We start from the raw sequence: 144,179 nt of genomic DNA, 5'->3' as shown, positions 1-144,179 counted from the left end.
CTAGCAAGCACAAAGCTCTGAGTTCAAACCCCAGTACCAAAAGGAAAAAATTAACACACCCCATATAATGTAAGAACCTTATAAAAGAAGTCATTTACTTCTTTCCTTTTTGCTTGTCATATATTTATACCTCTATATAATACATTTTTATACATACTCACATGTGACATTTCCAGTGCTATTCATTTCTTCCATAAATCCTCATTTTTCTACAACCTAAAGAACTTCCTTCAGCATTTTTAAAATATGCAGGGCTATTTGAGAACAAATTCTCTCAGATTTTATCTTCTAAAAATGTCTTCACCTTCAGTTCTGAAGGATAATTTTGCTGAATATAAAATTCTAGTTAGTTTTTTTTTCTTTCTACACTTAATAGACATCCCATTGTCTTCTAGATTCCACTATTTCTGATTAGAAATGGATCCCTTCATGGAATCTTAACATTTTCTTCCTGGGATTTTTGCAGTTTGACTATGATATGCCTACATGTGCTTTCTCTTTGTATTAAACCTATCTGGTGTTCACTGAGCTTCTTGAATCTGTAAATTTATGACTTTCATCAACTAGCTACAAAGAGGTACTAAAAAACCTCCCAATCTACACAGTCAACAGGAAATCTTTGGGGATGTTTTTCTTTCTTTTTGCTTTTTTTTAATTCATTTATTGATATGTACATACATTGTTTGGGCCATTTCTTCCCCCTACCCTCCCCCTCCTCCTACCATTCCCCCCCTCACTTCCAGGAAGAATCTGTTCTGCCCTTTTCTCCAATTTTGTTGAAGAGAAGACATAAGCAATAAGAAAGACATAGCATTTTTGCTAGTTGAGATAAGGATAGCTATACAGAGAGATTCTCAGCATTGCTCCCATGCACTAGTGTATTACAACCCAAATTGATTCATCTCTACCAGACCTCTTCACTACTTCCCAGTCACCCTCCCATATTGACCTCTGTCATTTTAAGGTTACTGTATTAGCTCCTCTGCGGTGGGCATATCACTTTCAATTTTTGGGTTTCCTACCTTTTCCTATTTCTTGAGGATGTTTTTCTTAATAGGAGGAATACTAGGAGAATTTCAAAGTAAGAAAATAAAACAGAAAAAAATTAAAAGAATTACAGACCTCTTATTTTGCTCTTACCAATTTATGTCTTATGTCAAAATAAATAAATAAATTTATAGAGATAATGGCCTATAAATCTTTTCTAGACGGTAAATGTGATCATTACAAGTCACAATGAAGTCATTATGAATAAACCATGCCAAAACATTCACATACATCACTTGATATATACTTTCTAAACCTGGATTTCAGGAAAGCAATGGAAACATTTCTCTTCTACTCTTAAAGGTAAGATACAAAAATAAAGACAAGGGCTCAAGCAGTAAAACACCTGCCTAGCAATCATGAAGCCTGAGTTCAAATTGTAGTACTACAAAAAAAGTTAAAGACAAATGCTTCTAGTCATATGTTATATTTGCAGTATGAGTATCTTCATTTAATGTCTATTTAATTTGCTTCTGTTCAATAAACACTGATAGTCTGACATTTGCTAGACAATGGATTAGGTACCAGCAATGCAGAGGTGATATGACATAGTTCCTAAATTACAGGGCACTCAATATTAGCTAACAGACTGATGTTCATTTATGTAGACAAATGACAGAAAATTACTTTCTTAAGTTTTTTTTACTGTAGTTCAGACTAGCCTTGAACACTTGATCCTTCTGCCTTAGCCTCCCAAGTGCTGGTATTACAGGCATGCACCACCAAACCCAATTTAAAATAACTACATTCTAATGACAAAATCTGGATCCAAAAAAAGGATAAACAAAACACCCCAATCACATCTTTCTTTTTTTTGTTTGTTTGTTTGCTTGAACTCAAAAACTTCACATTTGCTAGGCAAGAGCTCTACGTAGCACCACTCAAGCCACATTTTCATCCCTTTTTGCTCTGGTTATTTTGGAGATAGGGTCTCACTTTTTGCCCAGGCCAAGCTGGACCACAATATTCCTATTTTATGCTTCCCTCTGTAGCTGCAATGACAGGAACAAGTCACCACACTCTTTCTATTGAGATGGGGGTCTCACATCAACTTTTACCTAGGCTGGCCAGAACAGTGATCCTCCAATCTCAACCAACTATGTAGTATGGGATAACAGGCATGTACTTCTGAACCCAAGTAATGGTTGAGATGGAGTCTCGAGAACTATTTGCCAAGGCTGAGCTCAAACCATGATCCAATCTCAGCCTCCCAAATAGCTAGGATTATAGGTGTGAGCCACTGGCACCTAGCTATCTTTTCCTTCTTTTTTTTTCTGGGTTTGAACTCAGGGCCTTCACCTTGAGCCACCCACCAGCCCTTCTTTTGTGAAGGGTTTTATCAAGGCTAGGGTCTTACAAACTATTTGCCTGGGTTGGCTTCAAACCACGATCCTCCAGATCTCTGCCTCTTGAGTAGCTAGGATTACAGGCATGAGCCACTGCTCCTCAGCATTATCTTTTCCCTCTTATGTCAAGGAAATTTACTGGCTCTTAATTCAAGTTCAATTAACTAGTTCAGTTCAAATTAATATTCAGTGAGAATATACTATATACCAAGAAGTGTGTTAGGGATGAGGAATATCAAAAAATGTACATACTCACAAATTAGAGAGAAAGGCAAACTAGTATTTACAAAGTAATTTGATAGTGCAATAACATGCATTTATGAGAAAGAAAAATCACAGACAAGGGAGCAAGTAACTACCAGGGAAGACTTTATAGAAGATAATGCCTAAGCAGGTCTAAGACTGAGAGGCAAGCAATGAGAGAACTGATAAAGGCAAGAAGACATTAAATAATGTAAGTTCAAGAAAACTACAATAGATCCTTAGTACCAATGGTACATGGTTCTAAGGTTACTGCCACTGAGGAAAAACCAAGAATGCTCAGGATGCACAGAGTTTGGCACTCTAAAATTATTCAAACTTACCTATGGCATACATATAGTAGACCTGAGCATCCATAACTTGAAACCACATGGAATAGGCTACATTATCGTCACAAAAAATACTGCTAGGCACATTAATACTGCTTGTTAAAATGAGCTATTACTTTATGTTCTTTATCTCAAATACTGTGGATCCTTGATTCATTTTTCCCATAATGCCACCCAACTTCCACTAAAGACACGCTGTCTTTCAACAATTTGTAAAATTTCACTTTATCACTTAAATTAAGCACATTATGTACCTTTTTGGCCTGAGAAAATTACCATAACTTTTACCTTGTTTTGGGAGTGCACCATTTGCTTTTGGGGAAGCATATTTTCACAATATCAAGAGCAGGAAAACACTCAGCAGAACACACACGTTTTAAACACTGATGATAACTTAGGAATAACCAAGAGCTTCTCCACATCAAATGAGCTGCATAATGTGTACATGAAGAATTTAAAGTTTTTGTGTTTTAATTTCTTTTGATTTTTTTTACCACATTTGGTCAAAATCCATCTAATAAATCCACAAATAAGGCAAGCTTATATACAAGTACATCAGCCAGGCACAGTAGCTCTCGCCTATAATCTCAGCTAGTAAGGAGGCTGAGATCTAGAAAATCGGTCAGTCCAAGCATAAACAAGAGACTCTATCTGAAAAATAATTAAAGCAAAAAGGGCTGAGGTGTGGCTTAAGTGGTAGAGCACTTGCCTACCAAGCACAAGGCCCTGAGCTCAAACCCTAGTATCACCAAAAAAGAAAACTACAAGTATCAATGTATTACTCCCGTATAAGGTAGTTGGGGAAAATGAAAGCTATACATTTGTGTAGCTAATGAAGCTACACAAAGAGCTTCATTAGCAATACCAATAGATTTGACCTTCATCCTATATAAGCAATTGAATATAGAGTTCAAGACAGAGGACAGGAGCTAAGGTGTGATAGTATACACCTGTAATCCCAGTACTCAGGACAGAACATGAGTTTGAGGCCAGCCTCAGCTACATAGAGTTCTGGGCAACATGGGTCTGCCTCAAAATAAGAAAAAAATATAAAAAATAAGAGTGGGGTAGGTAGAAATGAGATAAGCAGAAATGAGACTACCTCCATATGTTAGGTAGTTAAAACCATGGAAAGGATAACTATTCAGAAACCACATGAGATTGGGTAGGGTTGAAAGGAAAAGGATAAGACAGACCCTTAAGATACATTAGCACATAAGAGAATTATGAGAAGAGAAATATGGAATCATATAGAATAGAACATAGAATTAATAGATGGTATTTTAAAAGTGGGAGAAGACTGAAGTTTATAAACTGGAAAATGGTTCAAAAGAGGGAGTCAGTAGAAAAAGAGATGCAGAAGCCAAGGAAATATGAGAATACTTGATAAAAAAAGGTCCTAGAGAGATGATTAAAGAAGAGGTAGAAGGATGAATGTTAACAAAATCAAGTTCTTCATTGAACTGGACAATTTCAAATGGTTAAATTTAATATGAAGGAAACATGAGGTGGGGCATGGTAGCACACATTCTAATCCCAGCACTCAAGAGGCTGAGGCAGGAGGATCTCAAGTTGAAGGTCACCCTGTGCTACATGGGGAATACAGCTGAGACCCTACTCAAAAAAAGACAAAAATCAGGGAAGTATGCTGCAACTTTTGGAGTTCTCTCCAAAACTCACATTGGAGTTTAATCCCCATTGTGAGATATTAAGAGGATGGAAATTTTTTCCAACTGTGGACATTTTTAGAAATGAGGGCTTTGGGAGGTGACTATGATTAGAAAATGTCTTCTGGGTGGACCCTTCATGACTCAATACTAGTGGTTTTATAAGAAGAAAAGGAAACCAGAAAATACACAAAGGGATGTGTACTCTTCCTGTCTCTTGCCATGTGGTGCCATGCTTATGAATTAAAGACCATGATAGGCAACCCAGAAAGACACAACTGAGAGAAAGAGAGAGACTTCCTGAGATAAGGCCCCTCAACCTTGAACATACAGAACCATGAGCTAAAATAAACCACCTTTCTTTTAAATTTGATGGACTATTGGTATTGTGTTATTAGCAACAGAAAGCAGACTAATCCCAATGCCTTATTTACATAAGATTTTAAATTACAATCTACTCAATGTGTCAAAAGTGTAACATAACCCCAATAATAGTAACAAAATGTGCAAAACTAGGGAAACAGCCATTCTATTCTACTTCTATTCTGGGGCCTTGAGCCACACCTCCTGTCCTTTTTGCTTTAGTTATTTTGCTGATAGGGTCTCATGCTTTTTGCCTCAGCCAGTTTTAGACCACCATACTCTTACCTATATCTACCATATAGCTGGGATTAAAGACCTGAGCCACTACTCCTTGAAGAGAAATTCTCCTGATCTCCACAACCCAGGTAGCAGGGATCATAATCATGCAACACCACTCCTGTCCCCTTTACCTCAAACTCTTTGGAAATATTATGTTCACTCCCAAGATCACCTTTGCAGTGCATTATTAACATAGAAGCACATCCACCTTACAACTGTGGCCAATATAAGTACAATGCTTGATTCAATCAAGCAACATACACACACACACACACACACACACACACACACACACACGATTATGAAGAGTTACTGGTAACACAGTTGCCTTCGTGTGACAGTAAAAGAAATTCTGTATTAGGTCTACAGTAAATCAGAAAGTTACAAAGAGAAAACTTTTAGCCTTATTCTGCCTTACAAAGTAGTGATCTGCCAATCACCAAAACTGTTCAATGAAAATTGCATATGGGGTGAATGTGGCCAAAGTACATGATTTGTTGTATGGAAATATCACACTGAAACCACTTTATACAATTAAAAGACAGAAAAAAGTTGACTGTGAGAAAAGATGAGTGAAGATTTCAGTTCTGTGACTTTGTACCCCAAGATTTATAGTTTTACCAGCCATCTGACAACTCTTCTGTCATTCTACATATCCAGTAATATAGGTTCAAGTTACATATGGATGTATACATATTAACCATTTGAACCAAATTCTATATTCCTGTATTGTTATTCTATACTGTAATTATTTACTATGAGGATTATAAACATTGACCTTCATTAATTGGGTTTTTTTTTTCTCTCTCCTTCTTTTTTCCTTTTTTCTACAATACTGGGGTTTGAACCTAGGGTACCTTGCTGAGCAGGCACTCTATCACTTAAGCCATGCACCAGTCCTTTTAGCTTTATTTTTCAGATGAGGTCTCATACTTTTTGCTTGGACTGGCTTCAGACTATTATCTTAGTATCTACATCTCCCACATAACAGAATAAGATGGAGTCTGGCTAACATTTTGCCCAGGCTGGCCTCAAACTTTGATCTTCTCAATCACCTCCCGAGTACCTGGGATTATAGGTTTGAGCCACTGCACCAGCCTTCTCCTCTTTGTAATCCCTATCCATCTGTACCTTAGTACATAAGGTATTCCATATCCATGTGTTCTGCATCCACAGATTCAACCAACCCAGGACTGAAAATATTATTTTAAAATTGCATCTTTATTGAATATGTTCAGAATTTATCATTATTACCATAACAATATAACTTCTTAAATTACATTTGCATTATATTAGACAGTTTAAGTAATGTAGAAATGATTTAAAGTATACAGAAGATATACACAGGCTATATGTTTATAAAAGATGAGCATCCTCAGATTTTGGTATCCACAGGGGGATGAAGCTAAAACCAATCTCCCATGTAAACAAAGGAATGACTATATAATGAGTAGAACAGAGCAGATGTTGAATAAATTTTTGTCAAGTGAGTGAAAACATGAATGAAGATACTATCAGGTAACATGTACTTCTCATATTTCTCACAGCATCATACCACAACACATGTGAAGTCATCTAAATATCCACTGTGAACAACTCAATGTCCTGTATACCCTCAGCATATACTGAGTAATAAGAACTAAAGGCACTTTTTTTCATTAAATACTGCAATGTACTATCTCTGCCATATATCCATCTCTCTTATGTGACCACAATGCCAACCACGAGAGAGTTATGAGTAAATGCCTTGGTGAACAGCTCAGAAATTCCTAGCTGGGATTACTACAGCAAGGTGGAAAGCAGCTAAGAACCATGACCCTACAGTTTCATGCCTTCCCCATGGATGAGGAATAACAACTGCAAGATATCCCCTGGTCGGCAGGGAGTTCCTTGTAGCAACCTTCATGAAAATTTTCTAAAAACTCAATAGGAATACATATGGAACTGAGTCTTAGAGTCAGCAATGTATGTCACCACTGACCTTTCATCAAAGGATGATTCTGTATCCATATTAATTCAGGGTACCTTCAGGATCCAATCACTGGAAATGTCAAGGTTCTGCTATAAACACACATGCAAATATACCCATACACAATCTGCATAGATTATAAAAGAAAAATTCTTCTAGTAGACATGTTAAGAAAAAAAGTAGCTGTTTACTGGCACATTAATATTTTTATCTTGTAAAAGTGAGAGCACACAAGGAAGATATGAGGATAGGTAAGACACCAAAAAAATTAGTTAGCATTTGTTGCCCTCAACACAGAGAAACTAAAGCAGATACCTTAAAAGCAACTGAGGCCAATAGGAGAAGGGGACCAGGAACTACAGAAAAGGTGAGATCAAAAAGAATTAACCTAGAAGGTAACACACATGCACAGGAAATTAATGTGAGTCAACTCCCTATATAGCTATCCTTATCTCAACCAGCAAAAACCCTTGTTCCTTCCTATTATGGCTTATACTCTCTCTACAACAAAATTAGAAATAAGGGCAAAACAGTTTCTACTGGGTATTGAGGGGGTAGGGCAGGGGGGAGAAATATCCCAAGCCTTGTATGCACATATGAATAATAATAAAAAAAAGGACCAAAAATAGTTTCTGCCGAGTATCGAGGGGGTGGGGGGAGAGGGAGGGGGCAGGGTGGGTGGTAAGGGAGGAGGTGGGGGCAGGGGGGAGAAATGACCCAAGTATTGTACGCACATATGAATAATAAATAAATAAATAAAAATATTTTTATCTTGGCAAATGAAATTATTCCTGAATTATGGCTAGGATTCATGAGCTAACAAAATCTTTAACCTTAATTAAAAAATGTGCTTCATTTTGGCAAAAGCCACATTTACATATTTTCCATGCATGGGGGTAAACTAATAATTTACGCAGTATTTCCATTCTTAAAACAAATGAGCTATATTCAAACATTATTATCATATGCTGCTTTATTGGGATAGGAATTAAAAAATAAGAAGTCATTGCAAAACCAGATTGTCATCAATAAACACAAAATGATTTATCATCTAATTGTCCTTTTTCTCTTTGCTTAAAATATTTTTTGTACCTTTAAAAAAGAGAGAGAGAGAGCTGGAGGCATGGTAAAGTGCCTGCCTGGCAAGCTCAAAGCCCTGAGTTCAAATCCCAGTAGCACCAAAACAGGAAGGAAAGAAGGGAGGGAGGGAAAGAAAAATGCTTCTAGCACTTCATTGCCAAAATAACATTTGTCTTTGATTATTCATATTTAGTACATGAAATAAATTCCTTACAAGTTCCTACAGTCAGATATAGTAGCACATGCCTGTAGTCCCAGTTATTCAGGAGACTGCAATGGGAGAATCACTTGAGCCCACAACTTCAGAACTGGCCTGAGCAAACTAACAAGACTCTGAATCAAAAAAAAAAAAATTCTCTTCACTATTTCTGCAATCCTATCGTCCACTTACATACTAATAGATTATGTTTTTTAACTTATTAAAAGAAAATTTTCAATATATTAGTAGAGATAATAGTAAAATGAACAACCAAAAACACGACAGCCTCTTCAAAAATTACCAAATCATAGCCAATCTTATTCCACTCCTGCCAACCCTACCCCAAACCCCCCACAAATCATTCTGAAGTAAATTCCAGGTATCACATGATTTCACATGTAAATATTTCAGTATATATCTCTAAAAGCCAATGACTTTTTTTAAAAATCAATATATTTTCACACTTAAAAAATACAAATTATTTAATATCTTCAAATATCCATCCCGTCAGTATTGGGGGAATTATTTCTTTTTACATTTTTCCAATTAATCAGTAAACACTGTTTTCTTCTTCTAAAATACAATGTAGTTTTTGTTTTATTGGATTTTTGTTTTGTTTTCTGAGACAGGGTCTAGCCATATAGCCCAGGACAGCCTTGCACTCACTATGTAGCCCAGGCTGACCTCGAAATCTAAATTCTCACACAGAAATACACCACCATATCCAGCTTTACAATGCAGTCTATAACAAAGTCCATGTGTATCAACCTGAGACCACCTTGCTTTGGAGGCAACTCTATTACTTTTATTACTTTCGTCACAACACTATTACTTTTGGTTCAAGTTCCATTCCTAAGTATTATGAATATACCTAAAACTGACAGTACTTCCAGAAAAAAAAAGGCAAAATTACTTAGCATTAATATACATTTATACAATACAATAACTTATAGTCTCTGATAAATGTAATAGGAAGTTCTAAAAAAAAAATACTATTTACAACCAGGAATGGTAACACATGCCTATAACCTCAGCACTCAGGAGGCTAAAGCTAAAGAATTGAGAGTTCCAGCCCAGGCTGGGCTAAATAGCAAGACCCTGTCTCAAAAAAAAGAAAAAAAAGAAATACCACTAACATATACTCTCTTGCTGAAGTAGTCAGTAATCTCTACAGCCACTATTGCCACACACAACTTCAAGATAAAACAGTCAACAAACCCCAGTTTCTCCTCTTTTGACTTCATTTTTAGCCTCAGTCATCTCTGGAAAACCAGAAAAGGCTTGACTATTCTTTTCGTGTTCCAAAAAGCCATATGATAAGGTACTGGAATAAAAAAAAAATAACTGGATCCTCTTCCTAAACTGGCACACCTCAAGGACAGGTCATGTTCAGTTCCAGCACCAAGATCATGATGTCCAATGACAAGAAGCTAGACAAGTTCAAGTCAGGCATCTTCCAGACACTGCTTGAGGTGGAGATGAATGTGGAACTAAAGGCCTAGCCAAGGGATCTCCACAGGGTGGCCACAGATACTTAAGTTGGTAGTGGTCAAAAGCTATCATAAGTTTTATTCCAGTTCCTCAAATGAAATCTTTCCAGAAAAGCCAAGTCTGAATAGTGCATGGATTGGAGAAAAAGTTCAGTGGAAACAGTTAGTTTTTATTGCCCAGAGGAGAATTCTGTATAAGCCCATTCAAAAAAGCCATAAAAATAAGCAAATGTGTCCCAGAAGCCACATTCTGACAGCTGTGCACAACACAATTCTCAAGTGAATCTTCCCAAGTGAAAGAGGATCCATGTGAATATGGATGGTACCCGGTTCATATGGACAAAGCTCAGCAGAACAATGTGGAACACAAAGTTGAAATTTTTCTGGTGTCTATAAGAAGCTTACAGGCAAGGATGTTAATTTTGAATTCCCAGAGTTTCAGTAAACAAATATGATTAAATAATGTATAAGACAGAGGAAAAAAAAAACTGGATGTAGTTTAATTTTGTTTTCCTCAAAGGCAACACAGTATAGTGAGTAATTTTTTTAAATTTTCCCACTACTGGAGTCGTAACAGCAGAAAAAGGGAAACATGTTCGCCCCACTGGAAGAGAGGAGATGATCCAAAAAGAAGCAAGCCACATCTAAAATGTCTTAGAAATCCTACCCTATATTTAATTCATGCAAATTTTGTATATGTTTCATAACTGTGTTTAATGTTTTAAGAAAACCACACATTTCTTTTTCAATTATTCTAGTAAGTCAGCACTACAGGAAGACACGCACATTTATTCTGTAGTTTCCTTTGCTTATTTGTGAAATGAAGTCTCAGTATGTTGCTCAGGCTGGCCTCAAACTGCTGGGCTCAGGGGATCCTTGTGCCTCAGCCTCCAAAGTAGCTAATACTATTGGTATGCACCACCACACCCAGTTTCTTCTGTATCTTTGAATGCTACCTAGCACACCCATTTGAGAAATGTGGGTATATAAGATCATACACTTTACTTTGTAAAGAAACACACCCGAGTTCTAAACCAAACTTGTTAATCACTACTTATCATTAGATAATTTCTTAACCTGTTTACCTCTACATTTTCTCATCTTTAAATAAAAAGAGTAACAATGGCTATCATACACTAGATAGGCTTTACCAATTATATAAAAGAATGCACATAAAACACACAGAGCCCAACAGAAAGAAATTATTCAATAAATGTTAGTAGTTATTATAATTACCGTCTCAGAAACCAATCTGTAAAATGAGGGTTTACCTACCTTGCAGGATGGTAAGAACAATAAAAGAGCTAAGAATCCACCCTACTTACTTGCAAGGTAATAATTTAGCCTGTTACAATTTCATGGAAGCTAGAGGAAGACAAGAGATTCCTGAGTCAAGGACAAAATATTTTATTACTCACGGCAACAACAGTAGCTACAATATCAGCATTTTTTACACTAATTCCTGAGCCCCATTTCCCACAGGTAAACACAAAATGAGCTGGACAATATCTTGACTTGAAGTAGACTACATTATATAAGAGGAACCCAGAGCTTATGGGATGTGAATCTATTATAGTGGACAATAAGCATGCCTGCATTTTGCTTTGGAGTGAAAAAGTATCTTTATCTTCCAAGCTATAAGCAATCTGCCCTTTGGTGCAAGACACTATCAAGACTGGTTGAAATATACTATGCACCAATAGTCTGGAATAGCCAGTGTCTTATCCAAAAGATGTACAGAAATGTAAGAAATATAAACAAAAGCTATTCCTCAGGCCCAGAATGATAATGCACACCTGTAATCCCAGAATTCGGGAGGCTAAGGCAAGAGGACCAGGAGTTTGAGGCCAGCATGGGTTATACTGGATGACCCCGTCTCAAAAATAATTATCCTCTCCCCATTTCTAACCTACTGGCTGCTGCTGAATATTTTTCATGAGTATGCCACTCTAGCAGCATGCTCATTAATCCATCTGACAGAGGCTTGGACTTTAAATCCATTCAATTTATCTCATATATCATTTAATTAAGACTACTACCAACAAGACTCCAAACAGCAGGATAAGATCACTCTTCAGAACTGATTTTAATCATGTTCCTCAGAGTCTCATATCAAATAAGATAAAGAAGCCTCACAGATCATCAAGGTTTACCTCAGAAAGTCAGGTGGCTTTCTCCTTAAATTTCTGTATTTACCTTTTCCATTTGTCCCTAAGCATTAATCCAAAAACAATACAATGGATTCAATGTTGGCTCATCAGAAAAAAAAAAGTGTAAAGCAATTTTATCATTCAAAACAACTTTGGAGCCAGGAATGGTAGCACTTCTGTAAGCCACTACTCAGGAGGCTGAGGCAGGAGGCCTGTTTGAGGCCAGCCCAGGCTACTTAGCAAGAGCCTGTCAAAAAAAAAAAAAGACAACGATGACGATGACGAAAGGAAGGAAGGGAGGAAGAGAGGGCGGGAGGGAGGGAAAGAAAACCTCTGTTCAATGAACTAAGATTGACCTTACTGCCTTTCAGGGCCAAGGTACTGCCATTGATTACTTCATCTAAAAAGTCAGAAAAAACTTTTGAACTGCCTAGTCTAATTGAGGTGAGTCTAATTAAATGACTTTGCTAATAGAGACAGATAACTGTGCAGAGGATGTGCATAAATAACAAGTCAGTTATCACTTCAGGAAGCTTACTCCCAGAAACCAAAAATAACCTCAATAGCCCTCTAAAGACTTCAAAATCTACTGTTGTTTCCCCATTCAAAGGTGCAAGAGTCCATGTTTTTAGAGGGAGGCAAGTCAATGCCTGTCTTACATGAAAGAAGTACAGTCCCCAAGAGCACAAACAGTGCACCTGGAAAGAAAGAGTTGCTTACAATTGTATCTTTCCAAGTGGGACCTACATCAGCCTAGGAGGTACTGTCAACCTATTTTAAGGATGGTTCTGAAAGAGCAAGAACATTAATGTCTTTCCTTCCCCTGAACCTTCAGGGGTCTAAATTAATCCCTCCCCAGATGTCAGAATTGTTGCTCTCTATTCCCTGCCACAAAAAAATCAATATATCCCATTCCAGTAGCCATAACTTCATGTTTTCTCTAATCATCTCCTACTCATACCCAGACCCATCATCCAGAAATGTCAAATACAAGAGGGTCAAAGGAATTTTTATGAAACCTACAGAAATCCATTATGGCTTTCATTGACCCATATGGCTTACCATAAGGGGACCCATTAACCAAATGATCATTATCCTGATGATCTAGAACCCTATCACTCCAACAAGAGAATCCACGTAACCAAACAAAATTAATTTTGAATTACCTAAGCCACCTTTTGGTCTGGCGACCACACAGTATGCTATACACCAACCAATTCAGCCTTGAATAACTGCTATGGGAAAAAACAAACATCATGCCCAGGGTAGAATACCAAATTTTCAAAATAGGACTACATAACTTCCCATTCCTACTCTTATTATTAGCCAATAAATGACCAAGATTGCTTTCTAGGGACAGCTGCATTTAGTGAACAAGCTAAATGTGTTAAGTCAGGCACCAGTGGCTCACACCCATAATCCCAACTACATGGGAGGCTGAGATCAGGAAGATCAAGGTTCAAGGCCGGTCTGGACAAATAGTTCATGAGACCCCATTTCAACCACCACCAAAGTAAAAGCTTAAAAAAAAAAACATAAAGCCTTTATTTTGTGTACAGTTTGTGATGGTTTATGAACCCAGGTATCAATAGTGGCTCTGGGCAGTGTAGGTTCAATCAGAGGCTTGATTCCAGTGGTTTCATCAGAAAATGGGCTCTTTGCATGGATTCTCTGCACAATGGTTACACAAAACATAGGCTCTCCAGTCATGTGGGGTCTCTGGTGGGCATAGCCCAGAAGGACAGCAGCGCCTACAACTTCCACTGAGTCTGAGAATTCAGCAGTCCTCCACGCCCTGCATGTCTGCTGCAGTTGGGAATGGGGGGATCCCAGGAAACCCTCTGAACAAGTAATACCCGGAGCAGGTTGCCTGAGGCAGGCAGAATGGCAAAGAAAAGGAGACCTCATGGGACACCTTACATAACCAAGGCTCCACCTTATGTGATCAACCTGACACAGCTGTTCATGAGGTTCCCTTTCCTGCCACTGTTGGAAAGCAAACTGCCCAGGACTTATGTGAAGTGCCTCACAGAGAAAGAAAGTCCTGAAACTAGCCAATTTTCAATTACTTGAGTTTTCATTCTTGCTAAACTATCTACTTTTATCTCACTTGGATTTGCTTGAGCTCCTGGATATGCTTGTTCCTTATTCCCATTTTATCTGATTTTGTTTTTTACTTTTTGTGGTTCTGGGGCTCAATCCCAGGGCCTTACACATGCTAGGCAAGTACTCTACCACTGAGCTACATCTTCAGCCCCTAATTTTCTCTACTACCTCTCCTTTCCTAAATTTTTTTGTGTCCTTCTTATTCACCTTTATCTCTCCCTCTTTTGACCCTAGTTGGTGAAGCTATTATAATTTAGGAAAGTGAAGGGACAGAAAGTCAGTCTATAACCATCGAGGCCATAAACCCTCCAGCTGACTCTGATACATAAACCTTTTACATTTAATTTCTTTTCTCAAAGGTTAGTCAGAATATAAAGGTTCTTCTGCTATCCTTCACTCACTGATTTGTAGAAAGCCTGCTTCTAGTCCCAAAGTTCCATGGGAATATATATATACATGCATCTTGCATTTCTATGAGAGGTTTCCAATTTTTCTCAGACTTTAAGAGGAGGCTGAGACTATGAAAAAGGTTAAGAATGGGTACAATCCAGTGTCAGGATTCCTGCTAGGCTCCAGGCTATCACTGAGTGCTATTCCTTTTCCTTCTCATCACTTGTGGATCCTACTGCACTTACTATACCCCAAACTAATAAAAAGAAGGTTTTGTATTAAAAAAGAAAGGGAAGAAGAAAATAGGCCCCATGTTGTAGCCAGGTATATGAATGATTTGGATGGTTTGATCAGCAACTATAACTTGTTTCTATAGTTCACAGGTTTAAAGCAAGCTGTCTTTAATCTAACAGTCCACAGTTTTTCAAGCAGCAGACCAACCAGCTAGGCCACTGACAACAGTCAGTAGAAATATAACATGTTTCATCAAGGAGAGTAATAGCCAGAGCTATAAGAATAGCTTTGAGTTTTGCCCAATGAACAAAGCAATCACATCCATTATCAGTCCACAGAGCTGGTGCAGAGGCTGAAATAGACCCAGAAGCTGAACAGACACAATCAGCTTTCAGCTTAGCTGAACACTCAGTGAACTAGACCCAGATTTAGAGTGAGACCTCTGTGAATTGAAGGCCCCATTGACCCAGTTGCTTTGCTTTAGACAGTGATCTGTGTAGTAAAGTTTCTTCCAGTGTAAGGGCTAAGTCATAAAAATTATGCACCCATCCCTGAGGCACACCAGAGTTCTAAAAAATTTTCTTTCTGCTCACAGAAGTTGCAAATTTGCCTCCTTTCATACTCAAGAACAAGAATACACACATCTATAACTCTTATGCAGAAAAAGGCAGAAACTTTTCCCTAGCCAGGTCACATCTTAGTAATACATTAGGAAGAGACTGCTTAACACAGAGAAACTAAAGCAGATACCTTAAAAGCAACTGAGGCCAATAGGAATAGGGGACCAGGAACTAGAGAAAAGGTGAGATCAAAAAGAATTAACCTAGAAGGTAACACACACGCACAGGAAATCAATGTGAGTCAATGCCCTGTATAGCTATCCTTACCTCAACCAGCAAAAACCCTTGTTCCTTCCTATTATTGCTTATACTCTCTCTTCAACAAAATTAGAGATAAGGGCAAAATAGTTTCTGCTGGGTATTGAGGGGGTGGAGGGGAGAGGAAGGGGGCGGAGTGGGTGGTTAGGGAGGGGGTAGGGGCAGGGGGGAGAAATGACCCAAGCCTTTTATGCACATATGAATAATAAAACAATAAAAAAAAATTAGGAAGAGGCTGACCTTCAGATTGGGGAAAAAAAGAAAGAAAAGAAAAAAATCTACCCACCCAATAGTTAGCAACAACCAGAGGAGCATTCAGGGAGCTAGTTATCTTTGAACCTACTTCGTGGAACTCAGTTTGCAGTCACCTCCCCAATTCCTCATTAATAGGCAACAGGCAATAAAGAACCACATATTAACTGGGTCATTATGTGTCTACCAATTTTCACAGTCTTTCCCTAATTCTGTGAACCAACATGAGGCCCTCATCTTTTTTCTTCCAGACTCATTTGCCTAACATTCATCCTTATTGTCAAAACTGCTAAGAACTGTGAGGGATCTGAGATTTACCCTACTTGCAAGGTAACTTCTTAGCCTGTCAGTCTCATGAGGCCTGGCAGAAGACATTGACTCCTAGGTCAAGAACAATGAACTTTATGACTTACAGCAATATCAGTAGTCAAAGTCAGCATTTAATTGATTCCCCAGTATAATTTCCCATAGGATCACACAAAACATATCAATGTAACACCTGAATGTGCAGTTGACTATATTACAGAAAAGGTCTCAGAGCCTAGAGGACTCAAGTCTTTTTGCTCCAGAAGAAGACATTGTCTCTATGTTCCAAAAGCTTTTCACAATGTGAACACCCTTGAAAAGACTGTCAGAAATAAAGACAATCAATGCCTCTGCTTACCTAAATACACAGAAATCAGAAAACTATATCACTATATCCCAATGAAAAGACAGTGTAAAGGTTATATTAAGAGTCTGGTATCTGACACACAAAAAGCAATCCAAAGCTTGAAATTGATGTTTTTATTCCTACCCTATTAAAATATGAATCCTCAGTTATAACATTATACGCGCTTACCAGTTAGGTCTAATAATTTCTTCTGTATCTTTTACATATTTCTCTTCTTTTGAATCATGTTAGATTGTCAATGAATAGTTTAAAAGTTTTTCCCTTACTTTCAGATCTTGGGGCAACAATTGTCTAGGTCTGAACTATCTGTTATTACAGAACCCAGTAAGAGGTACTCAATGAATGTTTATTGGTATAGGCTGTTTATGCGTCTACTATTTTGACTTGATTTTGAATAATAAAATCTGTCATGTCATGTCATGACAGAATAGCAATTTGACTATTTTATTAAATTAAGGGTTGTAGCTTCAAAATGACCTATATATGTAGAAGTGTAAAACACCTCACCTCTGGTTTAGCTTTTATGGAGGGGCTCAGTAAGATAATGTGACAAATTTGAACATTGTCACTGAACTGCTGCATCAGTCACTCTTCTTGATTATAGTTTCACTCTCTTTTTTTTTTAATCTACCTTGTACATGGTAGATAAATGCTCTACCACTGAGTAACATCCACAGCTCTCAAACTTTTTTAAGGCAGAAATTTTAATTTCAAACTGAGGTTGCTCACCATATTAATCACTGGTCATTGACTTTAAAGAAAGCTTGACAGATAATTTTAAAAAGCAGTCTGGTTAAATTAACAGAATAACTGCACTTGCCTTTATATTTATTTGTGGTTATAGAGGAATTATTGAGATAGGAAAGATGAGATATAAGTTGTGGCAAAGGAAGGAGTAAGAGTTTTCAGTTATGAGCACCTTAATGACTTTAGTTAGGTTTTAGTCAGCTTTTTTGTTGTTGGGTTTTTTGTTGTTGTTCTTTGCAATTCATCCTGGTTCCCAGAAATCTTTAATGTAAGAGCTACAGCTGAGAAGTGTTAGAGGAAAGCTTTTAATTTTGTGCTGTCCTGGCTCCTGACCCTCTTTTCCCCCTGGGAAAGTAGTGGTTGAACTTGTTTTTTAAAGTCAACTTTAGGTGTATCCTTTGACAGTTACTTAAAGTGAGGTGGAATATGGAAATTGAATAGCAATACAATAGCAAAAATAAAAAAATAAAGAAATGGATGGAATTTCAAGTCATCTTGAGGACTGGAGGTATGTGGCTCAAGAAGTAGATGCCTGCTTTAGAAGCATGAAGCCATGAGTTAAAACCCCAGTCTGATCAAAAAAAAAAATTTTATCTTGACATATCAGTGGTTCTCAAGTTCAATTCTTAGATCAGCAACATAAGCATAACCTGGCATCTGGTAAATATGAAAATTTCCAAATTCCACCCCAGATTCACTGAATCAGAAACATTGGGGTGAGGGTCCAGCAACCTGTTGTTTAACAAGCCCTCCAAGTTATTCCAATGCAAGCTAAAGTTTGAGAACAACTGACTTAGATCAAGATTTTTCAGCACTATCAGCATCTAGGACCGGTAATTCTTCACTGGGAGGGGAAGGTCATCCTGTCCATTATAGATCAGCAGCCTTTATACACTAAATGCCAGCAACACATCTCCAGATGTTGCCTAATGGTCCCTGAGGAACAGAAATCACCACTGATCTAGGTCAGCAAACTTTCCAGTAAGGGACACAGTAAATATTTTAGGCTTTGCAGGCCATACAGTCAACAACTGCTGAGAGCAAAAGTATCCCAGAGACAACATACAAACAAATATGAGTGACTATTTTCCAACAATTTTATTTACAAAACAGGTGGTAGTTACGCCCTTAGATTATAGTCTTCCGACCGCTAATCTAGATCAATTACCTGAGTTACAAATAAATGTCCTTCCTTCACCCCACTGCTCCGAAGTAATTGTCCAGACTTGATCTGGCCTGATCTAGTCTACTCTTCGTCTAGATAGGACTCTAGGCAGATCTCCATTCTATAAATTGAACAACTGATAGCCATAAAGGCTAAAAGTCTTGCTCAGAAAACCACAGCCAAAACAAAATACTACAGCTCCGACTAGTCTACCTAAGAGAAATGATCTAATAACTGCCCTTTGTGTCATATGTAACCATATATTGCTACCTGGGAAGCGTTAAAATATTTTAGCATTGTGAAGTTACTAAAACCTAGAAAGAAAAACATTGATTTTATTGAAGGGAGTAGGAACAACTTTTATCTTGAAGTCCCAGACACTAAGTATTTTAGGCCTATAGGCCATAAAGTCTCTGTCTTAACTACTCACCTCTGTTACTAGAACAAGAAAGCAAACTCAGGCAACAAATAAACAAATATGTATAACTATGTTCCGATAAATTTTTATTTACAAAAACCAAACAGCCAACCCACAAAATAGTTCACTAGCCCCTAATCTATAGGATCTATAAAAACCAATCAGACAAACTATAGGCATCAACTCATCCATGCTCAGCAAATATAGACTGTGTTCATTTCATGACTTTCAACCTCCACCTACATTGCTAGGCAATGTAGCAAAAAGGTAGACTAGGAATGACCAGACAAAACTAGCTTTCCTTCCCTTCCTCCCTCCCTACCTATATGTCTACTACAAGCCAGGCACCCTTTATTTTGAGATGGAGTCTCACTGTGTTGCCAGGATAATCTTGAACTCCTGGCTCAAGTGATTGACCTCCTGCCTCAGCCATCTGAGTAGCTAGGGTAAGCGTCACCACACCTGGCTTGCTAATTTATTTTATAAGTTAAGTTTCCTCATTTGGAGAAATTTCTGAATGACAGGTCTGTTTTCCTCAAGAACTGACAGATTAGTTAGAAAATGTACACGGATAAAATCTTTGTTCCAAATCAACCTATGACCTTGGACAAGTCACCTTTTTCTGGAGTCTCAATTTCCACAAAAGGAAAAATGACAGGCTTCAAATACATGATCACTGAAGTTCCCCTGAACAAGTACATACCTTAAAAATTGGCAAAAATAGCTAGAATTTATTGAATACTTCCTATGTCAGACACCTGATCTACCCACTTTACATGTTAACTCATTTTTCATGTAGGGAAACTTGAGGCACAGAGGTGTGGATTGGTCAAAGATCACAAGATAAGTGAGTTGCAGAACTGTGATTTAAATTCAAGTGGTCTAAACCCAAAGTTATATCCTTAACCACAAACTATTAAACTTTATTCTATATGCCAAAACCTTATCTTCCCAACAATCTACAATTCAAATACTAAAACAACATGATTTGTCCCTCAAACAAAGATAGAAGAGAATGAAAAGAAAGGACAGGTAACAAGACTCAAAACTACTTGTAGCCATAGTACTCAATCTCCTACCCAAGGTAACTTCTCAGCAATGAAATATGTTCCATAATTACTTGGTTCAATTCCTAATCCAGATCATCACAAAGAATATCTATCCACTTGGATTGACTGATATCATTTCTGCTCACACAGTGTAGCATCTCTTTTGTAGAAGATATCTCTTGGGTCAAACTAAAAAAGAAGGAAGGATTCAAAGTATTTGGAAAGTGAAAATGTTATAAAAGAGGAGAAATCATGTGCAAGTGACTTACCAGAATGCAACACTACTACCTATAGTGTTTCATAGAAGATTCTATGCTTCGAAAAGGAGCTCAGAAGCACATCAAACCATACAAGTATATGGTGCTAGTCCAATACTAGAATATTTATAAAGCAATACAGGCATAACTGAAAGTAACATCAAAATTGACGTGAAATTTGAGAAGAAATAAAGGGACTATGAATCTATGACCACTGGATCTAAATTCAGAAAGAATACTTTTTTAGCAAGGCAGATAATGTTTTGTTTCTGAGAAAATCTGAAACAAAGTATTACTGCTAGTGAGAGTTCTTTCTTTTTTTCTTCACTTGAGTAGAGCTATGATCGTGGTCTCTATTATCAGCAACAGAAAAATATGTAAGACTAACCTGCTAGACTATTCTAAACAATTACATCCCCTTTTTCTGCCAAAGAAAAAATATATGCTATAAAATTTTATCTTAGAGGAAAAACAAGCTAGTATGACATTAACCAAAAGGTTAAGGAAGGTGGAAGGAGACATTTTTGTTGTTATCCATCTAGAACCAAAGTAAGTGGTAACTAATATCACCAAAATTATTTGACAGTAATGGCAATTGTTTGTGTAACTACTTTCACATCTGTAAGCAAACCAAATAGGGTCTCAAAAGTTTGTTGATGAAGTGATTTTTGTAAAGAAAAAGGAAGAGGAAAAGAAGGGGATGGGAATGAGGAGAAGAGGAAGGAAAGGGTGGAGGAGAAAAGGCAGATAAGAAAATGAAAAAAGAAGAAAGAAGTAAAAATTTCTACAATTACTAAAAGAATAAGATTTGGAACTTTCACCTGACTGCATCTCTTTATTATAAAATCATTAAGGGGTGAGGGAGATCTCATGATCTATCAATGCCTTTTGTTAAAATACTCAAGAAATTCTTTTACACCACCCCCTGGTTCTAGCCAGCCAGAACCGTAAGTATACTACTCTATTTATTCCTTTACCAATAATATACTATGCTAACACCATGTACATCTACAGCTGATATTGGTAAAATATTTCAAATTTCTAAATTTACTTCCTCAGAGCCAAATTTAAAAATAATTAACTAAGCCAGGAATGGTGACATATGCCTATAATCTCATCACTTTGAAAGCTAAGACAGGAGAATAACAAGTTTGAGGCTGGCTTGCGCTATATGATGAGTTCCAAGACAGGCTGGGCTACACAGGAAGATCTTGTCTCAACAGGAAATAAATAAGCAAAATAATAATAATAATTGGTTAAACAAGATGCTGGCATTCTCTCCACTCAAAAGGTTGGTGGTATAGTCACTATGAAAAATAGTATGGCAGTTTCCCAAAAAAACTAAAAACAATCATATGATTCAGCAATTTACTTCTGGGTATACACCCAAATGAACTGAAATCAGGGCCAAGTATGGTGCTGCACAAATGTAATTACAGCACTCGAAGACTGAGACAGGAGGATCCAGAATTAGCAGCCAGGCTACATGGCAAGATCCAGAATTAGTGGCCAGGCTACATGGCAAGCTCCTGTCTCAAAAAGTAATAAAGTTAAGTACTGGGGTTACTGATGTACACCACCATGCTCAGCATCAAACAACATTCACAATAACCAAAAGGTATGAACAACCTAACAGAACACTGTTTAACTTCTGACATGCTGCAACATGGATGAATCTTGGGAACACCTACATTAAGTGAAATAAGCAATCACAAAAAGACAAATACTATCTGATTCCACTTGTATCAAGTACCTGTAACAGTCAAATTGATAGAGTCAGAAATGGAATGCTGGTTGCCCAGGGTTAGGAAAAGAGAATGGGGAGTTACTGTTTAATGCATACAGAGTTGCAGTTTTATAGGATAAAAGGAGTTCTGGAAATGAACAGGTATGATGGTGGCATAGCAATATAAATGTACTTAGTGTCAGTGAACTGTACACCTAAAAGTGTACGACAAATTTTAGGTTATATTTTACCATGATTATATTTCTGTAATTGAGAGGATGGGAGAAATACACTTGCTTTCTAATAATTTCACCCATCTACAATGTCCCAATCCTATTCCATTAAGTACAAGCTATACTAATCTATAATAATCTTCTACTCACTACTTATCACTACTTCATCACTAAGATCATCAGAAGTCTTTTTTTTTTTTTTTTGCAGTACTGAGTTTTGAACTCAGGCTCTCATGCTTTATTGAGTCAAAATAGCCAAAATATATATATAACGAGCTGGAGAAGTGGCACGTACCTAGCAGCTCAAAGCACTTTGTTCAAAACTCAGTACTACAAAAAAAAAATTCCTTCTCAAAAGCTGTCATATCTAGACATATTAGAACCTATTATCCAGCAATGATTGAAATCTGACTTATTTATTTTTAAATTTACTTTTAAAATCTAATCAAATTTAAAAATTATGTCCTTTCTACGAAGATACACTGAGCTCAAATACTATTATAGATAAACACAATATAATTTTACTATATTCAATTTTGTGTGGGGAAAATGATTTATTCAGTTATAGAATAAACCAGTGTCATCCAAGAATCTACATGCCAAGTCTTTTGAGGGGAGTGAGAGTGCTAAAGATTAAACCCAGGGCCTTGCACATGCCAGGCAAGCCCCTACGACTAAGCTAAATTCCCAATCCCCTACATGATAAGTCTTGAGGTACAGTCTTTAAAATAAATTATTTGGTTTTCTCATAACTGGATAAATGCTTATTTTTTAAAGTTAATCCTAAAAACACACAACATAAAAGACCGTAAGAATAATCAATTTTAAACTAAGATCACAAAAGCAAAGCAAACTGGTATCTTAGTTCTGTCCCCCAAGTAAAATTCAGCAATGTATGGAGACTTTTTTTATGTGTGTGGCAGTACTAGAATTTGAACTCCAGGTCTCAGGCATGCTAAGCGGAAGGAACTCTATTACTTGAGTAACACCTCCAGCTGGCATCATAATTTATAAGAGGATTACAGGTTCCTAAACACACAAAAAAGGTTAATATGCTTAAAGTGTATGGTTTTCAAAACAATTTTTATTCTATCAGTAATATTTTCTCACCTACTTGCAACTTAAAGCTAACTCACACCATTTGATATACAATTATTCAGATCAGGTTTTTTTCCTTTTATAAACAACTATGCACAGCATGTCACTGTTCTATAAGACCATTTCAATGCCATACTAACCAGAGAATATATTGGCTGGGGATGAAGCTCCATGGTAGAGTGCTTGCCTGGCACACACAAGACCCTAGGTTTAATCCCCAGCACCACAAAACAGAGAGAGGAGAAGAATGAAAAGAAACTTACTATAATTTATTGATGTGATCAAAATAATTATTTTGACTTCCAAGCCAAAACCCCTGATGCTTCTCAGGATATATTAGTTTTGCCCCTGAGAACAAGAGCCCTAAATATCTGGTCATTTAAACAATATAAGATTAATAGTGAGCTAGGAGTGGTGACACACCTCTAGAATCCCACCACTCAGTGGGGAAGAGGTAGGAGGATTACCAGTCAGTTGGAGGCCATCCTGGGCTACATAGCAAGATGCTGTCTCAAAGAACAAAATGAAAACAAAAAGATTAAACAACAGGAATAATAAATGTCATGAATAATAAGACATAAAACAGCTACATGCTATCAGAGGTAAAAAGTTTGTGAAATCAAAACAAAGTTTTTATTATACTAGGGCTTTTAAAAGGATAAACAACACTGTTGCTATCCAAAACCAGAACACAATTTCATAACAGGATAAAACTACACCTAGAAACATAGAGTTCTTTTTTACACAATACATTCCATAATAGATAAAAGAGTAGAGAGTTAAAAAAAAAAAAAAGAGCAAAAACAAAAAGATAAAAGAAACACTTACGCAAAAGACTTCAGGCCATTCCTAAACCTACACCACCAAACTGTTGTGGTCAACTTTTAAGAACTCTCCTTAGTTTGAAGGCTACAGTACAATCAAAATGTAGATATATGCACATTCCTAGTGTATCAGATACCACAGACTAGCCTGAAAGAGCAAACTCTTGTCTTGAAAATGTTCAAGAATATCATGTAAAAATAAGGAACTAAAGAGAACAGAAAGAGTAGAAAAGCCCAACAAAATGTCCGTAAGGAAAATACCTACAATGTGTTAGACTTTGTGTAATAATGAGTGTTACAGAAAGAGGAGGAAATATGTCTGTACTTGACAGTAGCTTGTAAGTACATACCAAAATAGTTAAAAATAAATATATCTCACTAAAGCATTTTCTTCATCAAACACCAAAAGGAGACGGGCGTAGGTGGCTCACGCCTATAATCCTAGCTACTCAGGAGGCAGAGATCAGGAAGACTGAGGTTCAAAGCCAGCCCAGGCAAATACTTCTCGAGACCCTATCTTGGGAAAAAAAACAAAAACAAAAACATCGTAAAAGGATTGGTGGAGTGGCTCAAGGTGTAGGCCCTGAGTTCAAACCCTAGCACCACAAAAAAAAAAAATCGAAAGGCAAAAATAACATTCAAAGTATAACTTCTAACACCATGTCTTTTCTGATACACACAACTCTACTTTCAAGGGCCTCCCTAAGATACTTACTTACATGCCAGTGTCTCTATATTTGGGTTCAGTGAGGGAATAACCTTTATTTATCTTTTAAATTACTCCTGGAGAAAGGACACCAACCAAGCAATTCAAGTCTGTAAGGGAGGGGATTCTGCAAATAGGAACTGCTTATTAAGCTTGTGAATTCACTGCAGACATAAATTGGAATATGCAGTCCCTCTGCCTCATCTTCTTCCCCTCCAAAGACTGCACGAAGGCATTCAAATTCTCAAACGTTTATTCCTCTTTGAAAAGGATCACCACCTCCTCTTCATTCTGCTTTTTTACTCTCCATACAATACACCACACCCATTACACACGCTCCACACCCACACCCCATACATCAGTCTCCCCATGGAACCAAAAATACCCCATTCTAAATGGCCCCACACTTAACACCCCCAGATTCTACACATCCCCATATAATTGAGAAACAGTCCACACACATACTAACCCAAAATTCAAACGCCCCTCAACCTAAAATCTCATTCAACCCGTACTTGGACATTCTACCCACCCAATACAGCTTATGAATTACATGCTCTCCCACGCCCCGGCTCACAACACCACACACACGCGCGCGCGCGCGCCCCGTACAATAGAAAAGCCTAAGCTACACTCCACTGGCACCCGGGAGGTTGAGGTGGGAAGGAAACAAGGCCAGTTAATTCACCTGAAAATCCGCCAGGATCATCTCCCGGTCCATGTTGGACGCCATGACGGCCGCCGAGTTCCGCGGCTCTAGGAGCGAAGCGCGCACCTGGGAGGGGGACGGCGCCTCCTGCGGCGGCCGTCGCCACCGCCGCCGCCACCGGGCGCCGAGGGGCTGGCGGGCGAGCCCGCGGGCGGGCCGGCGGGGCGGAGGGCAGGGCAGCGCGGGAGGCACTAAGTGCTCATGCACTTGGTAACCTTCAGGCGCCCGGGCCGCCCGCCTGCGTCCTGCGGACTCCGCGCCGCAGCAGCCCCGACGAGGAGGTTGGTCTGCTTGTCCGTCCGGTCTTCCTATCGCGGGCCAGGATGACAGCAGGTTGCTACAGCACGCACCCGGCTCCCTTCAGCGACAGCGAAACGGGCGGGGGCGGGGAAACCGAGCGAACGAGCAGGCGGGCGAACGCCACGGCCGCCTCCACCTCCTCCGCTTCCTCCCTGGCCGCCGCCTCCGCCCCTGGTTGGCCAGCACCAGAGCTGTCGCACATTTTGCCTGTCATCGAGGTCGCAAAGCGCCGCTTTGCGGCTGCCACGTGACTGCCCTCCTGTCAAGCGCAGGGCGCGCGACTACCGGGCGGGGACGCCAGCGCCTGCGGCGAGGACGCCGACCTGCAACTGCGGGAGCCTGAAGTCCCGCAACAGGTTATTCTAGTTTGGGTTTAAGCAAAGGCCTTGAGGTACCGCCTCCGCCTGGTCGCAGCGGGAATCTGCGCCTCACGTGGTTAGTCACTCACAAAACACATGCAGACTGTCAAACGAACAGCACACTCTCACGACCCGTCTTGGGCGCTATCACACCCAATCCCAGGCCCCCTTCGTCTGCATCCTCAGACTCTTCAGTAACACAGAGGTAGGTACCGAGATTCCCATGGTACACATGAGGGAGACATGAAAGCTGAGAAAAGTGAGAATTCGACCTCAAAAGAAGGATGAGCAATTTTTAAATTGGTAGTTAAGAGAAGTAAGAAGGTTTCAGTTGCTGCCTTCACATCTATTTTTAGAGCTGAGACATTCCGTAAGTGGGGAACACTTGAGTCCAGTTTTGAATATAGTCTATTTTTAAATACTTTTTTAGTATGAAACTGTGTTAGACTACTCATCAATTAATGAAAGTTTCAACTTATGGTCAGAAATTGATAGCCTCTGTACCTAAAACAGCCAAAAACTATCAACTATGTCCCATGAAGAGTGATAGTTTGTAATTGCGATCCAAGCTAAAGGGTGACAGTGGAGTATGTTAAACCTTTATATTGAAATTATCAGCTTCTGGACTGTAATAAGGCAGAGACGTGCTTTGAAAAGTATGTTAAACCCTAAAAAGGTGAAGTAAGATTCCTGATTTTATGCAGTAGAACTAAAATGGAAACCAATGAAATTACCATATAGGGCCTAAGCTTCTTAAACTGGGACTGTATCCATGAAAAATCAGAAAATCTGAGTTAAGTGTTCAAGTCCCCTGAATACAAATAAGCATGCTATGCTGTTTTTGTTTGTTGGTTGGTTTCTTCTTTGTGGTACAGTGGTTTGAACCCAGGGTCTTATGCAGGTACTCTACCACTTAAACCACATCTCCAGCTGCTGTTTTGAAATCTAGATTTGCTGGGGGTGTACCCCAGTGGTACAGCACTTGCCTAGTATGCATAAGGCCCTTGGTTTGATCCCCAGCACAACACACACACACACACACACATCAAAGATAGATAAATAGATAGATACACAAATTTATTCTGTGTGTTTTTTATTGAACCCAAGCCCTTTCATATCCTAGGCAAGAGCTCTGCCAATGAGCTACATCCCCAACCCTTTTAACAAAATGTTTTTGTTTTGTTTTGCTATGTTTTTTGGTTTGGTTTTGGTTTTTGGTTTTTGGTTTTAGTTGTCATGCCCCTGGTCCTTTTGCTTTTAGTTTCTTTTCTGTTTTTCAGATAGGGTCTATAGCTAACTTTGCCTCTGATAGCCTTAAACTAAGATTTTCCTACCTCTGCCTCTCAAGAAACTGGGAGTACAGGTGTGAGCCACCACACCCAAGTTTGCTATGTGTTTTCTTAAGTGAAAATGATCTGGCTACAACTCTTATGTGATGATCTATGTTTAGTGCAGAATTAACTAGATAAGGAATAGAACCCTCTATAGTCAGATAAAGCAAAGTGCCTTGTTTAATTGTCATCCCTAAGGAAGAAATTTCAAAATTTGGCAAAAATATGAATCATGAGGTGAAATACAATGCCAACAATATAAGTGACACAACTCAGTTGCCTCATTTATATGAGTCACCCTCAGAACAAGGCAGGTGAATAACTGCTTCTAGTTATGTGGCCAGGATTGATGCAGACCAGAAAAATTGAGGGTTTTTTCTGTATGACAGACAGTTACCTAAAAACTCATTCAAATACTGTACCGCTCCCTTCCTCCCTCCCTTCTCTCCATAAAGAAATTAAAACAATTGCATGATATAGTAAGAAGGAAAAAATTCTCTAAACATTGGGGTATATGGCTTTTAGTACTGCTTTCTCAAATAATTAGCTGTAGAAACTTGGATGAGTCACTTGAGTCTCTCTGACTTGAACTTCTTACAGGACTATTTCAGGATATAAATGAGAAAACAATTATAAAATGCAGGAAATACATAATATCTTCTTATAAAATAGCATAGATTTCAGAGTCAGCATTCCTGGGATTGAAATCAAGTTATTCTCCTTGATAAAACCTCTATTAATTTGTTCATCTCTAAAATGAAGCCAAGAAAACTTTATTTTATTGGGAGGGGATAGTACTGGGATTTGAACTTAGGGCCTCAGGCTTACTAGGCAGGCACTCTGCCTCTTGAGCCACTTTGCCCACCTTTTTTGTATTGCGTGTTTTTGAGATAGGGTCTTACTTTTTTTTGGCCCTGGCTGGCTTCAAACTTCCATCCTCCTAATCTTTGCCTCCTGAGTAGCTAGGATTATAGGCATGAGACACCAGCACCTGGCAGGGGATAAGAAAACATATAGAGTGATTTTCAATATTGAGTGATGTAATGCTGGTGAAAATTTCTCATAAACCTTCTAACTCTCCTAACATATTAATTGTTGTTATTCTGTATGCCAGTCCCTATATGCTTTTCTCAGGGCCACTCCTTCCATTAAACTTAAGCCAACAAGGATTTCTGTCCCTTCTAATCAATTGGGTTTTAATATCTTTATAACACATTTTTGTGCTCTGGTAAATTTTACAATTTTTTTCTGTAATTGTTTCATCGACATGTTTAATCACTTGCCAAAGGTTGAAAGTTCCTTGACATTATAAATAATTTCATCCCATGTGGTTTTATATTCACCATAACTCATACACAGCAAAATCTTAGGTATATAATAGCCAATAATTTTAATTTATTCATCTGTATTGTGTCTATTCTGTGCAGATACATTACACTCCTCATCTTGTTTAATCTTCTCAACAACCACTTTATAGAATAAAAGTTTCTCTGAGAGATTAAGAATTGGCCCAAGGTCATGCTACAAAATAACAGACCTAGGATTCAAAGCTAAGTAAAAACCAATGTTCTTTCCACTTACCCTGGTGATTCGCTGCAGTATCACCCTCCATGCTGCTAAATTTACACAGTTCCTGGAGAGATTATGTCTTCCCTATGATCTTACAATTCATGGTTGAACTTCTAGCAACCAGAGTAACTGTCCACTACAGAGAAATTGAAAGTAAAACAAATACTGAATGAAGGGAAAAAAACAATTTTTCATTTCTCTAAAATTTCTTCCTTGAGAAAAACAATTTCACTAAAGTGTTACAAACCAAGATAATAGAAATGTAGAGAATCAAAAAGCATGAGCAATGAAAAATAATTTTAATCTGCCCATAGTTGGTCTACTGTAATAACTCATGAACTCAGCCTAATTCATATACAGATCTACTTTGATATTGTCATTACTCTCCTACTCTTCCTCCTTCTCCTCCTTCTTCTTCTTCCTTCCTTCCTTTCTTCTTTCTTCTTCTTCTTGTCCTGGGGTTTGAACTCAGAGCCTCATGCTCGCTAGGCAGTTGCTCTACCACTTGTGTCATTTTGCAGTCCACCATTACTCTTTTAAGAGGAATTTTTATTTCAGCTTTTTCAAATATATATAATAGACTTACTTGTAGCTATTTTACTCAAAGTCATTTTGGAATTACAGAACAGTTCCAAAAATAGTAAAAAAAAAATTATATAACTTTTATCCATCTTTCTCCAATAGTACCATCTTACATAACCAAGGTACATCTATAAAAACTTGGAAATTAATATTTCTACACTACTATTAATTAAATTTTAGAGAATTTATTTGGATTTTTTCACAAATGTCCTTTACCTGTTCCAAGGTTCGATTTAGAATGCCACATTACTTTCAGTCTTCATGCCTCTGTATGTAGTCTCTTCCAATCTGTGACAGTTTCTTGATCTTGACACTTTTGAAAAGTCAGGAACTTTATAGAATGTCCTTCAGTTGGATTTGCCTAATGTTTCCTAAAATTTATAGTGGGTATTGTGGCACATGCCCATCACACCTGCACTCCAATCCACAGTCCAAGGCCAGTCTGTGCTACATAGCAAGATCCTATTTAAAATTTAAAAAAAAAAAAAAACTCCTTCCAGCAGTCACACAGCCTCTGCCTTCATATGCAGCCTCCCTGGAGCTCCAGACCCCAGCTGCTCCTGCATCATTGGTGACTCCTGCACCTGTGCTGGCTCCTACAAGTGCACGGAGTGCAAATGCACCTCCTTCAAGAAGAGAATCTTGCTGCTCCTGTCCCTTGGGCTGTGCCAAGTGTGCCCAGGGTTGTATCTGCAAAGAGGCATCTGACAAATGCAGCTGCTGTGCCTAATGTGGGGACAGTCCTGCTCCCACGTGTGAATAGAGTGATTGTAGAAAACTGAATTTATTTTTTTTCATACAATTGGAACCTTTTTTCAACATTCCTTTTTCTATGAAGTATGTGAATGATAATAAAAGTTGATGACTGGAAAATGGGGAAAAGGATTATGCTGAGTTTATGGATTTTGACAACGAACACTACAGAGGTAATAGATCCTTCACATCACATTATATTAGGGCTACATGTTATCAACAGGACATATTATTGGTGGTGTTAACTAAGGCAATCAAGGTTTTCTTAAACAATACTCTTGCTTATATATAATTCATGAGACAAGTGTAAGTACAGAGTTAGATCCCTACTGAAGTAGTCAAACATGTATTTTATCCAACAATTTAATGTTTAAGTCTAATGGCTGGTGCTGGACTCTTTATTAATGAAAAAGACATACAATTTGGAGCTCCAAGATCTGAGTTCAAATCCTATGTCCACTAACTGCTGACTTCAAATCAAGATCTCTATCAGCCTTAATTCCCTCACCAAAAATGGGATAATTATCATATTACCTCACAGAGTTGTAAATATTAAATAATGTGTATCATATTTTATTACCATGAAACATTCTGCAACTATTAATTGCTGCTATTACATTTAAGCCTTCGAGTTGCTTACTGGACATTTTTCTTACTTTAAAAAGGATTCTCATAACTAATCCAGATGCTTTAAAGCGACAGAGGCCAATAGGAGAAAGGGACCAGGAACTAGACAAAAGGTTAGTTTGAGAAGAATTAACTTAGAATGTAACACACATGTATAGGAAATCAATGCGAATCAACTCCCTGTATAGCTATCCTTATCTCAACTAGCAAAAACCCTTGGTCCTTCTTGTTATTGCTTATACTCTCTCTTCAACAACATTAGAGATAAGGGCAAAATAGTTTCTGCCTGGAAGCGAGGGGGTAAGGGGGAGAGAGAGGGGGTGGGGTGGTCAAGGCAGGGGTCAGGGGGGAAGGGGGGAGAAATGATCCAAACATTGTATGTACATATGAATTTAAAAAAAAGGATTCTCATAACTGGTGTGAGTACCCATATGAAAAAGCCTGCTTATTCTGAGAAGTACAATATCAAAACTACAAGTGTAAGTGATAAAAAGGTCCTCTGAGTATGCCAATCTCTTTTTCACTTCTGTTTATCTATAAAATCAATAAAGAGGAAAACTTTGAGACCAGGTTAAGAAATTATAATTACCTCACATATATTTTCAAAAATTAATAATTTAGAAACCGCTTACTTGAGCCAATGAGGGAAATGCATGAAATAATTTTACTGAATCATATTCTGTAAGTCCTTTAGAGTGACTGTGAACTACTAAAGAAAAAAGTTCCCATGACTCTCAGCACTTAATATCAAACTATAAAGGTTGTATTTCAGTATTTGAGGAATATATCATTACTATATTGAGTACTATATTACTTTCAGTGTAATAGAGTACTTAACTTTGAATCTTTCCTGTGTACCATGTTAGAGTACAAAATTATTGAGGGCAGAGATACTCTTGAATCTACTTCAGTGAACTAAGTTTCAAGAAACATTAGATTGTCCTGGGTGTGGTGGTGCTCACCTGTAATCTCTCTGCCGAAGCAGAATAATTGTGAGTTCAAGGCCAGCCTGGGCTATATAGTGATACCCTGTCTCTAAAAAAGAAGAGAAAGGAGAGGATTGGAAGGGAGGGGAGAAGGAAAGAAGAAGAAGGGAGGGAGGGAGGAAAGGAAGAAAGAAATTTTAGGTTTCCAATTGTGATAGTAATGCTCACTTATGCTTTTTCTGTGGTCCTGGGATTTGAACTCAGGGCCATACACTTGCTTCTACCTCCTGAACCAAGCCCCCCAGCCCATCACTTATACTCTATAAGCTAGACTGTAATCTCTGTGCTACCAGTTCTGGTTTACACAATAGGCAGAGGAAGCAAGTGCTTTATGGTATCAGCAAAACCAGAATTACAAACAAAAAAATGTCCTAAAGAATTTAATATTTTAGCAAAAGCAACTGAAGTAGTCATCATGGGAAAACCAGAACTTTGTTGGGCTTTTTTATTCTTGTCCATGGGGATGTGTATTGTTTCTGGTTTTATTTACAAATGAGGTATTGATCATCAAATCATTTCAGTGTTTAGGACCTCCAAAAATCTCAATCCAGCATGGTGAGTACACACTTGCAATCCCAGCCCTCAAGAGGCTTAGGCAGGAGGATCACAAGTTCAGTGAGTTTTAGGTCAGTGTGAGCTACATAGAGACCTTGTCAAGAAAAAAAAATACACACTTTCAAATTACCGTGAATTTTATTTACTAAGTTATTCCACAGAAGTATTTTATCTTATTTCATGAAAATTATAACACATATATGCCCATTCTTTACATCGTAAATACAATTTGATTCTCCCTCATTTCAGTATTTTCTGAGAAAGGAAACATAATAAATGCTATAAAGCAACTTTTATAAATAGAATTAATGCTAGTTATTGCTTATCAGCCAGCAGTCTTACTATACCATCACAACTTCCAGCTATCCTAAAAAAAAGTACATAGTTCCCAGAATAATCAAAAGTAAATTACTGTTTACTGCTGGTATAGATGAAATCTTAAATGTTCTACTTAAAATTTCTAAATATATGTAAGGGAAAAATGAGTTAATTTCTTGTGTTGTAGTCTCCTTGATTCACAATTCAACTTTAGTTACCTCAGAAAAGAGCCCTGGTCATTTTTTTTTTCCTCAACAATTCAGTTAAAACTGGAAACATTGCCAGTCTTACCAGTTTCAACTCTTTTTACCTAGCAGCCAACCTGGTGCTAGATAATTATCCAGACTTTTCTGGCATGGTTTATTAATACTCTCAGCTTACTTCAAGGAGCTGGATACAGATGTTGCTTGAGGATAAATGTGCCAGTGGCTGGTTCCAATTAGACCACTGTCATTTTTTGCTTGGTTTCATTTTGACCACTGGGTGCATCATGAACCCATGTTGGATATTATTAAGAACATAGAAATATAGAAAGCCATCGTTTAATTAATCCTACACAACCAGAAAAGGAAGTTAGAAGTACAGAAAATTGGTGTTGAATGATTGAAATAAATGAGTACGGTTGAGGCTATTCCTTTACACTTAAATTGCCCTCCCCCCTCCACCCGAAACAACCAAGCTCCCCATCTAACTAGTGAGAGAACTTCCACAGAAAAGAAATACTTTGTTAGAAAATACCTAAGACTTAAACGGTTTCTTAAATGTAATTGTCTTTCCCCGTTCCTCCAAGAAGAGAAATACTTCATATTTGCTAGAACATGAAGACTTCAGAGTTCGTTATGATTTCTTATAGCATGTTTTACCTCTACAAACAAGTCAGTCTATAAAAGAATTGCTTTTTCTGGACACTGTGCTGTCGGTCCGGCCGCTTCTGCGGCGCTCGGCAACAGTCTAGCAGGTGCGAGACCGAGCGAGGCGGCGGCTGAGTGGAGGAGGCCCAGTTTACCCAGCGCGCGCGCCCAGGCCGGCGGCTCGAACTTCGCGAGCCTGCTGGAGAGCGGAGACTGGCCGGCCTGCCCCTTTAGAGCTGCGGGGACTCCCTTCGCGCCAGCTCGCTCGCTCCGCGCCTTCCAGCAGCCGGCGCCACGAAACCTCTAAAGCCTTTCGGTTCTCCACCGCCGTCCCAGTGAACAACCTCCCAGCCCCCGCCCGGCCCTGCAGGGCTCGGCACAGCCCAGAGTTCCGCGTCGCGGACTCCAGCCCTCCCGCCAGCCAGAGGAGGGAAGGCCGGGTTCACCGGTGCAGATCCCGGTTTCAGCAGGGGCGGCTCCACGAAGCCGGCGGGCGGGAGACAGTGCGGGGGACCCAGGGAGGCAGGCGGGGAGCGAGGAGGCGGGAGGAAGGGCGCGGGGCCGGGAGGGCGGAGCGAGCGAGGCAGCTAGGGAGAGCGCCACCAGGGCGGAGGGCGGGACGTGGGCGGCGCCCGGCCTTCCCGCTCCCGCCGCGCTGCAACTCCACCGAGCCTCCTTAAAACTCTGCCGTTAAAATGGGGGCGGGTTTTTCAACTCAAAAAGCGCTCAATTTTTTTCTTTTCAAAAAAAGCTGATGAGGTCGGAAAAAAGGGAGAAGAAACCGGCACCATCTCTGTAGACGCAACAGAAGCAGCAATTGTTACTGCGTAAAAAGAAGCAAAGGAGGGAGGGAAGGAGAAGGATCAGAAAGAGTGACGACGCGCAAGTGCCTGTGTAAGGGTGAAGGGCGCAGGGACCAGCGATATTTGGGGGACCGACTACAAAAGAAACTGTCACTGGCAGCGCTACGACTCGGGAGGAACCAGTACCGCTCGGTTCAGCTCCAGGGCACAGCTGGCTGGCAGTCGCTGCCCTGTCGGCGGCACAAGCTAGGGGCACAGGCCGGGGACCGCGAAAAATTGGCGAAGTGTCACGGGGCGCCGAAGCTGCTGGGCTCTTGCCAGGAGGGCAGTGGGACTGGCTGCACCCTGGAATTTTGGCGACTCCCCATACTCAGAGCTTGGCCTGCGTTTCCCAGGAACCTGCCCATCTCCGGAGGACCCCAGAAAACCGGGAAAGGAAGGAAAAGACGGCGACGGCGGCAGGTCAATGAGCGCCTGCAGTAGAAAGCCTGTGCTGGTTCGGTCGTAGGCGGGAAGTCACCGGTGAAATGCCCAGTGCAGCAGCGATGCTGCCGCGAGCTGCCCCCGCGACCGGAGCCCGGTAGACGCTTTCCTCGTCGCTCCCCTCCTTCCTCGGGCTGCCGGGAGCCCCGGGACCCGGTGGGGTCGGCATGACGGGCTTGCCGGGGGCCTGCCGCGCGCACGGCAGCCTCCGGAGACCCGCGCCGAGCCCGGCTCTCACGGCCTCTGAGGCTCGGCGGGGCTGCGGCAGCCCGGCGGGCGGGCTCAGGAGCCTTCACGCCCGGCGTTAGCCCTCAGCGTGGCCCGGACGGGTCCGAGGCTCCTTCAGAGAAGCCGAGCACTCCGGGGAGTCCTTGCGACCTGTAACTTGAGGGCTACGGAACTGCTACTCCCGTCTGCCTTTGGCGATCGTCTTTAACCCCGAGCACGTCAGCATCCAGCCATCGCGGCGCTCTCCCCGCCGCCGAGGACTCTGAACTACCCCTTCTGCGAGCCGGATGGAAACCGAACCTCTCAGAGGACCTGCCCCTGAAGTCCAGGCTCAACTCACCACCGGGAACAAGGGTGGGTTAATGCCTTTTCTTCCCCTCCCGCCCCCCTCCGAATGCCTTTTCTTCCGCGGTGTTTTCTGGCCGGACCTAGTCCCTTAAGTGTCCACACGTATTCCTCGCGGAGCTCGGAGGTGTGGGTGCGTGACCGCTCTGCCTACATCTCACGTCCAGAGTGGTTAATCGGGACTGTCTGTGTGTTTCTCTGTGGCATTACCAGAATTCTTCCTAGGGGTTAAGCTAAAAAGCGAGGAGAGGAGCCCCTCTCCAATGGCTCAGTTTTGCTGAATAATCACGTGTGAATCGAGGGGCGGGCTTTTGGCAGGCAGATCTTACTAGTATTTACTACCAAGCTCTACTCCAGATTAACCATCCCAGTCCTTCTGTCAGTCTCCGATGCCATCATGCAGCCTGGTTAAGGAGCAAAGGAAAGGGGAGAAAGAAAAACAACTAATTCATCTTTTCCCGATCGTCAGGACCCTAAAGAATGGCCGAGCCTTGGGGGAACGAGTTGGCGTCCGCAGCTGCCAGGGGGGACCTAGAGCAACTTACTAGTTTGTTGCAAAATAATGTAAACGTCAATGCACAAAATGGATTTGGAAGAACTGCGCTGCAGGTTGGTATCCAGAGAGGTGGGAGAAACAGGTTAATTACGTTGCCTACAAGACCCGGGTTTCTAGAATGACACCTTTTTTTTTTTCTTAAGCTTTCAGGGGTACAAATTTTCACTCTTTTTAAGCCTAGTTGGTTGCCATATTTTATATCTTTAAGAGGATCCAACTCCCCAAAATGACGTACTTTGAAGAAACTCGTCAAATCCAATAACATCCTCAATATCAAGAGGATTCTAGATTTGATCTTAATTTTTGGAATGTTTTTGTGACGGTGGGGATTTTAGAGTAGTCATACCAGCGCGGAGGTTTATTTGTTTTGTTCTGTGTTGTTTTAGAAGCTCTGTAAACACATTGTTATGATTATTATTTGAAGCAAATACCCTGCTATTAGTGGTTTCATGTACTTTGCCCCCTAAAATTGACTTTAATGTTAATTTTCTTAGCTACCAGCAAGGGTGTTTTTCCTTCAAAGGCTTCACATTTTGACTAACGACCTTTCCTCGTTTGGAAGGGATAGCCTGGGCACGGGGACAGGATGTACATTTCACAGTTAATACAATGCCATCAACCCATTCAGGAGCTAGGAAAAATTAAAAGTTGAATTTTCTAATCAGAGCTTAGCTTCAGTGTTTTTGTCCCTGCGGTCATGCCGTGGTATTCTCTAATATTCAGTAATTAGATTTGCAGGCAACAATTGACACATGTCCAGCTGCCAAGTATATACATGATAATATTTTTTCTTCTTCCAAATGTTATGCTATAACTTAGTTGAAGGGCTTATAAGCAGAAAAATGGAAAATTAGTCTAAAATAGTTGCTTTATCAGAGTTCTGATGATATTCTTACTCGGAAGCTGCTTTTAAAAACCCATTGGGGAGAGGGGTTTCAGAGAGCTTGGTTTCGGTTATAAAAATTAAAAATTTAAGTGTCAGGAGATATAATAAGGTCCATATAGTCTGTACATTTTAAATTTGAATGCATTGGCCTAGCATGATTTCAGTATTAAGGAAGGTTATGCACAATTACAGAATTATTTATCTTGTTGTTTCAGGTGGATTAAGTAGGGAAAGAACTTTTTTTTTTCCTTTTTTCACCTAGTACTTTTGAACAGATTTGGTGATGATAGTAATGCCACAAATTTAATATACTAAAAAGTTACCTGCTGAAAACTCAAAAGTTTATACCACTCTCACAAAGCACGAATCACTTAACTCATTTTCACAATAAGACCTTACAGGATTTTTGGTGAACAGGGAGATTGGGTGATGAATACTATTTTTAAAAGTTTTCACAAACATTTTTAATGCAACTCTGCAATGTTGTTTGAACTTATCAAGATAATAACTCCCACTTATTGTGGCTTAGTTTTAGTACATATAATGAAACACACACAAACAGGATTCTCAGGGCTTATTTTCAGTATGCATAATCTTGACTGAAGTTGTGTCATAAGAACTTTCTAATATTAATTATTTTCTGTGAAAGATGACAAGTTTTCTTCTCAACTGCAAAAGCTTGTTCTCCCTTCCTAGTGTTTTTCAATGTGGATAATATCAAAGGCCTTATTCGGACATTTGCTTTGCAAAAGAACCAAGGTGTCTCTGTCACTCGTTTTTCTAATTCTAGGTCCTTAAATATGACAAAATCTTTAGAGAGCATTGTGGCAAAAATTAGATTGTATTAATTTTTAATAACCAAGAAGTGTATTTCATTGAAGTTCTTGAAAAATAAACTTTGTGTCATTTTTACCACTGCCCCCAAAAGAAGGGCTAAAAGTTCACAGGGTTTTATCAACGGGTAAACTTACTATCTTAACCATTCACATAGCTTACATTTATAAAATATTATTCTAAACGCATTTTATTATATTAGTTAATTTATGTTTATTTTTAAACAAACATTTTAAAGAGCTAATTCAAGTTTATACATATATTTTCCAATGGATTATCATTTGAGTTAATAAAGTGAGTATCTACTATATAACCTATTTATTATAAATTTAGATTATTATGAATAGATCTAATATAAATGAATCTAGCTAAAATGCTGAAAAGTTCTGGCATGTTAATGAGAATAATATTTTTCACAACTAAGTTATATATTTTTATACTGTATGCTGTTCTATAAGATTTTTTAATTATGAGAAACTAACACCTCATTAAAGTGAAATACATTTAACCAACAGTAAATAAGGCTTTGTGATATAAATTACTTTGTATTTGATAGCAAATGTTAATATCACATTCTGATTTCTAAATATATTGGCAGCTTACAAATAGCTATTCCTAAATGCTTATAGTAACTGCAAAAGGAAATAAGACAGGATCACCAGTTGATTATTAAATGGACTCAAACCACAAGACAAAGCTGTCTGTGTCCCAAAACACACATTAAATATCTTACTTTTTCTTTTGCTCTCTTGATTATCAGGAGGCTAGTTAGAACTTTGATAAACAGTAACTAATATAGTAGGGTGACTGTTCCATTCTTTTCAAAAACGGTTGCCATACAATCATTTCCTATCTAATACAAGGCCTATCATGAGCTTAGTTTTAGATAAGTTGATACAATAAGCAATGTAGAACACTGTGGCTTATTTAAGTGCCTTAATAATCAGTAACATTCTGTAATTTAAAATTAATTCTAAGCACTGAGTGAGTAGCTAGTATTAAATAGACAGCAAAGAAAAATATTTTTAAATGCTTGGAAATTTGGGGCTATACCTATTTGGAGGGAACTTGTGAAAAATAATCATTTAAGAAAATATCAGGTCTGGATTTTTAATATATCAGGTTTACACTAGGTGACATTTGTTTGGGGTTGTAAAGAAACTCACCATCTTTGTTTTCAGTAGCTACTTAGAAAATAAATTTTACTCACATTTGACTTTTAAGAATTAATACTCCAGGTACATTTTATGAGCATGGAAAATCAAGTAGAATACTTACTGAAACTCCAAATTCCACTTCTTTTATTTTAAGGAATTCATTAAAGAAACTACACAATTCTTCATGGAAGATAAAGAACTAAGTTGTCTGTGAAACATTTAAAGTTGCACAAATTCTTTTTTATTGGTCATTTTATCCTACATTGGGGTTCATTTAAGATATCTAATCAAAGATGCTCACTTTTTAGAAATTCTCTTTTACTAACTAGTACTGTCCTACCACTGAGCCCTTCTCACTCTATCCTATAAGTCTTCCCCCAAAGTACTCCATCAAAAATGATTGTAAAAATAGGACAAGTAGATATTTAAAAATATTCCTATAGTGTGAGCACTTGAAGGATTCTACCGTTTTTAACTTCTTTTCTAGGTTATGAAACTTGGAAATCCCGAAATTGCCAGGAGACTACTACTTAGAGGTGCTAATCCCAATTTGAAAGACCGAACTGGTTTCGCTGTCATTCATGATGCAGCCAGAGCAGGTTTCCTGGACACTTTACAGACTTTGCTGGAATTTCAAGCTGATGTTAACATCGAGGATAATGAAGGGAACCTGCCCTTGCACTTGGCTGCCAAAGAAGGCCACCTCCCGGTGGTAGAGTTCCTTGTGAAGCACACAGCCAGCAATGTGGGGCATCGGAACCATAAAGGAGACACCGCCTTTGACTTGGCCAGGCTCTATGGGAGGAACGAGGTCATTAGCCTGATGGAGGCAAATGGGGTTGGGGGATCCACAAATCTACAATGAATGTGGGGAGGGCTTTCCCACATTGCCTACATTCTGTCAGTTAATTGGTTGCCTGTTCTGACTATCTTAATATCATTTGTTAAAATATAGGCCTTTCATATTTTAAGCACTTAGTTAAACCTTTTGAAACTGCATAAGTGGAAATCTTACTGAAGATTTATTAGTATATTTAAGCAACATCTTTTTCACTGGCAAAATCCTGATTTCTAACATGTAATTGCAAATAGCTTTGGCTTTCTTCTGAATATTTTATCTTTCCTTGACTTTTTCCTTGCTTACCCCTTTGCCAATCCCAATCACCCTGAATGCCAGAAATGTAAAAATAACAAAATGTTTAAGTATTAAAGTAAAATACAAATGCCAGTTTTGGTAGGTAACAAACTAAGCAAGTAAAAAAAATTTTAAATTACATATAAAGCTCATCGCTATCTTAGGATCTATAGAATAATGAATGTAGAAACTTTTACAATAAATAAATAAGTCACTCCTCTATATGGTACTTGATTTTTCACAAGGCTTTTTAGTAAATGAGTATAAAATATTTTGAGTACATATTTAGCTAGAAAAAATTGAAGGAAATAGAAATATCTCAAATTTCCAAGAGGATTTCCCACATCTTCTACTTATTCTGTCATATTAATTAAAGATTGTCACTAAAGGATTTCAATGTAGTCACCATTTGTAAATTCATAAATATTTTATTCATCATCTCTCACATAAACAAAGATGCTTTATGTGAAAGATCCCTCCTTCTACTTCCCTCTACCCTTGCTTCAAAGAGAACAAAATACTTGAAGGTTTATTGAAGGGCATGGTTCTGATGCCTTCCCTAACAAGGATTGGAATGACTGCCGGCAAGTAGTTTTCTGTAATTTATTTTTCACTGTAATGTAAAAGAATATAAGAGGAAAAAGCTGAAACCTTTTCATTTTTGGACTAAAACTCACATTCCTTAGGTTGAATACAACACAACTTCTGCCACCTTTAACCACAAGTTGCAAAATAAATTTGTTTTTGATGGCAGCATTAAATTAAACTTAGGACACTTTTCCTTTTTGAAAAAATACAAATTGAAATTTTTTGGAGGAAAAAGTTGTATTTTGATTTTAAAAGAGTCAGTATACAAAATATGCTACTTTAGCAAACTGTGTATTTTCTAAGCACAACACTATTACTGAAAGCAATAAAAGCACCCCTTCTTACAAGTTGCAACTGTAAAGTTGGATGATTTTGAATTTGAAATGCACTTTAATTGACTCCATATAATCCACCAAGTCTCCGCATTTGCTTTATCCCCAAAAGTGAAATTTCCCTGTAGAGATTTCAACTATAAAGGAGCAGGATGTTCATAAAGCAAAACAAGTACTGCAATTGCTTTGTTCTCGGTGATCACAGCACCAAAGAAGGAGAGGAAGCTCTACCTTTTCATCAGCCTAGAACTTGCTAGGCATTAAGATATCTCCACATTACCCTGGCTTTTCTCAGGAAGTAGCTTTGCTAATCTAAGTGTTTTAGAAATGACTTATGTGGTCCCTTCTAGGAAATATGAAAAGCCATTATTCATTCTCTCAAAAACCTCGACAGTATTCAGTAAAACTCTTGAACAGGCGAAATGGATAGGATGGAAGTTACGGGGCTAGTGCGTTTAATGGGATCTAATTTGCAGCGAGCTAAGGTGGGGATGAATTTGAATTTATTCAGGTGCAGAGTGAGGATGAAAGGGCTAATTAACAGAATGCTCAACGCCCAGAGGACAATGCTATAGAAACCATGGAGGATACAGAACAGAGGTGCGCTCTCAAAGTCAGTTCTTCACTGCGCCTGCATCCGCATCTAGAAACGCAGGCTCAGTCTTTGCCCAGTCAGCTAAATCCATGCTTACACACCCGGGATGAGACAGAAGCACCTACAGGACCTCAGTCCACGTTCTGGTCCCCGAACCGCTAATCAAAGTGCCTTTTATCATATTTCAGCAGTGAATCGGTTTTTTGATGAACGTTATGCATTTGGCAATGGTATAATGAGCTCATGTAACATACACCACGCTAGGTAGCTGGACAAATGCATACAGTATTCTGTCCTGGGAAAGCAATTCACTTGACAATATGATAAATTTCCTTTTATCGTATTGATCAAACGAACATTGTAGAATCAGTGGCCCGGGACTGGTTTCAAAATCTCATTTCTCAAAAAAGTGCTTTCGGCTTCTATGGGGGATGGAAGCAATAGTCCAGAAGAGCTGGAAGATCACAGTGCTAGAGCGAGAAAAGGTTGCATCCTTCCTGACTGTCCTAGGTTACCTCCATCAAAAGCTACAAGAGGTTGAAGGGGGGAGGGTCCGTCGTGGTCTCTGGAGACTGTTTTTGCTTCTACACAGCAGTTCCATGAAAACAGGTCCACGCAGAGACCTGGTGAGAGACAGGAAACAAACTTCCCGCCTGAGACCTAGGGTAAAGCTCTGCCCATAGCCAACCTGTCTCCACGGAGGGGATGCGGAGACATCATTTCTGTCCCTTTGAAACTCTTTCTTCGGACTCCAACTCCGACCCCGGGCGCCCTTGTGACGAAACTGGAGCCCAGAGTTCCTTCAGGGCGCGCAGAAAAGCCCGGGGTGGGGGTGGGGGAGCTTCAAAACCGTTAGCTCGCTGTTTTTTTTTTTTTTTCCTCCCTCTCTAAGGTTTCTCTTCTCTTCCTGTCCAAATATTTCAAATTTCCGCGCCTTAAATAACAGTCTCCTTTTATTTAGTTAGTTTCCTCGGCAGGTTTGGCTGTCCACTGCACTCTGTCCCCCTACGGGCCCGGGACGCCTCGGGCGTCTGGGTGCTGGGCCCTGGTGCGCTGCCCCCGGCCCAGATTGCACCGCACCAAGCGCGCCCTGGCCAGAGCCACGGCCCGCTCCTGCTGCGACCTCGCTTGACCCAGCTGTCCAGGCACTCGGAGCCACAAAGTCCGCCCCCCACCCGGACGACTGCCTTGCCTGCCTCCCGGTTCGACTTCCCTCCCCGAACTTGGGAGTCTTTTGCTTTGGGCTTTGGAACCCAATAGCCCTGGAGCGGCGAAAGGGCTTCGGCATCGGAAAGCAGCGGAGGAGGCCGGTGGCCGGAGGCTGCCCCAGCCCCCACCCCGCGGGTAACCTTGGAGGCGCCCTCGGAGTGAGTGAGAGCGCGGCCGCGCCAGCCGGCTGGAGCGAGCTGGCGCACCGCGCGGCGGGCAGGAGGCGGGAGCTGGGCAGGGAGGGGGAGTGGGCCCCGGCGCCTCCCGGCCGTGGCCACAGCGCCCCGGGAGCTGCGGGTTACCCTGGCAGCCAGGCCACCCCCCTACCCCCGAAGCCCAGTCCTGGCCCTCAGGCAGCGGTCCCCAAGGAGGCGGCCGCCATCCCACTGGATAGTTTTGGCGACCTGTGCCTGAGGACTGGGGCCGGAGGGCGGCGCGGGCGCGGTGAGTGCCTCGCTGTGCACAGAGGTGAGGTGGCGGCGGGAGCGGCCCGGCGGCTGGAGCTACTCTGTGCCCAGCGCCAATGCCAGCACTCCCTTCCTGCTCCCCCGATGGCAGCTGAGGGCTGCCGGGCTCCGACCCGGGCGTCCAACTGCAAGGAGGCATATACCTCTCTGGGTTCTCAGCCCCTTGGACTGTAGGGAAAGTTGCCCTAAGGTTTTGCTTCCCCACCCCCACCCCGCATCAATTCTAGACGTCCCGGACCGAAAATGCGCGTTCATTAGCCAAGACCCTCGGCCTCCAGCGCTGTGAATTGCAAGGCTGGGGTGCGCAGAACACCTAGAAGGGGTCTTGTTTTTTTCAATCCGGAATAGTTTAGAAAGTCCAGTAGGAATCTTCAGCGATGCCCCAAAATAAAAACTCCCAAGATCTGAATATAGACTTGATAAATTAAAGTTCCAGTGAAATGTTTTGCCATCTGCTGTAGAAATGGTGTGCGAACTTCAGGTGTTAGGATGTGGGATTGGAATCTTCTGTGTTGTCTATAATCCTCACAGACATTTAAAAAAAAAAAAAACAGCTTGGTTACGCCCGGCAAGCGAACAAAGGTTATCCTTGCCATCACAGCACCTGCAAAAGCACAAGTGGAACTCACATATTTTCCTTCCTGAGTTTTAAAATGGCTTCGGAACCCTTCAGAGGGATCAGCACACATAAGGAGCTGACCAGAGACAAAAAGAGGGTTTGTACATTTTTTAAAACTACACCAATATTACTGTAATAAAATTGTTCCACCTAACCTCTCTCTTTCCCAGCACCCATCCTTATCGGTCAAGGAAGAATTTTAGCATAGGCCTGCTCAATAACTTCATATACAGCCTTTTTCTCTTCCCTCACATCCCCATCACCAACCAAAAACACAAAACAACCAGCCAAAAACATCAGCTCTTTGGGGGAGGAAGTAAGAAACCACCAATCCTTATCCAACTACACGTCATTTATTTTGAACACTAAAAAGAAATCCTACATGCAACCAATGCTATGAAAGAAATAGTTTACCTGGAACTCAAACACATTTAATTGGTATAATTCGAGTGATATTGTCTTTTAAAATGAAAATAGTTGGACAGTTTCTGGAGTTGATAGATGAAAAACTCAAACTTCTTCCTGGAAATATTTGGAGATGGAGGTTCTGCCTTTAATATTTCACTACTGCATCCTAGAAAAAAAGCTGATACTTTATCTTGACCACATATAAAGCAAGATCATGTGGCCCAATTTTATTTTAGTTATATGCTTTAAATTTTCAAATTGGTTACATGAATAATGAAAGTTCACATGTATAGGAAAACTGCCAACATCTTTTAATGTTGAAATTTTAAATTTAGAAATGGAACCAGACTATCTGACATATTAAAATACAGTCCACTCCTCTGATCCTTCTTGGTGTACAGCTTATACACTTGCTGGAAAATAAGTGTGTCAGAGTTTTAAAATGTAGTCTTTGGAAGCATGACTTCCTAAAATAAAAACCAACTCACTGGTCTTCAGGAAAAATTATTCTATCATTTGGCCATTCTGTGTACACTAATGAAATAGTATTTCCTGCTCACTCTGGAACAATTGTATTGTACATGTTGAGCCTTTTTGAACTCAAATAATTCTTGTTGCACTCATTTTCTCTTTTAGATTTTTTAAAAATTAGAAGTGACTTTCCTCAATGATGCAGCAGCATTTTGAGGCCCATTCTACTAATTTGAGACTTCAGACCAAACCTAAAAATGACATATATTTCTTCTTTTGTCAAAGTGTGGAACAGATATAATTGAATATAAATATTTGAAAGCTTAGATAATTAATTTGCAAGTCAGTGAAAATCTTCTAGTGTGGTGATGATTCGAGGTGGAGTGAAACACCTATTAGAAGAGTAAGCGATTGGATTATTAGATTAAGCAGCGTCTGATCACCAGCATTATAATGAAATATTCTCTACATCAGCATTCAAATAACAGCATGCATTATTTTAATTATTCTGCCAGAATAATTGGTAACAATTATTCTGAGGAATAATTATATATAATTATCATGAGGGGAAAAGTAATTGATCATTCCAGAGCTCTTCTTCAATGTTAAGTAAGACATAATTAGGAACAATAGATTTAAAAAATTTTTTGCTAGACTATTACCTCCAGTTTTGGCTGTCCCACTCCCCTTTTTTTAACTTTCCCATTTTTTGTTTCCACAATCAAGATAGTGAGCACAAAATAGCATGTACATAGAGATTTCTAATTTTTCTTTATCCCTCTTTCCTCAACCATCTCTTTCTCTAGTCTCAAAAATTACTTGAAACTTAAAAATCATATTTAGTGATGCTAAAAAAGCCATTATCATCCCCATTAATTCAAATTTACCATAGACCTATAACCATTCAGTCTATATTTTAATTAAAATAAAGGTAAGTGAAAAATGTGGACATTAAGTTATAGCAATTATATATTTATGTTTGGAAAATAAATTAGTTGAAATGCTAAAAAATACTTAACATTTTGACATATGCTAAGAGTTTTTATCATAGAATCAAGATCTAGAAAAACCTTAAATGTTATTTTTGGTCTTCAGAAAGCAATTTAATGTATTTTAATTAGCCATATTAAGAAAATGCTAATCAATTTAGCACTTTCTAAATTGTTAATACTTAGAAAAATATGAAAAGAGGACAATAATATCAGATTCAAATTATTTTTAAAAATAAATTACACCAGTAGATATAATATATGTCTCAATTGTAGTGTTTGTTACTATATAGTTATATTTTGCACATGGCATATAGACCACTGTATTCTCTGTCTATTTTTAAGTATATAGTTGGTACTAAGCAGGTAATCAAAATAATGCCTTTTGGTCCTGTCCTATATGAAGATTTATATATACATATATGTTTATGTTGAGATTTTTTTACTGAAGTTTAGTACTGAGCAACTGAATATTTTGAACAAAGCCTACTAATTCATTTCACATTTCTATTTTAAGATACTCTATTGTAATGCACTACAGAAATATAAGCTAATAATTTTTTAGACATAGATGAGATCATTTTCATTAATGATCTGGGGAAGGATATAAAATAAAATCTTAGAGCTAAAAATACTGATGCAGGTTTTAGTTCTGCCTATTATTTCAAATTCTTTTCATGAGGCAAATGTATAAAAAGCCATTGAACATCCAGAGTTTGGAAACTTCCAATATTAGAAATATAATTGTGATGGCAACAAGAGGAAGAATGGATATTTTCAGTGTTTTAAATAGTCATGTCTGTAGATTAAATATTAATTACATGATGAATAATTTGCTAAGGAATCCCAAAACAAGGACAAAACAACACCAATAAGAGATATTTGCCCAAGAATTAAAAAACAGGGCAAATAAAACAAAAAAAAATTGTTTTCATTATATCACAATAATAAATATAACCAAATTAATTTTCTTAAAATAAACAAATTCCCATTTTCTTGTGAAGTTTTCTACATTTTCACTTGGATAATATTTTAAAACACATAACTAGAAAAAGACCTATTATTTTAGTCATATGTATACATTACATATAATACTTTTATACATACAGCAGACACATATTTATCCAAAAATAGGAAACTCAGCACCATTCTGAAAGGGTTAGTGAATACAATTGGACATCTGGACTAGACTGAGGAGTTGTTCAGTGTGAAGCCAGAAAAGGGCCACATGGCAGAAAGCACTGAACTGGCTAAAAGGAAGTTAAAAATAATAAAAATAGTTCTGAGCAAGTATAAATTGCCTACAATTGTTGAAATATACCATGTGCTTACTAGAAAAGCAGATAACTGTACAAAGACAGCTTTAAAAAAGAATATATGTGTGTATATATATTTAGTTCAGAGGGAACCTAACAGATGTCATAGGAAAAATAATAAAGTGGCAATATAATAGAGAATTGTACATAACAACATTAGCTAAAGATCAATGATTGCTTTGATGTAGCTCAGTGGTAGAGTGTTTGCTTAGTATGCACAAGGCCCTGGGTTCAATCCTCAGCACTGAAAAAATTCCCAGCATATTAAAGATTTAAAATTCATGGTTCTTCAAACATATGGCCACTATTATAAACAGCAAATATTAATTTATTAGCATTATAATTTTTAATATTCCCACCAAAAAGTTCTCCAAAATACTTTTTAGTTTATTAGATCCATTGAAAGAGCTTATACCTTTTACTAAGACCAGCAAATCAAGTTTCTGGCTACCAGCATAAAAGAATTTTAAAGATCAGTGCTTTCTAAGGAAAATCTTGAATCAAATTAACAGGATGAAAATCTGTTACTTTGTAGTAGCACTTTTTTGACTTCCACAAGAGATTATATTTAGTTTCAATGTAAGATTAATCTATCATTTCTATAGTAAAGTAAAATTTATATCAATGTTCTAAGTTTAAGTAGAATTTTAATAATAGAACAGTATATGTCTATTATGAGGATTTTCCACTCAGCAACATAACACAAGGAAGAGAAAACAAATAAAAACATCAGACATAATTCAAACTATAGAACAACAATGATATTAAATCAACTGACAGAAGAATTATCTCATACAAAAATCATCTCTTAATTTTGGAAAAAGGAGTGGTAAGGCAAACTATTCAAATATCTCTCCATTAGATTAAAAGCTCACTGGAAAGGGATATGAACATCCTAAAAACAAGTGGTCTATGTTCAAGAAGTGTGATATTAATTTATCTGAAGGATATTCTGGAGATGTTTTAATGTAGTTGTGAATATGTTAGCATATCTTGAATTATATTGGATGGTAGTATCATTTGTAGGCTGATGAATCAAATGTTCACAAAAATAGGTGGTACTTTTCTTTTTGGTACTTGTTAATTCATTCACTTGTTTCTTCAATTTACATTTCAGTGAGAGAAAACAGGCACATAAGCAAGTTAATAAATATTTATTTTGCATCTGTAGTACTTAATTGAATATTCATACTCCCTTCATGGATTGGGCATTTTAAAATCCCACTTTACAAATCAGGAAACTCAGATTTGATAATCAGTGAGTAACTTATACATAGTCACATGATGGTAATTTTTAGTATAAGAATACAAATTCATGTCTTTTTTTCCTATTGCATTGTGGCCAGATGGAAAGATCTTTCACAGAAATTGCCACAAATCAGTCAACTGAATAATCATAGATTAAGGACCTATCATTATGGTCACCTAATAGGTTTATGATTTGGAGAATTAGTTATATCTGAGGGTTTTCACATCTGTAAAATGGAAGTAATAATACCTAATTTTCTATGTTATTGTAAATAATAAATATGTGGAAAGTTCTTGCTGCTTAATAAGCCTTTAACAAACACCAGGTAGTATTATGGGAATACAAAGTAATAGAAAAATCCACTCTTGACCTCCAGGAACTTAACTATTTGGGTAAATAATGTTCTCATATGACATATACATAACAAATGCAAACTAAGTAAGGTATAACCAAGGTCATGGTATTATGTGGTGTACACTACACCAAAAAACAGCCTTATTAAGGGAAAACCTGATTAGAAGGCTGATGATACTGACTTAAATATCCTACCAAGAAAACTTCGCTTACTAAAAAGGAAATCTACCTCAAAATGATTTTCTTTCTAGTTTATAATCTTTGGGATTTCATATTACCAGGTAATGATGGAAATTGACTGCATGGACAGAAAAACTTTAATAAAAATATGTAAGTAGGCATGTTGAAAGGTATCTTTCTATGGAATAAGTGAATATAATACTCTGATTTTAAAAAGGAATAGAAAAATAGCAAGGAATTTCATAATCAAAATGTGATCCATAGTAAGTGGTCAGTGATAGTGAATGACTTGAGTCAGGTAACCTTTATTTCTAGCTCTGGTGTTTATTACACACCTTGCCTTGACACGGACACTTAACCTTTCTGACTTTCACTGTCCTCATTTGTAAAATGGGTATATTAATATTTGCAGAGTAGTAATATTTATTAATAAGTCACTTAAAATGCTAATATAGGAAACTTAAAGGCTACAAAGAAACAAGTTTCCTGAGGTATAGATTTAGTTATATTAGAAAGAAGAAAAACATCCCACCTAGGTGGCCTGACTAATATTTATGGATTAAAAATAAAAACTTGAAGCTGGGCATGGTGGTACATACCTGTAATTCCAACACTTGGAAAGCTCAGGCAGGAGGATTGTGAGTTCAAAGCCAGCCTGAGCTACATAGTGAGATCCTGTCTCAAAAAAAAAAACGTAAGGCTGCGCTCCAGTGGCTCATGCCTAGCTTCTCAGGAGGCAGAGATCAAAAGGATCTCTATTCGAAGCCAGCCCAGGCAAATAGTTTTCAAGACCCTATCTTGAAAAAAACCCATCACAAAAAAGGGCTGGCAGAGTGGCTCAAGGTGAAGGCCCTGAGTTCAAGTCCTAGTACTGCAAAAAAAAAAGTAAAAATATAAACTTCAAATAAAGAATTAGAGTTACCACTCTAAGAAACTTTATACACCTGTGAATCTCGTCAAATATATATGTACATTTACTTTAATAGCCACATTTATTAAATAACTATTATATGTATGGTATTTTTCTTATATGCTGTGTATACAAAGGTGAATAAGACACCATCCCAACCCTCAAGAAAGTAGCAATTTTGAGAGAGAAGCAAAATTCCTCACACAGAGTGCAACAGAACATTAGGCACAATTAAGGCATAAGAAAAAAGAAATTTGACTTGATAATAAGTATCTGAGGGAAACCAAGCTTCATTTCAGAAAGTTAGTCTTGAAGAATCAAATAGACTTCCATTTCCAACAAAATAAAGATTAGATATCTTGCAAAAACATTTAAGAACAAAACAAATAAATTACTAGATAAACTATTTTTAGAACATATTTTGGAATACATTGTTGCATTAGTAAGAAGGTAAGAGAAATCTACAGAGGCCAAAAATGAGGGAAAGAGAGTCCTGATACCAGCTGCTATGGGAAGGCACCTACTGATCCATGGCATATTAGTTTGCTGGGACTATGGTGACAAACTCAGTGCCTTAAACAACAGAAATGTATTTTCTTACAGTTCTAGAGGCTGGAAGTCTGGAATTAAGGTAGCTATAGGATTGGTTCCTTCTGAGGGCTGTGAGGGAAATCTATTCTATTTCTTTCCCCTAACTATGGATGGCATTAGCATTTTATGGCTTATAGATGGCCTTCCCCTGTATCTTCACACTGTCTTTCTGTGTGTTTGCCTATGAAACCAAATGTCTTCTTTTTATGACACAGGCATTAGGATTAGTTCCACTCTAACGATCTCAATTTAACCTCATTATTTGCAGAGACTGTTTCTAAATACAATCACATTCACAAGTACTAGGGATTATTAGGATTTTAATATTTTCTAGAGAGGACACAAATTCAGCTCATATCACCGTAAATTGCAGATTGGGTTTAAAGGGCCTCAGAAATGAATAAAAAGTTTAGGACAATTGCCAGTTGGGAAGACTGATAGAAACCTGTTTTATAAAGTTAGGATCTCAAAGGGTAATAACCCCAAGGAAAAGTTAAATGCTCAAATGTTTAGCTCATTTCATTGTTTATTGCTTTGCTTTATTTTCTTATTGCTGAGTTTTGAGAGCCCTTTATGTATTTTAGATACAAGTCCTATATTAGAGATGTGTTTTATAAATTTTATTTCCTAGTCTGAAACTTGTCTTTTAATTTTCCGTGTGTCTTTTGGAGAGAAGTTTTTAATTTAATGAAGTTAGGAAGAGCTATATAAACTGATTCATGAAGCAGTGAATAGATGAATAAAATATAATATATGCACACAATGAAATGTTTTCAGCCATAAAAATATATATATTTTTATGTTACAGCATGGAGAAACCTTAAAACATGCAAAGTGAAAGGGGTCAACACAAAGACCACATGTTGTATGCTGTTGATATTAAATGTCCATAAAAGGCAAATCTGCAGACACAAAAAATAGATTAATGGTTATGAGGGGCTATACAACAGGTAAATGAGGAATGACTGCTAATAGGTACAAGTTCTGCTTAGGGATAATTAAAATGGTTTTGAAGTAGATAGTTTGCACAAGTTTATGAATACCACAAAACCACTGAATTATATACTTTATTAAAAGGGTGGATTTTAAGATACTTGTTTTCATATCATTTTTAAAAGAGGAAGAAACAAAAGAAAACAATAAAAACCCAGATATATGTCTACTGACCTTTACTTAATACAAAGATGGTGATGAAGATTAACAAGCAGGACTTGTTCTTGCATTTTTTTTTTGGCAGTGTTGGGGTTTAAACTCAGGACTTTCACCTGCTAGGTAAGACTCTACCACTTGAGCCAAGCCCCTAGCCCTGTTCTTTACATTTTTAATTTATGTAACTCCTTGGAGTACCAAGAATAGGTAGGTCCCTTATTTATTTTCCTTCATGAGAGTAGGGAAATTTGCTTCTTTTGGATGCTCAGTATCTCCAGTTATTAGCAATGGTGCCTGTCACATGGTAGGTATCCAGTAAATGTGTGTGAAATGAACAAAAGAAACTAGAATGAACAAAAAAAAGGAATCCTGGCTGGAGTGTAGCTCAGTGAGTAGAGTGCTTGTATAGCACATGCCTGAGGACCTAGGTTTGATCCCTAGTATGGCAAAAAAAAAATTAAGGAATCATCTGGGCACAGTGGTGCCCCACCTACTTGGGAGACAGAGATAGGGAGGATGGTGTTTTGATGACAGCCTGGGAGTGAGAAAGTTAACCAGACCCTGTCTCATACAACAAGCACAATGTAGTGGTGTGAGACTGTGATCCCAGCTATGCAGTAGGCCAAGATCTGGGCCCAAGCTCGGTGTGGGCAAAAAATAAAACGCTATCAGAAAAATAAAGCAGAAAAAAAAAATGATGTGGCTCAAGTGGTAAAGCACCTGCCTAGCAAGGCAAAGCCCTGGAGTTCACACCCTAGCACCATCCATAAACTTTTAAAGGAATCCTGTTTTTATTAACATATATTAATTGTCAAAATAAGGGGCTTCATTGTGACATTTACATACATGCAGATGACATACTTTAGTCATATTCACCCCCATATTGCACTCTTTTATCCCTCCTTTCCCTCCCCTACTCCTCTCTCTCTTCTCTAATGGTACCTCTTGTACTTTCATTACTTTATGACTTTTTTTTAAGCTAGATTCCATACATGAGAGAAAACATGTTAGTTTTCTGAAGTCTGGCTTGTTTTTCTTAACATGATGATTTGTAGTTCCATACATTTTCCTGCAAATGACATGATTTCATTCATTATAGCTGAATAATACTCCCTTGTGTATATATACTACATTTTAAAAATATGCTCATCCATTGATGGACACCTAGGCTGATTACATAACTTGGCTATTGTGAATAATGCCCCAATAAACATGGCTATCAGGTATTTCTATTGTATTCTAACTTTGATTCATTCTGGGAATGTACCCAGGAGTTGTTGCATGTCTATATCATATGGCAATTCTATTTTTAGTTTTTTTGCGGAACCTACACACATAGTAACTAGACTAGTTTATATTGCTACCAACAGCATCCTTCTCAGCATTTGTTTTTGTTGCTGTTTTCTTGATGATAGCTATTCTAATTGGGATGAGATAGAATCTCAGCATAGTTTTGATTTGCATTCCTCTGATGGCTAAAAATATTGAACATTTTTTCATGTATTTACAGTATTGGCCACTTTTACCTTTTCTTTTAAGAAGTGTCTATTCAGCTCATTTGCCCATCTATTGATTGTACTATTTCTTCTTTTGGTATTTAATTATTTGAGTTGTTTCCATATTCTAAATATTAATTCCCTGTAGGATGAACAGCTGGCAAAGATTTCCTCCCATTCTGTAGGCTGTCTCCTCACTCTGGTAATTATTTTCTTTGCTGTGAAAAGCTTTTTAATTTGATGCATTTGACAATTTTTTTTATTGCTGGTTGTTAATGTGATGCTGGGAATTGAACCTAGGGCCTTGTGCATGCTATGCAAGCACTCTACTACTGAAGTACATTCCCAGTCCCCCTTTGTCAATTCTGGCTATTATTTCTTGAGCTATTGGAATCTTACTTAAAAAGTCATTTCCTATGCCTATATCTTAAAGAGTTTTACCTATGTTTTCCTGTAGCACTTTCAAAGATTCATGTCTTACATTAGTATTTTTGATTCCTTTTAACTTATTGATATTATTACTATGTATTATTAATTGTACAAAGGGGTCTCATTGTGATATTACCATATATGCATATAATGTACTTTGACCAAATTCACCCCCTGTATTATTCTTTCTTATGTCTCCTTACTCCTTCCCCCATTTTTTAGAGTGTTGGTGGGCTTCATTACACTATTTTCATACAAACATACAATGTGGTTTGATCATAATCACTACAAAACCCTCTCCTTTAACATCCTTTGGCTGGTTCCTCATCCAGTCAGTCCCCCTTTTACATTCATGTCAATTATTATTATTATTATTATTATTATTATCATTAATTATGTCTAAATTCTTCCTGTCAAAGAAAACATGCAATATCTGTATTTCTCAACTTGCCCTAATTTGCTCATCTGATGACCTCCAGTTCCATCCATTTTCCTGCAAACAACATATGTCATTTTTCTTTGTACCTGAATAATACTGTATTATGTGTATATACCACATTTTCTTTATCCATTCATCAGCTGATGGGCACATAGTTTGATACAATAGCTTGGCCATTGTGAATAGTGCTGCAGTAGACATAAACATGCAGATATTTGTATTGTATGTTGACTTACTTTCCTTCAGATATATGTCCAAGCGTGGTATAGAAGAATCATATGGTAGTCCTATTTTTAGGGTTTTTTTTTTTTACACATTTGAGTTTATTCCTAGGTATCTTTATGAAGCTATTGTGAATGGGATTGTTTTCCTGGTTTCTTTCTCTGCCTGTCCATTCTTGGTATATGGAAAAGATCCTTTTTTTGTACATTAATTTTGTATCCTGCTACTTTGTTGGAAGTGTTTATCAGATCTTAGAGTTTTTTCACAGTCTTTAAGGTCTTTTAAGTATAAGATACTATCATATGTAAATAGGTATAATTTAGCTTCTTCCTTTCTTATTTATATTGCACTTATTTCTTTCTCTTATTTTATTGTTCTGGCTAGGAATTCAAGCACTATTTTGGATAAGAGTGAAGAAAGTAGAAATCCTTGTCTCATTCCTGACTTTAAAGAATATGGTTTCAGTTTTTCCCTATTTAGATAATGTTGGCAATAGGTTTGTCATATATACCCTTTATTATGTTGAAGTACATTCCTTCCATCCCACTTTCTTCAGGGCTTTTATCATGAAGATAATGCTTAATGTTTATCAAAAAGATCATGTGATTTTTGTCCATTATTCTGTTTATGTGCTGTATTGTATTTATTTATTTGTGTATGTTGAAACACCCTTGTATCCCTGGAATGAAATCAACTTCATCATGGTGTCAGATCTCTTTAATGTGTTGTTCAATTTGTTTTGCAGGTATTTTATGTTCATCAAGAAAATTGGTCTATAGTTTTCTTTTTTTGTTGTGTCTTCATCTTGTTTTGGTGCAAGGGTAATACTAGCTTCATAGAATGAGTTTGGTAGCATTCCTTCCCTTTCTATTTTATGGAATAGTTTGACGAGCACTGGTGTTCTTTAAAGGTTTGGTAGAATTCAGCCATGAACCCATCCAGTCCTGGAGTTTTCTTTGTTGGGAGACTATTACTAGTTAAACCTTATTGATGGTTATGGGTCAGTTTAGGTAGTTTATATCCTGTTGGTTCAATTTTTATAGGTCATATGTGTCTAGAAATATCTCCATTTCATCTAGATTTTTCCAGTTTATTAGAATACAATTTATTGAAGTATTCCCTAACGATTCTTTGGATTTCAATTGTATTTGCTGTGATACCCCTTTTTCATCTATAATTTTATTAATTTTGGTCTTTCTCTTCTTTCTTTTGGTTAGTTTAGTTAAGGGTTTGTCAATCTTCTTTATCTTTTCAAAGAAATGACTCTTTGTTTCCTTGATTCTTTGTATTGTTATTTTAGTTTCCATTTCATTAATTTCTGCCTTGATCTTTATTATTTCTTTCCATCTACTGACTTGGGGTTTGACTTGTTCTTGATTTTCTAAGAGCTTGAGGTGCATTCCTGACTTTAAAGGAAATGGTTATTTATTTGGGAACTCTCTGACTTTTTAAATGTAAGTTTCATAGCTATAAATTTTCCTTTCAACACTGACTTTGCTATGTACCAAATTTCTGGTAAGCTGTGTTTTAATTTTCATTTCATTGAAGGAATTTTTTTTGCCCCCTATTACTTCAGTGACCCACTGATCACTCCAAAGCTTATTGTTCCTCCTCCGTGTGTTTGAATATTTTCTGTAGTTTCTTTTTCTATTGACTTCTAGATTTATACCATTGTGGTCTGATACAATGAATATAGGAAGTTATTTCAGTTTTCTTTTATTTCTTAAGTCTTGCTTTATATCCTAAAACATGATCTTTTTTTTTTTTTAGAAATTTCCATGGGCTTCTAAGAAGAATGTGTATGCTGCAGCTGTTGGGTAGAATATTCTGTAGATCTCTATTAAGTCCATTGGATCTATAGTGTCATTTACTTCTGAAGTTTCTTTGTTGGGTTTGGGTGTGGATGACCTATCTATTGGTAAGAATGCAGTATTGAAGACACCCAAAATTATTGTGTTGTGGACTATTTATATTTTCATGTGCAGTAGTGTTTGTTTTATGAAACTGGATGCACCAACATTCAATGCTCATATGCTTACAATTGTTATACACTCTTGATAGAGTGTTGTCTTTATCAATATGACCTTCTTTGTCTCTTCTGACAAAGCAGAAAGTCTGCTTTGTCAGATATGAGTATTGCTACTTCTGCTTGCTTTCAGGCTCCATTTGCTTTGAATATTCTTACTATCCTTTCACCTTAAAAATGTTTGTCTTTGCTAGTGGTGTGCCTTTCTTTTAGGCAACAAATGCTTGATTATTGTTTTTTAATACAATCTGCCCCTCTATGTCTTTTTAAAAATTTTTTTCTTTTATTCATATGTGCATACAATGTTTGGGTCATTTCTCTCCCCCTTCCCCCCACTCCCTCCTTTACCCCCCTCTCCCTCCCTCTCTCCCCCTACTCCCTCACTACCAGGCAGAGACTATTTTGCCCTTATCTCTAATTTTGTTGAAGAGAGAGTATAAGCAATAATAGGAAGGACCAAAGGTTTTTGCTAGTTGAGATAGGATAGCTATACAGGGAGTTGACTTGCATTGCTTTCCTGTGCATGTGTGTTACCTTCTTAATTAATTCTTCTCAAACTAACCTTTTCTCTAGTTTCTGGTTCCCTTCTCCTATTGGTCTCTGTTGCTTTAAAGTATCTGCATTAGTTTCTCTGCATTGAGGGCAACAAATGCGATCTAGTTTTTTGGGTGTCTTGCCTATCTTCATATCTCCCTAGTGTGCTCTCGCTTAATCATGTGATCAAAGTCTAATCCCCTTGTTGTGTTTGCCCTTGATCTAATGTCTGCATATGAGGGAGAACATATGATTTTTTGGTCTTTTGGGCCAGGCTAACCTCACTCAGAATGATGTTCTCCAGTTCCATCCATTTACTTGCGAACGATAACATTTTCTATGTCTTTTGATTGAAGAATTGAGATCATTAACATTCAGAGGTATTATTACCATTATTATTTTGTCTCTACTGGAGTTTTAATTAAAGACCTTGTACTTGCTAGGCAAACAGTTTATCACTTGATCTATGCCTCTACCCCTTTTGGCTTCAGTTAATTTTTCAGATAGGGTCTCACACTTTTATCCAATACAGCCTTGGAATGCAGTCCTCCTACCTTCACCTCTCATTTGGTTGGTATTATAGACATGTGCAAGCATACCCAACTTGTTTTTGGAAATAGGGTCTCCCTACCTTTTGCCCAGGCTGGCCTCAAACCCCAATCCTCCCTTCTCCACCTCCCACATATCTGATATTATAGGCATGAACCACCAATCCCAACCAGAGTAATTATTAAAAGGTATGTAGTAATTCCTATCATTTGTTATACTTGTAATATTTGATTCCTTCCTAATTCTCATTTACTTATCTACTCATCTAGTGAGATATCATGGTTGTGCTTATCTTTCTTTTCTCTGTGAAGGGCTTCTTCTGTATCCTCTGTAGTTTTGGCTTGGTGGTCATGAATTCCTTAGTTTTTCTTTATCATGGAAAGTTTTTATTTCTTCTTTAGTTATGAAAGATAACTTTTCTGGATACAGTAATCTAGGTTACTAGATCAGCAGTTCTTTTCTTTCAGGGCTTGAAATACATCATTCCATCCCCTCCTTGCTTTTAAAATTTCTGTTGAGAAATCTGCTGTTATTTTGATGAGTTTCCTTCATTTGTGACTTTTCACTTCTCTCTTGAGTTTTCAATATTCTTTCCTTGTTCTTCATACTTAATGTTTTTATTATAGTGTGATATGGTGAGGTTCTTTTCTGGTCTTGTCTGTTTGATGGTCTAAAAACCTCCTGAATTTGGATGACCATCTCTTTCTCAAGACTGACAAAATTTCCTATTGTTTTCTTGAATATGTTCTCTGCATATCTTTAGATTTCATCTATTCTTCTTCTGTACCCATGACTGAGAGGTTAGGTCTTTTAATTGTGTCCCAAAGTCTTGCATGTTATATTATACTTCCTTTGTGTTTTCTTTATGTTTATTTGAATGTTCTAATTCATCTACCTTGTCTTCAGCCATGATATTCTGTCTTCAACTTGATCCAGCTTATTGGGTAGGGTTTCAACTTGTTTTTAATTTGAGTTATTGAGCTTTTCATTTCCTGAATTTTGATTTGACTTTTTTCAGGATTTCTATATCTTTATTGAATTCCTCTTTCAAATCACGCATTGTCTTCCTTATTTCATTTAGCTGTTTATTTGTATTCTTTTAAAATTCATTCCAGTGTTCATAAATGCTTTCTTTAATATCACTGATCATTTTTAATCATTCTTTTGAATTCTTTGAGATTTTATCCTCTTCACTTTCATTAGAGTTCATTGTCACAGAGTTTCTGAGTTTTGGAGGAGTTACATTGCCTTGTTTTTCCATATTTCTGCATTGAGGTTTTCTATATACCTTTAGCTTGCATGTATTCTTCTTCTATGTCTGTAACTAATAGGTTTGGTCTTTTAATAGTGTCCCAGAAGTCTTGCATGTTAAAATGCCAAGGTATTTTAATCATCTATGGTCTTTCAGTTCAAAGATTCTCAATATTCAGACATTACTATATAGTGGCAGGATTGAGGTACAGTTTCTCACCACTGGAATGGAGTGTATAGCTCAGTAAACAAATATTTGCCCATGTGCTCTGGGCATTGGGCCTGATCCCCAGCACCACTCAGTGGAAAACTAGCTGGATGGAGTCTCTTGTAGTTTCTAGTGTGTCTGTTGGTGTTATATATGGATTGAGGCCAGGGCCAGTCAAGGATCTGTTGTCCCCTTCTGTGCTGCTCTATAATTGTCTTTCTTTGTGCAGCTACTGCTGCCCACAAGGAGCTTTGTATCCTGGGGGCAGGGCAGGTTCCCACTTGCTCTCCAGGTGACCCCCCAGTTTATGCCCATAGGACAGCAAGCACCCAAGCCTAGGATGTCCCTGAATGTGTTGGATAGTAGGGAAAACAAATAGAACACTGAGTTCTGCATTGGTGGTGGAGAACTTAAGAAGTCAGGTGCTCTGTTTGCTGTTCTCACTGCTTTCACACCTTGTTCAGCAGTACACCATTCTATGGGCAGGAGGAGGCTGGGGAATCACATATTTCACAGTTACTGGGCTCAGAGCTCTCAGTCCTGCCTGGCAGGAATCACCCACAGCAGGCAGGGAGTTCCCAGAGGCTACTCTCAGTGCTTTCAGATTGTGCCCAGCAGTTCACCACCCAATGGGAAAAAGGGTGCTGGAGAAATCATGTAGTTCACAGGACCTGGGCTAAGAGCTCTCAATCCTGGCAGATAGTTTCCTAGATGCCAAGCACCCTACCTGCTAAGGGTGTGTGCTCTGTTTCTGCAGTGATCCTCAGGTGATAGGACTTGTTTCTCACCAGGGGGAGTGGGGCCACAGACACCATACCTTTTACTGGCTGAGCTCCCCACTGCTTAAACTTTTCAGCAGGTCAACCTTCTCACTCTCCATGACTACCTTTTGTGGCTGTCTCCCACCCAGACACTGTATCAGGTTGTGCCAAAATTCCCTGAGCTATGATTATTCCTTATTTCCAAGTCCTCAGCATAGCTAGGACTTGAACAATAGATCCCCCCCGACAAGATGGTGACTTTCTATGGCTCTCTGAGATATGGGCCGTGAAAAAGTGTCTTTATTTGATAGTAGCTTGTCATAAAGAAATCATTTTTTCACAAAATCCCTGTACTAGGTTTAAGGCTTATGTGAAGTTGAGTTTGTCCTGCGTCTAGCTGCCTACCTTGTAGTGGTGGCATCAAGATTCCTTTCACCCATAAGTTGCTGAGGTTGGAACTGCAGACTATTTCCTAGTTTGTGCTATTGCCTCTCTGTACTCCATGCTTTTCTTTCATGTCTTTCTTTTCATGTCTTTTCTTTTCATGTCTTTTCTTTCTGTCTTTCTTTCATGGTTCCTGGTATTCTTCCTCTCATTCTCTCTTCAGAATATTCTGACTCTTCTCGTTAAAATGGAGAGTTAATGGAGAGAACCTCCACTCTGCCATCTTGCCTCACCTCTTGGATTCATTTTTGTACAGGGTGACAGATAGGGATCTGGTTTTAGTTTTCTGCATATAGATACCCAACTTTCCCAGAACCATTTGTTAAAAGAGTTGTTTTCTGCCAGGCACCCTTGGCTTATGTCTGTAACCCTAGCTACTAGGGAGACAGAGATCAGGAGGATTGAGGTTTGAAGCCAGCCCAGTCAAATAGTTTGTGAGACCCTATCTCCAAAATACCCAAGACAGGGAGGGGGCAGGGGGAAGGGGGAAGAAATGACCCAAACATTGTATGCACATATAAATAAAAGAAAAAAAATAAAATGTTTAATATTGCAAAAAAAAAAATACCCAAGACAAAAAAAGGTGGAGTGGCTCAAGTGGTAGTGTGCCTACCTAGCAAGTGTGAAGTCCTGAGTTCAAACCCTAGTTCTGCTTAAAAATAAAAAAGGAGATTGTTTTCTCCAACCCTGTTTTATAACTGACAATGTAATATTTGATTAAAAATCATCATAAGAAAGTTTGTTGGGAAATAGGGCATTTACATGATCTCAAAATATCATCCCTAAAATTACTTATTAATTGCAAAGGGAAAAGGTATGATTACAATGGAGAGATCTTAAATGGTCATGGTGGAGCATGCCTGTAAAACCAGCACTTGGGAGGCATTAGCACAAGAAGCAGGATTACTGCAAGTCAGCAGTCATACTGGGCAACAAAGCAAGTGTGTGGCCAAGCCTAGGTTACCTAATGAGACACTGTCTCCAAAAGAAAAAAAAAAGCAATGAAGAAATCTTTTAGATACCCCTTTAATAAAGTGACAAAACTTAGCAAGGCCATAATGGAATGAATTGGTGTTTTGTTTTTGCTTGTTTTTAGACAGGGACTTGCTATATTTCCCAGACTGGCCAGGAACTCTTGGCCTCAAGCACTCTTCCTGCCTCAGCCCCCAAACAGCTGGGAACACTGGCATGTATTGGGATACAGTAGGAAGTTCACAATATCACCTGTGAAGTATACTTGCCAAGAATGTATAATCTAATTTTGAAATGGCAATTAAACAAATACAGATTGTGAGACATTCTGTGAGATAATTAACTAGATTCTTTTTAAAAATCAGTACTATCAAAGGTGAAAAAACCCAGAACTGTTATAGATTAAGTGATTTAAGAGATAATACATGTACTAAGGGTGCATGTTCTACCTTTTAATTAATTAAGACAGGGTTTTGTTATATAACACAGGTTGGCCTAGAACTCTTGATCTTCCTTGCCTCAGGCTCCTGAGTGCTGGGATTCTGTAAGCCTATATGCTTGGCTATCAACAATATAATTTTAGCTTGGGTTCTCATTTGAATAAAAAATAGCTTTAAAAGACTTTTTGAACAATAAGGAAAGTTTTGAATATGGGCTATACATTGGACAAGATTACTTATCATTGCTAAATTCTTGGGTAAGATAATTTTGTAGGAGAATATTTTTGTTCTTAGGACATCCTAAGAGGTGGGTATTGGAAAAGGTTAGTAGTATTTATAAACCTTTAGCTAGATTGATCAAGAAAAATAGAAAGCAAAAATTAATCACTGTAGACATTTAAAGATACAGGGAAATATTATAAACAAATTTATGCTAATAAATTCCATACCTTTAATGAAAAGGACAAATTTCTTTTTGAAGCAAACAAATTACCTGAACTGAATCAATGGGCTGAGTATGTAGTTCAGTGCTACAGCAACAGCACTTGCTTACCATATGCAAGGCCTCGTGTTCCATCTCCAGCACCATCAAAAAAATAAAGAGTCAACAGGAAATAAAATCTAAATGGCTGAGTAACTAATAAAGAAATTGAGGGCTGAGAGTGTGACTTAAGTGGTAGAGCACCTGCCTAACAAGTGCAAGGTCCTGAGTTCCAATCCCAGTACCACAAAAATTGAATTCTTATACAGTTTAAAACACTGCAACAGCCAGTGCAGTAGTTCACACCTCTAGTACTAGATACACAGGAAGCAGAGATTGGGAGGATAGCAATTCAAAGCCAGCAAGGGAGAAAAGTTTCTGAAACCAATAAAACTGAATGTGGTATGACACACCTGTCATTCCAGAAAGCACAAATAAGAGGCTCCAAGTCCAGGCCAACCTGGGTAAAAACATGAGACCTTATTCAAAAAAATAACTAGCTCGGCACTGGTAGTACTCAGCCTATAATCCCAGCTATTTGGGAGGTTGAGATCAGAAAGACCATGGTTCAAGGGCATCCAGTGCAAATAGTTCATTAAAATAACCAAAAGCAAAATAGACTGAAAGTGTGGCTTAAGTGGTAGAGCTCGTGCTTTGTAAGCATGAAGTATTGAGTTTAAACCCTAGTCCCATAAAAAATGGTAATAACTAAAGAAAAAGTACTGTGGCTCAAGTGGTACAGCACCTTCCTAACAAGCACAAGACCCTGAGTTGACTTTATTAAACTTTTAGGGAGAAATAATACTTCACAAACTAAGAAAATAAAGGACAGGAAAATGATTTCCAGCTCATTTTCTGCCACCAGCATACCCTATAGCCATCCCATCTAGGCATCACAAGAAAATAAAACTACAGAATATACCTCATGATCATAGGCACAAAAGTTCTTTTTTTTTAATTTTTTTTTATTATTCATATGTGCATACAATGCTTGGGTCATTTCTCCCCACTGTCCCCACCCCCTCCCTTACCACCCACTCCGCCCCCTCCCTCTCCCCCCTACCCCCTTGATACTGGCAGAAACTATTTTGCCCTTATCTCTAATTTTGTTGAAGAGAGAGTATAAGCAATAATAGGAAGGACCAAGGGTTTTTGCTAGTTGAGATAAGGATAGCTATACAGGGAATTGACTCACATTAATTTCCTGTGCATGTGTGTTACCTTCTAGGTTAATTCTTTTTGATCTAACCTTTTCTGTAGTTCCTGGTCCCCTTCTCCTATTGGCCTCAGTTGCTTTTAAGGTATCTGCTTTAGTTTCTCTGCTTTGAGACAACAAATGCTAGCTAATTTTTTAGGTGTCATACCTATCCTCACACCTCCCTTGTGTGCTCTCACTTTTATCATGTGCTCAAAGTCCAATCCTCTAGTTGTGTTTGCCCTTGATCTGATGTCTGCATATGAGAGAGAACATATGATTACAAAAGTCCTTTTTTTTTAAATTAAAATTTGAGGTGGGGTCTTGCAATGTTGCCAAGAATGGTCTCCAACTCACAGGCTCAAGTGATCCATTTCAGTCTGAAGAATAGTGCACACCTCAGAGCTGGGCACAAAATTTTTAAACAAAGTATTAGCAAACAGAATCTAACAACATGAAACCAGGTGTGGTGGTGCATGACTGTAATCTCTGCACTCAGGAGGTTGAATTAGAAGGACTGCAAGTTTGAGACTAGACTGGGATACATACAGAGACTCTGTCTCAAACAAAAATCAGTAATATGTAATGTAGCTTGAACAAGCAAAATTTACCCAGAATTTCAAAGATGGCCTAAGAGTCAATGAATTTAGTTCATTTCATTAACAAAACACATGACTATCTCAATAGAGAAAAGGCATTTGTAAAGCATAATGCCCCATTCATGATTTTTTAAAAAACTCTCAAAAAATTAGGAAGAAATGGAATTTCTTCAATCTCAAAAGGTTACTAAGGTAAAACTCAGATCAAAATTGTACTTAATTTTTAGACTGACTGCTTTTTCCTCTCAGACCAGGAACAAGGCTAGGATGCATACTCTCACCACTTCTACTCAATGTTGCACTGGCTATCCTAGCCAGCTGGCTCCAGCACAGCCCTGTAAAAATGCACATAACCTTTGATCCAGCAACTCTACTACTAGGAATCTACCCTAAGGAATTCTAAATTCCTCTTAAACTCATTTATATAACTTCTTACTTAATATCTCTTACTGTGTGTCTAATAGGCATATTAAATTTATGAGGTCCCAAACAAAAACCTTAACTTTTATTTCATAAACCTGTTTTATTTCCTGTATTGCTTATTTTAGTAAATAGCCTACATTACCCAAATGCTCAGAATTTCTTTTTTTCAATGCTGGGGATCAAACCCAGGGCTTTGTTAGGTGCTTCACCACTGAGCTAACCTCAAATCCAGATAATAAAACTTGAGTCTTCTCTTTCTCTTATATCAGCTAAGCTATTAGCAAACTCTGCTGATTCCACCCCCAAAATATGGTTGTATTTTATGCATGCATTGTGTATATATATATATATATATAAAATGTATCTGGTGACTTCTTACCTTTTTCATCATTGAGCTTCATTGGTTCTAATACAACAGTCTCTGAAATAATCAGAGTGGCTTTTGTCTGGTCATTCCTGAGTTATGCCCAACTTGGGACACTGAGTGAATTCCAACCCAAAGTATCTGGATTAATAGATACCAGCAAAAGGACAGATTTTGACTGTAATGCTGCAGTGTAGTTGTTTAATTACTTATGTTCTGTCTTATAAATACTGAATAACTCTACACATACATAGCAGAACTAAGTAGGAAAAAGGGAAAGTAGGAAATTAACTAGCATTTAGTGCATAGATGCTCTATACAATATTCTCCTGTGTAGCTTTAAAATTTGAATTATTTTATGTAAACTATAAAAACTTTTCTAAAAGGTATTTTTAACTATATAGAGTAGTTTATTTATTTAAAAATCAGATTGATGCTTAATAAATCTTTTTTCATATGGAATAGAACAATGCTATAGTCTCTGCAAATTCATGGCAAGTTCCTCTAAATGGCAACATATTTTTTTTTTCTAATATGCTCTCCAATTCACTGCTCATACATTTAAAATATAAAAGAAGGCCTGCTTTACACCTTTGTGCAAGTATCTTTTTAAATGTCTGTTCAGCTTATTACTGATTTCTTTGGTTTCTTCATTAGACCCCAAGAGGATAGTTTTCTTCATTTGAAATTGATAACTGCCAAATAGGGAGCAGTTCTAAACTTGAAGCATTCAAAGTCTTAAAAAAAATTACCCAGATTAATCATGGATGGAACTGGAGAGCATTATGTTAAGTGAAATCAGCCAGGCCCAGAAAGTCAAATAGCATATGATCTCACTCATAGGTGAGATCTGAAAGAGTTTATGTCACAGAAGTTCAGAGTAGAATGTTCATTAACAGTGGCTGGGGAGAGAAATGCTAATCCCTGGGTACAGTTAGATAGGAGCAGGATTATCCTGTGTGCTATTGCCCAGTAGGGTGACTGTAGATAGCAATATAGATTTCAAAAAGCTAGAAGAAAAGAATTTGAATGCTTTTACTGTAAAGAATGACAAATATTTGAGGACATAGATATGTTTAACCTGAATTAAACATTATACAATGTATATATGTATACAAACACCACGTGGCACCCCATTAATATGTTCAACTTTATGTTGTTATGTATCAGTTAAAATTAATTTTGAAAATTACCTTATTTAACTGTAATGACTACTTTGTATGCAAATTTTCAGAAGAATTACAACTCTTTAAAAGAGATAAATTCTAACTGGGCACCAGTGGCTCATGCCTGTAATCCTAGCTATTTGGGAGGTTAAGATCAGGAGGATCACAGTTCCAGACCACCCTGGATAAATAGTTTGTGAACCCCATCTCCAAAATGATCAGAGAAAAATGGACTGGATGTATGGCTCAAGCTTTAGAGTGCCTGCTTTGCAAAAGCAAAGCCCCAAGTTCAAGCTCCAGTCCCACCAAAAAAAGGGGTTCAGTAATTAAAACACAGATCATTGCTGCTGTTTAAGAAAGTATGTCTGGGGCCGATGGAATGACTCAGGTGGTAGAATGCCTGCCTAGCAAGCATGAGGCCCTGAGTTCAAACTCCAGTGCTGCCAAAAAAAAAATGTGTGTAAGATGCAGCTTATCCCTTCAGCACACGTGTATAAACAGTATTCAACTATATATAGTGCTATTGTATGTAAGGATTGTAATAGAGGCTGATACACACTCAAGAAGAGTGACTTGGTTTTTGCCTACATGAAATCACAATATTTACATAGATGTGGTTTTTGTTGCCTTCATATGATCTTGCTACTTAAATATAATGAATTTTAGCCAATCCCAGATGTCTTGCTCCTATTGACTCTCTTGTAATTTGGGTTTAAAGTGTGCTAATGGATTCTGGCTGTCTGTGTTTTGTTTTGCTTTTTGGTGCTGGGGATTGAAACAGCACCAGACTCATGCAAACTAAGAATACACTCTACCATTGGCTACATCCCCAGCACTGTGTTTGTTCCTTAATAGCCTCATACACCCTTGTTTTTTCCTTTAGTCTTATTCACCCCTCTGGAGATAATCCCTTTATAAAACTCTGAAATTAAGTTCTTTTGATTATGCCACCAGTTTTATGAAAGTATCTTAATCAATATAAACTATTCCAACATGTGATCTAAATAAAGGATGATGTTTGAAATATTCAGATCCTCCTTAATTATTGATTTGTTCATGTAAATACATTAATGTGCTAGTGCTTATCTTCTGAAATAGCATTCCTTTCATCTTTATTTTTCAGCTCAAATCTCCTGCTTCTATAACTTTCATCTAAAGAGTTACATATTCACAACTTTTACCTAAAATTTAATTTTTAAAAATTTTAAGATACAATTTTCTGAAGTTTACTGTAAGTAACATGAAGCTAGGGACTGAGTTTATTTTTTCACCATTATATTCCTATGACTAATATGCAGTAGACCCCATTATATTCCTAAGAGTAATATACAGCTACTTATTTAACAAACATTAACTGAGTACCTACTATGTCCCAGGCCTTGTTTTAGTTTATGAAAACAGAAAAAATGGCCAAGTCCCTCCTCTTATGAAATGAATAAAAAGTTGCATCTCAGATAAAGACCTATATGATATTAATAGCCCTTACATAAAAATAAAAGCATGCTACAGACAAATAAATTTGGGAGATAGTTACTCAAAAGTTGAATTGGTTTTTGTTGGAGGTTTTCTCAACTACTTTAATAAGAAAATATGAATTTACAAAAGGAGGCTAACATACAGTGTTTGCCAAGCTTATAAACCACAAAACCTGCTTTTCAATGAGCAAAGATTAATATTCCAAAGTAGGCCATAACATTTTGAGGGGAAAGCATGGTTGCTGTTTTGGACTTTTTAAATGTTTAAGGAAAATTTGATTACAGGTTCAAATTACCCATTTAATGCCCTACCACTTATCATTTCTTATTAACTGATTTTTAAAATGTACTACATTCAGTCAGGCATGGTGGTGGGTAACTGTAATCCCTGCACTCAGGAGCCTGAGGCAAGAGGATCATGAGTTTGAGAGCAACCTAAACTACACAGCAAATTCAAGGCCAGCCTGGACTATATACTAAGACCTTGTCGCAAAAAAATAGCAACAAAAAACAGAGCACTCAATGAAATTTATGAATTTAAGAACAAGTCATACTGCTTTTAGCAGATACAAAAGAAAATGTAAAAGTTTGCAGTTGACTCATGAAGTGATGTATAATTAATAATACATCTTCAGAAAACAATTTGCTCCTCAAAGGAGTGTATATGACATTGAAGCAGCATGATTTCAAAGTTACCAAACTTTATTTCAGGGTCCTATCAACATAGTCTTCCTCTATTTTACTGATTTGCCAATATGACCTATTTTGCAAACCAAGTACTTTTCAGTCTCATACCTTATATGTTCTTTTTCTCTCAGAAGCAGTCCTAGTTCCACCTCTTAATCACTATGTTTTTGAAAAAATTTATAATCTCTAAGCTATCTCACAGTATTGAATAAAATCCTATGTATGCAACTCTTTTCATTAGTAAAAGATTACAGACAAGCCAGGAAAACAAGCTAGAATGATCCATGTGGTAGTAGGTTTAGTTGGAGATATCAGTAAGAACTCATGTAGATGACTACAAATAGAAATATTTATAGATATGAATATGTACAAGGAGATATATATTTATGTATATATACATTTTTTGTTCTCTCAGCTCTGAGAGCCTAGAAGAAATGACATCTCAGTAGCAATGAGCACACTTACATTCCAGATCTTGGTTTCTAACATCATTCTCCATGAAAAGGAGCCATTTCTCCTTGTAGAAATGGCTGATCCTAGGACTGGGGTAAGAAATATGCAAGATGAGCCTAGATCATGTAATAGTATTAGAAAGTAAGAAATTGTTGAAAGCGTGCATGCATGTGCACACACACACATACACACAAACTGCACCAATGGGACATGCTCAAATTTATGCAGAGGCCTACTGAAAGAACTCACAATGACCATAACTAGAACAATTTGGGCAAAAAAAGAAATTCAATACCATTGGCTTACAACCCAAAGTATAAAATAAACACTCAAAAGTCCATGTTGATTTAAATGACTACATAGGTGAATAAAATAGAATAAACAAATCCCTTATGCAGAAGAGTTCCAAACATATACTGTAGATACTCTACCATAAAGGAAAGGGAACTTAACTTTCCATGCCTTAAGTGCAGGCTGCACATATTGGCTTTCTTCCAAGCAGTACATCCAGTGTTAGAAAAAGAAGAAGAAAAAAAGAGTAGCTTTACAGTAGAAAAGTCTGACAAACTTCAGTCAGGTGAATGAGGTCATCAACAGTACTAAATCATGCTGGCAGTATGTAACCTTGATATGATATTTACATATCTCATTTAATCAGGACAAAAAATTTGACAAATTCTAATAGAGGGGCACCCTACAATATACCTGGGTAGTGTTTCTCAAAATGTCATGGTAATCAGAAGCAAAACAAAACCTGAGAATATGTCATAGCCAAATGGGCTCAAGAAGACAACATAGCTAAGTGTAACGTGAGCTCCTGGATGGGATTATGAAAAAAATGCATTGGACAAAAACTAAGAAAACATGGGAGAAGAGAAAGGCATAGATGTCCCCTGCGAGGGGCCTCATCTGTGATGCGATGAAGGCCGGAAGTCTAAGACCCAATCTGCCTCTTTCTGTACCATTCAAGAAGTATTTCAGAGGTCAAGTCATGGATTCACTTGCATGTAAAGAAAAATCCAAAGTGAAAGAACCTGTCAGCAGAGTAGAGAAGACTAAGCAGAAATCCACCCAGCAAAGACAAAGTCCAGAGATCTATGTTCTCAATAGAGTCATGACAGAGCTGGAACAGCAGCAGTTTGATGAGTTCTATAAACAGATGCAGCCTCTTGGGGAGTAAGCCAGTCCTGTGTTCTCCAATGGGACCCTGGAGCCTTTATTGTGAACTTGTGCCCGGTGTTGGAGCCTTACAGAACTAGACAAGACATTGTGGATAGCTGAACTTATTTCCTATATGCAACTTCCACTTCACTGGGAGATGAAGAAGAGAGCACAATTTTGCTGTGAAAGGGAACAAAATGAGGTGATACTGGAAGGTAAATTTAATGTCAAGGAAACAGTTTTAAAGATGGAGTACTAGAATCTGTTTAAAGGATTGGAATGATCTTATGAAATTTAGCATTCAGCTGGGTACTCAGAAAACTTTTGTTGCTGTTTCAATTGTTGTTCTATATGTAGAGGATCTCCAATCTTACAGATGCAAAAATCTTATTTAGTTATATCTGGAGGTCTGAGAATATTTCATATGAGATTATGACTAATCCATTGTCTACCATTATGTCATGTTTTATTCTCTCTCTAGACTCTTTTCAGGGAAATCTTTTGCCCCCCCACTGCTGGTGATATTACTTAGTGATACCTCTGCACTTTCACTAGTTCTGATTCCCATCTTGAGTCTTCTGATATCCTTTCCAAAAGCAATGTACCCTTTATTTCAAAGCTGCTATTATCAGTATGTTGAAATCCTTTAGGTGCCAAAATAGTGATGGATTTCTTAGAGCCTTCAACAGGCAATAAATAAAGGAAATGTATGAACTGTCTGAAAAGCAACTAAAAATATTTACACAATGGAAACTCAGTGAGATTCAAGAGCATACAAAAAATTCAATAAAACAAAAAAAAATTCACGACCAGAATAAGATATCAAGAAAGAGACGGACATAAAAAGAACAAAACAAAAATTTTTTTGGTGGGACTGGGATTTGAACTCGGGGATTCAAGCTTGAAAAGCAGGTGCTCTACTGCTTGAGTAACACCTCCAATCCCCAAACAGAAATTTTGAAGCTGAAGAATATAATGAATGAAGTAAAACATACAATTGAAATCTTCAACAATAGACTAGACCAAAATATGGGGGATATAAGAAGGAAGAGGTAGAAGAGCAGGAGTAAGAGGAGAAGGAGAAGGAGGAGGTGGAGGAGGAATAATGAAAAAGATGAAGACTTACAAGACACTATTAAGTGAAGACGTAGTCATGTAATTGCAGTTCCAGAAATAGAAGAGTCAGGAAAGAGCATAGAGCCCTCTCTGAAACATATTAGAATCAAACTTTCAAAAGTCAAAAACAAAGATTGAATTTTTTTTTTCATTTTTCTTTTATTATTCATATGTGCATACAAGGCTTGGTTCATTTCTCCCCCCTGCCCCCACCCCCTCCCTTACCACCCACTCCGCCCCCTCAATACCCAGCAGAAACTATTTTGCCCTTATTTCTAATTTTGTTGTAGAGAGAGTATAAGCAATAATAGGAAGGAACAAGGGTTTTTGCTGGTTGAGATAAGGATAGCTATACAGGGCATTGACTCACATTGATTTCCTGTGCGTGGGTGTTACCTTCTAGGTTAATTCTTTTTGATCTAACCTTTTCTCTAGTACCTGTTCCCCTTTTCCTATTGGCCTCAGTTGCTTTAAGGTATCTGCTTTAGTTTCTCTGCGTTAAGGGCAACAAATGCTAGCTAGTTTTTTAGGTGTCTTACCTATCCTCACCCCTCCCTTGTGTGCTCTCGCTTTTATCATGTGCTCATAGTCCAATCCCCTTGTTGTGTTTGCCCTTGATCTAATGTCCACATATGAGGGAGAACATACGATTTTTGGTTTTTTGGGCCAGGCTAACCTCACTCAGAATGATGTTCTCCAATTCCATCCATTTACCAGCGAATGATAACATTTTGTTCTTCTTCATGGCTGCATAAAATTCCATTGTGTATAGATACCACATTTTCTTAATCCATTCGTCAGTGCTGGGGCATCTTGGCTGTTTCCATAACTTGGCTATTGTGAATAGTGCCGCAATAAACATGGATGTGCAGGTGCCTCTGGAGTAACAGTCTTTTGGGTATATCCCCAAGAGTGGTATTGCTGGATCAAATGGTAGATCGATGTCCAGCTTTTTAAGTAGACTCCAAATTTTTTTCCAGAGTGGTTGTACTAGTCTACATTCCCATCAACAGTGTAAGAGGGTTCCTTTTTCCCCGCATCCTCGCCAACACCTGTTGTTGGTGGTGTTGCTGATGATGGCTATTCTAACAGGGGTGAGGTGGAATCTTAGTGTGGTTTTAATTTGCATTTCCTTTATTGCTAGAGATGGTGAGCATTTTTTCATGTGTTTTCTGGCCATTTGAATTTCTTCTTTTGAGAAAGTTCTGTTTAGTTCACGTGCCCATTTCTTTATTGGTTCATTAGTTTTGGGAGAATTTAGTTTTTTAAGTTCCCTGTATATTCTGGTTATCAGTCCTTTGTCTGATGTATAGTTGGCAAATATTTTCTCCCACTCTGTGGGTGTTCTCTTCAGTTTAGAGACCATTTCTTTTGATGAACAGAAGCTTTTTAGTTTTATGAGGTCCCATTTATCTATGCTATCTCTTAGTTGCTGTGCTGCTGGGGTTTCATTGAGAAAGTTCTTACCTATACCTACTAACTCCAGAGTATTTCCTACTCTTTCTTGTATCAACTTAAGAGTTTGGGGTCTGATATTAAGATCCTTGATCCATTTTGAGTTAATCTTGGTATAGGGTGATATACATGGATCTAGTTTCAGTTTTTTGCAGACTGCTAACCAGTTTTCCCAGCAGTTTTTGTTGAAGAGGCTGCTATTTCTCCATCGTATATTTTTAGCTCCTTTGTCAAAGACAAGTTGCTTATAGTTGTGTGGCTTCATATCTGGATCCTCTATTCTGTTCCACTGGTCTTCATGTCTGTTTTTGTGACAGTACCATGCTGTTTTTATTGTTATTGCTTTGTAATATAGTTTGAAGTCAGGTATTGTGATACCTCCTGCATTGTTCTTTTGACTGAGTATTGCCTTGGCTATTCGTGGCCTCTTGTGTTTCCATATAAATTTAACGGTAGATTTTTCAATCTCTTTAATGAATGTCATTGGAATTTTGATGGGAATTGCATTAAACATGTAGATTACTTTTGTGAGTATAGACATTTTTACTATGTTGATTCTACCAATCCATGAGCATGGGAGATCTCTCCACTTTCTATAGTCTTCCTCAATCTCTTTCTTCAGAAGTGTATAGTTTTCCTTGTAGAGGTCTTTCACATCTTTTGTTAGGTTTACACCTAGGTATTTGATTTTGTTTGAGGCTATTGTAAATGGAATTGTTTTCATACATTCTTTTTCAGTTTGCTCATTGTTAGTGTATAGAAATGCTAATGATTTTTCTATGTTGATTTTATATCCTGCTACCTTGCTATAGCTATTGATGATGTCTAGAAGCTTCTGAGTAGAGTTTTTTGGGTCTTTAAGGTATAGGATCATGTTGTCTGCAAATAGGGATATTTTGACAGTTTCTTTACCTATTTGTATTCCTCTTATTCCTTCTTCTTGCCTAATTGCTCTGCCTAGGAATTCCAGTACTATGTTGAATAAGAGTGGAGATAGTGGGCATCCTTGTCTGATTCCTGATTTTAGAGGGAATGGTTTTAGTTTTTCTCCATTAAGTATAATGCTGGCTGTAGGTTTGTCATATATAGCTTTTATAATGTTGAGGAACTTTCCTTCTATTCCTAGTTTTCTTAGAGCTTTTATCATGAAATGATGTTGGATCTTATCAAAGGCTTTTTCTGCATCTATTGAGATGATCAAGTGGTTTTTGTCTTTGCTTCTGTTAATGTGGTTTATTATGTTTATTGATTTTCATATGTTGAACCACCCCTGCAAAGATTGAATTTTAAAAGCAGCAAGAAACAGGTGTCAAATCACATGTGAGAGAATTCACCACTAGATTGATATCAGATATTTCAGCAGAAACTTTACAAGCCAGAAGAGAATGGTATGTTATATTCATTGTGGTGAAAGAAAAGAAAACCTACCAACCAAGATTGTACACAACAAAGCTGTGCTTCAAACATGAGGGAGAAATAAACTTTTTCCCTGACAAGCAAAAACTAAAGGAATTCATCATCACTCTATTGGTTTTTACAAGAAATGGTAAGGGAATCCTACATATGGAAGTGAAAGGCTATTAATAACCATTATAAAAACACATGAGAGAATAAAACTGATAAAGCAGAAGTACACATGAAAAAAAGAAAAGAATCAAACATAGAAAACCACCACATCATAAAGATAAACACTAAGAGAATGTAAAGGAACAAAGAATATATGGAATAATCAGAAAACAATAAACAAAATACCAGGAATAAATTTTTATCAATCACTAATAACCATGAAAATGAACATGTTAAAATTTCCAGTCAAAATATATATATTGGGGACTGAGGGTGTAGCTCAGTGGTGAAATACTTGCTTAGCATGCATATGCAATGACGTGGGTTTAATCCCTAACACACCACACACACACACACACACACACACAGACTGGATGAATTGATTTAAAAAAAAAGCCCAATTATACATTGCTTATAAGAAATCAGCTTCACCAATAAAGCCACACATAAACTAAAAGTGAAGGGCTATAAAAAGGATACTCCATCACAAATGGAAACCAAAAGTGGACAGGAATAATTAGATAAAATAGACTTTAAGTCAAAAATCTGTAAAAAGAGAAAAATGGAGGTCATTATCTAATGATAAAAGGATCAATTCAGGAAGCAAATATAACATAAAACCAAAAACAAGAGCACCCAAACAAATAAAACATATATTATTATATCAAAAAGAACAGACACAAATACAATAATAGTTCGGGACTTCAACACTCTATTTTCAACAACGAACAGATTATCCAGATAGAAAATTAACAGAGAAACATTGGATTTAAACTACACTATAAACCAAGTGAACCAAACAGACATTTATAGAACATTTCACCCAAAAGCTGCAGAATACACAATCTATTCATCAAAACATAGTACATTCTCCAGGACAGACTATATGTTAGGCAATAAAACAAGTCTCAATAAATTTTACAAAATTAAAACCACACCATGTATTTTCTCTGACTACAACAAAATAAAAGTATAAATTAACAACAAGAAGAACAATGAACAACAAGAAGAAAACCATGGAAATTAAACAATGTGCTTCTGAATGAACAATGCACCAATAAAGACACTGAAGGGAAATATAAAACATTCACAAAACAAATGAAAATGAAAACATAACAAAACCTATAGGATGCAGCAAAAGCAGTACTAAGAGGCGAGTTGATAGCAATAAATGTCTACATAAAAGAGAGAAAAATTCTGAATAAAAAACTTAATGATGAACCACAAGGACCTAAAAAAAATCAAGAAAAATTCAAACCCAAAATTAGTAAGGGAAAGAAATAGTAAAAAACAGAGCAGAAAAATGAAATCAATGCTAAAAAAGCCATATCAAAGATCAACTTTTCAATAAAATGAAAAGTTGTTTTTTCTGAAACAATAAAATTGGCTAGGCTAAGAAAATAAGAGACTCAAAATCAAAGATAAAAAAGGAAACATTAGAAATTATAACAAAAATAAAAAGAATCATAGGAAATTACTATTCATTAATTACACACTAACAAATTGGAGATCTCATAAGAAAAGGATAAATTGCAGGACATGTACAATCCATCAAGATTGAATAAAAAAAATAGAAAATCTAAACAAACCAAAAAATAAGTAAAGTTGAAGCAGTAATAAAAAATTTCCCAATTATAGAAAAGTCCAAGACCCGTGGCTTCACTGCTGAATTCTACAAAACATTTGAAGAAGGACTAATGTGTTTACTTTGGCAACACATAAACTAAAAAAATTGGAATGATACAGAGATTAGCTTGGCCCCTGTGCAAGGATGACATGAAAATTTGTGAAGCATCCCATATTTTTTCATGTTTAGCAAAATAAGCCAGACTCAGAAAGACAAGTATCACATGTTGTCTTTTCGTATCTCTAGAAAACAAATCAAAACAAAAGACATGAAAGTAGAGGACTGCTCTTAGGGAAGAGAAGAGGATGGGGGAGGACAATGGAGAGTGAGTATAATTAAAGTATATTTTACACATGCATGAAAATGTCAGAATGAAACCCATTATTTTGTACAATTAATATATGCTAATAAACATAAATATTAAAAATAACTAATATCAATTCTTCTCAAACTATTCCAAACACTTGAAAAAGAAGGAAGTCTGTCAAACTCATTCTACAAGGTTAGCATTACCCTAGTACCAAAAGAAGGCAGACACAACAAAAATAAAACTACAGACAACTGTCCTTGATGAATACAGATGCTCAAATTCTAAACAAAATAAGGAGTAAACCAAATGAAACAACACATCAAAAATATACACCATTATGAAGCAGAATTGATCCCAGGGTTGCATGAAGAATTCAACATGTACAAATGGCTAATATATGACAAACTCACAGTCAACAACATACTGAATGTGGAAAAGCTGAAAGTATTTTCTCTAAGATCTGGAGCATGCATGCCCATGTCCATCATTCTTACTCAACATCGTACTGGAAACTTTACTCAGAACAATTAGGCAAGAGAAAGAAATAAAAGGCACCCAAACTGAAAGAAGGAAGTCAAATTATCCCTGTTTGCAGATGACATGATTTTATATGTAGAAAACCTCAACGACTCTACCAAAAAATTGTGAGATCAATGAATTTGGTCCTATAATTTCAATGAAATTATAGGATACACAATCAACATTCAAAACACAGTAGGGCTTCGGGGGTTAGCTCAACAATAGAGTACTTAGTATTAAGAGTGCGTGCACAACACCCTGGTTCAAATCCCAGTGCCAAAAACCAAACTAACAAAACATCAGTAGCATTTCTTTTTGAGACAGGATTTTACTATACAGTCTAGACTAGCCTCAAACTCACAACCCTCCTGCTTCAGTCTTTGGAGTAGTGAGATTACAGGCATATGCCACCACATCCTCCTTCCAGTCACATTTTTACAAATCAATTATAACTTGCTAAAAAGTAATTAAGAAAGCAATCTTAGACACAATAGCTACAAAAACTACCTAGGAATAAATTTATACAAAGAAGTGAAAGCTCTCTACAATGAAAATTATAAAGAACTAATGAAAGAACTTGACAAGAACACAACAATAGAAAGATAAACAATGTTTATGAGTTGGAAGAATTAATAATATTAGTATATTAACACTGACTATAGCAATCTATAGATTCAATGCAAACCCATCAAAATGCCAATGATACTCTTCACAGAAATAGAAAAAAAATCATTGACAGGCATGGTGGCTCATACCTGTAGAATCCCAGCACTTGGGAGGCTAAGGCAGGAGGATCATAAGTGCAAGGCCAGACTGGACTAACATAAGTGAGACCCTATCAATTTGTCAATAACAAAATGACAAAAAAGGAAGAAAAAGATAAAAATTATAAAATTTATGTGGAACAATAAAGGATCCAGAATAGCCAAAGCAAAGCTGGAAGCATCACAAAACCTGACTTCAAAACATGGGTTTGCATGTTTACTGTAGCATTATTACAACAGCCAAGAAAAACAACCACCTTAGGTATCCATCAATAGATGAACAGATAAAGAAAATATATAAACACAATGAAATATTCAGACTTTTAAACAAATGAAATCTTGCCATTTGTGTGAACATGGATAGAACTGAAGGATATGTAAAGTGAAATAAGACAGGCACAGAAAGACAAATATGGCATGTTCTCATTCACATGTGAAAGCTAAAAAAATTAATCTTTTAGAAGTAGAAAATAGAATACCATTCATTAGAACCTAGAAAGGGGAGAGAAGAGAGGGTTAGAGAAAGGTCGGATAATGGGTACCAAAATGCAGTTAGATATGAATAATTAGTTCTATGTTGTATAATGCAATTAACACAATAAGGTAACTAAACTCCATGACAATTTGTTATATATTTCAAAATAACTAGAAGAGTTCAAAGGTTCTCAACACACAGAAATGTTAAATATTTGAGGAAATGGAAATTCTTATTATCCTGATTTTACTATTATACATTTATTCATCTTTGGCATTATCACAATGTATTACATAAATATGTATAAATATTATAGGTCAATTAAAATATTTTTTAAAAAATAACAGATCTTGTTCAGCTTAATTCAATAAAAACTATGCAAAGTAAAGCATACACTTTTTTTTGAGACAGGGTCTCACCATATTGCCCAGGTTGGTTTTGAACTTGTGGGCTCAAGAGATCCTCTGCCTCTGTCTCCCAAGTAGCTAAGAATATGGGGAATGCCACTAAAAATATACTTTAAAAAATTAAAAAACTATTCCTCTTTCCACAACTCACCCTATCTCTGAATTTATGGCACTTATTTTTATATTTCATTCTGAATCATTGCCAAATCTGTACATCTTACAGAATGACATATTATCTTCCCAAACAGACTGTAATGTAATAGAAAATCAATAACCATAAATGTAATAAATATTCTCATTAAATCCTAACTAGTCCAAAAATCAAATATGATTTTGAGACGGTAAAAAGACTAAGCACTGAAATGTATTGATTCCAAACTTAGCTGCTCATATTCTGAGGGAATGCCATTCTTAACTTAGTAATTATTAAAACAATGGCACAGTTCCTCTCTGTGGCAGATGTCTCTGGCATTCACATCGCATATTCACAGCCCATCTTTGATTTCAGCCACATCTGTGTTAGGCTATTCCAATTCACTCACACTGCCTGTGTCCTTTTCAAACTAGCCTGCACGTCTCTGTAGGGATGCGTCTAGAAACCATGAGAGCGTACTCAGCCCATTTAGCTAGCACAACCTAGAGTGAGAGGAGGAAAAAGGAAAGGGAAAGGAGAGGCTGGAGTTTTGAGGAGATGGAAAAGTATAAGGGAATGAATAGTTTTCTTCTAGAGTGGTAGAGTAAAAATACTAAGACCCAGGTGTGTACCAAGTGTGGTACATGCCTATAATCCCACCACTTGGGAGGCAGACACAAGAGAATCACAAGTTTGAGCAAAGGTAACGACAAGACCTTGTCTCAAAAACAAAATAAAAACAAAAGGGCTGGGGGTGTAGCTCAAGTGGTAGAATACTTGCCTAGCATGCAAGTGCCCTGTGTTCAATCCCCAGAACTTCCAAAAAAAAAAATCCTACTAGGGTTGTAGAGTAGTATGACTCCTGAATAGCATTAAGGATCCACTTGAGATTGATGATCATAAATGTAAAGTGAGAACAGCAGTATATCACATCTAGCTCTGTGAGTCTAAATAGTGTTGACTCTAACTAGTTTTGCTATAAGAGAATGAAAAAGTGATAGAAAGAGATATATATGGAAGGGAATAATTATAACCATTGGCCATGGAGTTCAAATTAGGTAAGGATGGTGTGGAGTCATCGTAAATGTAATGGAAAACAAGTAAAATGTCTCAGGGGTACTTATTTTGGAGTCAGGATCTTACTGAGAGTAAGTGGAAAGACAAGATGATGACCAGAGATGCTTGAAATTGAGATTATGGAAAGATTTTAACTATAGATAAGACAAGATCTATGAAAGTAAGTGGCAGAGGTCTGTGGGAAAAGAGATCAGGTAATGAAATATATATGACCTCTAGGAAATTATAGGCCAAGATAAGAAGGATGACTTGTGATTTCTGGGCTTTTGGTGTAACAGGGATAAATGGCATGACAAGATTATTTCTGATGGTTCCAGGGAAGATTCTGGTGGTAAAGTAGCATAAGAGAAAAGTTTTGCCAAAGCTCAGTGTTTTATGCTACCCCTTGACTTCTGGTAGGGGCATAGAAGCATACGAAAATTTAACATTTATTAAGTGCCAAGGCACTGTGGTCAGAATAAATACAAGAAAATCTTGTGGTAAAATTATTGCAGTCTGTTTTCAATTCCTACCACTGTCCTAGAAAAATGTCAGAGAGCCAGATTTGGTCTTCTTGAAAAGGACTCCATACAAAATGATTGTTTAGAGGGTGAAGTGACCTCAACAGATGAGTGGTCTGCCAGAAACTAAGGCTGGAGGTTTCTTTAACTATCGAGAATTTAAAAAAAAAAAAAAACTAATGTTGAAGAGAGTTGTAATCAATAAGCTGGAAGAAGTACTGAGAGTTATGGAAAAATCACTAGGAATTAGATAGAAGGTCTTACAAAGAAGCCCACAAAACTGCTCTATTAAAGATGGAGCCACCAATTGCACAAATGCCACAAAGAAGACCCTGAAAGCAGATCATAACTGCATCATTCAAGTGATGTTTTTCTGCTCCTTCCCTCTTTCTTATTCCAAATCAAATAAAGCCTTGTGAATGGAGGAGAAGGACTGGAATAATAAAGTGGTAAAGTAGATGTAAATTATTTCACTCTCAAGAACAAGAGTTTTTACATCAGAAGCAGGCCAATCTGGGTGGAAAAGAAGTTTAAATTATTTAAAAGATTGAAATAGGAGAGTTGGGACTGGACATTTTGTAGCTTTTAAAGGGAGACTTCGTTTATTGATGGGAGGATTATTTTAAATTACTAAAAGTGACTTGCAAAGCTGTGGAACTTGTTTGACATATCATTGAAGGATAGGGAAGAAAAACTGGATAGAACAAGTTCAAAGGAATTAATGAAAAGACTATAATTGTGAGGATGAAAGTAGTAAGCATCATAGGAAAAGAAGAAAAGTTCTATGAGTTGAGTGAAAAAATAATTTCAGAAGTAAAATGGAAAAAGCACCATTTGAGTATGACTTGAAAATAACTTTGTGTAAATCAGAAGAAGGGAAGGAGAATAGATAAAATTTGAAGGAGAGAAGGAACAACTAACTCATAGACTTCGTTAGCTTGGGTTCCCTCGAAAACAAATCCTGAGGAAAAGCTTATGCAAGAATAGGAAAAATGGAAGTGAAGCAGGGAAAAACTGATAGCTAACTAAATGTGGTGCATTACTAAACTGAGCACTACTTCTCAACATTACAAACTCAGAAACTTTGGATGTCTTCAGACAAGTTATACAGAAATGTCATGCTTCAGAGCTGGCAGAGTGGCACCTGCCTGGTAAGTGTGAGGTCCTGAGTTCAAACACCAACATCGCCAAAAAAAACAAAAAACAAAAAAAACCCATGCTTTAGGAAATTGTCCTGGAGAAAGAAGAATGAAGAGGGAATTTGTTAGTTGGCTTCCTCTGTGTCCTATCTTTCATTGTCAAAGTTTGCCTCTCGCACAGCTAATTATCCTAAACTTTCCAGACATCTGGCCTCACCTGCACTTTCTAATAAGCTAAATCCCAGTATTATGTAGTGCAGTCCTTCTTCTTAGTCTAGAATTTGTGGGAGGATTCGAGACTCTAAGATTCAGTTGTGAAACCACTTGGGCTCATTGCAGTCTGGAATCGGTCACTGAGGTGGTAGCTGGGGCTGAACAAGCAGTTGATGGCTAGGTAGACTTTTGGAGGATCTGAAACAATGCATATGAGGTATCATGTACATTCCAAAATCTACATTGTAGCCTAAATATTCCCATCTGGATGGTCCAAAGATACCTCAATCTCAACATTTTAAAAAGATTTTTGAACCTTATATATGATGATATATTACACAGCCACTGAACAGAAGGTATTTGCAATACATAAAACTTAACAAAGGACCCCTACTAGAGGGATGTATAAAAATTTCCTCAAATCAATAAAATTGAAAAAAAACAATCCAGTAAAAAAATAGAGGAAAAACTTAACATATATTTCATAAAAGGGAAATCCAAATGCCTAATTTCTTCTTTTTTATTATTATTCATATGTGCATACAATGCTTGGGTCATTTCTCCCCCCTGCGCCCACCCCCTCCGCCCCCTCCCTCTGCCCCCCACCCCCTCGATACCCGGTAAAACTATTTTGCCCTTATCTCTAATTTTATTGAAGAGAGAGTATAAACAATAATAGGAAGGAACAAGGAAAACAGCTCAATTTCATCAGAAAAATTCCCTTGAAGTCATAATGATAATTCTATTAGTGGGTAGGGTATAGTAGAATATAACAGAAAGAATAAACCAATATTTTGCTGCAACAACTAGAAAAGAATAGATAAACCACAAAAATCATACTTTTCAGTTCATTTGTATTCATTTAGATGAATTAACATTTCACAGGGAAGAGTCCTCACTAAGTAAGTGATTGAGAGCTAACTGTGTTCTTTTCTCACACTATCTGATTATAGGCCCTGACTGAGGAAATGGGCTTGGTCTAGTCAGAAGTAATCCCTTGGGGAAAAGAGAAACAGAAGACAAGTTGACTGAAACATGGACTGGCATAATGGATTGGAATTCAAAGGTACATCAAATGTGCAGCCAGTTTATGACATAGACAATTAGAGTGAATCAAGAAACTGGTGGGTGTGGGTCCAGTAAGGCAAAGTAAAAGTTCCTGGTACTTAGGAGGCAGAGTCTTTCTGAAGTGAATAGGCCTGTAACAACCACACGACAGGTCTCTCTCTCAACAGATTTAACAGATTTTAAAAGTACATGGCAAGAGAAGCAAAGGAATTAAGTTAAAACTCCAAAGCCTAGAATTTCAAGGCTGAGGAGATAATCACCAGGTTTTCAATCAAAAACCTAGCAGGGTGACAGTTGAAAATGGGTTTGGAAAGACAAAAAGAAATCTCTTGTGATCTCATGGTATTCAAACTTCTGGTGGACAAATGAATCTCCAGTAGAGTTTCTAGCTTCTTCCACAGTAGACAAATACTTAAGACCTGTGAAGCTATCAATCAGAAGCTCAGACGGGCTACCTCCAAGGAACAGGGATAAATCAGAAATGAGAGTTCCACTAAAACTGTAAAACAGCTTCAATCTCAATCAATTCTAGGTTGGACTGAGGTGATTTTCACCTTACTCCATCTACATAACAAAACGTTGAGCCTTCTCTGGGGAAAAATAATGTTACCTGTATTCTCTATAGTCTTACTATATACAATATCTACATATAATTAAAAATTACAGCACAGATAAGGAATGGGGAAAATGAAACAAATAATCGAGATAAAAACAGAGCCGGAACCACATATGATCTATCTGTTGGAATTAATGGACAAGGACTTTAAAATCATCACTATAAACTATGATTTTAAAAACCAAAAAGAGAAAAATGGAGTGAAAAGTTCAGATCAGTTAAAGTTTAGAAGATCAAATGAAAAATATAATTCAAACAGTTAAAACTTATCAAATGGATTTAAAAGCACACTAGAGGGCTGGGGATGTAGTTCAAGGGTAGAGCACTTGCCTAATATGCACAAAGCCCTAGGTTTCTCAGCATCTCAAAAAAAGCAAGGAAAAAAATCATAAAAAGAGTAGTAGAGGGCTCAGCCTTTCTGATATCCTCCCATGCAGGAGTTCTGGCTTTCCTCATTTCAGTAAACTTCTTTCATTGCTTGCCACTCACCTATTGTCTAGGCTTGTCATTCTTCATAGCTCTGGACAAGAACCTGATGAATTCAACACTGTTATCATATTTTTTAAAAAGAGTACTGGATACAATGAAAGTTCCAAAGCAAGTATCCAAGCTAGGTGTAATGGCACACACCTATAATCCCAGTCCTTGGGAGGCTGAGACAGGAAAATCATATGATGACTTGGAAGCCAGCCTGGGCTAGATAAAGGGATGGAGGAAGGAAGGAAAGAAGAAGGGAGAGAGAGAGGAAGGAAGGAAAGAAGAAAGGAGAGAGAGAGGAAGGAAAGCAGGGAAGGAGGGGGAGTAAGGAAGGGAGAGAGAGAGGAAGGAAGGGAAGGAAGGAAGGAAGAAAAGGAGAAAAACTCCAAATTGAATGATAGAAAGATAAAAGATTAAGGGCAGACACATGGGACACAAGTCAAATGGTCTGAGACAAAGATAAATGGTAGATAGATAGATAGATGATAGATAGATAGAGACATAATCGAAGTATTGAATGGAGAGGAGGAAGAGAGTGAGAGTGAAAGAATATTGAATATATAATGGCCAAGAACTTCTCAAAATTGATAAAATTGTATCAACCCATAGATTCAAGAAGCTCATTCAGATAGACAACCAAGCCTAGATATAGCTAATAAAACTGCTGAAAAACAGAGACAGAAACCCCAATTCTTAAAAATCAGTCAGTAAAAAATGACGCATTACCTCTAAAAGAGTAACAATAAGTTTTCCATCTGACTTTTCAACAGAACCCAGAAAGACCATGGAATGTTATCATGTAATTCTTAAAAGAAAATAATTCCCAACTTCGAATTAAACCAATTATGCCAAGAAAAATATTTTTCAATATGAGGTCAAATGAAGATGACCTCAAGGAGAAAAATAATGAAGTGAATTTGTTGCCAGCAGATCCACAGAACAATAACTTCTAAAAGAATTTCTTCAGGCTGATGGATAATAATCCAAGATGAAGCACAGAGCTACAGGAAGAATGAATACCAGAAGGGTAAATACAAAAAGAGGTAAGAACAAAAGCTAGATTTAAAAACAGCAATAACAATAACAGTGTCTTGTGAGATTTATTACACATGTAGAAATAAAATGTATATGACAACAATCCCACAAAGGGAAGAATTGAAATAAATGGAACTAAATTATTAAATTAAATTATTGTCAGATTCTTCTATTTATGGTAGAAGTACTGATGTACTTTACCTGTATTTACTGTCTGTGTTAGTCAGCTTTCTTTAACAAGTACCTGATATAATCAACTTATAACGAAAAAAGGATTATTTTGGCCCACAGTTTTGGAAGTTTCAGTCCATGATCAGGCAGACCCAGTGCTTTTAGGAGTCTGGTGAAGCGGTGTCCAGTGTATTGTGTTGGGAGCTCATGGTTGGCACATGAAAAAGAGGAAGAGAGGTTCTATATTCCCACCATTTCCTTTAAGGGCACACCCCTCGTAACCAGAAGACCTCCCACTAGGGCCCACCTCTTAAAGTTTCTACTGCTTTCCAAAAGCACCAAGCTGGAGACCCAATACACATGGGTATTGGGGGGAATTTCAGATCCAAGCTATAGCATTCCACCCCTGGCCCCCCAAAGCTCATGTTCATCTAACAGTGCAAAATGCATTTAGCCCATTTCAAAGTTTCCAAAATCCTAATTGTTTTAGAGTTGCTCAAAAGTCCAAGCCCACAGTTTCCTCCAAGACTAAAGGCAAACCTAGCTATGAGATCCTGTGAAAATAAAAAAAATTACATACTTTCTTTTATTAACTTTCAATATATAATAGCACATTCCTGCTTCAAAAGGAAGGAATAAGGAAATAATGAGACATGAGACTGAAGCAAGACTGAAACCCCATAGGGCAAGCATGAGATCCTAAAACTCTATAATCAGCCTCTGGAGCACAGAATCTTAGGCACAGACAATATGCAGCTAAATTCTTTGCCATGGTGTAACATGGATGACCTTTAGTCCAATTCCCAATGGAATTCTCATTTCCATCTGAAACTTCATCAGCATTGCCTTTATTGTCTGCATTCCTATCAGCATTCTGGTCTTCTGAGCTCTCACCAGAACTGCCCATTAAGCTCTGTGTATAACATTCTAGACTCCTCTGCTTCTTCAAACTTTTCCAAATCTCTTCTGCAAGCCAATGCCAAAGGCTTTTCCACATCATCAGATATAGTCACAGCAGTGACCCCACTCTCAATACCAATTTTCTGTGGTAGCTTTCTGTCTCAACAATGAGGTAGTCAACCTTTATTTAGGCTCACAGTTTGGGAAGTTTTAGTCCATGGTCAGCAGAGTCATTGCTTTTAGAATTCAGTGGAGGGGGGCCAGCATATTAAGGCAGGAGCACATGGTGCAGCAAAACTGTTCACTTCATAGCCAATACATAAAAAAGAAGAAGAGGGGTTGGTGTCCCTCTATTCCCTTCAGGGGCACATCCCCATGACCAGAAGACCTTCATTAGGCCCTACCTCTTAAAGTTTCCACCACTTCCCAAAAGTGCCCAGCTGGGGACTAAGCCTTTAACTTATGGGTCTTTAGGGAAACTTAAAACTCAAACTATAGCACAGCCTTCTTTATAATGGCTATAATAAGTCAAATTTTGTAGCTACATGTCACTACTGAGTGCTTGATGTGGCCAGTTCAAATTGATATATGCTTTAAGAATAAAACACACCAGATTTGTAAGTCATACTAAGAAGGAAAGAATATAAAATATATCATACCAATTTTTATATTAATTACATGTTGAATGGTTATACTTTGAGTGTATTTGTTCAAATAAAACATTATTTTAATTAATTTCACTCCTGTCCTTTTTAATGTGGCTACTATAACATTTAACATTATATATGTGGCTTGTCTTGTATATCTGTTGGACAGTACTGCTCTAGAGCAGTGGTTCTTGAATAAGGTTAATTTGGTCACTTCAGGGGACATTTGGCAACATCTGGAGATATTTCTCCAGTGAGGGAAGGCGGACACTGCTACTTGGTAGAGGCCAATGGTGCAACTAAATATCCTACAATGCACAGCATCTCACAATAAATAATATCTGCTCCAAAATATCAATAGGACTGAGATTGAGAAACCCATCTATAAAGTAACTTAAAAGAATAATACCAAAAATATGTAACTAAAAATTATCAGCTAGTCAAGAGGAAGTGTAGGGTGTCAGGGTGAGGAGAAATAAGTAAATATCAGAAGAGACAAATAGAAAAAAATCATCAAGATACTAGATTTAATTCTAAATATATCAGTACTTAGATGCATACAGATAAACCAATTGAAAGATAAATATTGTGAGAATGAGTGAAAAATAAGATTCAATTATATGCTGTTTACAGGTTGTATACTTTAAAGATAAAACAAAAAAGGTTGAAAATAAATCCTAGAAATAACCCAAAGAAAACTATCATGGCCCTGTTAATATAGGAAAAAAGTAAACTTTAATGTAAGTAGTATTACTATTAGATATAAAGAGAGACATATTATAATGATTAAAGTATCGACTCAAAAGGAACACACATTTCAATGAACCCAATAGCATAATTTCAAAACATGTAAAGAAAAATAGAAAGAAAAATCTGAATGGTCTTATACTGGTTAAAGAAATTATATTCAAAAATTAAAACCCTTCCCCACAAATAAAACTACAGGCCCATATTGTTTACTGGAGAATTATTCCAAATATTTAAGGAAAGAAATAACACCAAAATATTAACTTCTTTCAAGCTATACTGAAAGAGTGAACACTTCCCAACACACTTTAGGTAGCCAGCATAAACTAATCAAAACAATTGAAAAACACAATAAAAAAGAAAGTTACTGGCCATGAACCTAGATGCCAAAATCCTGAATAAAATATTAACAAATCAAACTCTGTGATATGAAAAATGATTAAAAATAATGATCAAGTTAGATTTATTCCAGGAAGAAAAATTAGTTTAACATTTGAAAAATCAATTTAATTAATCATACTTACCAAATGAGAGAAAAACACGACCATCTCAATAACTATAGCAAGAGTATGTGATAAAGCTCAATACCCATAAAACTTTCAGCAAAACTGAAGAGAAAAAGAAACTTTAAAATCTGACAAAAGGCTGATCATGGTGGCTCACACCTATAATTCCAGTGACTGGGGAGGCAGAAATTGGGAGGATCATGGTTTTGAGGCTAGCCTAGGCAAAAAATTTAGAAAGATCCCCATCACAATAACTAAGCCTAGTGTGGTAGTCTACATCTGTCATCCCAACTCTGTGAGGGAGGAGGATTATAACCTGAGGCTGGCCTAGGCAAAAAAAGCACAAGATTCTTTCTGGAAAAACTGACACACATACACACACAAAAGGACTGGGGGCATGGCTCAAGTGGTAGAGCACCTGCTTAGCAAGTACAAGGACCCAAGTTCAAACTCTAATACCACCAAAAATAAAATAGATAAATTAAAAAACAATAAAGCTTATACAAGAAGACATAGAAGAATAATTTTATGATCTTGTGGTAGGAAAAGATTTAAATAGGACACAAAGATAGACTAATTATGAAATAAAAATTAAAAACTTCAGTTTATCAAAAATGCAAGAGAATAAAAAGGAAAGTTATAGTCCAGAGAAGATATTCATAGCACATTATGAATTAACCTTTGTGTGTATCCTGAGTTCATAAATAACTTCTACAAATAACATAAAGAAAAAATTATCTTAAAATTGACAAGAGATTTGAACAGGTCCTCCTACAAAGAAGATTTCCAAATTGGCAATAAGTTTCAACATCATTACCATCAGGGAAATGCAATTTAAAACTTTAAGGAGACCCCACTTATCTACCAGAAGAGCTAGTAATGAAATAGGACTGAGTACCAGGTATGGAAGAAAATTTGGGGCAACCAGAACTCTCACACTTGGCTAGTGAGTAGAAATTGATAAAAAAAAAAAAGTTAAAAACTTTTTGGCAGTAAACACAACAGGAGTCTTTGTAATTGGCTTAATAAGACATAGGGAGCATCCCAGTAGTTTTCTATATTGAGTTCTTCCTGCATGTTCAGTAGCAGATCTGGGGTTTTTCTATGATCCACAGGCTCAAAAAACACAACTCCAAAATTCCTGACTTAAATACTAAATAGGATACTAAATTTACAGGGAAACATTCAACTATAGAAAATTGCTCATCATGCCAGAAACCATTTTAGCAACCAAGTGATTTAAATAGTGGATAGACAATACTGCCCAAGGTAGACTTGACAATCAGACCTATGCTCTGTTGTTAAGAGTAGGCAAAAAAGCAATGAAAATACAGGCAAATTAGGCTAGTACCCCTTGTTCATTTGGTCATTTGTCAGGAACACAAAAGCATTCGACATTAGAAAATATAGAAATGGCTATCTTCATAGTACATGTAAAGTTCATTTATTGTAGTTAAAAATTTAAAATCGACTATCTCCATTTAATCATTATCAGAATTATTTCCCTAAAAAGTCACATATAGAGCTATACAAGATTAATAATAATTGACTGAAATGATGGTCATTTGATTGACAATCTGTGCAGGTGTACCTAAAATTCAGCCTACTTTTCTTACTGTAGTACAACATATGTTTTCAATATCACACCAAAGCTTATGGAAACAATAAGTGCTTGGTCTCAGTATTTATTTTTAAAGTAACTTTTAAATTGAAAATATTAACTTAGCAGAGGTATAGTCAACGGTGTTCTTTTAAATGATTATCACATTATACATTTAATTGTATATACATTTTTTCAAAACTTAGAATTTGAAGATAATATTCTCAAAGGACATAGATTGGCAGCTAGTCAATTTTTCAACACTGTACAATTTAATACATACCAATAAAATAAAATCAATTAAGCCTAAAAAAAAGAAATCAATATAACAGATGACATGCTAAAATCTACAGTAGCTGCTTATTTGGGTATAATTTGTATTTGAGATTAACTCATCTTTATATTCCTATTGGTTTTGATAGTGAGCCAATATAAATTTTTAAAACATGATTTCTAGAATATGTAATTAAATTTGGCACAGTTTATTCTAAGTCATGTATGATCTTTTTAATAGGAGTAAATCCTGTTCCTGCTATTTTGAATATTCATCTACTTTTCCTAGGATTTTAATGGTAAGTTTGCTCTTAACAAAAGGTCAAAAGTATTATTTGGGAATGCGTATTCAAAACCAAATTTGAAAGAAAATGAACTACAGTTAACTTTTAACAGAAATGCAATTTGAGAATTTAGAAATTCATCATTTTAATGACGTAAGAAATAAGCATTTCTCCTAAGAAACCACCTGTAACACATTAAGTATAAATCATAGTTTCTCAAGTGCTGTTTTGGGACCTTTATGTTGCAATTCCAGATGCATAAGTTGGTTAGGCAAGGGTATTATTGCATTGGGGGTGAGCAAAAAGAAAGTGATGAAAGACAAGCCTTAAAATAGGGGAGAAACACTTTGGAATTGAAGCTTGATATAGCATAAGCTAGAGGGAAAATTGTCTAATACAGAATAGCTAAGATTTTAATGTATAAACATCTATATACCACAGGATCATTAATTCACTGATTTTATTACATTTATTATTTTTGAGGGAAAATTGTCTAATACAGAATAGCTAAGATTTTAATGTATAAACATCTATATACCACAGGATCATTAATTCACTGATTTTATTACATTTATTATTTTTAAATTGGGGCGTGAAGTGTTTGAATCTGGTCCGAGCACGGGCAACTGTGGGTCCCAGGCAAGGATTATAAAACAAATGCCATTTGAACAGTTAAATCTGTCATGGAAAAACATGAGACATTTATACAAACTATGTCTAAGGAACTTGTGGAGACTTTCTGCTATTAATCAACTTGATAAAGATACTTCTGACCCTTTCAGCCTAAATGAGTTACTAGAATGAATTATCAAGGCAACACAAAGAGTTAAGGCAAAGGCTGAAGAATTTAACAGAAACATTGTTAAAAAATCCAGTGGATGGGTGGAAGTCCAGGATGAAGATAATATGGAATCAGAGTATGGTCCCAAAATGAAAAACAGTGTTGAAATAATACATGCAATTATATCTGCAATTATTGCTTCTGTATCTATAATAAGTGAAAGTATGAACAGTGAGGCCCTCCTGAATGTGCTGTTATATTAAATGGTATTTTGTGTGCATTACCTGAACCTGAAAAAAAGAAACTCCAGAGCTCCGTTCAGAAGACTGCCTATGAGGACACAGGAAACTGGCTTTTATCATGCTTCTGAGCAGGAGTTTGGAGACTAAAACAGGTTGCACATGTGTGCTGGTTCTGGTGCACTCGGCAGGCTTTATACTGCTGTGATTATGATTTGCAGGAAAATAGAGCAATTAAAGACATGCTGCTTGAGTACTTCATAAATGTTAATTATATTTAAAAAAGAAGAGGTAGATAAAACTTTCTCTTTTGGTCTGTTTGTGAGCTACTTTGTGTGCATGTGTGTGTGTGTGTGCTACTTCTTGTACACACAAGTACAAGGGGGTTTCTTTTTTTTTTTGCCTTTTTTTTTTAATTCATATGTGCATACAATGTTTGGGTCATTTCTCCCTCCTTCCCCCCACCTCCTTCCTTACCTCCCCCCCATCCCCTCGCTACCAGGCAGAGACTATTTTGCCCTTATCTCTAATTTTGTTAAAGAGAGAGTATAAGCAGTAATAGGAAGGACCAAGGGTTTTTGCTAGTTGAGATAAGGATAGCTATACAGGGAGTTGACTCGCATTGATTTCCTGTGCATGTGTGTTACCTTCTAAATTAATTCTTCTCTAACTAATCTTTTCTCTAGTTCCTGGTTCCCTTCTCCTATTGGCCTCTGTCGCTTTAAAGTATCTGCATTAGTTTCTCTGCATTGAGGGCAACAAATGCAATCTAGTTTTTTGGGTGTCTTACCTATCCTCATACCTCCCTTGTGTGCTCTCGCTTTATCATGTGATCAAAGTCCAATCCCCTTGTTGTGTTTACACAAGGGGGTTTCATTGTGATTATTCTATAGGTTCATACAGTGTACTTTTAACCAGTTTCAACCCCCTCTATTATATTCCCTTTATTCCCCACTCTCCTCCCCACCTTTCTTTTTTCTTTCTTTCTTTATATTAATTTTTTATTAGGATATATTTATTATATGAGGGGATTCATTGTGACAATTCCAAATAAGCTTATTTTGTACATTGGTTAAATCACTCCCATCTCTCCCCCTTGACCCTTTCCCCATCCCACTTAAAGCTTTTGCAAGAGGTTTCTTTGTTCTATTTCGTATAAGCATAAGAAGACCATCAACCATATCCCCTCACCTTAATCTCTTTCATTCACCCTCCCCCTTCCACAAGTACCCCTCCCACTGTACCTATTTTACAGTTCTTTCGTTATTAATATCTAAGTCAATGTTCAAAGGGGTTTCTCAATGTATCCCCACTGTGAATATACTTTACTTTTGTCCGTTCATCCCCTTTCATTACTCTCCCTTCCCCTTTACCTCTCATCCCTCATTTTTTTTAATTTTTATTTTATTCATATGTGCATACAATGTTTGGGACATTTCTCCCCCCTTCCCCCTCCCCCCCTCACCCTCCCTCTTCCCCCACCCCCTCACTACCAGGCAGAAACTATTTTGCCCTTATCTCTAATCTTGTTGAAGAGACAGTATAAGCAATAATAGGAAGGACCAAGGGTTTTTGCTAGTTGAGATAAGGATAGCTATACAGGAAGTTGACTCGCATTGATTTCCTGTGCATGTGTGTTACCTTCTAAATTAATTCTTCTTGAACTAACCTTTTCTCTAGCTCCTGGTCCCCTTCTCCTATTGGCCTCAGTTGCTTTAAATAAAGTATCTGTTTTAGTTTCTCTGCATTGAGGGCAACAAATGTTATCTAGTTTTTTGGGTGTCTTACCTATCCTCATACCTCCCTTGTGTGCTCTCGCTTTATCATGTGATCAAAGTCCAATCCCCTTGTTGTGTTTGCCCTTGATCTAATGTCCGCATATCAGGGAGAACATACTCTTTTTGGTCTTTTGGGCCAGGCTAACCTCACTCAGAATGATGTTCTCCAATTCCATCCATTTACCAGTGAATGATAACATTTCATTCTTCTTCATGGCTGCATAAAATTCCACTGTGTATAAATACCACATTTTCTTGATCCATTTGTCAGTAGTGGGTCATCTTGGTTATTTCCATAACTTGGCTATTGTGAATAGTGCTGCAATAAACATGGGTGTGCAGGTGCTTCTGGAGTAACCTGTGTCACATTCCTTTGGGTATATCCCCAAGAGTGGTATTGCTGGATCATATAGTAGATCAATGTTTAGATTTTTAAGTAGCCTCCAAATTTTTTCCAGAGTGGTTGTACTAGTTTACATTGCCACCAGCGTGTAAGAGGATTCTTTTTTCCCCGCATCCTCACCAACACCTGTTGGTGGTGGTGTTGCTAATGATGGCTATTCTAACAGGGGTAAGGTGGAATATTAGTGTGGTTTTAATTTGCATTTCCTTTATTGCTAGAGCATTTTTTCATGTGTTTTTTGGCCATTTGAATTTCTTCTTTTGAGAAAGTTCTGTTTAGTTCACTTGCCCATTTCTTTATTGGTTCATAAATTTTGGGAGAATTTAGTTTTTTAAGTTCCCTATGTATTCTGGTTACCAGTCCTTTGTCTGATGTGTAGCTGGCAAATATTTTCTCCCACTCTGTGGGTGTTCTCTTCGGTTTAGAGACCATTTCTTTTGTTGAGCAGAAGCTTTTTAGTTTTATGAAGTCCCATTTATCTATTCTATCTCTTAGTTGCTGTGCTGCTGGGGTTCCATTGAGAAAGTTCTTGCCTATAGTTATTAATTCCAAGGTATTTCCTACTCTTTCCTGTACCAACTTTAGAGTTTGGGGTCTGATATTAAGATCCTTGATCCATTTTGAGTTAATATTGGTATAGGGTCCATCCCTCATTTTTAACAGCTTTCAGTATATATCCTTATTTCCTTTATCTTCACAGATGTTTTCTTTTAGGATATTGTTGATACTCTATCATTCTCTTTTTCTTTCCCTCCTTCCTGAAGTTCCATAGAGTAGTTCCACTATTACGAACATGTTCTACATATGAATTTGTATATGATCGTGTTTTTTGTGTTTATCTTTTGGATCTATCTTCCATGTATTAGAGAAAACATGCAGCCTTTGTCTTTCTGAGCCTGGCTTGTTTCACTTTCAGGATGTCCTCCAATTGCATCCATTTACCTTCAACCACATGATGTCATTATTCCTTCTGGCTGAGTAAAACTCCATTTTATATATAAATAAATGTGAGATATATATATCTATATATATAGATATATATATATTACATTTTCTTCATCCATTCATCAGTTGTAGGACATCTGGGTTGTTTCCATAGCTTGGCTATTATGGATAGTGCTTTGATGAACATTGTTGTCAGGTGTCTCTATTGTATCCTGACTTACATTCCTTTGGGTAGATGCCCAGGAGTGGTATCACTGGATTATATAGCAGTTCTATCTTTAGCTTTTTGAGGGATCTCCATACTGCTTTCTATAATGATTGTACTAATTTGCATTCCCACCAACAGTGCGTAAGGGTTCCTGTTTTATTGAATCCTTGCCAGTATTTTCTGTTGTTATTGCCCTTGAATATGACCATTCTAACTGAAGTGAGATAATCTTAGTGTAGTTTTAATCTGCTTCTCTTTTATAGCCAGGGAAATTGAATACTTCTTCATGTATTTATTTACCTTTTGTACCTCTTCCTTTGAGAATTCTTTGTTTAATTCATGTGCCCATTTCTTCATTGGGATGTCAATTCTTTGGTTGAGTTTTTTTAGTTCCCTGCATATTCTGGATATTAGTCCCTTATCAGATGAGAAGCTGGAAAGATTTCCTCCTATTCTGTAGGCTGTCTTGAGTCTGGGGACTGTTTCTTTTGCTGTGCAGAAGCTCTTTAGTTTGACACAGTTCCATTTGTTCTTTCTTTTATATGCTGAGCCTTTTGAGTTCTATTTAGGAAGTTGTTCCTTATGCCTATATGTTCCAATATATTTCCTACTACTTTCTGTAGTTATTTCAAAGTTTCAGACCTTAAATTAAAGGTCTTTGATCTACTTTAAATTTATATTGGTACAGGGTGAACGACAGGAATCTAGTTTCAGTCTTTTATATGTGGATGCTTAGTTCTCCCAGCAACATTTGTTGAAGAGGCTGTCTTTTCTCTATGGTCTGTTTTGGGCTCCTTTGTCAATGATCAGTTGGCTGTAGCTATGTGGATTTATGTCTGGGTCATTTATTCTAATACCTTGGTTTTCATGTTTGTTTTTGTGCCAATACCATGCTGTTTTTATTATTATGGTTATTATGGTTCTGTAGTATTGTTTGAAATCAGGAATTGTGATACCTCCAGCATTGGACTTTTTGCTCAGAATTGCTTTGACTATTCGAGGTCTTTTGTGTTTTCATATAAATTTTAGGACTGATTTTTCTATCTCTGTGAAGAATGTCATTGGAATTTTGATAGGGATTGCATTGAACATTTAGATTGCTTTTGGTAGTATGGCCATTTTCACAATGTTGATTCTACCAATTCACAAGTATGGAAGGACTTTCCATCTTCTGATGTCTTTGATTTCTCTCTTCAGTGTTTTACAGTTTTCATTGAAAAAACCTTTACTAAATTTATTCCAAGGTATCTTTTTGAGATTATTATAAATGGATTATTTTCCTGATATCTTTCTCAGTCTGTTCATTGTTGGTATATAAGAAAGCTACTAATTTCTGTATATTAATTTTGTATCCTGCTACTTTAACAAAAGAGTTTATGATTTCTAAGAGTTTTTTGGTGGGGTTTTTAGGGTCTTTTAGGTATAAGAATCATGTCATCTGCAAATAGGGGTAGTTTTAGTTCTTCTTTCTCTATTTGAATCCCCTTTATTTCTTGCTTTTGTCTTATTGCTCTGGCTAGGAATTCCAAAATTAAATTGAATAAGAGTAGGGAAAAGCAGGTATCCCTGTCTCATTCCTGACTTTAGTGGGAATGGTTTCAGTTGTTCTACATTTAGTATAATTTTGACTGTAGGCTTATCTATGTAGCCTTTATTATGTTGAGGAACATTCCTTCTATTCCTAGTTTCTTCAGAGCTTTTATCATGAAAGGGTGCTGAATTTTGTCAAAGGCATTTTCTGCATCTATTGAGAGGACCATGCAATCTTTGTCCTTGCTTGTAACTATATGCTGTATTACATTTACAGATTTGCATATGTTGAACCATCCTTGCATCCTTGGAATGAAACTGACTTGGTCATGGTGTATGATATTTTTGATGTGTTGTTGAGTTCTGTTTGCCAGTATTTTGTTGAGAATTTTTGTGTCTATATTCATTAAAGACATTGGTCTGTAATTCTCTTTTTTTTTTGTTGTTGCATATTTATTGGGTTTTGGAATGAGTATAACACTGGCTTCATAGAATGAATTTGATAGTGTTCCTTCTGTTTCTATTTTATGGAAGAGTTTGATGTGTATTGGTATTAGGTTTGGAAGAATTTAGCCATTAATCCATCAGATCCTGGGATCTTCCTTGTAGGGATGTTCTTTATTACTGCTTCAACCTCATTGCTTGCTATAGGTCTATTTAGGTGGTTAATAACTTCTTTGTTCAATTTTGGTATGTTATGTGCATCTAGAAATTTATCCATTTCTTCTAGATTTTCCAGTTTCGTTATGATAACTCCATAGGTGTATACAGTGTACTTTTAACCAGTTCCCCCTTCTGTTATATTCCCTCTACTCCTCACTCTCCTCCCCCCTTCCCAAACAGTGTTGGGTGGATTTCCTTATGCTATCTTCATATCTTCTTCACTCCCCAGTATTCTTTCCTTTTCTCTCTCACTCCCACTGATTCCCCTTCAAACAGTCCTCCTTTTACACTCAAATGCTATCATCATCATCACCACCATCATAATAATTTTAGGTCTAAAGTCCACATGTGAGTGAAAACATGTGATATTTGGCTTTTTGAGTTTGGCTTATCTCACTAAGCAGGATGATCTCAAGTTCCCTCATCATGGGCACAGCCATAGCAAACCTGACTGGTCACCTCCCACATGTTTCCTCCTTCTTCAGGTGCCAACTTTAACTCTGAATACCATGTGACAGTCTTTTTGACTCTTGTGTTTGATTTGTGAACTTCTTTGAACCAATAAACTCTCCATGTTGATTATTAAGTTTAATTTTCCATAAGGAATGTTAAAATTTTTTCTGTTTTTCTCAATTTCTTGCCTGATTTTTCTTGCTATTGGATTGGAAAAAAACATAAATTTCCTGAGAAATGGTAAGAAGGAATTTCCCAGAAAGATAATGGACAAGACTGTTACCAATTTTTACTCCCAAACTGGGTCTTTTTTCCCTCTGGGAACTATAGAACCAATAACAAGAGCAGATGCCTATTGAACAGCTTAGGAGACTTTTATTCTTGGCCAAGATTAGGAGAGGTGGGAAATTAAGCCAGAAAATCAGTATCTCCACCCTTGGAAGTGGGGCAGTTATAGATGTAGAGCAAAAGAAATGAGGGGGAGGGATAGGCTAACAAAGGGGCAGAATACTCATTTTTTGTAGTTAATGGGGATTTTCTGCAAGTTTAGACACCACCTTTTTTTGCTGTTGTCATGGTTCTTTCTGGTCATGCCATGACAATTCTGTAAGCTACTTTAAAAAAAAATTATGTCAGAAACATTGCTATCACAAGAATGATTTTTAAATCATTCTAACAATCACATGGCATTGAGGTTTCAGGTAATTCATTTTCAATTAAAATATGTAATGAATCAAATCCAGAAAAACTTGATCTATCAAGTTTTTTTTTTTAAACTATAGCTGAAGATCTAAATCCATAAAAGACTTTTTAGGAAGAATATGAGACTTTTAAGCCAACACTAAAATATATCAAGAAACTCATACTTTTTACATTACAAAGTCTAAAAAGAAAAGCCTAGCATCATAACATAATCAGTTAGATAGAAACTAATTAGCTACTAAAGAATTTTGCTGTAGATCTTTATTGTGTCAACTTTGATTGACCTTGACATTTTGCCTCAATTGTACCTTAAACTCCTCAAGAACAAGACCTTTACATATTCCTTTGTAAACACACATGACAGAATTTCATTTATCTTTGGATATTTTTCTTTTACATATATATATAAATGTATATATATAGTTATAATAAGTTTTTGTGGAAATCCTTGTGAAAAGATAAAAAATAGAAATAAGACATTCTGTTTTATTCCGGATAACTTAATCTATCTTCAATAGATCCAAAGGATAAACATATACACAAATACAAACTTGAACATACATACATATAGAGAGAGAACGTGTTTGCAGTAGTGGGACCGTTTGAGGGGAATAAGGGGAAGAAGAAAGAAAAAGAGAATGATGATGAATAATATCAAAATACATTGCATCTGTGTGGAAGATGGCACAAGAAACACACTGAAAGCTCTTGAACAGTAGGGGATGGGGGAAAGGGTAAGGGAGAGTAATAGAGGGGGTTAATTCTAACAAAGCACAATATATCCATGGGTGAAATACCATGGTGTGCCCCCCCACCCCCAACAATGAACATATAGTTAAAATTGAAGGGCAAGAATGTAAATCAGGTCTTGTTGGGGGGTTGGTTACCAGTGGGAGGTTGAGGATGAATGGAGAGGATAAAGGAGGGTGAATATGGTCAATGTACCTAAATAATTGTGTAAACATAGAGCAATGAAACCTGTTGAAATCATTTTAATTAGGCAGGAGGGAGCTGGGTGAACCCAGTCAAGATACATTATAGGAACATATAGAAATACCACAGTGAAACTCACCTATACGACTAATATATGCCAATAAAAATGTTAAAAAGAAGTAACAGGAATGTGACCAGATATTAAAGTCAATCTTAGTAATCTCATGTTATTTGTTTTAAAATTTCATTCAAAATGAAGTGAATAATTCTGTATTTTCAAAGTTCATCTTCAATTGCTTCTCAGTAAGCAGGCCCAATAATTTATTCTGTAAAGTTATAATTAAAATGAGTTTCTGATGAAAGAATTTGAATTTAAACCCATTTATTTCTTGAGTGTGAGACTTCTTTGGGAAACAAAATGAAAAATACTCCAAATGTGAGCTACATCTTAATAGATATTTTTCCCAAGTTCATGCGGCTGCTGTTTGCACCATACTCAGTGTTTGTGGAAGACTCAGCCTAGCCATTGAGAGCTGTGAATTTATCACAAGTCGTTTTAACTGTACAGCCATGTCACAGCACACACTTCACATATCCTTGTTTATTTTATTTTATCATTAAATTGAATGGTAACAGGTGAGCTTTGTGAGTTCTAGGGAGAACCATAATTGCATTTGAAACTAACCTATGATTACAAATAAATTGGAAAAAGTGTGTCCCTATAGATTAGATCTGGCCCTCTGCCCTAATTCCACTTTTTAAATTTATTTATTTATTTAGTGCTGGATATGGAATCCAGGGCTTCTTACAAGCTAGGCAAATGTTCTAGCTTGTTCTGATCCCAGGCCCCCAATTACACTTTAATTGCCATATACTCAAAGCCATCGTTACTCAGGATTTGTTTTTCCACCCATTTAGTAAATCCAAAGAGGAGATTCTGGCCTGCTATTATACTGCCCATCATGGGCCATTCCCATGTGTGGCTACTGAGCAGTTGGAATATGGCCAGTCAAATGCAAATGTTTGTTACATGCATAATACACATGGATTTGAAAACTTAGTATGAAAAAACATGTAAAGTGTCACACTAGTAATTTTTCATAACATTATATAAAATGTTATTAAAATTAATTTGATCTTTTATTAGTGTGGTTTTTAGAGAATTAAAAATTGCAGAGTGAAAAGGCTAGACATTGATCTACCATTTGATCCAGCAATACCACCCTTGGGGATATACCCAAAAGACTGTGACACAGGTTACTCCAGAGGCACCTGCACACCCATGTTTATTGCAGCACTATTCACAATAGCCCAGTTATGGAAACAGCCAAGATGCCCCAGCACTGACAAATGGATTAAGAAAATGTGGTATCTATACACAATGGAATTTTATGCAGCCATGAAGAAGAACAAAATGTTATCATTCGCTGGTAAATGGATGGAAGTGGAGAACATCATTCTGAGTGAGGTTAGCCTGGCCCAAAAGACCAAAAATCATATGTTCTCCCTCATATGTGGACATTAGATCAAGGGCAAACACAACAAGGGGATTGGACTTTGAGCACATGATAAAAGCGAGAGCACACAAGGGAGGGGTGAGGATAGGTAAGACACCTAAAAAACTAGCTAGCATTTGTTGCCCTTAACGCAGAGAAACTAAAGCAGATACCTTAAAGCAACTGAGGCCAATAGGAAAAGGGGACCAGGAACTAGAGAAAAGGTTAGATCAAGAAGAATTAACCTAGAAGGTAACACACACGCACAGGAAATTAATGTGAGTCAACTCCCTATATAGCTATCCTTATCTCAACCAGTAAAAACCCTTGCTCCTTCCTATTATTGCTTATACTCTCTCTACAACAAAATTAGAAATAAGGGCAAAATAGTTTCTGCTGGGTATTGAGAGGGTGGGGAGGGGAGGGAGGGGGCGGAATGGGTGGTAAGGGACGGGGTGGAGGCAGGGGGGAGAAATGACCCAACCCTTGTATGCACATATAAATAATAAAAGAAAAAAAATTACAGAGTGAAAAAATGTGGCATAAAAAGACTTTCTCTTACTTAAAAATATCACCAAGCCTGGTACAGTAGCTCACATGTGTAATCCTAGTTACTCAGGAGGCAGAGATTGGGAGGATGGTGGTTCAAGGCCAGCCCAGGCAAACAGCCAGACCCATCTCAACCAATAAAAACTGGGCAGAGTGGCAAGAGCCTTTCATCCCAGCTATGTGGGAAACAACATCTCTAACGACTTGACCCAAGCAGCTGCATGGCCCAGGGAGGATGATCAGGACCGTAGAGCCCTAGGCACCACCATCCATGGTGGTCACCAGCCATGGCAGCCATCACCCTGGCACTTGGAATGAGTTTCCCTCTCCATCCATCCTCCACCCCCAACCTGTCCTGTGATACAGGCCACTGGCAGGGTTCTGGAGAGTGATTGGGAGGCATGCCTCGCCTGACCCATCCTATCCCAGACTTTAAATTGCCTCTGAAGGGCCTGAGGATGGGGCTTAAAGCTGCCAGGCACAAGGGGAAAAAAGGTGAGCCTGGCATGCCCTCACACCAGCTTCCCAGCTGCACCTCTCAGTGTGGCCTGGAAGCCCCGCCTTTCCTATTAGGAACCACACTCACAGCCTAGCCAACAGACAGAGTTCCCCTGGCTGGCAGCAGGAGGAGACGGCGACGTGCCCGAGACCTGCCATCTACATGATGAGACTCCATGGCCACCACTCCACCATGAGCATCTAGGGTAGCTAAAGGTGTGAGCTCTGGCAGCCACAGTCCTAGGCCTCTAACCAGACCACCCTTTCCTGGAGCTGCTGTGAGTAAGCAGCCATCTTCCTCTTCCTCCCTTGTCCTGTTCCCTTGCCTGTCTACATATCATGCCTCTTTTTTCCTGGGCACCAACTCTTGCCCCCATGCCCTGCAGGCAACTTTCAAGGTTGCGTTCCCCTGTCCCAGACACACATGCCCTGGGCCCACCAGTAAGTGGCTGGCACCCTTCACTGCTGAGACTTACAGGCTTAGATACCAGGTTCTACAGACAGTTTCTAAGTCTCCTTTCTTTAGGGAAGCTAACAAGGCCTGACAGTGGGACTGTAGGAATAGGGCACCTACTTAGCAGATGTAAGGCCATGAGTTCAAATCCTACTTTAATTTGTTTACATTATTTATCATATTTTTCTCACTTTTGTTTTCTCTTTATTAGGATAATAATTGAGTTAGAATTCAGGAACAGCATTCCTTACAGGAACCCTCATGCAGAGCTGGAGAGGTGACCCTTAGAACAGTTGACCTGAATTCAGGGTATCCTGTTGCTTGCTTCCTCCAGAGATGTCTGACAAGATCTGCTTGATAGGACCTGTATTGGAGGCTTCCTTGATTCAAGGGGGATGCCTTGCAAACCTTAAAAGTTCTCATTCTCTCTCAAAGGGTAATTTCCTTCTTCTCCATTTTCCTCTCTCCACAGGCTGGCATGGGGGAAAACCAACTCAGTCCCAACAGAATCCCCACTTGACTGTATCCTTAAATACTGGGAATGTTTTGACCCTGCTAACCTAAAAAATGAGCCTTTGACCTATTACTGTAAAGAAGTGTGGCCCCAATATTAACTGGGGACTAAAAGGTGGTGTGAAAATGAGAGTCTTGATTATGACACCATCTTACAGTTAGATCAGTTTTGTAAAAAACAAGAGAGATGGTCAGAGATACCATTCATGCATGCCTTTATGGCCTTATATCAAAACCCAACCCTCCATAAGGAGATCCACTAGACCCCAACAAAAGCTTTAGGAGGAATACTTGGGTATCCTAGATGATCCTTTGTACAAGGGGCATCACGTGTCTTACAAAGGGAAACCCCATTGCCTTCCCACTGCCTCCTCCTCAGACTCCTCCCACAGCATCCCCACTGTCTATGAATCAACCACATACCCAAAATGGGATATCTTACTCAGAGACTCCTCAGACAGTGCTCCCATTATGAGAAGTGTCAGGGCCCGAGGGATCAATTCGTGTTCATGTGCTCTTTACTGTAAATGATATTCAACAGTGTAGGGGAAAATTAAAGAGATATACTCAGGACCCAGATAAATTTTCAACTGAGTTTCAGACCCTGATATTAGGGTTTGATCTCTCTTAGAGGGATGTTCAGTTCCTCTGGCTAATTGTTGCACTGTTACAGAAAGGGAGAAAATCCTCACTGCAGCCCATACGGAGGCAGATGGGGCCTTCACTAGGGATCCTATAGTCTGACAACCAGGAAATGTTACTGTCCCAGCGATTGAACCTCACTGGGATTATAATACCCCAGAGGAATGCAAAACAGGGCCCAGATGTTAAAGCAATCCTTCATGGAATGAAATCAGGGGCCACAAAGCCTGTAAATTATAACAAGGTTAAAGGAGTTATTCGAAAGCAAAGAAGAACCCTATGGCCTTTTATGATAGGCTAGAGGAAGCCTTTAGGAAATATACTAGCCTTGATCCTAAATCCATTGAAGGGGCTTCCCTCTTAAACCACCATTTGTTAATTACTCTGCCTCAGATATTAGGCAAAAGCTTCAGAAGCTGCATCTGGGACCCCTGACCAATAAAACTCAGCTGTAGATGTTGCTTTTCAGGTCTCCAACAATCGTGACCTGGAAAAGGAAAGGAAGGAACAGAGTAAGGAAAGAAGGCAAGCCAAGCTTATGACTGCTGTGATTAGGGGCGCCCCCAAGGCCCAAAAAACATCCTCAAGCAAAAAGGCCAAAAAGCCATCTTGCTTCAAAAGCAAGAAGTCAGAGCATTTGGCTGCCTAGAGCCACCCCCAGGACCCTGTCATGAGTGCTCCAGAACAGGAGATACCTAATGGCACTGAAAGATGGACTGTCCCCACTCCCAGAGAGGACTCCAGCCAGTCAAAGTCTGGCTGTATCAGTTGAAGCTGCATGTGACTGACGAGGCCTGGGGTGCTCTCAACAGCTCCCACATAAGCTTGTTATCACTTATGAGGAACCTCGGGTGGCCTTGGAAATCTTGGGTAAGCAAATTCAATTTCTTATTGGCATAAGGGCACACATTACTATGTTCTCCCTGCCTGCAGGGAAGCCTTCCTCTCAGTCCACAAGTGTAGTGGGGGGCTAACAGGAAAAAATCAAATTAGAAACTTCATTCCCCTCCTTCCTTGCTGTATTGAAACTTTTTATGCATAAATTTCTCCTGGTCCCTAGTTTCCCCACCCCACTCTTGGGCCAGGACATAATGAAAAAGTGAGTATGGTCCTGCCAATGGGCCATGCACCAGAGCTCCTAATGCTTCAGAAGGGACTCCAAAGGGCCCATAAAATTCCTTTGGAGGTGAACCAACAGGTAAGCCCCTCCACTTGGTATGATGGGATACCTGCAAGGGCAAAGATAGCTATTCCTCTTAAGGTACAACTCAAAGACCCAAACCTCTATCCCACTTGTAAGCAATATACTCTTAAATAGGAGGCTAAGAGGGGCTACAATCAATTGTTAAGACATTTTAAAAACATGGACTGTTAAGACCTTGTTAATCTCCCCACAACACTCCTATCTTACCTGTAATAAAACCAACAGAAGAATATAAGATGGTACAGAATTTGTGGCTGGTAAATGAGGCTGTGATTTCCATTCACACTCTAGTAGCTGATCCATGTACTACCCTATCTCAAATACCTGAACGTAGTAAATGGTTCACAGTCTTGGACTTAAAAGATGCTTTCTTTACCATTCTTCTGCACCAAGACTCCCAATATCTCTTTGCTTTTGAGTGGGAGATTTTTTTTTTTTTATAAGGGAAAAGCAACAGTATTCGTGGACAGTACTGCCCCAAGGATTTTGAGATAGCTCTCACCTGTTTTCCAGGGCATTGAGAAAGGATTTATGGGAACTTCAGATTAGGGAAGGAGGACTTCTTCAATATATAGATGACCTCCTGATCTGTAGCACAACCCAGGACATTTCAAACGCCAACACTGTTTTGGTTCTTAATTTCTTAGCTGTTAGGGGATATAAAGACTCAAAAGGCAAGGCCCAAGTCTCCTTCCAGGAAGTCCACTATCTAGTTCCTGTTGCTCCCAGGGCCCGGAGACTGTCTGCAGAAAGGATAGAGGCCATCTGTACCTTGGGGGTACCACTGACTAAATACCAACTCCGTTCATTTTTGGGAATGGCAGGATTCTACCAGATCTGAATACCCAACTCTGGAGTCATAGCAAAGCCTCTCTATGAGGCCACAAAGAGACCAGATAATGAGCCTTTAGAATGGACTGGAGAAATAGACTGTGCCTATAAAACACTAAAAAAGGCTGTCATTGAGGCTCAAGCTTTAGGGATCCCCAACTTAACAAAACTCTTTGTACTGGATGTGTGAGAAAAAAAGGGAAATGCTGTGGGTGTCCTGACCCCCAAATTAAGAACAGAACCTTATCCAGTAGCCTACCTTTCAAAAAAAACTATATAGGACAGCCTTAGGTTGGCCAGGATGTCTAAGGGCCATAGCTGCTACTGCCCTGTAGAGGAGGCAATGAAGATAATCCTGGGTGAGCAACTAGAAGTTCTGATGCCACACCAAGTCAGAGCCACCCTAGAATTAAAAAGTCACTTGTGGAGGTCTGGGGAAAGGTTGAGTAAATAACAAACCATCCTTTTAGAGTTTCCAGAAGTGACCATAAAGACTTGTAATGTATTAAATAATGCATCTTTGCTGGCTTCTGAACTAATGATTGAGCAGGTGATTGTACAAACCTATGCCAGCAGGCCGGATCTGATAGACCAGCCACTCCTTGAACCCGAGGATGACTGGTTTATTGATGAAAGTAGTTTTATGCTAAATGGAGAAAAAAAAGCAAGATGTGTAGTGTTGAGTTATGAGGAAGGCATTGAGGCATGGCCCTTGTCAGCTGGGACTTCTACCCAAAAGGCTGAACTAATAGCTTTAACTAGAGCTCTGACTCTGAGAAAGACAAAAAGGCTCAATGTCTATACTGACTCCACATATGCCTTCCTAGTATTGCATGCTTATGCAGCTATATGGAAAGAAAGAGGACTCCTTTCTGGTAGACAATCACCAATAAAACACGGGAAGGAAATTCTCTAATTATTAGAGGCTATCCACCTACCAAAGGAAGTGGCAGTGATCCACGACCAGGGATATCAAAGAGACCTAATTCTGGTGTAACGGGGACAACTGAGTAGACCAAAAAAGCTAAACAAGCAGTTCTGCAGCCTCTAGATGCCTCACCAGCCTCCATCCTGGCCCTCTTTTCCTCACAAGAGCCTATATATCTCAAATATATTCCTAGTGAGGAAAAAGAGGCTGCCCAGAGGGAAAGACATAAAGAGTGAGCTTGGTGGTATATGGATGGTGAACTAGTCTTGGTCCAAGCAATCCAATGGAAAGTAGTAAAGTCTATACATGACACTTTCCACTTGGGCTGAGATGTAATGAAGGGGCTAATAAGCAGGCTGTTTGTGGGAACCAGAGTAAGGTCTACACTCTGCTGGGAGTGCTCCCTGTGCTACTATAATGATCCTGGTCCTAAACTTACCCCACTGGTTGATTCAATCCAGAGGTGAGGCTCTTACCTAGGAAAGGATTGGCAGATAAATTTCACTCACATGCCACTCTGCTAAGGATACAAACAGCTGCTAGTTTTTATAGATACCTTCACAGGGTGGATTAAGGTTTTTCCCAACCAGACAGAAAGAGCCTCTGAGGTGGCAAAGGCCCTTCTAAAAGAAATTATTCCTGTTTGGTCTGCTCTGAACACTCCAGAGTGATAATAGACCAGCTTTTATCTACAGGTCATCCAAGGAGTCTCCTAACACCCTGGGAATTAAATATAATTTACATTCAATTTGGAGACCCCAGTCCTCCAGTAAAGTGGAAAAGACCAATCAAACAATCCAACAAACCTTGGCCAAAGTTTGCCAAGATCCATCTCAGACCTTTTGAAATGCTCTATATGAGGCCATTTCTCTCCAACACCATAGCGATAGATCCCGAGACTGACAGACTTTTAAAGTATGGAATGGGTCTAGTGACATTTCGACAAGCATTCCAAAAGTTGAGAAACAAGGTCCTATGGACTCCAACAAAAGTGGGAAAACTCCACATAGAACCAGGAGACAGGTGTTCAGTAATCTTGGCCAGACCCATGGCTGTCAAACTTCAGGGAATGGATAGTTGGATTCACCTTTCTAGGTTAAAACATGAAATGGAGGACTCTACTCCCGACCAAGCACAGCCTGGGGACACTTATTCCTGTGAGCCAATAGAAACCTAAAGCTCTTCTTCTGGAGGAACCAAAAGACTTCAACTTAAATGATAAGTAAAAACTTTAATATGGGTTACTTGGCTATGCTTGTACCACTTCTAGCCCCGTTTCCCAAATACCACTGTTCGGCTTACTGCAGAGCTTTAGGGCACTTCTTTTGGGCATTTTGCCTTATTTTCCTCCTGGGACTGACACCTGGCTTAGACCAGTCCCTAGAGGATTCCTCAAATTGTACCCATCTACTAACTACCACAAGTCTCATACCCCAACTTCTGATTAAAACTACTGGGATCATATTGGCAAAATCCTTATCAAAATGGACAAATGAGAGTAATGAATTCATCTGTATGCTTTTTGTAGAACTTAATTTCTGTCAGGAACCATAGGGAGTATTTCCCTTACATAAAAGTAGTTTCTATCAATGTTTACACCCTAAATGCACAGACATTTATGTTATGATATGCTCAGTCCAAAACTTGGATATTGCCCTAAATCATCAGCCCTTCACTGCCCCAATTACAACTGCAATCCAAATCAAGATGGCCATTCGAACTAGCTCCCTTTTAGTTGGTCCAAAAATAACTATAGGGACAGATTAAAAAAAAAATAAAACAAAAACCCCAAGTCTAATTGCCCTGCCCCTCTCATATATTACCAAAACTTATCTTAAAGCTTTGCTAATAGCCAAAAAAATTAATAAAAACTATAGACATACTTCAAAATCAGGTAAGACTCTGATTTTCAAAATAAAAGAAAATTAGATCTCTGACAGCAAAAACTTCCCAAATCTGGCAACAATCCTTGGATTCCTGGAAAACATGGTTTAAAACCTGGGATCCCTGGGTAATGCGCCTGGCAGGGCCCCTTCTGATTCTCATACCAGTGTTCACATTTGGGTCATGCTTCTTAGACTTGATAATCAGATTTATCTTTTCCAGAATAAAGGCCACTAAAATCTAAATCGTGACTTGACAGTACCAGTAATCTCCACAGGTAGACAAAATGCCCATGAGCCATCTTGATGGATCTGGACAAAGATTAAGACAATGGATGCCACTGATTAAGTGCCCACAGATAGCAATAAGAGGGAGATAATATTCCTGATAAGTAGGGTCTGCAGCCCCTTGTCAGCTTGAAGCAGATACTGAAGATGGACTGCCCCCCACTTCAGCAATCCCCCAAAAAGAATTTTTTGGAATATGGTCCCTCAGGGGGAAGTTGAGGCAGGTTAGGTTTAGGGAAAGTTTGGGACTGCTCCCTCCATTCCTGACTCATAGAGTCCTCCCCCCAGCCCATAGGTCAGAGAATCCAAGTAATGACTCATTCTTTTCCCACCTCCAAGTTCAAAGTGGTATAAAAATGACCTAACACAAGACCCTGGCCCTTTTTTGCTCACCTCAGCGCCTCCTTTCATCTGGCAGAGCTGGTGATCCACCTTCCCTTAAAAAAACTTTTCTTCTGCACTACACCCATGTGTTCTGCTTGGATTCTTCCAGTCTACAGCACAAGGACCAAGATCTTCTGGAAATACTTTTTGCCCTTTACAGTATAGCTCAAGTGCTACAGTACCTTCATAGCAAGTGCAAGACCCAGAGTTCAAACCACAATACTGCCAGAAAAAAAAAATCAGCAAAAATACAACTTGAACACAAATATGTATATTAACATTTAAGTGAACTGTATAAAATATAGAATTCAGTCTTACAGAGTACCTTAAAACTTAAAATCATCATTTTTAATATTACTCATAGTATTTACAGTGTACTATTTTACTGTTCTAAGCACTATACAAAATTAAGCCATCAAATTATTATAATAATCTCATGAGATATTATCCTTGTGAGATTAGCCTTATTTTGCAAATAAGGAAACACATTGTTTTGGACTTGGTAAAACTTCCACCTGGAAGTTAAATAATTAGCCAAGGTCACAAAGCTAAGTCACAGAGCAGGACCTGAACGGAATTGCTCTACCTTCTATTATCTTACCCACTGTATGCTATGCTGCTTTCCCAGTGCCTAGAACTAAGCCTGCAGAAAAATATCTAGTATCAGAAAATCGTACTTGAAAATTTTTGAGAGAAATGTCAAAGAATCTAAAGGTAAAGGTGATTGACCACATTCCACTAAAGCTCTCCATAAATACTTGAACTCTTCATGAAGATTGTTTTCAAATTTTTTATTATTATTGTACTGGGGGTACATTGTGACATTTACAAACATTCTTACAATGTATCATAGTTGAATTCACCCCCTCCATCATTCTCCTTTATCCTCCCTTCATAAAGCTCTTATTTAAAAAGGTCATGCAGACTTAAGCACCGCCAGTGACAGAGAACTCATGAATTTAATTTCAGAAATTGTTTTTTTTCTTGCTCTGCCTCCTTCAGACTTTTAAATTATTTCTAACCTACTTTCTAACATCACACAAAATTAACTTCACTTTTCTTTTACACTGCTGCCCTTCAATTGAAGAAGCCAATTATGTTCTAATTCCTGTCCCTACTTCCACCCCCACCCTGCCCCCAAGCTAAACATTCTGTTTTCTTTACAATTTCCCTATGTATGCAGTGGTATTTCCTTACAGTTCCACTTATTCTTTTCTGATCATGCTCCAGTTTGTCTTGCACCTCTTAAAATATGCCATTCCCAAAATGAATTCTGTATTTCAGGAGTACTTTGACCACAATACTGTACCTTTATTTTTCATTCTAAACACCATTAATGTAGATAAATATGGAGTATTTTAGACAGCAAAATTTGCAGACTCATCGAGTTTATCATAAAATAAAGTCTCTGAGATTTTTCCTACCTGTCTCAGCTAGTAACTATAATTTACTTATACAATTAATTTTGGACATAAATTCAAAATTATTCAACCTTATGAAATTTCATCTGATTAGAGATAATTCTATCATTCTGGTCTGGTTTTGATTATATTATTTAGCAAATTATCCCTTGTAGTTTTTCTCAATCATATGTTTGATTGGCACACTCTCAATGTTTATCTATGATAGTCATTTAAACACAAAACATAAAAGAAACAAAGCTTTACTGCTATCTTTTGCATTTTTTTCCTTAAAAAAACTTTTCATTTTATAACTCTATCCAAATAAAAGAAAAAGTTTATTGGAGATGACTTACCAGGCACAGTCTATACACAACCATGACTGAAATAAACTTGAAGAGAAAGGTGTTGAAACCTGAAAATAAGTCTAATTCAATAAGGGTTTTAAAATGCAAACAAAATTCTAGCATGCATAAATGGAGAACAATATGTGACAATTATCCCTCTTCACAACAGGTAGATACTTATCAGACTAATTGTGAGTCCACAATAAGTTTTATAACTTCAGAAAAATAGAGCTTTCAGAGAAGGTATACAGTACAGTAACAAAAATGATGAGAAGGTTGGGAAATAGTAATTATGAGCTGGAGTTAAGGACAAAAGTTGCTTTGGAAAAAATAAATACACAGGTGCTCTGGAAGATTGAAAGATCTATTGCAGTATCTAAAAGAGATTTACATATGGCTGAAAACATTAAAATCATTTGAAATGAAGCATTTTTCAAGAGGGCCCAGGATATCCTTTTAAGATTCTAATCTATGAGTCTCTCTACAGGTCAAATTCAGAAATCAAACTCAGCCATTAATTAAATCACTTGGAAGCTATATCCAAAATCAAGACAAATATAAAATCAACTTATTGTTGGCATAACATGCCCCATAGTAGAATCTATAAAACATCTGCCTATCGAGAATTTTAGTCAATTATTTCATTGCCGGTTTCAGCATACACTGTATCAATATCTCATATTTTGGAAGGTTTGATGCAAGACCCTGGTTTGTGATAATTCTATTTGATATATATAGACTAAAGTAAAAAATGAAAGGTGTTTGTTTTAAAAGGAAGAGGCAAAAGTACTATTGTTTGCAGAGAAACTAAAAAATCAACTGAAGTTTTAGAAACAAGAAATTTTAGCAAGGTGGTTGGTTATAAAATTAATATATGAAAATAAAAGTTTTACTATTATAAAGGCATTATGATGACAACTACTATCAACAATCAACCCAAAGAATATCTAGTCATAACCTTGATAAAAGTCTTATGTGAAGAAAACCATAAACCTGAGGGACATAAAGGAAACTGATTTAAATTGAAAAAATGTCTTATATGAGCAATAAAATGTTAGCTGTATTTTTATTAATTTATAAGTTTAACACATTCACAATTGAAATAAATATTATTTTTGTCTTCTGACAAAAACGAATACATGAAATGTCTGGTCCAGCAAAATATCAGACTTCAGATTCTAAAGAGTTTTCCTACTACACACAATGAGATTCTGGATAAAAATACAACAAGCATGATTTTAAAGCAATTTTTTGTAGAGCTGAGGACTGAACCCGAGGCTTTATGAATGCTGGGCAAATTCTTTACCAACTGAGTTACAGTCCCAGCTCCAACATGTATAATTTTTTAAAGCTTTGCTGGACATTTAATGGAGTGGAGGAAATTTTGAAAGGCCAAAATAAAGACACAGATTATCTAAAACTTGAATGGTGAGGGCTTAGTCAATTCTAAAGTGGAGGTCCCATTAGAATTAAATGCCAATATCAACTTCCTTTTGTGCCTGCCTCAAAAGGAAAAAGTTGAATTTGAGACTGGAGTTTCTGAATAGGGCTAAAGCAATCCCTAGTTCTTATCAGAAGAAAGCACAAATCCTGTTTAGAAAAAAAGCAATCCCAATTCAGACCTTCATGATTCTATATACTTAATTTAATAAATTCTGTGAACTCATACCACCAATCACCCAGGAAACAAGTTACCTTGAGGAAAACGGCGAACAGCAAGTTCAGACCTCCAGGAATTTCATATATTAATTACATAAAAATATAAAGTAAGATTCATTTGTTTAAATCATCAATAAAAAGAGGCAATCAAAATGATCAAGAAAGTTAGAAATTAAGTAGAACTTCCAGGAATGAAATTCCTCTCTCAAAGCAGATCTAACGCTTCTGAACCATATATTCAGGTAAAGTCACAGCAATAAACCTGGGCATGGTAGTATTTGTCTGTAATCCCAGTTACTTGGGAGGGGCAAGCAGAAGGATTACAAATTCAAGGCCAGTCCAGGCAAAGTTAGCAAAACCTTATCTCAAAAAAAAAAAAGGCAGAGTGTTTCTACCACTTAAAGGTAGAAAGGTAGAACACAAGGTCCTATGTTCAATCTTCAGTAATAAGAAAAAACAAAAAACAGAATAAAAATTTAGAAATTATCTATAGCAAAATGTAGACAATAGGTATAAAGTGGAAAGGAATATGTAGAGAAGGCAATTTCTAAAAAATATAGCACAAGGAGCATAAGAAAGAAAACATGAGAGTTTAAGAGCTGTTAAAAGCTCTTAACATCTGCCTAAGTGATTCCAAGAAAGAACAGAGATGTGCCAGACTGATGAAAGACACAAATATACACATATAAGAACCATAACAAGTACCAGTCAGGATAAGAAAAAGAAATCCACTCCTTAGAAACACTACTGAGAAATTTGAAAAACATATGAAAAAATACAGCAAGGAGAAGGAAGAAAATAATAATGATCAGAGCAAAATCAATGAAATGGAAAATAGAAAACAATTTTTAAAATCAATAAAATCCAAAAGTTGGTTTTTTAGGGTGATCAACAAAATGGCTAAACCTTTAGCTAGATTGATGAAAAAAAAAAAGAGAGAGCAAGAGAGAAGGCATGAATTACCAAAATAAGGAATGAAGAAAGAGGTATGGTTATTGCTGCCAGTCCTACAGAAAAAAAAAAAAGGTTAAAAGGATTATTATGACAATTTAGGTGACAGAGACAAATTCCTAGAAAAACACAAATTATTAAAACTGCTCAAAAAATGACAGAATATCTGAATAAGCAGCTAGCAAGGAAATAAATTTAATTATTAATAAAATAATTTATACACACATACTCAGGCTCATGTATGTTCATTTGCAGATAAATTCTATTGAATATAAAGAAAAATTAATGTCAATTCATACAAAGTCTTTCACAAAGTAAAGGAAGAAGGAATATTTCCCAACTCATGAGGACAATATTAGAGCATTTTTTTTTAAACAGAGTCTATTTAGTCCAAGCTGGCCTCAAACTTGCTATCCTCCTGCCTCTAATGTCTAAGTACTGGGACTATAGGCATGCTCCACCATGCCTGGCTGACAATGTCACTCTGATACCAAATACAGCAAAAGAAATCTAAAGACAAATATCACTCATGAAAACAGATGAAAAGATTTAACAACATATTAGTAATTTGAATCTAATAAGATATAAAAAGTTTTAAACACCATGATCATGTAAGATTTATCCCAGGAACTAGTTTAATGTGTAAGAATTCACTAATATGATAAGTTATACTAACAGAATAAGGAAGAAGCATGATAATTTCAATTGATAAGGAAAATATATGACAAAATTCAATACTCATGCTTGATAAAATCTTTTTCTAAACTAGAAATAAAAGAGAACTTCCTCAGTCTGTGAAAGGGAAACTAACAAAGCCTTACATATCTCACATCATATGTAATGGTGCAAGACTGAACACTTCCTCTTAATATCAGAATAAAACCAAAAAAGCTACTTCTTACAACTTCTAGTCAACATTTTACTGGAAATTCTAGCCAGTATAAAATAGCCAGAGAAAGAAATTAATGCATACATATTTATTTTTTCCTTATTTCTTATATTTGTATTGATTATATTTACTTAAATGTAATTTTATGTCTGCCGAATCTAACATGGGTAATAGAAACTTGATTTGCATTTTTCATGCTTTAAAAAATGATTTAACTTTTTAGTTAATGCATTTTTATTTCATTTTTTTAAATATTGGGGGCAAACTTAACCTAGGTACATTGTTAAGCATATATGGAAATGTCACAATGAAACTGCTCTTTACAACTAATATATGCTAATAAAAATGTGTTTAAAATGTGATGTGATGGATGGGAAATAAAACTGATTTCACTATAGAGAATTTGGGAAGCATTGTTCTAGACTACATTTCTGTATCTTATTCCTTCAAATATAGAAATTCTGAAACTACTTCTGCAGATACTAAAATTTCTGTTTAGTAGATAGAGCCAATAAATACTATAAGGTGTCAGCTGTTAGATCAGCTAGGCATTATTTATTAAAATGTATTGCTGAATCTAAAAGAAGAAAATTACAAAAGGGGGATATTCATCCTAGAGCATAGAAAAGGAGGAATAGAAACACAAATATTAGCAATGCCCATCTAAGCAATGTTCAAGGTAAGGGTAGGTGGCCAGCTCCTTTATTTATTCCAGTCACGTCTGCAAAGTCATGCCTACAAGACACTAATGCAATGAAGTGTAGCCAAAAAGGCAAAACATTCTCGTTCATTCTCATTTTCATTCTTTCTATGGAATCTTAGCTGTGGCATTAAGTTATATTCAGACTCTGGGTGTGTGATTTCATAAAGTATGGTGAGCTAAGTACTTGCTGGCTATCTCAGTTATTATGTTACTGTCTCAGCGCACCAAACCCAGGCTTCTATCCTATGCTTTGTGTGAGGCTATTGCTGGGATTCTGCAAACCCTAGCTACGTAGCCAATAGATTTCAGGATGAGTCTCAGAAAATAACGTAAGATCTGTGAGAAAACAACTGGGAAATTCTGTGACTCTGCCAACAAGTAACAGTTGAGGGAGATAGCAAGGATTGAAAGGGAGGGAATATAGAATTAAAAATCAGAAAGCAATCACAGCTACAATGAAGATTTGAAGCATATAAGAAATTCTGAAAACTTATTTATCAACATTTAAATAAACAAATTCCTGGAAGATTTTCAAATGGAAATAATAGTACAACATGTATCAGAAAACTTTCATAAGCAACATGTAAGGATAATAAAATGGGAATCAGCTCCTTCTTCCTTTCCCCATTTCCACTTTCCAAATGTCAAAGAGAATTTTCTAAACTTTCAGAGAATTGAACAGAAAAAAGAGGGAAAGCTAATTGTTTTGAGGAACCAAGAATAACATTGACACAGGATCCAAATAAGGGTATTTGTAAAGAAATTTACAAGACCATTTCTTTTGAGAAAATAGAGGTAAAATCTTAAATATTAGCTAACAAAATATAATGGTTTATTAAAAAAACAAGGCAGTACTGGAGGCATGGCTCAAGCAGTATAGCTCCTGGTTTGCAAGCATGATGCCCTTAGTTCAAACTCCAGTCCCACAAAAAAATTTTAAAAAGGCAACACAATAAGATGGAGCTTGGGTTAGTAAATGTACGAAAACTTATTTTGAAATTATTCATATTAATAGACTATGGTACATCTCTCTTGGGTTAGTTCTCTCAAACTCTGTATTTAGACAAGTTGGAAAGCTGAGAAAGTACATATGTCAGATTCTTCATATGTAGGGTTCTAATCATAAGTTAGGTTCTACTACCTGATTACACCCAAGTGAGTTTTGGAAGGTGTGATAGATGTTATTTAGCTCTACTTCTTATATTCAACCATAAAGAAGAATTAAATTATTTCATTTGCAGGAAAATGGTTGGAACCGTGTATCCTCATACTACGTGAAATCAGACTCAGAAAGACAAAATTGTATGTCTTCTCTTGTATGTGGAATCTATACATAAAAAGGACATGAAAGCAGAAGGGGGACCATTTGGAAGAGTTCAGTGGGCAGAAAGGATGTTGGGGTTGAATATGATCAAAGTACATAGTATGCAAGTATGATGATGTCATAATGAAGCTCATTATTTTGTAAAATTAATTTAAAAGTGAATAAAAGTAGCAATGGATTATTATCTATAGAATAAATTACTATCCATGTAAATAATATTTCTATTATTAGTAAATAATTGACAAAGCATTACAACAATAAATGGGAGAGAACGAAAAGCCCCTCCTTGCTGGAGAATGCTAACTAATAAATATAGGCAAGGATGGGTCTGAAGCCCAGTGATAGAGCACTGCCCAGCATGTGTGAGGCTCTGGATTAAATACCAAGCACTGCACAAACAAATACATATATATATATGTATATATATATATAGTTATATATATATAACTAAATACATATATGTATTTATATATGTGTGTATATAGTTGTATGTGTTTATGTAGTATAGGCCAAGTGGTATAAACTGAATTTAATCATGAGGAAACATCCAGATAAACCCAAATCGAGGGAAATTTTGCAAAACAACTGGCCCGCACTCTTTAAAAATACCAATATCTTAAAAGACAAAGAACAGTTGCAAAATCCATTCCTGATTAAAGAGACATGGCAGCAACTAGATTGGATGCTAGAGCAAGAGGAAAAAATGTTGTTTTAATGGTTTCTTACCTTTTCTTTGGGTGGGGGAATCAAATCCAGAGCCTCAAATATGCTAGGCAAGTGCTCTACCACTGAGCTGCACCCCTAGTCCCTCCTTTTTGTTTTCTATTTTGAAATACTGTCTCCCTAAGTTGTCCAGCTGGCTCCAAACTTGCAATCATCTTGCCTCAGCTTCCCCAGTAGCTGGGATTATAGGCCTGAACCACCATGCTCATCTCGTTTCACTCTATTTTGTGATATTATAGCAAAATATCTGAGGATGGAAACTTTATTAGGAAAAGAAATTTCTTTAGTTCAGAGTTCCTGAGGTTGGAAGTCTGAGATCAGGTGGCCCTATCTACTTGGCCAATGATGATGGCTTTCTGGCTACATCACATCATGACAAATGGCATCCCAGTGGGAGTGTATGAAAGAAAGAGAGATCACTGGTGGGATACGGAACAAAAGAGTCAGAGGCACTGTGGTTTGGATGTTGTGTGTCCCCCAAGAGTCCATTTGTTGGGGTTTGATCTCCAAGGTGGTGGTATTGGAATGATGTGGAACCTTTAAGAGATGAAGCTTATGGGGCTGGCAGAGTGGCTCAAGAGGTAAAGTGCCTGCCTAGCAATTGCAGGCCCTGAGTTCAATCCCCAAGACCACCAAACAAACAAACAAGCAAATAAATAAAGACACGAAAGTTGACACCTGCCCTTAGGAAGAATTATAGGGCCCTAGTCTCTCTCCTGCTTCCTGTTTCCAGATGTGATTTTCTTCCTTACGCACATATTCTTCCATCTATCATAGGACACTTGCCAAAGCTGGCACTAAGCTATTTGGACTTTCAGCCTCCAAAGCTATGAGTTAAATAAACTTCTTTTTCTTTATAAGTAGCCTGCAACAAAAATGGGGGAAAACTGATATTCTAGGTATTTTACTGTAGCAGCAAAAATGGACTAGTAGGAAAGGCCAGGCTCACTCTTTTTTAAAAAATAACAACCCACTCTCGTGGAGCTCACCAGGATCTCACGGAAACTTTATTAATTCTTTTGAGGGCAGTGCTCCCAAAGACCTAAATGCCTTCCACTAGACCCCACCTCTTAAAAGTTATACTACCTCTCAATATTGCCATACTGGGGAACAAGCTTTCAGCATGTGAGTCTCCAGAGGACAAACCTCTGTAAATTCCATAAAGAACATTACTGAGACAACTGGCAAAAATGGAATACAGACCATACATCTAATAACACTAATGTATCAATATTAAAATTTCTAAACTTGGTAATTGTATTGTGGGCATGTAAGTAGATGTTTTCTTATTCTTAGGAAATACACAGAGAAGTATTTAAGGACATGAGGTCTTCAACTCTCACTCTCAAATAACTCAGGACATTTTATACACATACACCCTAAATGTCTATGCATATGTATATGTATATGGGGGGAGGAGAACAACAATAAAGAAAATATGGCGAAGCATTTACAATTATTGAATTTGAGTGAAGACTATACAAGATTTTTTTTAATTTGAAATTATTTAAGAATTTAAGGTTTTTAAAAAAGATACCAGTTAACTTTATCCACCCAATCCCCTGTGGTTTGTTTTATTTTGTTTTGATTTTGTGGTACCAGGGCTTGAACTCAGGGTCTACACCTTGAGCCACTCCACCAGACCTTTTTTGTGTTATGTATTTTCAAGACAGTGTCTCGCAAGCTATTTGCCTAGGCTGGCTTCCAACCACAAGCCTCCTGATCTCTGATTAGCTAGGATTACAGGTGTGAGCCACTGGTGCCTGGCCCCTGTTTTTTTTTTTTTTTTTTAAGAAATGAGTATCTGCGTTAAATGAATAGATGACTTGATAATGAGGAATGAGAAATATCTGTTGAAAGACGGGTGGGGGGGAAGCAGCAGAAATTAAAGGGTTGCAAAGTTCAGAACATGTCTAAAAGGAAATATTTCTGAATAGTTGCATCACCAAAACAGACTTTATGAAAGGTGATTATTAAGCAATGGCTTATTTTGCAAACAGGGCACTATATTAAAATCTGGGAGCGTATCTAGAACTTTTTTAAGTAACTCAAGAATGAGGTAGAAAATGTAATTGGAACTGTTGCAGAAGAATTGGCAACATGTTATGATGGATGAGTCCAGTCAAGTAAAAAACTGGGGAATCAAAGAAGACGTCAAGATTCAATCAGAATTAGCTAGTACTAATTGCACACCATGATAGAAAAATGGAAAGAGGCAATAGTTTAGTGTTTAATTTTAAAAATAATGACTTTGAAGTGTTTGTAGGAAATTCAGAGTCATTTTCAAACTTCTTCTTTTTCTGCAGTCATGATTTTCACTTCACTTTTACCTACTTTCTAGCTTCCCTCTTCAGCTGCTTTCTTAAATTTCAAGTTATTCCTGCTGCATACCATTATCTACCTTGGAAAATTATCTGTATTCACTCATCAGATTCTGTTCCAAACTTTCCCTTCAGAACACTCCCTTAAAATGATTGTATTAGATGTTTCACCAGCATAGCCATACTTTTTATAGTTATGGTGACCTAAATTAGCAACAGCCTCAAATATTATTAACAATTATATAGGGTTAACTCTAAATAATAGTTAAATATTATTAACATACTAATTTCTATCTACCCTGTACAACAAACCCTTTAAAAAATTATTTTCTGCAATTTTGGTATTTTTCTTTTCTAAAGACTGCCTTACTTGGCACAGGTGGCTCATGCCTATAATCTTAGCTACTTGGGAGGCTGAAATCTGGAGGATTGCAGTTGGGAGCCAGCCTGGGCAAATAGTTCATGGAGGCCCCATCTTCAAAATAAGCCATGTGGCTCAAGCTGTAGAGCAACTGTTCTGTAAACACAAAGCCCCGAGTTCAAACCCCCGTCCCACTTAAAAAAAAAAAGACTATCTTATGACTTGAGTGTAGCTCAGTGGTAAAACATTTGCCTAGTATGTGCCAGGCCCTGTATTCAATCCCTACAGTGCATTCATGTGTGCACACACACACACACACACAAACACACTTAAGCTGGTTAGCCATGGTGGTTCACACCTGTAATCCTAGCAACTCAGAAGGCAAAGACAATAGGATCACAAGTTTGAGGCTTCCATAACAGAATATCATAGACTGAGTCATAAGCAATAGCCATCTATTATCTCAGGATTCTGCAGAATAGAAGTCTGAAATCAGGGTACCAGCACAGTCAGTTTCTGGTGAGAGCCCTTTTTCATACTTGCAGATGGCCACCTCTGGCTATGTCCTCCATGGTAGACAAAGATAGATAAGAAGCTCTCTGGCATCTTTTCTTACAAAGACTCACTAATAAGAGTCTCACACTGAAGCCCTCAGCTAACCCTAATTACCTCTCCAAAGCTCCACCTCAAAATATCATCACATTGGGGGATAGAGCTTTAACATATAAACTTTGGAGGACTCAGTTCAGCCTACAGCAAAGACTTTGCCCATATCTAAGTTTAACTTATGCTAGTTAAGGTGTGTCATCTCGATATTATTTTTAATCCTGGCATTAAAAATTAAAGAAGAGATCATTGAAAACATATCTATTAATTTGTAAAGTAAAAAGGTCCAATTTATGTCTGTTAGTAACTATCATCTCATTGATGAGTATTTATAATGAAAAAGTGTATGTTTACAAAGAATAAGAATTTTTGATACAAAATATAATCATTTGAGCATTTGAAATGCATAAAGAAGTGTGAAAATTTGCTGATAATTTTCTCAATGGTGCCAAATATTTTTCTCCCTTTTAATTCTCAAATTCCCTTGCTAAATGTTAACCATGGCACCATCTTGTGGATATTTCATCAAATAGCTGGTCTGCACACATATTTATATGGAAACAGCACAAATGAAAGTTATTTATGAAAAAAACTAAGGTTTTAAAATGAACTTAACTTCTTTCTTTCCCTTCCTTCCTTTTTTTGTTTCTTTCTTCTTTTCTTTCTCCTCCTGCTCCTCTTCCTCCTCCTTCTTGAAAAGAAAAATGGGCTTTTGTTGATTTATTTATTTGCTGTCTCAAATTAATTACCTCAGTTTAAGTCAATGAAGTTTTTTCTTTTTCTTCTTCTGCTTCCTCTCCCCACCTCTGAAGCCAGCATAGGTGTATTCCTAGCTTCAGACAGAAGATTCTTTCATATCTCACTCTGCTACCTTCCAATATGTAAGTTTTTCTTGCAACTTGATGCCAGTTACCATTGATTTTACATTCCTGAATAAGAACATTAGTACTCACTCATTTACCAACCACACATGTATCAGACTAAACTGAGTATTAACAGTGGGTTAACAAAAAAAAAAAAAAGAGCTTGCTGTTAGGGTTTCATGGGACTGATTAGCATATGCTATGCTGGTGATAACTCCTTTAACATGAAGCAATATTTTGTGAACCAGCATACAGAATAAATTAAAACTTTAAATATATAGAGGAATTCTTTTGATTCCTTGACATGATATTAGATGAATGAGTTTGTCAGAAATATTATCAATAAATACTGTTTACCAGTATTATTTATTTACATTTTTAAAAAAACCATTATGGATATTGTGTTATGAAAGCCTGATAAACTAAATCTTCATCTTTGTTATCCCATTCCTTAGGGCTGTCTCTGTAAATAGCAAAGTAGATGAATAGTCTTGGTCCAAACCATAAAATAAGAAAAAAAAAAAAAAAAGAAACCTAAAATGGCTTAAGCCATTGTAAAGAGTTTTTCTTTTTCATTTTTAAGCTGAATTCAGAGCCACATAGGGATAGGAAATTGGGGCAGTGTTGAATTCTGGTTTTAAGTAAAGCTGAAATCAATGTATCTTTTTACTTAATATATCGGTTGTAGGCATTTTGTCAATAATGATACCAAAGCAGACTGAGTTGTGGTTTTGTAAATAAAATTGGTTCTAATAATGAAAAATAAATAAATGAAATGAAATAAAGCTTAAGTTAATATGTTGGCAATTCATCTTCCTGATTCTCTTTCAAAGAGTTTCAACTAGGTAAGTAAGCTATTAAACCTGCTCCAGCAGGTTTTAAAAGATTTTCTGTATTCACAGTTTACATAAAATTTCAAACTACCCAGCTGGTGCTGAAAATATCCAATGTATACTTCAGTCTGAAAAATTTTAGTTTGTATAGTATATATAGCTTACATATTAAAATATGTGTTACTATTATTTTTATATTGATTTTAACTTCAGGATCTGTTTAATAATGGAAATTGATACAGAGTAGGGTTTTTTAAAGAAAAAAGAAAAACCTTTAAAAAATCTGTTTAAGGGCTGGTAGAGTGGTTCAAGTGATATAGCACCTGATTAGCAAGCTTGAAGTCCTAAGTCCAAACTCCAGTACTGCAAAAGAAGAAGAAGGAGAAGAAGAAAAGAAATCTGTTTAATCACTCATTGGCTATAAATCACTACATCAGTCCATTTTGTGTTATTACAATTAGATACCTGAAGCTGGGTAACGTTTTAGACAGGCTTATCTAGCTCTTAGTTCTGGAGGCTCAGGGGTCTGAAGGTCATTTGATGATGACCTTCTTGCTGGCAGAGTCCTGAGGTGGCACAGGGCATCACTTTAGCAAAAGACAGGGATCATTGTCACTGCAGCCATATAATGTAACTAAGATTCTGTATGACTAGAATCTTTGGTTCTTGCAAAATTCCCTAACTCTTTTTTTAAATACTCTCTGAAAATAACCTAAAATTAAATACTAGAAGTATTTTCTAGTCATATCATTTTTTCAAAAAGTACTCTGAGACTTATTTTTTCTCTTAAAAAAACTCTTCAAGCAGCAGATGGCTCACAGAAAGAACACAGAAATACTTCAAACGTTAAAAAATCTTCCTCATATTAAGAAAAATAAGTTAGAAGATAACATTTCCCCCTGAAATTGGCAAAAAAAAGTTGAATATGCCACATGGTGGTGAAGATATGAAGTAGTTACTCTTTTTTCTAGCAGTGCTGGGGCTCAAACTCAGGGCCTTGTGCATGCTAAGCAAGTGCTCTACCACTGAGCTATATCCCCAGCCCCTAGTCATCCTCATACATTTGTATGTGTGTGTGTGGAACTGGGGTTTGAACTTAGGGCTTTATGGTTGCAAGGCAGGTGCTCTACCACTTGAGCCACTCTGCCAGCCCACCCCATACATTGGTTGGTGTTAGTAAATAGTGTACACTTCAATAGAAGGCATTTTAGCAAAATCCACCAAAATTACAAAAGTACATATTCTGTAACCCAACAATTCTACTTATAGATGTATTGATGTATATATGAAATGACCCAGGCAAAAGATTGTTTAGAGTTTATATAACCAATGAATGGAAGAACTTGATATTTGTCAGTTGGGAGCTAGTTAAATTATGTCCATTTATATGATAGAAAACAGCAGTTGTATAAATAGAAAGTAGACATTTCACTGTTCATACGTTTGTATCTGTCAAAATTTGAACCATCTGAAATTATAACCTCTTAAATACAATTAATAAGTTCATCCCCCTGCTCCCCATGTCTCCCAGCTCTGGTTCCCAAGGATCTGAAATGGGCATGGCTAACGTCACACATATTCCCTGCAAAATCCAACTGTGTGTTATGAATGATTTCTGCAGAATACTTGGGCCCTGGTCCCTGATTTCCCTCCAATCCATCCCTTTTTAACAGTGTCTCCCCAAGCTCTGGGTACTTAGGGTACTAGGTAGGGGCTCAGATCTACAATCTGTAGTTTTAAGTTTTAATTCAAGTGTAGCATGGGCTCGTAGTAAACAGTCACACAATCAGCTCAGCCTCCGAATTATGCCATCTACCTCCCAGCCTGTGGACCTTTCTTCTGTCTCTCATTAAACACCTTTGCCTTCTGGGCAAAAGCATGCACATACATATGTACATACACAGAAACATACTGATGAAACATAGACTCTAAATAGTATTTCATATTCAGTTCTTACACCATTTCTTTTTTGTTGTTGTTGTTACCACTTGAGCCATGCCTTCAGTCCTTTTGCTTTCATTATTTTTGAGGTAAGGCTGTGCATTTTTGCTTAGACCAGCCTGGATTGCTAATCCTCCTATTTATCCTTCCCTGAGTAGCTGGGATGACAGGGGCATGCCACCACACCCAGTTATTGGCTGAGATAGGGTCATGCTAACTTTTTGTCTGGGCTGGATTTAGACTACAAACTTCCTGATCTCCGCCTCCTGAGTATCTGGGATTAAAGGTATAAACCAACCGTGCCTAGATCAACTTGGATGTTTCAAAATAATGTGTTAAAAATTGGGCTTGAAAGTCAGTATGTGGGCTGAACCCAAATATAGGTTGCTGACTACTTTTTGGTCATCACAAAGTTGATATTAACATTCTTTCTCAAGTCTTTTTTGTGGACATTGCATTTTATAAAGGTTTGAATTTTTCTTGAGTAAACACAGAAGTAGAATTTCTGGGTTATAAAGTAACATATTAAATTTTTTGCGGTGTCAAATAATTTTTCAAAGTGGTTTACCATTTTATAATCCCACCACAATGTATGAAAGTTGCTGGCTAAGATTTGTTGTTGTTTCTTTTTTGACAACTTTACAGTGTTTTTAGCAAGAGGCAATATGGCAGGGAGAAATAAGGATTTTGAAATTAGGTCAAGGTTGGACCTTTAAAAAATATCAAAGCACACTTGTATTCTGTCTGAGAATAAGGCTTGAACTGGAGCATATGTATACAAAAGGGTTCAGTAGCTAGGAAAGGATTATAGATGGAGTTTCTTCCTGTAAAAATCCTCCTATTTTATGAAATTTCCCTGGTAATACAAGTTCCTCAATAAAGATATGGAATGACTGAATAAAAATTCTTCTAGTCTAGTTCAAATTTATATAGCATAGACTAGTATGTAAGATTAGCTGTTAGAAAATAAATTCAGGCAGCACAATGAACTACTCATAGAAGTCATTTATTTTCTCAGAAGTCTAAAGGAAAGTAGATTAGATTCAGTTAGGATTTTTTTTAAATAGTAATTGTAGACTCAAATGAAAATGTAGAATTTCATTACGCCCACTTTTAAAAAAAATTTTTATTGTTTTATTATTCACATGTGCATACAATGCTTGGGTCATTTCTCCCCCCTGCCCCCACCCCCTCCCTTACCACCCACTCCGCCCCCTCCCTCCCCTCCCCACCCCCTCAATACCCAGCAGAAACTATTTTGCCCTTATCTCTAATTTTGTTGAAGAGAGAGTATAAGCAATAATAGGAAGGAACAAGGGGTTTTGCTAGTTGAGATAAGGATAGCTATACAGGGAGTTGACTCGCATTAATTTTCTGTGCGTGTGTGTTACCTTCTCAGTTAATTCTTCTTGATCTAACCTTTTCTCTAGTTCCTGGTCCCCTTCTCCTATTGGCCTCAGTTGCTTTTAAGGTATCTGCTTTAGTTTCTCTGCGTTAAGGGCAACAAATGCTAGCTAATTTTTTAGGTGTCTTACCTATCCTCACCCCTCCCTTGTGTGCTCTCGCTTTTATCATGTGCTCAAAGTCCAGTCCCCTTGTTGTGTTTGCCCTTGATCTAATGTCCGCATATGAGGGAGAACATACGGCTTTTGGTCTTTTGACACCCACTTTTTCCTATCAGAATTCATCTCAAGAATTTCACGTTTGAGATTTGAGAGATTCTGTCTTTCTGCCAATGAGTAAACTGAGGTCAAGTGAGATGAAATGACATATCATAGGCCAGACGTCTTAGTTGTTAACAGTAACTGACTCATCTAGGTGTGTGACTTAATCATGGGCACTTAGTACACACTTGATTAACTAGGAATACCATCAGATTATCTAACTCTGGTTTATTACTCTTTTCACTATGTCACTTCCCCCTCCCTAAGAAAGTGTTAGATTTTCAGAAAAGACATTTTAGAGTTAATTGTTAACAATGGTTAGTTTTTATATAATTTCAGTTCTTAGAAACCTGGTTTCAAGTACACTAAATGATAATGAGTCCTGCAGTAAGATTAATTTGAATATAACCCAATTGGCAAATGGCTTCTATCTTTACCCAACTCTAATCTACAGACAAGAATAAACTAAAATTTGTGTGTGTGTGTACATGTGTGTGGGTGCGTGCTGTGTGTGTGTGTGTGTGTGTGTGTGTGTGTGTGTGTGTGCAGGGGCTGGATGAGAAGGGGATATGGAAAGAAGACTGAAGTCATAACAAGGAAGCAGTATTCCACTCCATCAGAGAGCACAACCCCTATTCTCCAAACCCAGTCTTACTAGACCAGCCAATGAATTGGGTATCGGTTAAGAGGGAGATTCCTAGAACCATGGTGGCAGTCAGAACTCCAGTTAGACACAACCCAGAAACATCTTTATCAATATTTCAAATAGAATAAACAACTGTCAGAGATCAGGAGGATCGCTGCTCAAAGCCAGTCCTGGGAAAATAGTTCATAAAAGCCTATCTCGGAAAAAACCCATCACCAAAAAGGGCTGGTAGAGTGGTTCAAGCAGTAAGAGAGCCTGCCTAGCAAGCGTGAGGCTCTGAGTTCAAACCTGACAGAATGATAGCTGGTACCTGGATGGATATTAATTGTTTAAGCAGATTCTGTAACTACAGGCCACTAGCTGTATATGCTCACTTCTATTTTATTTCATTTCACAAAACTCACAATGACGTGATTTGTATATCATGCACTTACAAATGAAAACAGGATTTTACTATACTCAAAATAGTTCTATTCATGCAGCACTGAGGTCAAACCCCAATCCTACAAAAAATAGTTCTGCTGTTCAAAGTTTATCACTTTCCCCATGCATCTTTTGGTTTCATATGGTAATTTTGTTTTTTGAGACAGGGTCTTACCAGGGAGCCTAGTCTGGCATCAAACTGCCTCCCCTTGCCTCAGTCTCCTCAGAGCTGGGAGTACAGATGTGTACCACCACTCATAGCTTACATGTGGTAATTTTTCCTTCTGACACACTCAACAGATTGGGAGAAATCTAGAAGGATCTCAACTGACAAGTGATACCGTCATCATTGTTTTGTTTTGTTTTAATTTATTAAGTTAGTTGGTGGCACTGGGGTTTGAACTCAAGGCCTTGCTCTTGCTAGGTACTCTAGACAGGTACTCTACCACTTGAGTCTTAGTCCAAGTTTAAAAAATTTTATTATCATATGCTAATTGTGTACAGTTTGGGCATAGTCACAGCGTTATACAGGAATTTCCAGGAATATATATGTCAGAGCCTTTCAAAGGTTCATGAAGAGATCTCATTCCCAAAATTATGATTTTAAGTTTTTTGGTCAGATTCTTCTTGGCCTCAAATGTTTTTACCACCTAGGAAACCATAATGTTCAACTATTGCCTGTGATTACTTATGACAAATGCTGTGAAAGGAAAAGCTGTTTGAAGTGGGTAAGTCCTGAGTCAAATGATAAAAGGACAAATTCAGTGAGTGGGGTTTCCCAGACAACTGTAAAACAATTTAAATAAAGACAATTCTCTTGACAATGGAGATTTTAGAACAAGATCGTGTGACTGTTGTTTTAGAGAGTTCCACTGAGCTAGGGAAAGAGGCATAGAAATGGGGCAGGTTAAAATGCTGCAAAACTTATTGTATTTACCCAAATCAGCTATTTTTCTTAAACAAATGCTGTCTGGATGGCTGCAAAACTGTGGTTAATTAGCAAGTAGAGCTCTGGAAAAGCTGACTCCACCCCCATCCCCCCCACCCCACCCCCACCCCGCAAAGTTCTCTTTGTTTTTAAAGAGGAAGGAATTTGGAGACCCTTACTACATCATTCCCACTGATTTCAAACCTGAATTTTCATTTTTATTGATAATATTTCTAACTTCCTTTGAGACTTCTTACTTGACCCAGGGGAACTGTGCAGCATTTTATATATGTCTTTATGTTGTTCATGTCTAGCTTAAATTCAAGGTGGTCAGAAACATACTTTGTATTATTTCAATTATTTTATATCACTTAGATTTTGTTTTATGACTCAGAATGTGGTCTATCTTGGTAAATATTCTATACCCAAGTTCTTTTAATTCTTTCATGGCAGAACTACTCTCTTCAATACCCTGAGGGATCTGGTCTGCTTCTGGTTAACCACTTTGGTAGAGCAAGAAAGATCTAAGGACTTCCATGTAGCTTTTTCTACCATAATGTCCTTTTTGCCATGGATCAGAGAGGCAATATAGGAAGTCTAATTGATGAGCATGTCAATTCCTATTAGTCAGGAACTGGGGACGTTCCCACAGAGTGAATCCATAAATCAACTAACTTAAGCTAAGACTTCATCTTTCATCTAATCATGGAAACCCCCAGCTTCAATGATGGTACACAGTCATGTTTTGGGTAACCAGGAATTAGTGTCAGTTCTGAGTCAGTGTCTAGCAATCCCTAAAAGACCTGGGTATTTCCTTTTTCTTAATGTAGTCAGTCTAGGAAATTGTCACAAGTTTCCTTCGGGAAAGCTTTGAAAAATTTACAGTATGCACTTGTGGGGATGGAATACAGTCCTCCTTAAAGGAAACTAGTCCTCCCTACAGTCAAGGAGCATGGGAGTTGTGGATTGCTTTTAGCCTAGATACCGGATGAGTAGCGCTAAGCACAATGATGTTAAATCAAGTCAGGTTTTTCTTATCAGACCTAAAGTTTTTCTGCTTAAGTAGATTAAGTAATATATTAGTAGACTGCTCACCTACTTCATTTCTAGGGACATCATGATTAGTAAGACACAACAAAAAATCTCCATGAGCCAAAGTATTATCGCTATGTCCTTGCTTCTTTGTATGGTAAATATGTCCACATGGTATTTGGCACTTAAGTGCTGCCATGTGGCCTCTGCTACTTTGGGAACCCATATTCCTCCACTGAAATCAGGAAGCCCATATTAATGGTGACTTCCTCCATGGTCATACCTGCCCTGTAAAAGATGTCAGCAATGGAGTTTTCAAAGGAGCATTCTACACAGTTAGCTGCCCATAGAGAGGTGACACATTAGGCTGGTCACTGTATGCTGCTGGCTGACACATACTGTGGAAGCTGTAGAAGTCTGCTGAGAAAAGTATACCAGTTCCTTCTGTAGTGTCCTCCAGCAGCCAATCATCATGAAAATTTACTGTGCAGTACAAATGTAAAAATAAAAAAGTGATGACTAAAATATTAGAAACAGAGTGCATAACTTTCAAAGTAGTAGTAGCTAAAAATGAGATGAAAAAAATTCCAAAGATACAAAGAAAGAAAGGAACTGTATAACACAAACAATATATTCAACCAACAATAAAAACAAACTTATGAGCACTAGAACATTTCAACACAAAAATCATGTTAAAATACAAATTATTTGTACTATGTTTTCAAAAGTCTTTGCGTAAGTTTGTGTTACTTCATAATTGGAATAAGTATTAAAGAAAAGAGAATTTAAATGTTTATAATAATAAAAAGGAAACAATAAAAGATGATAATACAATATGATGAAAAAACAAATTATGTTTATTAATAATGTACTGTATAAAAGCTCCAGTTAAGAGGTAAAGACTGCTAGATTAGATGAAAAAACAAACTCTACCAATAGCTGATTTACTAGAGATATGCATAAAACAAAAGGACACAGTAAGATTAAAAGTCAGGTGGATGAACAAAGATATACCAAGAAAACATTATCCACAAGAACGGTGGTGTCAGTATATTCATATAAAAATACAATTCAAGGACAAACCACTAACAGCATAGAAAACCACCACCCACCATACAATTCACCAGAAGATATGGTAATTCTAAACTTATATGTGCCAATAAATTTTTCATCTATCTGTTTCTATACATACAGAGACACATACATACTTTTGTATATATACATATAAAAATTTTAAAAGAACTACAAGAAAAAATAGGCAATTCGACCAAAACAAAGATTTTGTTGCCTTTTACCGATATAAAACATAGATAAAGAGTAACACATAAATGCATCATTTAAGGAATTGTTAGAAAGTAAGTACACTTGGAACATACAATTCATTGTGTTCTTCTGATTCTATTTCCTGAAAGTTAGCAGCTAGACCCAGACTCAGAGTCACTCACTTTAGCAAAACTATACATAGTGTTGCAGTCTTTAAGAGGTTTGTCATGTCTGCTCGTGATGTTAACAATTATTGCTGCCAAATGCTTGTAATTCACTATAACTTGTATAGTAATGGTATTATAACTTTAGTATTATTATTAGTTAAAATGCTTCAATAAAGTTACACTTCTCTTCATCTATTATTGGATTATCCGGTGGTATAGTTCATGGAGGAAAGACATGATACATTCTTAATCTTTCCCTTTTCAGTTTTCAAAGCATTTCAAATGATAGTTTCCTATCATTTTCTGAATGTGACCAATATTTTTTATCATTTTGAATTAATGTATTCAATGTGTTTGAGTTTTTGTGATTATAATCTTTACAGAAGCTCAATTTATCACATAACTAGCAAGTGAGGGTCACTTCAAGTTTGGGTTTGTGACCTTTTAAGTCTAGAAATCTTTGATAGTTTGTTTCCTATCTAGTTTGACAAGATGGTTCAGACTCATCTGGCACATTTCCTGAGATGTACCATTTTTCTAAGAAAACTTATTTTCTTTGGGTGCAAATAGTAATTCAAGAACATAATCTTTTTTGGTGGATGAAGCTAAGCTGTACATACATACAGACAGACACACATACATGCATACATACATACATATGCATAAACACGTATATGAGACCTCAAAAGTTTGTACCAACACTTCCAGTTCAAATTTAGTATTTATATTGGGTTGCATGTTGATAAAACCATTGTAGGTTAAAAATTTGTCAAAATGCACTTAAGACACCTAACACACTAAACGTCATAGCTTAGCTGGGATCTGTGATTCACTTCCCTACCCAGCATTTTAAGAGGATATCTTACCCATATCATCAGCCTGGTATAAAATCAAAATGCAAAACTCTAAGTACAGAGGCTGGGTGTAGTGGCTGGTGCATGTACTCCCAGCTACTCAGGAGACAGAGATCAGAAGGATTGTAGTTCAAGGCCAACATGGACAAAAAGTTAGTAAGCCCCCATCTCACCAATAAACCAGGCATGGTGGTTTATGTCTGCAATCCCAGCTATGGGGAAGGTCATTGGCAGAAGGATTGTGGTCTAAGGTCAGCACTGGACAAAAACACCAGACCCTATCTAAAAAATAACTAAAGCAAAAACAGGGAAGAGGGTGTGGTTCAAGTGATAGTGTCTGCCTACCAAGCAAGCACCAGCCCTGATTCAACCCTAGTACCACCAAAAACAAAACAAAGCAAAAAATCAAAGTACAGTTTCTACTGAATGCAATAACTTTTGCACCATTGTAGTAAAACAGGTTGTAAGTCAAACCATTGTAAGTTGGGGATGATCTATACAGGGCTTTTGTGTGACCTCCTCTGTCTTCTATATTACTCCTATATTTCCACTCTTCCATATCGAGGAATCCTGGCTCCTAAAGATACAGGGGATGATAGCAAGAGAGGTTTCATTGTACTTCTGTCTGTAACTGATAAATCACACAGACTTTTTTATTGCAGTAATATCAAATATTTTATTGAATTCATAGTTAATAAGTTTGATTTAATAAGAATACTTAAAGAATTGCATCCTAAATGGAAACATTCAAGTATCAGCCAGGGTCCCAACAAGAACCGTGTGGCACAGCTGGATGAGAATAACTCATCCAACACTTAGAAGATGGAAGTATGGGGAGCCACAAGACAGTGCTGAACTTAATAGTGGTGACGCTGTCACCACCCCTAGGCCCAGAATTAGTGCTATTGAGAGGAACAGTGGCCTTTAGTCAAGAGGTACAGCCAGGGCTGGTGGAGTGGCTCAAATGGTAGCATGCTTATCTAGCCAGTGTGAGGTCCTAAGTTCAAACTCCAGTACACACACACACACACACAGAGAGAGAGAGAGAGAGAGAGATGATCTTGAAGGGAGGAATCCAGGGTGATTATTAGCATGAGCTTGGTCTCATCCCTCCCTTGAGCTCCCTGCTGAGCATCTTTCACGGGGATTACTTACCCCAATAGCCTCCTACCTGTGTCTATACTTCTTCCCCTGCTGTTTTTCAGTATCTTATACACAGTGATCAAAAATGATCCTTTCAAAACATGTAGCAGATCACATCATTCCTAAGTTCAATATCCTTCAATATTTTCCTCAGAGAAAAGTCAAAGTCCTGGCCGGGCCTGGTGGTTCATACCTGCAATCCCAACACTCAGGAGGCTGGGATTCAGATACAGGAATATGGCAAATTCGAGGCCAGTCCTGTCTTCATAGTGAATTCAAGGCTACCCTGTACTACATAGCAAGATTCTGTCTTTAAAAAAAAAGGCTGGATGCAGCTATAATCCCAGATACTCAAGAGACAGAGGTTGGGAAAATCGTGGTTTGAAGTCAGCCCCAGAGAAAAGTTAGTGAGACCTAATATCAACCAATAAGCTGGGTGTGGTGGGAGGCACCTGCCATCCCAGGTATGTGGGAGGCATAAAAAGGAGGATCATAATCCAGACAAAAACGCAAGACCCTATTCAAAAAACAACTAGAGAAAAAAAGGGCTGGGGTGTGGCTCAAGTGGTAGAGTGCCTGCCTAGCAAGAAAGTACCCAAGCAAGGCCCTGAGTTCAACCTACCAAATAAAAAACATAGGGTGGGTGAATATGACTGAAGTGCATTGTGTGCGTACGGGGAAGTGTCACAATGAAACCCCACATTGTGCAATTAACATATGCTGATAAAAATGTGAAAAAAAGGCAAAGTCCTTATTAAGTCACACAGGCTCTTCAAGATCTGAACAGGCTCTCACTGTCACCTCGACCTTATCTTACTAGCTGCTGTCCTATTTTCTACTCTTGCCTGGCCTTATGGCCTCTGCTTTTGGCATCCCATTCACGGGCATCCATTTCTCACAGTCATTTACCTGACTCCTTCCTCTACCTCCTTCAGGTACAGTCCTCCCTAGCTACTCTATTTTGTTTTAGTTAGTTAGTTAGGTTTTTTGGCAGTATCTGGGCTTGAACTCATGGCCTCATGCTTGCTAGGCAGGTGCTCTGCCACTTGAGCCATGCCCCCAGCCTTTTTTTTTTTTTTTTTACTTTAGTTATTTTTCAGATACAGTCTTGTGATCCTCCTACCTATACCTCTGGCATAGCTGGAATTACAGGAATGAAACACTACACCTGGCTTTTTGTTGAGATGGAGCCCTCCTAACTTTCTGTCCAGGCTGGCCTTGAATCACAGTCTTGCCAATATCTTCCTCTGGGTAGCTGGGATTACAGTGTGAGACACTGTGCCTAGTCCTCCTCCTCATTTTAAACTGCAACAGTTACAATCACACTTCCTTCTCCCATTCTGCAGTTTGGTTTTTTACTCAATACTTACCAATTAAAGTGCAACATTTTTTGCTGATTGTTATTTATCTTGCCTCCATCTCCAATAAGAATCTAAGTTTCATGATGACAGAAACTTTATTATTCCTATACTTCACACAATGTAAGAAGTCAACAAATATTTGTTAAAGTAATGAATGAGTGATTTAAGAACTAATAAAGTTAATGTATCCTTCATATTCATTAAAATATTCATTTACTTTAATAAATTTGCAAAATATTTTTTTCTGAACTGCTACGGTTATTAGTGGGCTGGCTAATTATAACTTAGAACTCTATTTTACTAACTGATGTCTGCTTTTCCTCTATTCCATGAAAGGGGCTACATGAACTTAGAGGCAAAGACCAAAAATATATGGAAGAGAAACATGGGCATAGGTTTTAGAATCAGACAGACCTTGATTTATGTTCCAGATATCCCATGTTATTTAACCACTGTGAGCCTCCATCTTTGTAACGACTGTGTGAAATTCTGGAAATTGCACATTGGCTTAGGAATCAGATTCTTAGATTCCAATTTAATTGTGACTCTGGGGAAGTTATTTAATATTTTGCTCAGTCTCAATTGCCTCTCTTCTAAAATGAGAGTATCTCCTTCATAAGATTGTAGAAGTGTGTAAAAGGCATCTGACTCAGAAGGTAATCAGTAAATGTTAACTTCTATCACTAATATAAGTAATCATGCATTTTCTGTCCAAGAAAACTTTGTTCATTGCTAAGAATGCATGCACTTACAGTGTATTTTTCCATGACTTCTACCCTCCTAAAGAGTCAAGGGTAGTTGTGTTTCAATATTAGTCATAATCCCTATCACTAGACACCAAAACCAGAAGCATATTTCTATCAGCAAGATTTTTACCACAGACACACATTCCTAAGGGGATAGAGGGCAATAGCAAGGACTGCCAGCTTACAAAGGAAAGTGGATTCCTTTTGCATCCACTTTCTGCTTTCTATTACAGGTGGAATCTCATTTTAATGAATACCATTTTAAGCATCTGTTTCTACATAGTGAGGTTATTTTTGTGTTCTAACAGATGGGCCACAGGAAGTGTGCTTTGTTGACTTGGCTAAAATATATTCTAAAAAAACAAAAATTCTTTCTTACAAGTACTGTCCCCGAAGAAATAATTTTTAAATAAAAATAATTAGCATTTGTCAGTGATATAACTTAGTCTAGGCTAGTTTCAAGAAAACAGACCAATAGCAAAGTAGACTGGACAGTAAGAGAAAGTAAAAGATAAAAATGAACAAAGCCCTCTAGTGAGATCTGTTAGAAAGTATAAAACTTAAGCGAGAGCTCCACTTATACACATAACCCCTCCTTTGAGGGCCTGCTTCACATGCTACCTCCTCTTGAAGGACTTTCCAATTCCCTCTCAATGTATATATCTCAGTTCTCTGTTTTATGTACTTCCACTTGTCCTGATCTGGATAGTAGAATTTAACAGCATCTGTCCTGTACCTTCTGTGTGTGTGTGTGTGTGTGTGTAGTACTAGGATTTGAACTCAGGGCCTCATGTTTACTAGGCAGATAGATGCTCTACCACTTGAGCCACTCCACCAGCCCTGTCCTGTACCTTGAAAGATGATCATTTTCTGATCTTCCCTTCCCCTCAAGGCAGAGCACTTGAATAGAGATTGATTCAACTTTTATGAACTATAGCTAGAACATAATACCTATTTAATAAATGCTCGCAGAATTTAATATATATGAAGAAGTATTGATATGCTCAAATTGGGTATTTTTACCTAACTTGAGTGTTCCCTGAGAGCAAAAACCATGTTTTACTTCCTCAAAATTTGGTACACAGGTTGCAGTGTGACGGCCGAAAAAAAATTACTTACTGAAATTAATATGTCAGTGGTTTACTTTTAATTTCTTTCAGGACTCTGATACACATACAAATCTATTACATGCTACTGAATTAAACTCTTACATGGAAATGACTAAACTACACCGTGCTGTCTGGGGAGACCTAGCCCAAAAGCACCTCACTCTAGCCACTGTTGGGGGGTGGGCGTGGCGGCAAAAGTCCCCAAGACTAGGGACTTCGACGAAGGGTTCATCAGACCCTGGGTCTGTGAGAATGGACTAGAAAGAGGACACCTGACCCCTCCAATAGTTTACATCAACCAAGGTACAGGTGCCAACCCGTGCTAAAGGCTAGAGCTTCCAACTCCTGAAGCCCAGGTTTCCTGCTCTCCGTCTGGCTTTAGGACTCCTGCCAGTCTGGCATTTCTGCACAGGACTCTGGCTTCCTGCGTGAGGCCCTGACTTCTGGTCAGTGGCATAGGCCCCAGTCAAGTTACTGGGACGCAGTGGGCCACTTGCCTCTAGGCTTTTGGGTTGGCCCTGTTCATCTTCCCTGTCCTCCTTAGCCTGAGCCAGGTCCTCTGTCCCCATTTCTCCTGCCCCAGAAAACTTCAAAAGCGCTGGAAAAACAACCAAAAAAGCCCTCACTCCTTCTTTCGCTGCCATGGAGATTGGTGGCTCCATGGTCTCCTTTTATCAGGTCTGAGTTAGCCATATGGCACTCCTTTGCACCCTAGTTCTCTTTCTCCCTTTCCTTGGAATCCACTGGGCTTTGGGGTTTTGAGGTGAATGGCTTTACTTTTTAACCTAGGATTCCTGGAAGAACTTTTGCTCTTGTTAAGGCCTCTGGTTTGCAACAAAGAACTGCTTGCTCTGCTTGTAAGGAGAAGGCTTGAATCTTGAGGAAAGTGCTAACTCCCAAACTAAAAATGTCACCCTATTCTTGTCTTTCCAGTATGGTCATTAGAATGAGTGGGCAACCCTCTTTTCCCCCTCCCTCACATCTCTTTCTGAAAAAACAATTTCTTACCACGTTCTAGTTAAGATAAACTTCAGGAGACTCCTTCATGTATGATAATACTTTTGAGGAGGCTGTAATGATAGTGAAAGGGAAGTATTTTAGGGGGCAGAAAGTAATATCTATGGCTAACATATACCAAAATGAACAGTTGCAGAACCTTGCAAAGAATTAAAGCATAGAACATGATCAAAGCCGATTCTGAGAGAGTATACTTTCCACTAGCATAATAATACATCAAATTTTTTCAAAATGCAATTCATTTCATTCACTAACTGTGTATTCAGTTAGTATTCTGCTTTTGAACTTCTGCATACCTTCTCTTCTCTGAGTAATGCCACATGTAAATTTAATTGTGATCCCAGCTAATATGTCTAATGAGTTGGAAAAAAGAAAGTTCAAAACAAGTTAGGAGGTAATAGAGTATGGGCAATGTAGAGTCAGATGAACCTAAGCTCCATTTATTAGCTATGCATAACTTAAAGCAACTTTCTTATCTTAAATTTGGTTACCCACAACTAAGATCTAAAGATAAGGATTGGGGTATAGAGAACTTTGGGAAGCCTTGTGAGGAAGTGAAATAGGAAAGGAAAGAAAGTTGGTACAATGTATGCTAATGAGTTGGTTACCACTAAAGGCAACTGGAACCCAATTCTCCTGGAAACCCTCTGAGAACTTCTACAGAAAAAAATTCAAGGACTGGAGGAGTGGCTCAAGTAGTAAGAATGCTTCCCTAGCAAGTGGAAGGCCCTGAGTTCAAACCCCAGTGTCACCCAAAAAAAAAAAATTGTAAAAAATAAACGTAAGAATTCAGTTGTTCCACTGAGGGACAAGAAGTTTGGGGGTATTTATCCACCAATTTTCTTCCCTTAGTTGGTTAAGGATAACACCTGAGAATGTGAAGTCCCTGGCACTCCCCTGGCAGCCTTCCTCTAACCAATGTGCTCCCGCTCCACATGCGGGAGCAGGAAAATCCTCAGGAAGAAAAACAAATGGTTGGGCTCTAAAGCCATGTGCTTGGGATGTAGGGAACCGCCATTAACGTTGCTGATGGCTTCAGTGGTGGCCTACGGGGGTATGGTCACCGCGTTTATTATGTGTGATACATTATCTTCAGCGTCTGCCTATGAGAAACTGGACACAACAATTACCATCTTACAGAGTGTCCCATAAAACACTGAAAAATTATTTGAACATATTAATGTAATGTGTTAAGACACCTCTTTTAAAAATTTTTAACATACAGTAATATTTGATGTAGTTCCACTGTATTTGCAGCACACGTGGTTTCTTCTTGTCTTCTCCCATACACATTTATTAGGATGCTTAGCTGTCACTTTGCCTGGAAGTTGTTCCTAATCTGATTCACAACACTCTGGTTTTCCCATGGAATTATTTCTACTATACCAAATTATGTGTGTGTGTGTGTGTGTACATGTGTGCAGGGCTAGAGATCAAAGAGTGTAATTCTTTCTCCAAGAAAAATGTATGAAGCATTGTGACAAACTGGGGCATGTAAAGACTGAAAAGAAAGCTCCACTCATCATGTTCACAATGGAGGCTGAGTATAATAAAAAAAGAATTAGGGGGAGGTAGGAAGGGAGGAGTGGAAACAAAGTGAAGGGGTGAACTTGTCAAAGTACACTGTATGCATATGTAGGATTATCTCAGTGAAATACCCTCATAATGTTAATGCATGCTAATTCAAAAATAAAATTTAAATTTAAAAAAACTGAAAAAATTAAACAAAATATATTTCCTTTAATAGAGGTAACCCTTGGTTTTACAGAAATAAAGAGAAGTAAACTGAGACTGACTATGAGAGTCAGAGAAAGCTACAAGATGAAATGATACTTAAGTTTAGTGTTGATGAATATGTAGAATTTGGTCTGACAGAATGCAGATCAGACTGTTAACAGTGGTTATTTGTGGAGAGGGAAGTATGTGTGTGACCTGTCTCCAGAGGTCAAGATGAAGGAAATTAACTTTTCACTCTGCATTTTTGTGTTATACAGATGCTTTATAAAGAACATATAATCATAGCTTGAGTGATTAAAGAAAACATAGCTTAAAATTTAATATCTGCCAGCCTCTGTATACATTATTGCATTTAATTATAAGAATCATCATTTTATATATATTATATCAAAAGAAACTAAACAGCTTGCTCAGATCTTACAGTTAATAATGTAAAGCGCCTAATATGAACCCATAGGTTTTTGTGACTTCAGATACACCTTTAGGGTTTAATCTAAGAATGTGCTGTTAAATTTGTGTACCATGGGGTCTTATGCTGAACAGGAAAAAAAAAGTAGGGCTGGAAGTAAATCCAGACAGTGATAATAAATTGGGGGAAAGAAGAAAAGTTCAAGGGTTTGAAAATGTCAGTGAAGTAAAATTATAGTGAGATAAAGTAGGAAAAACTGAAATAATAAAGAGAAGCATGTTTTGGCCAAAGGATAGAGTTCAGGAATTAAAATTCAGAGGTAAATCAGTTTGGCTCTAAAGGGGGTGGAGTAGAGGATAACATGAAGAGTGGGAGATTATAGGCAGCATTTATTAAGGCTTTAGAGTGAGGTACTCTGCTGAGCACTTTAGATGTATCCTTTCACTTAATCCTCACAATCCTTAGGTAGGAACTATCTTAGCTTCCATTTGATGGATGAAGTGTTTTTGATGTCTTTCTCAAATTAAGCTAATGGAATCAGACTTCCCTGAAGACAGCTTAATTTTAACTACATTGTTTGGATTTTTCCAATTATATTTTGACTATTTCTTAAGGGTTTTACAAAGTGATAACCATAATACTTAATGATTCCATGTTGAATAACAGTGATTTAAGATATTTTCTTTTTTGTATTCTGGTTACATTTTATAATGCTGTTCAGATCAAATAAAAGGGAAGCAATATCAGAGCTAAGCTGAGCTACTTATACTAGACAGCTACAATTTCAAATTCAAAGCAGTCCACACTTCAAAGTTTAGTTTATTAAAGTACTGAAAGAATATGGTTTTATGGATGTTAGAACAGCTGAGAGTTTCAACACAAAGTAAGAAACAAAGTCAATTGGCAAAAAAAAAAACCCTTTTACTTAGGAATATTTTTAAAATATTTTATAATGCAAACAAGCAGAAAATATCAGTGAAATAAAAATATCTGTTGATGGTGTGGACTGTGTCACAGTTCCTGCAATCTTAGCACTTGGGAGATTGAGGCAGGAAGATGGCAAATTCAAGGCCAGCTGGGCTACATAGTGACATATTGTCTCAACAAGCCACAAAAAAAATTTCTATTTACAGAAGATAAGAAAAAAGAAACAGTGCTGTTTTAACAGTAAAAAAATGATATTGTTGGTAATTATAAGAAGTTCGAAGAAACACAAAGCTATCAGATTACTTTTCTTTCCCCCCACTGTCTCAAAGCCTTCCATTTGCTAGGCAAGCAGTCTGTCACTTATGCCATGCCCTAGTCCTTTTTGCTTTTAGTTTGTTTTTCAGTTAAAATCTTGCACTAACCTTGCTGGGGCTCACCTCCAACAATGATCCTCCAATCTCCACCTCCTTTGTAGGTGGGATTACAAGTGTATACCACCATACACGGCTTATTTTTAAGATAAGGTCGTGCTAACTTTGCCTGGGCTGGCTTCTAACCACTATCTTCCTATCTGTACCTCCCAAATAGCTGGGATTACAGGTGTGAACCACTAAGCCTGGCACAGGAGTTTTTAAATTAATTTTGGAATACAGTTTGAAAGAATATTTATCCAACATACTTTAATGAATATTAACAGTGTGATATGCATTGAAAAAGCTCACAAGAATAAAAATGGCTTAATAAGCATCTCAGTATTGAATTTAACCAACACTCTTCAGAATGATAAAAATAATTATTTCAAACTGAAAATGAAAAATACTCTGATTTTAGTAGATTAATAACATTTCTTAAACTCAAAAATAATTTACTAGAGTTTCAGAACATGTGAACCATATTATCTGTTTAAATCATTGCATTCAAAACTATTTTATGTGTCAAATAAGAAAATACAGAGGAAAAAAAATCCCATGATGTTTTATATAAAGCATGTCATGGAAGATTATATTTATTATTGATGGTGATGGGAATTGAACCCAGGGCCTTTCACATGCTAAGTGTATTAGTCAGATTTTCACCACTGTGACAAAAGTCTGAGAAAACTACTTCAGGGAGGAAGGACTTATCCTGTTTAGTTACAGAGGCTAACCATGGTCACTTGGCTCTGTGTGCTGTGACACAACATAATGGTGGAAGAGCATGGTAGAGGAAAGCTGCTCATGGTGGACAGGAGGTAGAGAGAGAGAGAGAGAGAGAGAGGAAGGGTCGGAGGACAAAATATACCCTTCTTCCAACTAGGTCTCATCTCCTAATAGCCCATTCAACTATGACTTAGAGTCCTCATGCAATAGTACATCGGATGGGGACCAAGACTTCCACATGGACCCTTTTGGGGGGACATTTCATACCCAAGTGCTGTATCATTGACCTATAGCCCCAGCCCTTTAAATAGTTTAATAAAAGTAGAAACACTTGGCAAATACTCTTGGAAAAATAATTTGTCAAAGTTTACCTAAAAAAAAAAAAAAGATAAAAAGTCTTTCAGTCCTTATAACCTCTGTAGAGCAAAAATCAAGAGACAAGCTGTAGAGAATGTAGGTTTCATTGTTAACAGGACAAAAATATTCAAGATAACTCAGGAAACCTTTGGAATAAAGCAAGTAACAGAGATTGAAACAGCTGTTCAATTTAAAAACAGCTATTCATCTTAAAAACCAAAAGAAAGCAGCAACTTCAGAATTTATTCAAGAAGAGTCAAAAGTCCTATGTTCACTTAAATTGACACTCAAGTGGCAAAGAATGTGAGATTTTTAAATAAAGCTGTATAATGGAATCTTTAAAACATTTGGAAAGAATTTAACCTAGATCTGTAAAGTAATAAGTTGCTAAAGCCAAGAAGTCACAGAAGAATCAAAAGCTATGAAATGTTTAACTTGGTAAGTGGCAGGAATGAATTACAAAGGAGACAGGTATCTGAAGTAAAAAAATATTCTGGAAAGAAAGTAAAATATACATGTATAAATGTGATCTATAATTAGCATCACATTTGAGTTATTCAGTCAGATTCAAATAATGCAAATGTCTCAAAAAAGTAGTTATTACATGTATTTGAAAATTCATGACAATATTCTAACAAGTTGAATATAAAGCTAAAAAATTGTCTTGTGTGTGTACAGTTCAGAATTGTAGCATCAGGGTAAACAGAGCCCCATTTTTCACAAATACATAGTTTTCTTTGGATGGATTTAAAACTTCAAAGCCAAAAAGTCTAATACCAGGTAAACAAGATTGGTGAAAAAACTAATAGTTTTATATACTCTATAATAAGATGAGTAGCTTTAATCCAAATTAAATTTTTGTAGGCCTACTCGTTCAAGTGCCTTAAGTGAAAGAAGTGTTCCACAGATGATGAAACTGTCCCAGTAACTGTAGGTAAGCCTGATCACAATACTGCTTCTCTGTGTAAGTGCTCATTATTAGTATTTTTTAATCAAAAAATTTTGGGTGCTGGGGATCAAGCCCAGGGCTTCCTGCATGCGGACAAGTACTCTGCCACTGAGCTACACTTCCAGCCGATGCTACTTCTTAATACGCAAAGATTTTAACAAGTCCACCAGACACCAGTGGGACAGGCCTATAATCCTAGCTACTCAGGAGGCAGAGATCAGGAGGATCATGGTTTGAGGCCAACCCAGGCAAATAATTCACAAGAACCTATCTAGAAAAAAAAGATACAAAACAGGGCTGGTGGAGTGGCTCAAGTGGTAGATTGCTCTCCTAGCAAGTGTGAGGCCCTGAGTTCAAACCCCAGTACTGCAAAAAAAAAAAAAAATTGAACAAGTAATTTCTAAGCTGTATATTTGTCCAAGAATTTTAGGTTATACTTTTGATGGGTAGGTGCTTCTACAATTTTGTTATTTAGGCTAATACCACTGTACCGAATGTATCCTAGTGTTATGGTTTGAAGATGAAATGTCCCCCACAGGCTTATGTAGTGAAGACTTGATCCTAAGCTGATGGCCCTAGTTTGTGAGGTGCTGGAAACTTTAGGAGGTGGGGCCTACTTGGAGAAAATAGGGACTGGGGACATGTCCTTGCAGAGTATCTTGTTCCTAGCCCCTGGCACCTGGCTGCCAGGTGGTGAGCAGCTTTGTCCACTACACCCTTCTGCCATGATGTCCTACCTTGCTACACGCTCATAGCAACCGATCCACCTGACCATAGACTGAAATCTCTGAAATCATGAGCAAAAGTAAACCTTTCCTTCTTTAAATTGTTTTTCTCAGGTATTTGTCGCAGCAATGGTAAAGTCAACTAACACACCTACCTTACTAGAGAAAAATTTCTAAAGACATTATTTATCAATATTGTTAGCATAAAATAATTATCATAAGGAATGTGAACATCTGAGTCTTCCTTCTGGCACCAAATTATTTCTTTGTTAAAAATATTCAAATACTTGTAGAATATTTATGACTATTTCTCTCTTATTACATAAAATTAATATAGTTTCCACCATGTGTTCTGACAATTTCATCTTTATCCATGTAAATATGATAAAATGGAATAATTTCAGGATAACTAGTATAATGTCTAAACTAACAATATATAATCGTATTGTTAATATGCAGCTCTTTACATAAAATCATATGAAATAGAGGAGGGGAGAATAGGGCAATGTACCCAGAGGTAACAAGTTAATGTGATTGCCATTGCTCCTGAGAGGGTAACAAATATGAAATATTATGTGATCCTTTAGTTTTACACATATCATTTAACCCTCTCACACCTATACTTATTTTAACTTTAATGAAATTCAGAGAGGTGAGTCCTCATCAAGATCCCTCAGACCTGGCTTCAGTGGTAGAGTACCTACCTAGCATGCATGAGGACCTGAGTTCAAACCCCAGTACCATTTTTCAACGGAATATCATGAAATGATAAAATAAACCACTTCACCTGTCTAGCAAGCACAAGGTACAGAGATCAAACCCTAGAACAAAAACAAACAAACAAACAAACATGCCCAGATTCCTCAGACCATAGCAAGAATTGAAATTGGGTCTCTTCTACTTCAGATCCTCCTGTCTCTATAGGATAAAGAAGTGCTACTACCCCTGTACTTATTGTTCTTGTCTATATTTAAATCCTGTCATAGTAAATCTAATCTTTTAAATGAAATATTTTCTATCACTAGTTTTGAATAATGAATATGTAACCATAGTACTAAACTCTTTAGCAAAGGCCTTTGTGCCATTGGTGGGGGTGGGGATAATAAGAAACAAAAGTCAAGTCTTTTCAGCAAGTCAGATGAACTCCAAGAAAGATTTTTTTTTTCTTTCCCCTATCACCTACCTCAAAGGTATTTCAGGTGCTTTACTTTATCTCAGGCAACTCACTCTGATCAGAAAAGGGAGTGAGGGGAGCTGTGGTGGATCTCACTGGTACAGAGCTTGCCTTGAGCACTGCATTAATTAATTAATTAATTAATTAATAGTAGAGATGGTGTGTATGTTTAGTCCTAGCCACTCTGGAGGCCAAGGCAAGAGAATTGCTTGAGCCCAGGAGTTAAAAAACTCAAGAAAAAGAAAGTATAATTGATCTCTTCTTGTCTGGTTGAACAAACCACAGAAGCTGAAAATTAAATTAGTTCTGTACTCCACTTTCACAGTGATAAAATCCAAGGCATGAAGAACCTACATGAGAGAAGTGAGAACTTGGACATGGTACCCCAACCCCATTCCCCATGCACAAAGCATTTATATGGGGCTGCATTTCTTTTCTTGCACATTCCCACTAACTTTGAAAAATATTCCACAGCCTTTCTGTTCCTCAAGTTACCTCCTTCTCTCCTCCTCCTGGGCCTGGCATGTTTTAACCCTGTCACTTCTCCCATACTCCCAAGATACCCAAAACTTTCCTCTTCTCCTCTGTTCCAGATTGTAGCCTGTCCTTTAACCCGAGTTTATGCCTAAAAAATGAAGCTTCGATCATAACTATGTTATCATCATCTCTCTTTCCTGTTTCCTTTGCTGTATAAGGAGAGGAGTTCAAACTTTTTCTTCCCTTCCCCTTTTGGTTGTTTAGGGATATTAAAAAATCAAACATCTCTTAAAAGATTAGTAATTTTCTATCAATAGCTCTCATCTGGCATGTGAACCATATTCATATTCTTCTTAGAGGCATAATTTTAAGTCTTTTAATGCTAAAACAGCATCAGTCTCTATAGATCTTGAATTAAATTGCAAAGCCCTCCTGCTAACTTTGCCTTAGCACGAGCACGTCCAATTACTTTCTCTTGGTTCTTAAGGGTGTTTTGTTTTTCTTTGAGCACAGCAAATAACTTAGGGCACTCTGGAGACTACAAAGACTACCTATGAAAGAGTTAACAATCTAGTAGAAAAGATCATCTCTCAGCAGTGGGAGCTCCTTAATTTCCTTAAGGAAAAGGAGCTTAAGAATGAACAGTCTGATTGGAAGTGAGTCTTGGTGGACTTGCCTTGAAGTTGAGGTCACATATCAAGCACACAGTTTTTAGGCTGTTTGTTTAGGATGGGTTGGGTAAAGGCCAATCAAAATTAAAGGAGAACTAAAATGACCAAACTGCCGCTTGTGCTGCAAGTGTCTTTCAGTTTTCTATTCTGACTCCATATGACTACGAGGCAGATACATCCATGAGATAGACTGATGGCGTTTCACAAACAATAGAGGCAGGACAGAAGAAGATGGATTAATTCCAACTAGTAAGATCTGGGAAAGCTTCATAAGGAAGGTGACATTTGTACTGAAACTTTAAAAAAAAAAAAAGGCATGCTTTCAGAAGTAAAAAAGTGGGTGAAAGAAATTTCAGAAGGGATAGTACTAGGTAAATATAGCTAAAGAAGGAAAACCTGATCTGGGTGTGATGGTACATGCCTGTAAACCCAGCACATGGTGGAGGTGCTGAGGCAGGAGGAGCACAGGTCCAAGGCCAGTCTGAGCTATGTAATCAGACCCTGTCTCAAAGAAAAGAAAGTAAAAAAAAAAAAAAAAAGAAAAACATGAGGCTTATTTAGGAAACAGTGTTCTGGTGTGAAAACAGTCTGTTTATCTATCACCTATATCTATCTATCATCTGTCTATCTGTCTAAGATCCTATCTCAAAAACAAAAACAATATATTGAATAAGATGATAATTTTTACTTATAGGTAGTATAAGTTCTGCTCATAGGTAACTGTGAGAGTCATGATTATATTTACGAAGCAATTTTGTAACCGGGCACAAGAAATAGGAAACTTCCTGAAACATGTAATTATCTTTAATTTTGGTTAATGAGATGTAGGCATTTTGATCATTCTTTATTCATAAACCACCATAATTGGGTGTGATAGAATTTTAGTGAGATTTATAACAAAATGT

General features: G+C 37.3%; 2 protein-coding genes, 1 long non-coding RNA gene, 2 other non-coding genes and 2 pseudogenes across 9 annotated transcripts in view; 6 read left to right on the top strand and 1 right to left on the bottom strand.

Annotated features, from left to right (window-relative positions):
* Positions 1 to 25,810, bottom strand: part of Faf1 (Fas associated factor 1) — a 410,583-nt gene extending 384,773 nt beyond the window's left edge. For 2 of the 3 annotated variants that reach the window (XM_074080173.1, XM_074080176.1), the window contains exon 1: positions 25,625 to 25,810. In XM_074080173.1, coding sequence (XP_073936274.1) covers positions 25,625 to 25,669 — 45 coding nt within the window. In that variant the 5' untranslated portion in view covers positions 25,670 to 25,810. The remainder of the gene's footprint in view (positions 1 to 25,624) is intronic. The other variant, XM_074080174.1, reaches the window with a different exon arrangement.
* On the top strand, positions 9,870 to 10,475 carry LOC141424946 (small ribosomal subunit protein eS7-like; annotated as a pseudogene).
* An 8,691-nt stretch (positions 25,811 to 34,501) lies between the features above and the next one.
* Positions 34,502 to 40,694, top strand: Cdkn2c (cyclin dependent kinase inhibitor 2C). Of its 2 annotated transcripts, XM_074080172.1 has the most exons (3): positions 34,502 to 35,744; positions 36,205 to 36,344; positions 39,656 to 40,694. In XM_074080172.1, exons 2-3 carry the CDS (start codon positions 36,216 to 36,218, stop codon positions 40,031 to 40,033), a joined length of 507 nt encoding a protein of 168 aa, XP_073936273.1. In that variant the 5' UTR covers positions 34,502 to 35,744; positions 36,205 to 36,215; the 3' UTR covers positions 40,034 to 40,694. The 2 variants fall into 2 exon arrangements, with proteins under 2 accessions (XP_073936273.1, XP_020040577.1); XM_020184988.2 differs by lacking the exon at positions 34,502 to 35,744 and having other exon boundaries at positions 35,751 to 36,344.
* Positions 40,695 to 47,475: 6,781 nt separating this feature from the next.
* Positions 47,476 to 47,547, top strand: Trnat-agu (transfer RNA threonine (anticodon AGU)). The gene has a single exon. It is a non-coding gene; the product is annotated as a tRNA-Thr (tRNA).
* Positions 47,548 to 55,952: 8,405 nt separating this feature from the next.
* LOC141424945 (uncharacterized) lies at positions 55,953 to 103,649 on the top strand. Of its 2 annotated transcripts, none has more exons than XR_012449917.1 (5): positions 55,953 to 56,234; positions 81,760 to 81,872; positions 83,738 to 84,010; positions 89,088 to 89,145; positions 101,235 to 103,649. It is a non-coding gene; the product is annotated as an uncharacterized lncRNA (long non-coding RNA). The 2 variants fall into 2 exon arrangements; XR_012449916.1 differs by lacking the exon at positions 55,953 to 56,234 and adding an exon at positions 74,716 to 75,594.
* LOC141424675 (small vasohibin-binding protein pseudogene) lies at positions 68,351 to 69,736 on the top strand (annotated as a pseudogene).
* Positions 75,342 to 75,448, top strand: LOC141425192 (U6 spliceosomal RNA). Its single transcript, XR_012450282.1, has one exon. It is a non-coding gene; the product is annotated as a U6 spliceosomal RNA (small nuclear RNA).
* Positions 103,650 to 144,179: the final 40,530 nt, after the last annotated feature.

This window comes from Castor canadensis, chromosome 7 (genome assembly GCF_047511655.1).
Source record: "Castor canadensis chromosome 7, mCasCan1.hap1v2, whole genome shotgun sequence".
NCBI classification, from domain to species: domain Eukaryota; kingdom Metazoa; phylum Chordata; class Mammalia; order Rodentia; family Castoridae; genus Castor; species Castor canadensis.
The sequence above is the reverse complement of the archived record's forward strand: the minus strand, read 5'-3'. Positions and strand labels throughout refer to the sequence as shown.

What these genes read in the sequence shown, in the direction of transcription:
- Cdkn2c (XM_074080172.1), top strand. Translation starts at nt 36,216, where the DNA reads ATGGCCGAGCCTTGGGGGAACGAGTTGGCGTCCGCAGCTGCCAGGGGG. An exon ending in TTGGAAGAACTGCGCTGCAG is followed by an intron (nt 36,345 to 39,655) that starts GTTGGTATCCAG and finishes CTTCTTTTCTAG; the next exon opens with GTTATGAAACTTGGAAATCC.